This window comes from Macrotis lagotis, chromosome 6 (assembly GCF_037893015.1).
Source record: "Macrotis lagotis isolate mMagLag1 chromosome 6, bilby.v1.9.chrom.fasta, whole genome shotgun sequence".
Taxonomy (NCBI): domain Eukaryota; kingdom Metazoa; phylum Chordata; class Mammalia; order Peramelemorphia; family Peramelidae; genus Macrotis; species Macrotis lagotis.
Window position 1 is genome coordinate 220,325,590 of NC_133663.1, and position 144,179 is coordinate 220,469,768.

A 144,179-nucleotide genomic window follows, 5' to 3' on the forward strand; every position below is an offset into this window, starting at 1 on the left:
CTGCAGTCAAGAGGACATGAGTTCAAATCTGGTCTCAGACATTTAATAATTGCCTAGCTGTGTGACCTTGGGCAAGTCACTTAACCCCATTGCCTTAAATAAATTCTTCAAAAAATTAATTATTTGCATGTTTGATTGATATGACACTATAATTTAATTTTGTAGAATTGTTATTTTTACTATTTTAGTTTGACTAACCATGAGCAACTGACATTTTCCCAATTATTTAGATCTGACTTTATTTGGGTGATAAGTGCTTTATAATTGTGTTCATACAGTTTCTGGGTATGCCTTGGGAGGTAGATTCCCAAGTATTTAATGATACCTACAGTTACTTAAATGGAATTTCTCTTTTTTTCTCTTACTCTTGGGCTTTGTTCTTCATATATAGAAATGTTGGTGATTTATGTGGGTTTATTTTATGTCCTCCTACTTTGCTGAATTTTTTAATTGTGTTAAGAAGATTTTTAAGATGATTTATTCAGATTCTCTAAGTATACCATCATTTCATCTGCAAAGAGTGAGAGCTGTGCTTTCTCATTGCCAATTCTAATTCCTTTAATTTGTTTTTCTTCTCTTATTTCTACAGCTAACATTTCTAAATCTATATTAAATAGTAATGGTGATAATGGGCATCCTTGTTTCACCCCAATCTTATTGGAAATGCTCTAAGTTTATTCCCACTACATATAATATTTGTTGATGGTTTTTGATAGACACTACTTAGTTTAAGGAAAATTCCTTTTATTCCTATACTATCTAGTTTTTTTTTAATAGGTATGGATATTGTATTTTTATCAAATGCTTTTTCTGCACCTATTTAAATAATCTTATGATTTCTGTTGGTTTTGCTACTGACATGTTAAATGATGTAGAATGCTTTCATAATACTGAACCATCCTTGCCTACCTGATATAAATCCAACCTGATCATGATATATTATCCTCATAACTGCTGTAATCTCACTAATAAAATTTTATTTGATATTTTTGCATCTATGTTCATTAGGGAAATTTTTCTATAATTTTCTTTGTTTTGGTTCTTCCTGGTTTAGGTATTAGCACAATATTGGTGTCTTAAAAGGAATTTGGTACAACTTCTTTTTCTCCTATTTTTTAAAGTAGTTTATGTAGAATAGTCCTAATTGCTTTTTTTTTTTTTGCAAGGCAAGTGGGGTTAAATGGCTTGCACAAGGCCACACAGCTAGGTCATTATTAAGTGTCTGAGACCAGATTTGAACCCAGGTACTCCTGACTCCAGGGCCAGTGCTTTATCCACTATACCACCTAGCCACCTCTTCCTAATTGTTTCTTAAATGTTTGGTAGAAGAAAATTTGGTAGCATAAATCCATCTGGACTTGGAGACTTTTTTTTTCTTTTTCTTTTCTTTCCTTTTTTTTTTTTTTTTTTTTTGGCAAGGCAGTGGGGTTAAGTGGCTTGCCAAAGGCCACACAGCTAAGGCAATTCTTAAGTGTCTGAGGCCAGACTTGAAATCAGGTACTCCTGACTCAAGGCCAGTGCTCCATCCACTGCGCCAAGTAGCTGCCTCCTGGAGACTTTTTCCTTAGGGAGTTTATTGAGGGTTTCTTCAGTTTCTTTTTCCAAGATAGGGTTATTTAGGTATACTATTTCCTCTTCTGTTAATCTTGGAAGTTTGTAATTTGTAAATATTTATCCATTTCATTCAGGTTATCAAATTTGTTGGGATACAGTTTGGCAAAAGTAGCTCCTAATCATCTCTTTTAATCTCCTCCTCACTGGTAGTTAGTTTACCCTTTTCATTTTTGATACTGCTATTTGGTTGTCTTCTTTCTTTTTTTAAAATCATATTAACTAAAGGTCTATCTATTTTATTTGCTTTTTCATAAAACCTACTCTTAGTTTTATTTTTATTAGATCAATGGTTTTTTGCCTTCAGTTTTATTAATCTCTCCCTTGATTTTCAGAATTTCTTATTTGGTATTTAATTGTATATCTTTGATTTTTTTCTTTTGCCAACTTTAATTGATTACCCAGTTCATTGATCTCCTCTTTCTCTATGTTATTCATATATTGATTTAGAGATGCAAAGTTTCCCTTCAAAACTTCCTTGACTGCACTCCAAAAATTTTATTATGAATTCTCATTTTTATCATTTTCTTGGATATAATTAATGATTATTTCTATGATTTGTGTTTTGATCTATTCATTTAAAATTAGAATTTTTAGTTTCCAATTAGTTTTATTTACTCTTTCCATGACTCTTTATTATACATAATATTTGTTGCATCATTGTCAAGTATGCATTTATTATTTCTGCCTTTTTGAGGTTTTTATCCCCTAGTACATGTTCATTGCTGATGACTTTTTAGTATTATATAGCAATGCAGCTGATTTATTTCGCAGTGTTAGGATACATAAAACTGATCCTATTGTAAATTATTAGAGAATCTCAATCCCTTCTGCTGGCATTGAGAATCTGGGTACCAGACCATATGTCTTCATATGTCTTATTCTTCTGTATGAGAAGTCACCCCATTATGAAAGTGTAAAAGTTAACACACATATATAGGGTAGTAGACATTTTTGTTTCTTGCATCATATTTATTTGATTCAAGTTTATGCTGAGTGATAGAGAACCCTGTCTATGGATGTGTGGGTCTTGATGTAAGGAAATGCATATTGAGAAAATTCTATGTATTTATGTAAAAGAAAGGATTACGGGCTGCCCAGACAATTATGTCTGATCAGTTCAGATCTGTTGTAACAATCACATGCTTACTCTAAATTGTCTTTAAGTAAGATTTTAATGTTAATGTGCTTATAACCCAAAAGATAACAAGATTGCATATATATGTCTATACACACACATACACATACATATATGTAGGAAAACACTAAAATAGATAACTGAAAGGAATGTTAAGAGTTAAAGAAGAGAAAGAGTTACCCAATCTGAGGAGATCCCAATAATCTGAAAATCTGGCTAGCTAGGGAATTTGAGTCACAGCACAGCCCTCAGGGTCTCAGAGAAGTCCTTTTCACAGAGCATCCTCTTCAAAAGGTGCTTTGGACTCCAAGGTGATCTACTAATTTGTCCACCCATTGAGCTAGTGTATAATCTTCATTGCCCTTGTGTTTGAAGTATAGTTACTCTGGTGTCTGTTGGTGATGTGAGCATCTACATGAAAAACTGAAAAGTTAGTAACATGTGCCTATTCCCATATATCCTGCCACAATTCTTTTACTGTACATCTTTCGCATTAATTTTCCAAACCATTAGCTACTGCTCATGTATCAGAAAATATATGGCATTATTTTCCTTGTTCAGCTTTAATAGTTGCATGAACCTCTATTAATTCTTCCAATCGACTTCTTCCTCCCTGTCCAGTATTTTCCAGTTCCAAATGATTGGATTGATTGCGTGCCGCAACTTCCCACTACCTCACCTGACCTACAAACTTAGCTCCATCAGTAAATGAAATGTGTTTTTTTTCTTCCTCACTCAAGAAGTTATATCCATCTCCCCATTTTACTGATGAATTTGCATTTGTTTTGGGTGATGACATTTCTTATTGGGCCACTCCCATTTATGAAATTTTTTCATATAGTGTGGAAATTCCTGACTGATTGATTTTAACTCAGTTTTGAATATACCACTTCCATTCAATAAAACTAGCTTCTTAGCACATACAGTTTTATGAGAAGCAGGTGTACTAATTATCCAGAGGAAAATGGGAATTTTTGGTCTCCAAATCATTTCATATGGTCAGTTGTTCTGTTTCAAACAGTGTTCAATAGGCAGCTAAGAGCTGCTATTCAGAGGGATAATAATTTTTCTCTGCCTCTGGTCCTTGACCAGAATTCAAGGGCATATTTTCCTCTTGTTTATTTCAAAAGTTCCAATCTGCATAACCTTCCTAGGTGGAGAGGGTGATTCTATAGGGCCCCCCCCCCAAAGGCCATAAATGAAGGGAAGTTTGTAATAATGCCTTAGTATCTTCAAAAGCATGTTCTTCCTCTTGTTCCCAACTAAACTCATATTTCTTCCTAGTAACTCAATTTAATGAGTGTAATATTTATCGTACATGGGGCATATAAGTTCTCCAGTACCCAAATAACCCTATAAATTTTGTGCCACAGTTTTATTAGTGGGGGACATAGGAATTGTAGGATTTTCTGCTTAGCTTTCAGAAATATTTCTCTATTCCCTATTACAATATATTCCTAAAAAATTTGCTGCTTGGGTATGGCCTTGTACCATATTTGGGTTAATTTGCCATCCTTTCTCCTTCATATGTTCTATTAGCCATTTTAACTGCTCTTGTACTATGTCCTCTTCCAGCCCTTGTATTAAAATATCATCGGTGTAATGAGTTATTTGTACTCCAACAGCTTTTAATTCATCTTAATGTTCATCCACTCCCCTATGGTGAATTGTGGTACTATGTTTATGGACTTCTCTTCCTCATGAAAGCAAATTGGTTTCACTTGGAGGGAGCTACTGCAATGTAATGTAATTGTAATGTTAAAAAAGCATTACCTAAGTCTTTTACTGTATACCAGTGAACTGGATACTTTTCTATATGTTCATTCAGTGAAATGGTGTAAGGAATGACAGCAAGAATGAGTCCCTTATTTAGTATCTCTAATCCTCCAAGTCACTTCAGACCTTCTTAGAAGTCACAGAACATTACTCCACTCAGTGGTGGTAGGAGTTAACACTCCTGCCTCCACATGGTCATTAATAGAGGCAGTAATATCCTCTTCCCCTCTAGGTATTCTATATTAATTGAAATTTATACGACAAGAGGGAGACGGCAATATCTTTAGAAGCATTTTTACTTTTCCTTAATGGTCTTAATGGCCAAAGCATAAGTACAAACTTATATTGTCCATCGGATAACTGCAAAGTCATTCTCCTTAATATATTAGTCCCAATTATAGACTCTGGCATGGGTACAATCACTACTACAATCATCCAATCTTAATTGGCCATGTTACTTGGTTAGCAAGTATCTCTTTTCCTCCTTATCCTGTAATTATCATAGATCTCATTTGTTTAAATTTATTAGGGTTCCCATAATTTAAAGAGGTCTCTGCTCCCAGTGTCAATTAATGCTCTAGCCTAGGGTAGTGGAACCATTTTTCAAAAAATAGAAACAATTGGATCTAATCTCTTCTCCTTATTTCTTTCATTTGCACTGGAGCTAGGCCTTTTTCCTAAACTCCCTTCAGGTGTTTAAGACCTAAGATAAAGTTCTTCAGGAGGTGGTGAAGTGGATGCTTGTCTCAGCTCTCTCACTCATGAATTCCCCAATACTTTTCTGTGTATAACTTTATTAATTCTCTGGTTGGTTACCTGTCTATTCTTGTTTACTCTTCTCTGGCCCTAAGAAAGGCAGTAAACAAGACCTTCCAGGACGTCTCTGTCTCAGGATGTCCTTCTTCATCTCTTTTTCTTTCCCAATTTACTTACATAGCTAAGGAAGAACACCTCCCATTCTGCCAGGACTCCTAATGGAGCTTTCCTCAAATACCTCTTTCAGGAGAATTCCAGCTTCTCCTAATAGAAAAGTCATAACTATATGTTTATATGTGGCAGGAGCTCTTTTTACTAGTGTATTTTGATGGGAATCTAACATTGACTGGCTGTGCAAGTTGAGTCATACCAGTCTTCAAGGTTTTGTTTTCTCTTCTATAAAATAAACTGTAGAAGAAAATGACTAAGTATTTGAAGATCTATGTCAAGAAAATTTCAAATGTGGTTATGAATATTCAGCCATGACTGAAAAATAAATGAACTACATTTATAATTTATTTTCTATGGATTAGTAATTGGTCTTTTGGAAAGTTTACATAATCCTCGGAAAGCAAACTGTCCTATTATGTAAGTGGGGGTGGAAAAACAGGACCCAGGTGCTCTTGTCCCAGGTCCTCTGTCCCTTTTGCTGAATCCTTACTCATGTCACACCTACTCAGTCTGGGAGATATTACAAGGATCTGATCTGGATCCACTTCTTTTCTCTCTTCCCTCCACACTATTTCACCTGATCTCATCAGTTTCAGTGGATTCAATTGCCATTTCTGTAAAGATGACTCTTAGATATATTGCTAAAGCCCTAGCTTCTCTCTTGACCTCCAGTCACTCATCATAGATTACCTAAGAAATTTTTCAAAATGGTTGTCCCATCAGATGAAAATGTCTAAAACTGAACATATTATCCTCCCTCCCTACTCCATCCCCTCAATTATTCTTTTCCTAATTTTTCTTTACTATCAATGAGACATCACCTTCCCCATTACACAGGATTGGGAATTTGGTGTCACCCTTTACCCATTACTATCTCTTACTCTATTAATCCATAAAGAAAATTTACTGTTAAATTTTATCATTTCTATCAAGTTCTATCTTCATGCCATCATTTTTGCATTTCCCTCCTCTCTTTGGTCACTGCCACCATCCTGATACATACATTCATTACTTCAGAGCTGGTCTATTACAGTATCCTGCTAACTGGTCTCCTGCCTCATCTCTCCCCACTCCAGTTCATCCTCAATTCAGAACTGAATGTCCTAAAGCACAGGTCTGACAAAATCATGCCTCCCTCATTCCATAAAATCCAGGACTTCCTTGTTATCCCCAGGATGAAATATAATTCCTGCTTTGCTATTGAAGTTCTATTTTTGATTTGGTCCCTTCCTGCTTTTCCAGTGTTTTTATATCTTATTCCTTTCCTTCTGTCATCCAGTGAAATTGACCTCCTGGCTCATTCTCAGATGCTACGCTCCATTTCCTGACTGCTCTTTTTGATGACTATCATCCACCCCGTGAAATGCTCTCCTTCTTTCCTGCCTTCTGAAATTTCAGACTTTCTTTTCACCTGCTGCAAAAAAAAAAAACTTTTCACAACCTTAATTAATTTGGGGGTCTTTCCTATGAGATTACCAGATATTTGACATGATTATGCCTTGCTTGTACACAGTGGTGACTCTGTTTTCTTCTCCATTAGATTGGGAACTCCTTGGTATCAGGGCTTTTTTATTTTTAATTTATTTGTATACCAAGTGTTTATTACAGTCCTGATACAGAGTATGTTCTTACTAAATGCTGGGTGACATAATGTGACTTGAACTGGAACAGCATGTAAAATTCTATCATTACTGATGAATGCACTAGTAGCTGATTGTTGTCCCAACTACTAGTTTAGTTTTTTAAAGATATTAGATAATTTTTAGAAGTGGTACAATCTCTAACACTTCAAGGGAATGGAGGTATCTTTATCTCTCATTTCATTCTTAGCAGTAGGGATGGAATGTTGAAAGAATATTGAAAGATGGGGGTGGCTAGGTGGTGCAGTGGATAGAGCACTGGCCTTGGAGTCAGGAGTACCTGAGTTCAAATCCAGCCTCAGACACTTAATAATTACCTAGCTGTTTGGCCTTGGGCAAGCCAATTAATCCCATTGACTTGCAAAAAAAACCTAAAAAAAGAATGTTGAAAGAGATGGCTAGAAAGGTAAGAAAAGAGGCAAAAGTAGTATGAGACAATAAGTCTAAGTCCTGGAATCATACTTGCTTTCATGTGTGTAAAAGGATAACTTTGTCCAGGATCTCAAGCTACACCATCCTAGCAGCACAAACAACATTAGAAAATGAATAACATTGAGATTTGCACACTTTTTCTCTGAGGAAGTTGGCCTTCAGGGATTCAGGATTTGTACAGCCATGTGTTAGAACTCTCCACCATATTCTACCTGGTTCCCATTATCAACTCTGAACTGTTAGAATAGGGGATCATCATTTGCCCAAATTAATTATCAAATTAATTTGGAGAATATTTTTATTCTACATAGAATACTTGTGAAGAATATACTTGGTAAAATATATTTTGTCTGTGAAAATTTGAATTTTAAAAAATAATTTTATTGATGTTCCTATTAAATTTATCAACATATTTATTTTTATTATCCTTCCCCTTTTCCCCCAGAAAACTATCCCAGAAGACAAAGAATGCCTTTTTGTAAAGCAAAAGTATATCAGGGGCAGCTAGGTGGCTCAGTCGATAGAGCACTGACCCTTGAGTCAGGATGATCTGAGTTCAAACTTGGCCTCAGAAATTTGATAATTACTTAGCTGTGTGACCTTGGGCAAGTCACTTAAACCCCATTACCTTGCAAAAAACCCCAGTATATCAGTATAATTTATAGCAATATTAAAAAAATTGAAAATACAGTGGCCTCCTATCTCCATGAAGGATGCATTAGTACTATCACTTTTTTTTTTTCATTAAAGGCCCTCTGGATTTTTGTAGTTTTGTTCAATTTCCTTTTTGATCTTTTGGTTTTTGATTGTTTGCATTTACAATGTGTGTGCTGTTTTGGTGGGGCTCAGCTTACTTCGTGTTTATCAAGTCATGCAGATCTTTCTATTGTTATATATTTAATTGTTTTCCAATTATATACAAGAGTAGTTTCTACCAATGATTTTTTGCAAGGCTTTGAATTTTACAATTTTCCTTCTCCCTCCCTTCCTTCCTCCCTACCCTCAACAGAAGCAAATCCTACAGTCTTTAACTTTAATTATATGATATGCATTAGAGCAGAATTAAATGTTAAGAAAAAAACATATCCTTAAGGAAGAACGAAAATAAATACAGATAGCAAAATTATGAAAAGCATAAGATAACTTTTTTTAAAAATTGAAGATGGGGGTGGCTAGGCACAATGAATAGAGCACTGGCCTTGGAGTCAGGAGTACCTGGGTTCAAATGACCTCAGACACTTGATAATTACTGAGAATGTGGCCTTGGGCAAGACATTTAACCCCATTGCCTTGAAAAATCTAACAAAAAAATTGATGATAATAATCTTTGGTCTTTGTTTAAACTCCATAGTTGTTTCTCTGTATTCAGATGGTATTCTCCATCACAAATCCCTAAAACTGCCTCTGATTATTGCACTGATGGAGTGAAAAAGTCTATCAAGGCTGGTCATGACCCCATGTTTTTTTTAAGGTGTGTAATGTTCTTCTGGTCTGTTCATCTCACTCAATATCAAATCTTGCAAGTTTTTCCAGCCTTTTCTGAAATCCCATCCCTCTTGATTTCTAATAGAATAATAGTGTTCCATCACATACATATGCTAGAATTTGTTCAGTCATTCCCCAATTGATACAATCCCTTGATTTCTAATTCTTTGCAACTACAAACAGAGCTGCCATGAATATTTTTTATAGATGATGTTTTTCCCCTTTGTCATGAGCTCTTCAGGGTGTAAGACCCAGTAGTGATAATGGTGCATTAAAGGGTATGCACATTTTTATTGCCCTTTGGGTAATTGGACAATTCCAAATTGCTCTCTAAAAAGGATCAGTTCACAGTTACATCAACAATTCATTAGTGTCCCAGCTTTCCCACATCCCTTCCAACATTGATCATTGCCCATTCTGGTCATGTTGTCCAATCTGAGAGTGTGAAGTGGTATCCCAGAGATGCTTTAATTTGCATTTTTCTAATCAGTAATAATTTAAAGCAATTTTTCAAATGACCATGAATGGCTTTGATTTCAAATGACCATGGATTGCTTTGATTGCTTTTGCATATCCTTTCACTATTTGCCAATTGGGGAATTTTTTTTAATAAATTTGCCTCTGTTTTCTATATATTTTAGAAATGAGTCCTTTGTCAGAAATACTAGTTGTAAGAGAGTAAGATTCAGGCAGTTGTCACTTCCTCCCTTCTTAACACTCTATTGCAGTAGGTTCTTTGCACCTTTTCATGTGACATAATATACTGTTTTCAATCGCTTCCATCTTCCTCTCTCTCTTTATTGCACCCCTTTTTTAAGGAGATGTTATTTTTAAATCATTCCGTCAGAGTCACAGACAAGTCATGAGTGTATATTCCTCTGGTTATGCATATTCCCCCTAATAGATTAAGTTACAATTTTCTAGAATTATGAGAATCTTTCTTTCAGGTGGGAATATAGCCAGTTTCACCTTACTGGATAAAAATTTTTTTTTCTTTTCATCTCCTTTCTTTTTCATGTATCTCTTGAATCTCCTAGTTTAAAGTCCAAATTTTCTGTTTAGCTCTGATTTCTTTAAAAGTCTCAGTTTTGCTGGATAATGAATTTTTGTTTGCTTTCCAAATCCCTTGCTCTCCAGAATGCCATATTCCAGGCCCTTCCGTCCCTTAATGTTGATGCAGCTAGGTCCTATGTAACTCTGTCTATGACTCTTTGGTATTTAAATTGTTTCTTCCTGGCTGCTTGCAGGATTTTCTCCTTGATTTAATAGTTATGGATTTTACCCAAAATATTTGCTGTTTTCATTTTGGGATCCCTTTCAGGTTGGGTTGGATGTATTTTTTCAATCACTATTTTGCCCTCTAGTTCCAGGATAACAGGGCAATTCTGCTTTTTTTATTCTGAAGTATGGAAATCAGGGGGTTTTTTTTCTCTTCAAGTTTTCAAGTAGTCCTATGATTATTAAATTGTCTCTCCTGAATTTATTTCCATGTCTGTTGTTTTGTTAAGATATTTTACACTTTCTATTTTTTAAACTTTTTTTGACAGATTCTTCTCTTCTCATGAAGTCATAAGTTTCCATAGATTCCAATCATTTTTAGAGAAGATTTTCTTCATTTACCTTTTGCATCTCTTTTTTCCACTTGGTCAAATTTATTTTAGAAGTTTTCTTTTTCCATTTGCGCAGTTATGTTTTTGAGAGAATTATTTTGTTCTTGCACTTGTCCGATTGTATTTTGAAAGGATTTGTATTCTTGCATTCTTTTCCCAATTTTTTCGTTTAATTTTTAAACTCCTTTTTGATCTCTTCTAAAATATCTTTCAGGGGGGGGGGAAGCTAAATGGCACAGGGGAGAGACCCTGGAGCCAGGAGGACCTAAATTCAAATCCAGCATCAGACACTTAATAATATACTGTGTGACCTTGGCTAAGTTACTTAACCCCATTTCCTAACCAAACTAAACCAAGAAAAACAAAAACAGAACAAAAAATAAGTCTTTCTGGACTGGAGACCTATTCATGGATCATTGTCTTCAAGTTAAGATTCAATGGTTTCTCCTTTGCCCTGCCCTTTCTTCATTTTGGGCCCTTTTCCTAGGGCCTTTGTTGGGGGAGAGGTTACCTTACAAAACTTCAGTGTTGAAATCCCTAGAGGTCTTGCCCATTTCAGGGGGATGCTCAGTGGGTTGATCTCTAGGGGATGCCCAAAGCTTTCTCTGGATTGACTGTGCTGTTGATGAGTGGTCCACTCCCTAGGCCTGGGAGGGGGGGCATGGAGGCAGGGAGAACCAGGTTCTGGGTTGTACTCAAACAATGTGCACTGAGTCCTCTAATTAGATAGTTAATCTACTTAATCCTCAATCAACTGAGGGAGATCTGTTGCCCAGAGCTTAAGCTTGGGGCAAAGGGCAAACACCAGGGTGGGGGTTGTTTGCTTTGGAAAAAGTCACCATGCTCACCCACAGGAATGGAAGTGGGGGAAGGTGACTCTGCTGAAAACACAGGGCTCATGCTCAGGTCTTCCAGACCAGACAATCTGACCAGATAGATGTCTAGTTCTCTTGCTATAACTTTCCCCACCTGTCATGCACATAGCAAATGCTTCCAAATTGTTCTCAGATTAATTCCCTGGTCTCCTCTTCCTCCCCTCCACCAACACACACCCCTGCATTAGGTCTTTGCTCTCTGGCCCTGCACACCCTGTGAGAGACCTTATTGGTAGATGTTCTCTCCAGTTCTTGTCTGAGTTCTGTGGTTCCAAAATCTGTTGAATTATATTTGTTCTAATGGAAAGTCAGGAGAGCTCAAGAGTGACTGGTGCCTCTGCCATCTTGGCCTTAAGTTTCACATGTCATTTCTTACAGTACTGTAATAGTCTATTGTATTCATGTAGCACAATTAGTTTAATCAATCAATGTGTTTCTATTTTGATTCCAATTATTTACTATCACAAAAATACCCCTATAAATCTTTTGGTGTATGTTGTGTGTGCATTTTTTTGCTTTTTTATCAATAGCCTACTTAGGAATAGAGTATTTAGCTGAAAGGATATAGACAATTCAATCACTTTATTTGGATAATGCCAAATTGCTTATCAAAATGGTTATATGATTTCACAGTATCACCGAAAATCTATGAGTGTACGAATTAGTCCACATTCACTTCATCATTAAATATTGCCATTTTCACCATCTTTGCTTGTTTTCATGGTATGAGGTGAAAATTAAGGGATTATATGATTTTCATTTGCCTTATTACAGATTTGGAACGTTTTTTTCATGTACTGTGAATTCTTAGTAATTCTTTTCTTTTTTTTTATTGATAGTTTCTTTTCCCATATGTGTACTATGAAAGTTTTTCAACATCCATCCATATGACTATGAATATTTTTAAGTTACAAAATTTCCTTCTACCTCCTCTTCCCACCCCCTTCCCCTCAGCATTGAACAGTCAGGTTAATATTGTACATGCACATTTGTGTTAAGGATATTTACAGATTAGTTATTTTTGGTATGCAGAATTAGGATTAAAGGAATGAAATACATGAGATAATTTTTTTTAAATTGAATGTAGTGTTCATTAGATTCTGAAGGATTTTTTATATAAATATTTTATTTGTTTTGTTTTTCTTTCTCTGGATGGAGAATCCTTTTCATTTTAAAACTTAATTTCCTATGCAGAAATGATATTGGCCTTATTAAGAAGAGCCAATACGGGTTCTACAGGATTTACTAACTCATTCACTGAAGTTTGCATTCAAATTTTCCCAAATGACATATCTGTTTAGGAATGTGAAGAGTAGAGACAGCATCTGGATATTTGACCATTTTAGGAAGAGATGATATCTCTATGTGTCTCACCTGGATTAAGTGCTGTCCTCTGTACATGCAGGAGGATGGATGATATACCAGGTCTGGCTCTTGTTCCTGAAACTACAGAAAACAAGAGGTGACCTTGAGGACATCCAGGCTACTGGGGAGTAAGAAAAAGCATACATTCTGACCCTTATGATGGAGAGTAAAATTTATAATATTCTGTACTAGGGGACCTTGATTTTATTATTATTAACTGTATGACTTGGTCAAGTTACTTGATCTCTCATCCTCACATTCCTTCTTGATAAAACTAGGAGCATGTACTGATTTTTGTGTCCTATTCCAAATTTAAAACATTGATGCTGTGAATTATGAAGTGTCTCCTCTGAAGATGGATTTAAGACTTGGAAACAGTTAAAAGTCTTACAAAGCTAACACTGTTAAGTAAATCTAGGGGATAGCAATTTGGGTAAGAAATGCAGTAAAGCTACAATACCATGAGAATAATTTTCCTGGGTGCTCTTTCAGGATAATATTCACAGAATAACATGATCAATAAATATACAAAGATTGATTGTTCTTTGGGTATAGATCCAAATTGCTCTCCAGAATGGTTGGATCAGTTCACAACTACATCAACAATGCATTAGTATTCCACATTTCCAACATTCCCTCTAATATTAGTCATTTTTTTATACTCTTATGTGAAATCTCTCAGCTTCTTCATCTCCTTTTCCTTCCTTCCAGTACTTTCCCCCATTGCCCATTGACTCCCTTTACCACATCATGCCATTATATTCCACTCCTTCCTATGTCCTGTCTATATATGCTCCTTCTAACTGCTCTTACAAATAAGAAAGTTCATATGAGTTATCAATATCTTCTTCCCATGCAGGAATACAAACAGTTCAACATCAAGTTCCTCATAGTTAGTCCCTCTCTTCCACTCCCTTTATTATTCACCAGAGTCCTGTACTTGGAGATCAAACTTTCTGTTCAGCTCTGGTCATCTTGTTAGGGAAGTTTGAAAGTCCCATTTCATTGAAAATCAATCTTTTCCCCTGAAAGAGGATGTTAAGTTTTGATGGGTAATTGATTCTCGGTTGTAAACAAAGATCTTCTGCCTTCTGGAATATCATATTCCAATCCCTACAAGCCCTTAATGTAGATGCTGCCAGATCCTGTGTAATCCTGACTGTGAAGCCTCGTTAGTTGAATTGTCTATTTCTGGCAGCTTTTAGAATTTTCTCTTTGATTTGGGAGATTTGGAATTTGGCTATAATATTCCTGGAAGTTTTTCTTTTGTGATCCCTTTCAGGCAGTGACCAGTGAATTCTCTTAATTTCTATTTTACCCTCAGCTTCTAGGATCTCTGGACAATTTTGCTGTATTATTTCTTGAAAAATGAAGTTTAGGCTCTTTTCCTGGTTGTGGTTTTCAGATAGTCCAATAATTTTCAAATTATTTCTTCTGGGTCTGTTTTCAAGGTCAGTTGTTTTTCCAATAAGATATTTCACATTTTCTTCCAACTTTTGTTTTTTGGGGAAGAGTCTTATTTCTTCCTGATTTCTTACAAAGTCATCAGCTTCCTTTAGTTTCATTTTGCATTTGAAGGAGTTACTTTCTTCAGAGAGCTTTTTTATGTTTTTCCAGCTAGCCAATTCTGCTTTTTAAGGCATTCTTCTCCTCATTTGCCTTTTGTTTTATTTTTTTCATTAGGTCTAAACTGGTTTTTAAGATATTATTTTCTTCTGTATTTTTTTGTATTTCTTTCACCAAGCTTTTGATTTGGTTTTCATGATTTTTCTGCATTGCTCTCATTTCTCCTCCCAATTTTTCCTCCACCTCCCTGAATTGCTTTTCAAAGTCTTTTTTGAGCTTATCCACAGTTGAACCCATTTTCTATTTCTCTTCCAGGTTTTGGATACAGATGCTTTGATTTTGTCATCATCATTGAATGTGTTTTGATCTTCCATAGGACTGAAGTAATTCTCTATGGTCAGATGCTTCTTTTTCTGTTGCTTACTCATTTCCTCAGTCCAAGCAAAATTTACAGCACTTCCAAGGCTTTGGGGTTTTTTGTTGGGGGGGACACCCCACTGGGACCTTTATTCTTCCAAGGTCTTAAGCTCTCTAGCCTGTGCTTTGATATGTAGAAGACCACATCACAGCCCTCTGCCCTGAGGCTATAAGGCAGGATCCAGCTATCTTAGTAAGGAAGCCTAAACTGCACCCTGAGTCTGTGTGTAGGCAAACTTCAGAGTCCTGCCCCAGGAAGAGCAGAGAGACCTCTGCAGACTTCCCTTACCTTCTCTTGAGGTGGAGGATGCTTTCTCCTGCTTCTCACTGCAGGTTCTGTGGTCGTGCTTCTCACGCCACACTCACCCAGGTGCAGCAGAGTTCTCTCCTCTCACCTTCAAGCTGTTGCTGGTGATCATTGGGCTGGACTGGGATTTGCTGAACTGGGCTGGGCTGAGCAGTGGCTTTTTTCCCACCCCAGGTCCTGGTGAATTACACCCTTCCTGGGGAGGTTCTAAGTTATCTTGGACTGGGAAAATGTATCACATAGTCTTTCTGTGGGTTCTCCCCTTTAAATTTTGGCTAGAGTCCTCATTTGTTTGTTTTTGGGGGGTTTGGGGGACGGAGTTGTTGGGGAATGCTGCCTTCATGCTACCACCTTGGCTCTGTCCCCCAAATTCTGCTTTTTAATCATTCTTTTCCTCAATAACTTTTTGAACTGTTTTATCCATTTGACCTAAACTGGCTTTTAATATGTTATTTTCTTTACCACTTTTTTGGATCTCTTTGACTAAACTGTTGACTTCATTTTCATGTTTTTCCTGCATCTATCTCATTTCTTTTCCCAATTTTTCATCTACCTCCCTTACTTTTCAAAATCTTTTTCTGAGCTCTATCAAAGCCTGAGTCCAACTTCTATATTTCTTTAAGTCTTTAAAAACAGAAGCTTGGACTTTCTCATCTTCAGATTGTATATTTTGGTCCTCCATGGGACCAAAGTAATTGTCTATGGTCAGGTTCCTTTTTTTTCTGTTTATTCACTTCCCCAGCTTCTGCCTGGTTTGGGGGTGCTTCCTGAGCTTTTGAGATGCCTGCAAGGACTTCAGTATGGGAGGCTCTGACTGTTCTCCTGGTCTGTTGGATGGCCACAAGCTCACCCCTCTGCGGCCCCAGACTGCAACCAGGGTCTGAAAGTGGTCAAAGCCCCAGAGTGCTGTCCCAGGGACAGATGACAGACCTCGGCAGTCTCCCTCCACTCCTTTACCTTCCGTGGGCTGAGCAATCAGGGAGCAGCTTGCAGGTGGCTCCCACTGGGCAACTCCACATGCCTGCTTCCATTCCCTGGGACCTGGGCTGTGCTGAGGGCTGTGGCCGTGCTGAGGAAGGCTCCTGAGAAAGCAATTTTGATCAGAAATATACAATTAAAGAAATATGAAACTTTGACATTCCCCTATTTTGATCAAAGGGGATACTAGTAGTGTTAACTGGAGATCAATGAAATATTAAGGCAGATGATAGGCATATTGGAGAGAGAATAACAGATCTTTGGACCTAGAGTTGTCAAGAAATATGGGTGGCAATATAAGGTTCATGACAGTATATAAAATTTGGTGATACATTTATAATGTCAAAAAGGCATATTACAATGATTGAAAGGGAGGAAATCAATCCCCTTTGATTAAATACACTATAGAAAAAACAAGTACAAAATAGCAAAGGAATATTCAGATCCATGTCTTCTGGAGTCCTTTGATGCAGTTCTGTGCCTTTGGATATTGTTCCAGAGGTTCTCTTTAGTTCAGGTTACCTGTAGAGATCTTCCTTTCTAGTAAAAGAATTCGTTACTTCAAATTTTAAACAGACCAAAATTCATATTTTCATCACTAGAAAAAACTCAAAAACTTCTTAGATCACAATTTACAATTTGATATGCCCATTATCATGCTGATATTCAAAGAAAATTCAGATACAAATAGGAAATTAATCTAATTTCATTTTTACATAATCTTATTCATTTATTTATCCATTCCCCCATGTGTAGAATGCTATTCCACTTAACAACATAAACTTTCATAAAAAACAGAATTCTACTGCAAAAGAGAATTCTTTAAATGTTGACAAATTAAGGGGCAGCCAGGAGGCACAGTCAACAAAGCACCAGCTTTGGAGTCAAGAGGACCTAATTTCAAATCCAGCCTCAGACACTTACTACTTCCTGAGTTGTGTGACCTTGGCAAGTCACTTAACCTCACTGCCTTGCAAAAAGAAAATGGCATATTAAATTGAACTTGTAAAATATACATCTGATAATCATTTTAGCACAGAGAATATCCAGTAGGTGACTGACAAATGCAGAAATTTTAACCTTTTCATAATATTTGAAAGTGAATTTAAAGAATCATCAACTGAAAATATATTTTCTCTTTAAAATATTTTTAAAATAGAACACAGATCATCCTTTTCTGATGAACTGAGGCTGTTATAACAAAGAATCACATCTGGATGTTACAAAACTCATTATTCTGCTTAAAATGTCCCTTTAGTATTATAAAAAATTAAAAGATTTAATCACCACAAAAATATGTAGTTGACCACAAACACCAAGGCTATACACTAGCCTACCTGGCTATTAGGATTTAGATAACTGTAGACCAAAGGAATTAAAATTTGATACCTATTTTAATATTGATCATCTGACATGATTATAGCAATTTACCATAAAGACTATGAATGTAAGATAAGGAACATTCCATTTATTTAATTAAATGTCAGTTTTCAGGTGGAGGTCATTTGGATGATCAAATGTGCTAAATCAGTTCTTAAATCTGCCAGGGGAGACATTTCCTAATGTTGCTGTTTGGGAAACCAAATTAGAAGAAAACAACTTCAGAGCATGCTAAACAGCCATTCTCCTAACCTTTCTCAATGAGCCTGTCACTTGCAGTGTGTATGTCTAAAACTTTATAGGGTTACTGGCTCAAAAGACCATTGACCCAAACAGCATTTCCTTTGCTGTTCCATATCTAGAGTCAGAATAATATCCATTCAACAGTCCCCAAAAAACTTCAAATATCAAATTCCCAAAAAACCAGAAGTTCAGGTGAGTTTAGTTCACAAGTATAGAACATTGATTATAATCTCACATTGGCACAAAAAAGAGTATCATAGAAAAACCACAATTGATTTCATCCATGTTGCACAGGTGATTTTGCTTCAAAGCAAACCACAAATGATTTGGGATGTATCAATACAATAATCCCAATTTGCAAATAGAAACAGATTGTATAGAAACGTTTTCACTATTAATATGCTTAGTTATTATCCATATTCAAAAAAATAAACTATTGTTACTGGAATCCTTTGACAACAATTAGAACATCTTAAATTGACTCTTAATCTGCATACATTCCCACAAGTATGGCAAATTACAGATGTAATAAACATAAGATATCTTAGATTCCACTAAACATAATTTTCCCATCATGAAATAAAAATGAATTTAGATCAAAAGAGCAAGAACTTTTCCACTTGCAATTATTACAGTAATTTGAAATGCTTTTAATCTTAATCTAATGGTCACTTGATTTAATATTGCAATGGCAAACTTCTAATTGTCTAAGAACAGAAATTTTCTATGAAAACTATAAGCAATACCATCACATTATTATGTTGAATGAACTTACAGATTGGAAAACACAGGTCCTAGTATTGAAACTTTTTATAAAACATTCTTTTTTCTGAGTGTCTCTTCTTAAGAGCAGCAATAAATATTCCTGATATAAAAAGGACAATCACAAAACTTTCAGGAAAAAAAAATCAGTTGTGAAGTTGTAAAGTGATTTCTTATTCCATGTTAAAGCAAAAATGAATCTTTAAAACATAGGTTTTAGTTGAACCATGCTTGTAGATGACATTCTATTCTCATGCAAAAGATCTTTCCTGTATTCAGTCGAAATTCTCCAGCACAGACATTTCTCAAAAAAGATTTATAACTAGATAGCTCTAAAAATTCCTTTTTTTTAGAGGTTACAAGATTTTCTTCATATTTCACTTAAAAATCTTATGACGTAAGTCCTAGCCAAAAACCTTTAGTTACAAGAAGCAATTATAATCCACAAGAGTGTCCGAGGGACACTAGGATTTCACCTGTGCATCTCCAGGCACCCAGGCACCCAAGAGCAGGCACCCAGCGGAGGCTTGCTTGTTTACTGCCACCGGTGCTGGGCTGCCCTTACTCCTTGTCCCTTGGTCTCCAAGGTGGAGGCCTTCATTTGGGGCAGAATCGGAGCTGCATGGCAGGGCTGTGCCTCCCTCTCCCCCAGAGATGTTGCTGTGCCAACCATACACGTATTTTCCTGCCCAGGTTACGGCTAGGAAGACTCAGGTTGAGCACCCTGCCCAGCCGCTGCCAACCCCCTGGCCCACTGCTGCCCTGCACATGGCAATGAGGTCAGGGTCAAGGGCAGCAGTGAAGAAGAGGAGGGGCGGGGGGAGGGCGGCTGGGGGCTCTGCACTGCCCGCAGGGGCCTGGGCCCTACAGGTGGGGGAGGGGAGGGACAGGCCCCGCCCCGGCCGGCTGCCCCCGCCCAGCCTTGCCCAAGGGCTTTGCCCCTCTGCCTGGCATTCCCTCCCGTCTCTCCGGCCTGTATCTGAGACTGCACCCGGTCCTTGACCCCCACCTCCCCCACCCGCCCCTGGAGCCAGGACCTGTGCCCTCGGCCCAGATGGAGTGATCTCTGGGCCTCCCTCTGCCCCAGGATGGCACTGCCCCTCCCCCAGCTAGTCAGCGGCCACCACCCATGACTACATTTCCCAGAAGGCAGCTGGAGGAGAGGCGGTGCAGGGAATGCTGGGACAGAGGCCAGGCTGGTGGTGACTCTCCCCGCCCCCAGCGCTTCCTGTCCTGGAAGGGAGACTTGGGTTCATATCCTGCTGAGGCACTTCCTGCTGCTGGTCCTAAGCCTCGGGCTCTATACCGGACTTCCGGGTCCCTTCCTGCTCTCAAGCTCTCGGCGCCTCTTCCCTTCTTTCCCTTCGACCATGCCCTTCTAAGGCTTCCCGAGCAGCCCCTGCTCGGGCCATGCTAATGCATGGTCAATTTTTGTGTAGGTAAATTGTAGCACTTAGAACAATACATTTTCCCATTCATTCTTCAGAGGTCTTTCATATTTTAACTTTTCTAAAATTCTCTTCACCTCTAACTTCTTGTTTGTTTGTTTGTTTTTTTTGGTTAAATCTACTTAGTTCCTTAGAGGAGAAAGTTGATAAGCCCCCATTAGTGTATTTTTACTCTGTATATCCTCCTGTAACTCATTTAACTTTTCCTTAAGAAAAGAATTTGGATGTCAAATGATCTGGTTCATATTTGTTTAGTATTGATTATTTATTTGTCTTTGATCCTTTTAGCAAAATGTAGTTTCTCTGCTTATATTATTTAGATCAATTTTTGCTTTTACTTTGTTCTGAAATCATGAGGGATAATCCTGCTTTTTGGTTTTTTTTTTAACTTCTGCAAAAACATAATAGATCCTGCTCCAGCCCCTCACCTTTACTCTGTGTGTTGTCTCTCTACTTCAAGTGATTTTCTTGTAAACAACAGATTGTAGGATTCTGGTTTTTGATTCACTCTATCTGCTTCTGTTTTGTGGATGAATTCAACCTTCTCACAGTCATAGCCATGATTACTAATACTATATTTCCCTTTATACTGCTTTTTCCTCTTCATCTTTATTTTTCTCTCCGTTCATTCTGTTCCTCCTCAAAAGCATTTGGTTTCTGACTTCTACCTGCTACAATCTGCGTTTCCTTATTAGCTTCATTCTCCAACATCCCCCCATACACTATTCCTCCAACTTTTCTGTACATAAGACAGATTTTTATACCCTGTTGAGAGTGTATGTTATTTCCTCTTTGAGCCACTTCTGATGAGGTTCTAGTGTTGCCTGTTACTCTTCCATTCCACTTGAGATAATTTACCCCAATATTTCACCCATCTTTTGCTCAATGAATCCCTTTTCTCACCCCTATATTTTTTCTGGATAGCATCCTATCATAGTCTACTCACACCTGTGCCCTCCATTTACATTTCTAACTCTCCTGATAAAGATAAAGTTCTTAGAAGCTAAAACTACCTTCTTACCATTTATGAATGTTGCCGGGTTTTTATTTACAACGCCGGCTTCTTTATGCTAGTCCGTCCTCTTACTCACCAGTCCAACACGTGATGAGTCTTCGGGGTACCTCCGGCCCCCACTCTTTGATGGGGGAACTTGCCGGGTTTTTATTTACAACGCCGGCTTCTTTATGCTAGTCCGTCCTCTTACTCACCAGTCCAACGCGTGATGAGTCTTCGGGGTACCTCCGGCCCCCACTCTTTGATGGGGTAAGAACCAGACAGAGCGCCTGAGGTGGATAATGAGTCTTTATTCTTCTGTGATCACATTCCCGCTCCCTCCCCACCTCTCAGCAGACACTTTTATCCCTCCTGTCCTCTCTCCCATGAACTCTTAAACAATGAGGGGCCGAGTTCTGTAACATTCCTTTATAAGGGGATTATGTTTCCCCCGCTAAGCGACCACCAAGCCTCTTCCCCCCGCCCCCAACAGAATGTAACAGTTTAACCTTATTGAATTCTTATGATTTTTCTTTATTGTTTACCCTAGGATTTCAATCTGGAACTGCCTATGAGCAACATACCATTTTTCCAGTGCCAGGAAAGGGTCCCCTTTAATTTCCTTCTATCCTCCTTATTGAGTCTGTGGGCTGAGAGCCCTGGGGGGCTTCTGCCATCCACTTAGTCACTCCATAGGCTTGCTGTTGCCTTGCCAGGCAAGGCTTTTACTGACATGGCTTGGACTACGCTGAAAAAAGTATTCATTTTGTACCATTTTTCCTTCTTTTCTTAATATACTTTACGCAACCTCTTCTTTACCTTCATCTCTATCCTTGTTTTTCATTCTTCATCTATGTATAAACTTTTGTCTTTATATTTACAGTGTTGAGCACTGTGTTTTGCACATATTGGTGTGGAGTGGCTTATTTTCCAGTAAAAACCTCAGGTCTATTTCATATAATCTGTTGTTCATAGTGCTAACACAGTTTCTTGTTCATGGCTTATTTTCCAGTAAAAACCTCAGGTCTATTTCATATGATCTGTTGTTCATACTGCTAACACAGTTTCTTGTTCATAGATACAATAAGGCTTCTGTTTGGTATACAAACTTTTGACTGAGCTAGCAGAAACAAGTTAGAACAAAAGATGACCACCTTCCTTAAAGTAGCATCATCCTATTCAAATAGTGTAGAAAGTGCTAAAGTTTAAAATGAGCTATTCCTCTGGAGGAATGCTAAGGACAACAACTTGATTTTATTTTGTTTTTTTTAACTAAGGAAAGGATGAAGATCAAAGAAGGGAATGGATTAGTGCTGGGTGGATGGATGAAGTGGCTTAGGGTTAGGGTTAGGACAAGTTTTGGAATGGATCAGCAATTTTAAAAAAGTTAATGGAAAATTGACACCTCCCAAAATGGGGAGATAGTGAAAACTAAGTCCCAAGTCACAGTTCCACATGAGCTCTATCCCATGCATGATAACGAAAGGTCTGGTAAATGTGTACACTGAGTCACTATCAATTATCTTAGAAAAATAGAGAAAAAGGCACATGTCACAGAACTAGAAAAAGGAAATATGTACAAAATAGAAGGTGAATTCTTGAGCTGTAATTTGTGTTTGAATCCTGAAAAAATTCTAAGAACTATTTTACAAAAGATGATTAATAAATATTTAGGAGAGAAAGCAGTATTTACAAAGGATCAACATGGGCTCCTCAAAAACAGGTCAGATCAGACTAACTTCATTTTCTTTCATTTAAAACTAGTATTTATTAAGCCATACATTAGCTGCCAGAGATACAGAAAAAAATTGAAAACAAATCTGTTTCTGCTGTTTCTGCTTAGAAGTATAAGCATTTAGTAAATGCTTAATGAGAACCTACATTTTTCAAGATACATTATTTGAGAATGTTATTAATGGAGGCTCTTTGCCAAAGCAGGCAAATATTTAATTATTTAAAGTAAACTTTTCAGTGCTCATAGGTTTGCAATAGATCCTCAAGTATACATCCCCAAATTGAAGCAATAATGCCACAAATAAACATATGAAAGTAATTCCACACTGAAAGAAAATGTGCAATTCAGAATTTCATGATGAATCAGATTCTTAGAAGCCTTTTCTATTCTTCCCCAGAGTCTGTCAAGAGAGGGAAACACGAATGGATGTGGTTTCCAATCTTTCAGCAGTAACATCTGCTACATAGCAGCCCAATTATGAGCACATCTAAGGAAACATCTGTAAATATTGCCTGGGAATAGTTTTTTCCTCTTAATCCTTTTTTTTTTTTGCAAGGCAAATGGGGTTAAGTGGCTTGCCCAAGGCCACACAGCTAGGTAATTATTAAGTGTTTGAGACCGGATTTGAACCCAGGTACTCCTGACTCCAAGGCCAGTGCTTTATCCACTGCGCCACCTAGCCGCTCCTAATCCTTTCTTTTGTTTTTAGGGTGTATATTAACATATTTGTTGTATTAGCAATACTAATATACTGCAATATTTTATGGGTGAAGATGATGTTAATATAGCACCAAGAATTTCTAGGACCTAGTAAAAATAATGATGGTCATGATGCTATTATTAATCAACACTATTCTAGTGCTTTATATTTTTTCATCATCACAGCCATTCATGGCCAGAAATTGACTCTCCTTTATTCTACTGTTTTTTTAGCTATAGGCATAGATTATCATACATATTTTGTATATCCTCAATAAAGGACAAATCTATTCATTCGCTAAGGATTCCCAAGACCCTGTGCTTAATTATGCAATTTTTTTCCTTATTAGGTTGTAGCAACAATTTCATGAAATTGGTGGTATTATTAGGAATCAAACCCAAATTCTCAACATCCAAATGAATGGTTTTTCCCATAGGAGACTGCCTTATAGTCCATGGATCATCAACCAATCTCTCTGTCCTCAGGATTAGGCCTAGTTTCCTTGTATAGGAGTTGTTGAAGGAATAAAAGAATTCAAACCTATCCCTTCAAACTCCACAATCCCCATTCTTAACATATCTCTTTGTCCCCCCTAAAAAAAGACCAATAGAGCGTTTTCCCTACATGTATTTTATCTTGAGGGTTGGTATATCAAGCAAACACAAGATAAAGTTAATTGGCAGTATATAGAATTAGAAAATATCACTTGTAGAATGTACTGCTTGAACTGAATCTTGCAGGAAGCCACGGTAACTAAGTGATGGAGGTGAGGAGGGAGAACTTTCCAGGCAGTAAGTCATCCATTGCAAAGGCACCAAGCTGGAAGCTGAGGTGTTATGTGCAGGAAGAACAAGTAGATTTGTATAGCTGTAAGAGTAGAGGGTAATAATGTCTAAGAAGAGAGAAAAGGTAGGAAAGGGCCCAAAAGAACTTGTAATGCCAAACAGATAAGTTTATATTTATAATAAGGAACCACGTGAATGTTGTAAAGAAGAGGAAGAAGGTAGTAATCATTAAACTTTATAGAGGATCAGTTTAGAAAGTGTGTTTTTTTAATATTTCACTTCATTTTAAAACAAAAGCTATTTAAATTTAGTAATTAAAGTATAATTGGGCAGATAGCAACTTTATTAGTTTTGGATTTTTACTGAGTGATAATTATAGATTATAAGCCTTTGATCTTGCATTTATAACTTATTGCTAGATTAAATATTTATAATTTGTATGAAAAAGCATTAGAAAACTAAAAAGTAAATTTGCATACTTGGCTGTATTAGATACACAAGTCTAATTTTTCTGTAGCAACAGATTGTGTTTTATTATTGTTTTGTACAATTGAATTCATCTGTTACTTGTGTCAGGGAATAATAGAAACAAATGGGAGGGTCCATGGAGCACATTAGTCAAAGCTGAATTGGGAGTATTTACAGATTTCTTTTATTTTGTAGGTGGAACTCTTTCCTGGCCACTGTGTGGAGTTAATTAACCAAAAATTCCTTCATTCAGTGACAAACTCTGTGGCAAAACCAGGTAAGTCCCTTTTGCTTTTGTGAATTAAAAAATAATGATTTTAAGTCACAATTGTTTCCTTATACTTAGGTTCGTAGTTTGTTTTTCCACTTTGCATCTGGATCTCTCTTTGTTGGTATTCATGTACACTTTTCACATATATAACTAATTTTATTTATTTTTTGTTGTTTACCTTACTTTGATAATTTGATATCATGTTGCATGTGTTTGGATAATGGAACGAATTTTTACTAAATCTTTGTTTGACTTTTTAAATGTTTTCACTTAAGTATAGATTGCTATTGTGAGGTAATATAGATGGTTTTCTCTGAAAAGTTAGTAAGAAGATGAAATTGTCTAAGGATTAATATGTAAGGAATATGTTTATTTCATCAGTGCCCTATGAATCCAAAATACTACCTAAAGGAATGTTGTAGATTATCAGGGACCTGTTTTGAAATCAGTATTTTACATGTAGTATATGAAACAGTAATGGTAACAAACATATGATTCAAGTTAATCAAGAAAACATTTTTATTTTTTGTTGGGGCAGCAAAATTTCATGAAATCTAATTGATTTTTACATCATAATATATGTATATTTGCATGACCCTGGAAAAGGAATTCTCCCTTAGAGGCTTTTTTCAGAGAAAGGTGGTATACAGTTGAAGGGGAAAAATATTTCCCCTGCCATTTCATATTTGGCAGTAAACAGAGAGACAAACTATCCAGGGACCATGTTTCTGTTTGCCAGAAGCATTAGTTTGTGCCTTTTACAAGTAGATCTAGGCTATGAGTTGGACAAAAATTATGTTTTCACAAATCTATCTTCAAGGACCAGTGGTAAATGTAGAACTTTTTTAGATTAAGTAGCCTTGACTATTTTCCCAGATCAGTACATAGTGAGCTAGGCTGGCTTGGCATGTTGTGATTTGTTTTTTTTTGGTTTAGGGAAGTGTAAATCCTATGCTCCATTCGAAAACACCGAATTAGCAGGTGAGCTTTTGTATTCAAATCATGCCTGGAAAATTATTCAACTACTCTTCCATTTTCCTCATCCTTCAGCTTAGAGGAATCCTTCCTTTTCATACAATTCCATATCTGTGTGCCCAATAGTAGACAGATAATCTAGTTTTTATGGCAGTTTTACCCACTTGTACTTTTTTTAAGGCTTTAAATTTATTTTTATTAAAGATATTATTTGAGTTTTACAATTTTCCCCCATCTTGCTTCCCCCCCCCCCACAGAAAGCACTCTGTCAGTCTTTACTTTGTTTCCATGTTGTACCTTGATCCAAATTAGGTGTGATGAGAGAGAAATCTTATCCTTAAAGAGAAGTCTAAGAGGTAACAAGATCAGACAATAAGATATCTGCTTTTTTTTCTAAATTAAAGGGAATAGTCCTTCCACAGCTCCTTATCTGGATACAGATGGTACTCTCCTTTGCAGACAGCCCAAAATTGTGCCCGATTGGTGCACTGATGGAATGAGCAAGTCCTTCAAGGTTGAACATCACTCTTATGTTGCTGTTAGGGTGTACAGTGTTTTTCTGGTTCTGCTCATCTCACTCAGCATCAGTTCATGCAAATCCCTCCAGGTTTCCCTGAAATGCTGTCCCTCCTGGTTTCTAATAGAACAATAGTGTTCCATGACATACATATACCTTTGTTTGCTAAGCCATTCCCCAATTGAAGAACATTTACTGGATTTCCAATTCTTTGCCACCACAAACAGGGCTTCTATAAATATTTTTGTACAAGTAATGTTTTTACCCTTTTTCCTCATCTCTTCAGGGTATAGACCCAGTAGTGATATTGCTAGGTCAAAGGGTATGCAAATTTTTGTTGCCCTTTGGGCATAGTTCCAAATAGCTCTGCCGAAGGGTTGGATGAGTTCACAGCTCCACCAACAGTGTAATAGTGTCCCAGATTTCCCACATCCCTTCCCCACTTGTACTTTTGATACAGAAAATTGTAAATCCCCAGGGTTCAACATTGGCTCAAATGAAACAAGCCACACCCTTTAAGGTTGCTGGGCAGCTAAATGATGCAGTGGATAGAATACTGAGCTTTTGGTATGTGACCCTGGGCAGATCACTTCACTCTGTTTGCCTCAGATCCTCATCTATAAGGAGGAACTAGAAAAAGAAATGGCAAAACCAAGAAAATTCCAAATAGGATGGAGAGTTAGACATGACTGAAAAATGTCCAACATTAGGGATATTAACTAATGGGAATGTATCTTGTAGGCAGTATGTGTAGTATAGAAGTATCAGCAGTATCACTAACCAGCTTTCCAATTAGACATGTCCCAAGTGAAACCCTTTCAATTCAGTTTTCCTTATCTTTAAAATAAGGAATGAGGACTAAATAAAACTCTATGAACCTTCATGGTGCTATACTTTTAAAAGTTAGCATTTCAAACACTTTTCAAAAAAAATGTTCCCTAGAAAAGAATTCTGAAATACTTTTTTTGTGTGCTCAATTTTGAGTCCCTGACCTTAATACAGGAAGAACTGATTTCAAATTTAGCTGCAAACACTAATAACACTGTTATACTGGGCTAACTCCTTAACCTCTGCCTCTCTCAGTTTCCTCACCTATCAGATGGAAACAATAATAGCACCAATTCCTGGGATTGTGATAAAATGAGGTAACATTTGTAAAGCACTGGGATAATGCTAACTATTATTAATTTAATAAATATTCGTCAAGGGTGATAATGGCCATAAAGAAAAAGTGAACAGTTTTCATTGTAATAGTGAATTCTTGAAGTAGAGCAAATTAACCATTCTGGTTGGAAGTTCCCTTTAACTAATAACAGTATAAAATGCATGGTGTTTTACCATATTGGTATCACAAAATACATATATTTAAAAATGTTGTTGTAAAATTAGGAAATTAATTAAAAAATAGTTACATTATCAGTCCTCTCTCACATTCTCTGGTCAATAAACTCAAACACATTTGTAGGTATTACTCTATTATTAATTTCTCCTAAGAATGTGTTGCATCTGAACAATTGGATTTTTTTTCATGGAGTTCAACCTGTGTAGATAGAAATAATTAGGTGTTTAATAGCAATAGGAGTTAGGACTAAGCCTTTATGTAGCAGTGAGCCCAATGACTATCTTTTGATCTTGGTTACAATGGTTTTGTCTGTGTGAAAGCTTTTTAATTTAATGTAATCGAACTCATCTAGTTTGTTTTTAGTGATGTTCTCCATCTCTTCCTAGCTGCCTACTCTTAAAGAACTAGGTGGATTTAGATAACTCTTCTCTGTGATTTTTTTCATTTGTTTTGAATTCAACTTGCTTTTAATGATCTTTTCATTTACATTATTGTGGCTATTGTGTACATTATTGGTTTCATATAATTTCGTTCTGCTCTAGTTCTTTAAAAATCTCTTATGTTGGTTTTTCTTGGAAGGGGTAAGAAGAGGGATATATTTTAGAACAAAAAGTATGAATACTATTTTAAAAAGTTTCATGTTTCTTTGAATTTCTCGTGTTTATAATGCCTTATTTCACAGTAATATTCTATTTAAATTTTTCAACCATCCTCCAATTGATGCACAGTTGCTTTGCAATTATGTCTATTTTGAGTATATACATATATATGTATATATATATATATATATGTATATACATATATACACTTTGTTTCTGTCATTGACTTCTTTGGCACATATATTTAATAGTGAGATTCCAGGGCCAGTGGGCATGGGCAGTATCCTCATTTTTCTTGCCCAGTCTAGAACTTTTGGTCTACTTAACGGCTTTCTCATCAGTATATCCATCTTCCTATAGCCCTTTCATCATTGAATATAGTTGTCATGTATTCTTATTTCCTGGGTATGAGAAAGAGCTTGGTTATTTGTATTTTCATTTCTCCTACTATTGAAATATGATTTCATGTTATTATTTGTAGTTTGAAATTCTTTTTTCATTGATCATTTGCAATATCTGGAATAGTCTATGTTCTTCCTCCTCTGACTTCTAGATTCCCTGTTTTTCTTTTTTTTTTCTTTCACATATCCATAGTCCCATATTCTGTAAGCATTTCACTTTCTTCTTCAATTTCTCTCTTCTTTCTGAAGTTACCTCTAGTATATTCTCTTCATATCTTGTTTGTACTTAATAACTTGTATGTTGCCTCCTCTTTTGGTCTCAGATCTTCAAGAATATGTTCTAATTTTGCTTTTGATGGCACAAGCTTACTGTTTCATAAATGTTAGCTGTTAGGTAGCCATTTATTCATATTTTATAACTACGTATCAAATAGGAATGACCCCTTAATGTGACATTTATGACAAATCTTGTTCTTCTTTGTATTTTTAGGCAATTCATTTATCTTGGTTTGAAAATCAAAAGGACTTAAATAGAAGCCTCAATTAGCAAAAGCCTAAATATACTTTTTTTTGCAAGGCAAATAGGGTTAAGTAGCTTGCCCAAGGCCACACAGCTAGGTAATTATTAAGTGTCTAACACCAGATTGGAACCCAGGTACTCCTGACTCCGGGGCTGGTGCTTTATCCACTATGCCACCTAGCCGCCCCCCACATATACTTTCAAGTATGTGACAGTGAAACCTTGGGAATTCCTGACCCAGGAGAATTGTTTCTTTATAATTTCTCCAGCTATTTTTCAAGGGACAGACATCTTTATCAAGCAGCAACTTATAATATTTTCATTGTGAAAAGGCAGAAAGTGCTGGGAGGGCTGCTGCCTAGTGCTGCTCTAAGAAATGTTATATAATTTTCTCAGTGATGCCTATTTCCTCAGTGAGGATAATTTTGGTTATTGCACCTGTGATTTCATTGTATATATTGAATTTCCAGACTCTTTCTTCCAATGAGAGTTTGTACTTTCTTATTTTAGAGCAGCCTAGAGCATTGAGAGGTTAAACAACTAGCCCAGTGTCATAGTCTTTCTTTATAGCAGTAGGGACCAGAATCTAAATTTTCCTGATTCCAATGCCATCTCTGAATCTCCTGTTGCTGTTTCACAACTGCCTCAGTAGTCCATGAACAGGAATACAAAAGAATACCTTTTTTTTTTTTTTTGCAAGGCAGTGTAGTGAAGTGACTTGCGCAAGGCCACACGGCTAGGTAATTATTAAATGTCTGAGGTCACATTTGAACTCAGGTCCTCCTGACTCCAGGGCTGGTGCTTTATTCACTGTGCCACCTAGCTGCCCCCAGAAGAATTCCTTTTGTAATTTTTCAGATCAGATTATTGAAAACATTTTTAATAAGCATTAGATCCACCTGTTTGTTTTTTGTTGTTGTTGTTATTCAAATACTCAAATAAGCGAATTCTTTTCTGTTGCTTAAAATAAGACACCTGCACCTCATAGAAGTAATCTCTTATCTTTGAATAAGCAAAGCAGTGTATTTGGAGTTGACTGTACTTTTTTGGTTGTGGCCTTAACCAGTATATTGATCGACATGCCTTGCTGCTTGTTGTTTGTTCTTTTGTGGGTGGTAGTGGAAGAGCAGTGTTTAAAGCATTAAGAACATTGTGCACTCTAAGTGTAAGCAGCTTGCTGTGAAGGAATTTGCAAACATAGGACTGCTTGTTTTACTTTTTTTGGACATATATTTGACTGAATTAAGTATTTTAATGGAAAGTAGATTCAAAACCAAGTATTATAATCCCTCCCTCCCTTCATTCTTGCTTTTCTTCATTATTCCCTCCCTCTCTTCCTTTACTCATCTTCCTTCCTCTCCTTTTTCTTTTCTTCCTCTCCCCCTTCATTCTCTATACTCATGTACCCTTTCTCTTTCCCAACACCTTTATTCTCTCTCCTTCCTTACCTCTATTCTTCCCTTCTTTAGTCCCCGAATCTTCTTTCATCACTCTCCTTCCTTTATTAGTAAATCAACAAGTTTTTATTAAAAACCTACTGTTTACTCTCTACTGTGTCTAGGCACTGGGAGTATAAGTACAAAGAATTCCTAGTAGGTAGGAGCTTAGATTTTTTTCATATATTTATATATGTTAATGTATACATATAAATCTATATAGAATAGATACAGATACACACAGAAAGTGTTTTGGGGATGGGGGCACTAGTATCTGAAAGAAATTAGTATTTCATGTAGAAGTAATGTTTTGTGGCATTTTTCAGTTGTTTCGGACTTTGTAATCTCAATTGGGGTTTTCTTGGCAAATTATAATGGCACAATTTTCCATATTCTTCCTCAGTTCATTTTACAGATGAGGAAACTGAGTTTAAAGGGTTAAGTAACTCACTGTCACAAAACTATTAATTCACTTAGACCAGATTTGAATTTGGAAAGCTGAGTCTTCTTGATTCCAGGCCAGGAAGTCTGCCCATTATGCCAACCCTCTGCCCATAGTTTTCTTCAAAACTCAACTCATTTGAAAGCTTCCTCCATAAGCCAGAGAATACCATTAGAATATTATATATTTACTTATATGTGCATATATGTTGTTTCCTTCAATTCCTTGCCTTGAGGGCAGGAATTTTTACATTTTTGTCTTTATATCCTCAGTCTCTCAAATTATGGCTGAAAAATAGTTAGATACTTAATAAATGTTTCCTGATTGGTTGTTTAATCTGCAGTTCCAGTGAAGGAGGTAAAACATTCAGAAGACAGGCATATGTAATCCCTTACAATCAAAGAGTAATGTGGGCTTTCCCAAAATTCTATACTTGCTTTATAATCACAGCAGTATTATTCACTTTATCTACCCAGTTCTTATGAAGCTTATATATTATCCATTTTCATCTATATTGATAGATAATAATTAGCTGTAAAACTGAGAAGTCTTTGAAGTACCTGAATTTCTTTTATAAGGTGGGATTTTAGCTGGAACTTGAAAGAAAAAGGAAAAGCCATGGTAAAGTGAGAGAAGAGAATGCATTCTCGTCTTTGAGGACAACCAGGGGAAAATGCCTAGAGCAGACAGATGGAGAGCCTTGTTCAAGTAATAGCATTGAGACCAGGCCCCAGAAGCAAAGACTATGGGCAGGAGGAGGGTTAGGTCATGATTGTCTTTGGATGTCAACAGAGAATTCTCTGTTTGATTCTAGACACAATATAGTAAGGGAGGGACTTGGTCAGATTTGCATAGTACTAACATCACTGACAGCTGTGAACAGAGGGTGAACTGGATTGGGTACAGATTCATGGTCTCAAGATCCATTGGTAGTGAGGATGGTAATCTGTGCCAGAGTAGTGCCAGAGAAGAGGAGGAGATGGAAAAGAGAAATAGTATAGAGATAAAACCAACAGTCTTGGGGGTAAGGGATTGTGGTGCAAGATAGTGAAGAACTGAGAATGACACATTGTGAGCTTGGGAAAACTGGGAGGAATGGTAGGTGCCCTCAATCACCATTGAATAATAAAGAAATTTGGAAGGAGGGAAAGTTTAGAGGGAAATAGATCAGTTCAGTTTGGGGCATGTTGAATTTAAAATGTCTACAAGATAGCAAATTTGTGGCACTTAGTAGGCAGTTGGAGACAGGAGTTCAATGGAGTAGTTAGGTCTAGATAAATAGATTTGAGAACCATCAGCAAAGAGATGGTAATTAATTTTGTGTCAGTTGTGGAGATCACCAAAGTGAAATCGTATAGATGAAGAAGAGAACATGATCCAGCCCAGTGCTGTGGGGGTTAGCAGGTGTGACCTGGATGAAGATACAGCAAAGGAGGCAAAGAAGGAATTGACAGATAGGAGGGAAATCAGAAGACACTAGTGTCCAGAAAACCTAGATAGAAGGAACTAGCATGCAGAAGAAGATATTGAGAGGTGTTAAGGATTGCAGAAAGTTCCAAACGAATGAGGACTGAGAGACCAAAGGCCATTGGATTTGTCAAATTAGAGATCATTGGTAACCTTGAATAGAGCTAATTCTACTATATTATTCCTGTTGCTAGTATCCTTAAGAAACTACTACTACTATCATTAATATTATTACTATTATTTTCCTAGAGTCTTGAGAAAACCATTTCATTGGATTGATAAGCAAATCACGTTGTCAGATCTTATGAACTAATGAAAAATTACTTTATTAGCAATGTATAGGATCTGGAGGTATAAAAGACATAGGACATATGAACCAATTAAGAACCTGGTGCAGCAACCTAGTCATGAAGTGATCTTGGTAGTATCTACATCAGTGAAGAAAAAGGGTCATGTATCATACATGTGACAGTAGAAATGGCAAGATTCAGCAACTAACTTAATGTATGGGGTGAAGGAGAGTGAAGAGTCAGAGATAATGCCTAAGTTAGAAATCTAGGTGGCTAGTGTTATTGATGGTGCCTTCAACAGAAATATTGAAGTTTTATAAAGAGTAAGATTTGGAAGGGAGAGAGACATCAATTCTGTTTTGAAGTTGCTGAACTTATTATACCTTTGGGACATTTGGTTTAAAATGTCCATTAGGAAAATGGTTTTGTGGGACCAAAATTCAAGGGTGAGACCAAGACTAGATACATACTTATTATATACACACACATTTTATATATACATGTACATATACATGAATACAAGTCAATTCATAGAAATTATATTTAAGTTCATGAAAAATGATGACATTTCCAAGAGAAAGAATGGAAAAATAAAACCTGAAACAAATATGCTACTATCTAGATAATTGTCCAGCTATATTTTTCCCATTCTATACTGATTTCAGAGTTTGAATCAGAGTTTAGTTAACATATTGTTTATATCACATTACTTTTTATTTTTTGTATCACAAGAGTAGTAAACATTGTCTTTTTCTCTAGGATGGTAATTGTTAGGGAAACCCCCCAACCTCACTATTATAACTTCCTTTTAAAAACATATTTTAGTTTCTCTTCCTTTCATATTGTCTGTCACTAATAACAATTCCTTTATAATGAAGCCTCTCTATTGAAAGAAGCATTTTGGCTTTACGAAGTCAAGTATTAGAAATTCATGTGTTTAAAAAATCTAAACCTATTGTTTAAACAGGCTTTATCAATAAGGTTCTTCTAAATTGAGCTTGTATTAAAAAGAGTGATTGTAATGTATGAGTTCTAATACTCTTTACTCCAGAGGTTGATTTAAAAGATGAGAAGATAGTTGATAAGGGGTAGTACTAATTTTGAAAGTTGCGTTGATTTTTTTGCTATCAAAAACTATTATTCACAGGTCTGTATGATAGTGTTAATACTAAAATGATTTGTTAAAAGGAACTCTTCAAAAATTGCTTTAAAAAGTTTAAACTTTTAATTACAAATTTTCTTACTCCAGCTCCTTTTTCATCCATTGAGAAACCAAGAATTATGTGATACCCATTAAACATGTAAAGTAGGTGAAAAACAAACTTTGCAAAGACTAATATGTATATGTTGCCAAAATTCCCCTAAGAATATAGAAGCTAAAAAAAATGTGATTCAGTCTACTCTTGAGTTCTTCAGTCCTCTGAATGTATAGTAGTTTTCATCATGAATCCTCATAAGTTATTGTGGATCATTGTATTATTCAGAATAATTAAATCTGTTGTTCTCCTGGTTCTGCTTAATTCACAAAGGCATTTTCTGAAGGTTTCCTGAAACCATCTATGTCATCATTTCTTATAGCTCAGTAACATTCTATCACAGTCATATATCACAATTTGTTCAGTATCCTTCAACTTCTAAATCTTTACAGAGCTGTTATAAATATTTTTATAATGTGGGTTTATTTTCTTTGATCTCTACAACATACAGACCTAGTAGTGGTATTCCTAGGTCAAAGAGTATACTCGATTTTATCGCCCATTCAGTATAAATCCAAATTGCTTTCCAGAATGATTGGACCAGTTTTCAACTTTAGCAACAGTACATTATTTTCCCTATTTTTCCAAAACTGTTTATCACTTGTCATTTTCTTTTTCTGTCACATTAGCCAATTTCATAGGCATAAAATGTTATCTTAAAAGTGTTGATTTGCATTTGTCTAATCAATAGTGATTCAAAGTATTTTTTTTAAATTTGATTGTAGATATTTGATTTCCTATCCTGAAAACTGCCTGTTCATATACTCTGACTATTTATCAATTGAGGAATGGTTCCTATTTTCATAAATTTGGCTCATTTCCCTATTTATTTGAAAAATGAGGCCCTTGTAAGAGAAACTTGCTTTTTAAATTGAGATTTATATATAAAAAAGAGTGATTTTTTTTCAATTACCTGTTTTCCTTCTAATTTTATCTGCATTTGTTTTGTTTATGTAAAATTGTTATAAAATAAAATCCTTTTTAAGGTGATTAAAACCCCTTTTACCTCATGATACTTTCATCTTTTGTTTAATTAATTTAATTCTTCCCTTATTAATATGTCTGACAGGCACTTATTCCTATGTCCTGCTAATTTGCTTATGGTGATACCTTTTATAGCTAGATCACATACTGATTTTAATCTTCTGTTGGGATATGGTAGAGGACGTTGGTCTAGTTTCTGCCAGACTGTGTTCCAGTTTTCCCAGTAATATTTAGTGAATAGTGAATTCTCGCCACCAAACCAAGATCTTTGGGTTTATCAAATATTAGATTATTTGTGGTCATTTACTTCTGTATATTATAGCCATGCTATTCCAGAGATCTACCACTGTATTTCTTATACAGTGCCAGATTATTTTGATGATTAACACTTTTGACATAATTTGAAATCTGGTACTATTGGACCACCATCCTTCACTTTTTTTCCTTTGATTCCCTTGATATTCTTGACCTTTTGTTCTTTGAGATAGATTGTCTTTTTTTCTAGCTCTATAAAATACTTTTTTGGTAGTTTTACAGATAATACTAATGCTAATACTCCTACTGATAATAAATTAACTTAGGTAACATTATCATTTTTCTTAATATTAGATGAGTCTATCCTGAAGCAATGAATATGTTTCCACTTGTTTAGATTTGGCTTTATTTTTGGGGACTGTCTTGTAATTATGTTTGCATATATCCTGTGTGTTTTTTGGCAGGTAGACTCACAAATATTTTGTACTATTTTCAGTTATTTTAAATGGAATTTCTGTTTCTATCTCTTCCTGCTGTGTTTTGTTGGTAATAGAAGTACTGATACTTTATGTTGGTTTATCTTATATCCTACATTTTTTTGCTAAAGTTGTTAATTATTTTGACTAGTATTTTAGTTGATTCTCTATGGTTCTCTTCATATACCATCATATCATCTTCAAATAGTGATAGTTTTATTTCCCTTTTGACTTATTTTCATTCTTTTAATTTCTTGTCCTTTTTGCTAGCATTTCTAGTACTGTACAGAATAGTAATGGTAATAATAGACAACATTTCTTCACCTCTGTGATCAGGGAGGCTTCCAGTCTATCCCAATTCAGATAATGCTTGTTCTTGGTTTAATTAGATACTGCTTGTTCTTGGTTTAATTAGATACTGCTTATCATTTTAATAATAAATCCAATAATTTAATAATAAATCCAATAATTATCCATTTAAGAATAAATCCATTGATTCCTATGTTTTCTAGCATTTTAATAGGAATGCTCATTGTATTTTGTCAAAAGCCTCTTCTGCATCAATTGATGTAATCATATGGTTTATCTTGTTTTTGTTATTAATGTAGTCATTTATACTGATAGTTTTCTTAATATTTAACAAGTCCTACATTCTTGGTGAGAATCTTATCTGGCCATAGTGACATTTCATCTTTGTGTGTATATATTGCTGTACGTTTTTTGTAGTATGTCATTGAAGTTTTTTGTATCAATATTTATTAGTGAAATTAACCTGTCATTTTCTTTCTCTGTTTTTGCCCTTTCTTGAGATACTATTTTGAATAGGTGCAAGGAACAGTATAATCTTAATATATTTCAAAAAGAATTTGCATCATTTCTCAGACTTTAGACTTGCTTCACACAGCTTATAAATTGTCTTCACCTTCCTTAGAAACAAAATGTAGATTCTTTTTATTTTTAACATTGCCATCTGTCAGTGAGATTCTAAAGCTAAAAGAAGCACCTAAAGTTTGGAACTGTTGAAAAATTTTAGTTTCCCCATAATACTATGTAGCTATCCAACTATGGAAAATTCTCTTTTTCATGGCATTACCAAAAATGTTCAGTGGTTTGCTGTCATGGAAAGAAAAACAGTGTTGATATCAGTAATATGATATCAGATCATTGTATTAGTGGATGGTGCTATTTTAATTAATAATAATATCAATTCACAGTTTACAGTCTTTTATACTTTGCAAAACAAAAGAAAAGTTCTCCATTAAAGTTTTTCTTTGGAAGTGGCTTTTTTTTTTTAAGTTTTTGCAAGGTAATAGGGTTAAGTAGCTTGCCCAAGGCCACACAGCTAGGTAATTATTAAGTGTCTGAGGTGGGACTCCAGGGCTAGTGCTCTATCTATTGCGCCACCTAGCCACCCCATAAGTGCCTTTTTAAAAAATACTTATTTATCTGTTAATGAAATAATTACTAATGGAATCTCTAACTAGCATTGCCATGTATTTCTTAAATTAGTTAGGAAACCAAATAGTATTTTGAATAAACCATCATGAAGTTTATCCTTTGTCCCAGTAGATTCTTATTTAACCATATCTTTTTTTGAATTATATCTTCCCAGTCTCTTCTGGAATCCATTTCTTCCCCCTTTTGTTTTTTATCTCTTTCTTCCTGATGATTCTCTTCTTCCTTCTCCACTTTCCTTTCCCTCTTCTCTTTTCTTTCTCTCTCCCTCTCAGAAGTGTGAGCATGAAAAAGATGACAGCTCTGGTTTCTATTAAATTCCATGGGGGAGGAAGGTTTTTCATTAAAAACTTCCATTAAAGAAAAGAAACCCAACTTAAACTCCATGTAATAAAAAATTAACTATCTCCTTTGGTTTTCATAGCACTTTCTCTCTGATGGTATCTTTTTTCTTTGTCATAAAACAGGGACCAGTTCTTTATTATTAATTATTTTGCATTATTATAAACATGTCGCTTAATATAAAAAGTGTAAAATAATTTCAGATTTTGAAGTTTTTTTAAGAAAATCAAAGAATTTCATCATAGAATCATATATTTTTATTTGTAATAGGGCCTTAATAGGACTATCCAGCTTCCTTTTTCCATTGAAAAGGAATTGAAACTCAGAGAAATTTAAGTGATTTACCAGAAGTCCTTCTGGGTAGGAAACAAGATAGAACTTAGAGCTGACTCCAACTCCCAACAGCATTTCCATTATAACAAACATGGCCAATCTTCAATTCTTATATGTAAATCTATACCCTTCTTTGCTATAACTGCATGAAGAAACATCATTATTGTTACTGTTAAAATCACTGAACTGATTTCTATGCCAATTTTTATTTACTGAATTTTAAAGGGTATGTATGATTGGATTTTTTAGAAGTCAAGAACTGTTCTAAACCTGATTTCCACCCCCCCATTCTAACATAAATTAGAATGTATTGAATGAATGACTATTAGTCCTTTGCAGTCATAACTCTCAGAGCAAAAGGCTACTTGGAGGATCTCCAGTCTCATTGGAACATTGTGGGCATATATGAGTGGGGGTGAAATGGGAAAAGGAATAGATTACTCCAAAAAGCTTGCTTTCAATTCTAGGATCTGTTAAAGTTATGTAGTCTCTACTCTATTCATGTACCACCAAAGTATGTGTATATATAGTACACAGTTATCAAAAATAAAGATAAAAATTGGCATAGTACATGTAGCTCTAGATTGGTAGCTAGGATGATTTGAGTAAAGTTATAATATTTGATACTGACTATTAAGAAGGCTAGTAACTTCTCTGGACCTCAAGCATGTCTTTAAGACAATAAATTAGGAGTATAAATCTTGTAGAGTAGCAGGAAAAAATATAAGAGAAATTATTTTTGGATTATTCATTAATATTATTTCTATTACAATTCCTATAATCAATTCATATAATCAAGAATTAACTTCTATATTTCCTTAAATACAAGAGAGAAACCCATTGAATGTACACAAAAAGATATATCAGTACACAGCAAATGGCAATCAGAATATTTATTGATGAAAATCAACCATATAGGAATATAACTTACTTTTTTCCATTGTTCTTCCTTAAAGTAATCAATATATTGATACTTTATAGGGTTATAGCCTAACCTAGTTAATCACTAACTAGCTATGACCATTTTCATTAGGTTCTGAAAATTAACTTTAAATTTCATTTTCTTTCCTTTACCTTCTTTGTTTTTGTTTTCTTTCTCTAATTGCATGAAAATTTGAAATTGCTTAGTACAAACCTAGCTTCTGCATTTTTTCATAGAAATTCCCAGCTGAGCCCAGGAGAAGCTTGTTCTCCATGATCTCTCTTAATGAAACTTAACTTTTACTGTGAAACCTTCTGTTTGTATGTTGTAGTAGTAATTATCTTTTACCTATTTAGCCTCTTATCAAATGTAGATTATTTGGGGGGGGGGGTTTACTGAAGTCCTGAAATTTAGATTAAAAATTGGAATTTAGATTAAGATGGCCAATAGGTTTTAAGTATTATTTGGGAACAAAGTAAGAATAAGGTCTTAATCTCCTCTCTGCTTCTGATTTACCCTGACAAATTAGTTTTTATCTTTTCTCATCTATAAAATGTTCTCAAGGATTTCAATAAGATTAATACTATCATGTAAACTTTTTGTGTTTGTTCTTGAGACTCTCCTAGACATTAAATATGAAGTTTACCTTTTGTGTATTCAAACACTGGAAACATTCAGGACCTTTATTATTTAGGAACTGTCATTCTTGCAAAAGTCCCTTAACGAAAGTCCATTTTATCATGTTCAATAGACATTTGGACCAAAATATAGAATTGATAAGATCTTTTATTATTTTATTTTCTTAAAATAATGATATGGTAATATGTAATCTTATTTTTCAGTATAGCTTCTCTACTTGAGATGCATTTTATAACAAATGTTACAATTTGTTTTGAAATATTGAGATTAATATTTTGTCTTTATAACAATTACATTATAAGTTCTAGTTTTACATATATATTTAAAATGATATTGAAACCACTATCATTTTGATAACTAGAATATTCTTTATTCATCCTTAACTATTGCAGAAGGAGATACTCAGGTTCAAACATTTCATTTCAGTGTACTAGCATAAACCAGCTTCACTACTGTTCTTATTCAATTGTAAAACCAATTATATCATATAGGGATTCCTTATCCACTTATATTTAGAAAAATTATAGATTTTTCAAAGAAAAATCATAATTTCTTCTGAAGGGTTCCCAAGTGATTAACAATGAGACCTTTATTTCTATTTCATTTGTATGGTAGTGTTTTTTAAACTGGAAAATATTTTATAAATTTAATATCTGTAGTTTTAACTTTCTTATGGATGGATTTATTTTATTTACTGGATCAGAGTGTGAATTTGAGGACTTTGCATTGTTTTATTTTTCCGTCCATTTTTTTAAGATACCTACTAGAAGTAGTAGTTTATGGTGAAAAATTTTGTTATAAAATGAATTTACTTCATCCTTATTATCACTTGAAAAGAATAAATTTTTTCTTTTTATTCAAATACCCTTTGACATAGCTAGGCATGTTTTGTGATTATATGAAAGAGACTCTGTTCTTTTAAAATATCAGACAGTTTTGCAAAGAACTTCATTTTTTAAATTAAATTTTATTTTCTTGGAGGTCTGACTTTGTTCTCTCCCATCTTCTCCTTGCACCCTCATCCCTCACCTCATATTCCCTTGACTCCTATTGAGAAAGAAAGAAAAGCAAAACCCATGCATAATGTTTAAATTAAAGAAATTTATTTATTCTTATCTTTCTAGTGTTTTAAATGGTAATACGCATTATAACTTATCAAACTTTTTCTGCATCTAATAAAGCAATCATATAGATTTTGTTGCTTGTTAATAGTATGGTCAATTATGCTCATAGTTTTCCTTCTGTTGACATAACTATACAATCTTGCCATAAATCTAGACTGATTATAGTGCATAATCTTTATGACATGTTACTGTATTCTATTTGCTAATATTTTATTTAACATTTTTACATTAAGATTTGTTGGGGATGGTGACCTATGGTTTGACCTATGGTTTTAACTTTGATGTTTTTCCCTTTTTGAATTCTGGTCCATCATTCAGTGGATATCCTTCTCAGCATCATTTGATATGCACGCCATCTGTGCCTTTGTCTAAGTCACTGATTAAAATACTAAGCAGTGTAAGGCCACCATACATGCCTAGAACTCTCCTTTTTAGCTGGCACCAAAATATTAATGATGGCTCTTTGAGGCCAGACATTTAACCATTTAATTGTCTTCATCCAGCATACCTCTCAGTATTTTCCCCTAGAATCATATATTAAATACCTATTAATCTACTAGTGTAAGGGACAGAAAGACAAGTTCCTAACCTCAGGGAACTAAAGAAAAGGAAAAGAGGTAAAGTTAGGAAGGCCAGTTAGATTTCATTTATCCATTTGTGAGGCAATGAGTCTAGGGTGCAATTCGGGAGTTGGTTGGGGGAAGAGGAAGAAAAGATTGAAAACCAATTTTTTATATTACCACACAAAATTTGCTTGAAATATAGTTATAGTTTTCTAATGGCTTGCACCTGAAGCTAACTTGGGGTTATATTCCATGTGAACTTGGTAATAGTGTTCTTGCTCTGCTTTTTGCCTTTGAATAAGGGCCATAACCTCAGGTGATTCTTTAAGCTTATTATGTATGAAAAAGTTGCATCAGCATTTTTTTTTGAAGTGGCACAGAGTTGTTTTATTTCAATAGACACAGAATGCAAAAGGAGACATCTGATGCCCAACTGTGCAAGTGACAGACCCTAGGGGAGAAAGGCAAACAAAGAATCCAAAAAAGGTCTACAACAAAAACAAGCCCTCCTAATGAGAGGTCTCTCCCAGCAGCACTAAGGATGTACTGGTAAAGTCCTCTCTGGCAGGGAGACCGAGGGTCATGGGCTTCCCCGTTTGGGTGAGTGGCCTGACCTCAGCTGAGGAGGGCTGGGGCTCGTGAAGGTCACTATCAAGGGCATTGCTCAGCACACACACACACACACACACACACACACACACACACACACACTAGGCCTAAATGTGTGACTATTGTGAGCTATGAAAATGTAAACTCAAAATTAAATCAACAAATCAAGAACAAAGGCATAAAGATCATCCATGGCTCCTGTAAGGCATCAGGGGCTGTTGGTTCAGCCCTTAACAAACTGGGCTGGCACAGTGACTGACATTTGGGATTCCCCAGAAAACCAAACACTCAGAATAATAATAAGAAACCAGCAGCCTCAAGTCAAGTACTCAAAAAAACCTTTTTTTTTGGTAGTATTTCATATAAAACATGAAATCAAGTTTTTTTTTTTTATTTCTTTTAAAAAAGTGAGTATTTTTAGATAGAATATATATATATATATATATATATATATATATATATATATATGCTTCTCTATTTCTTTAAAAAAGGACAGGGGCATTCAATAATATTTCAGGAGTCTTCCCTCATGCTCTGACTGGCCATCCTGGGGCAAGTACATTAAGGCAAAGGCTCTTGGGCTTCTCTGCCTAAACTGGTGCGGCCTAGGTCAGTGACACAGCCTCTCCCTCACACGACCGAGTCATCTTCCATGCCAAAGTAGACTCTTTCAGCCATGTTGATAAAGAGACCTGTGTCCACAACACCTGGTATCATTTTGATGGCCGTGTTCACTTCACTCCATTTGTGGACTTGGTCAAACTTCCAGTCCAGCAGAAAGCTGCCATTGTCTGCCACCCCAGGACCCACCTTCCGCTCAGCCATTCGTAGCTCAGCCACTCCGCCGAACCTCCAGGACAGGGCCCTGGACACGCGTAGGCCATGGGGATGACTTCAATGGGAATGCTCTTCACCCAGTGGTCGCCAAGGTTTCTTGAATCCTTCCTATAATCAGCAATAACAGTGAAACATTTGGCATAGACACCTACATTCTTCTCCTGAGCCAGACAGTCTCCACCACCTTTAATGAGATTGAGGTCAGCATCTACTTCATCAGCACCATCAATAGCAAGATCAAGCTCTGGGTGTTGGTCCAGGTCACTTAGGGGTAAGCCATTCTGAAGGATGAGCTGCTGGGCCTGAAAGGACAAAGGAATACAGACAGTGTTCAGGTTTTCTTGTTTCACACTCACAGTTATCCTCTGGATGGTGTGGACACTGGTAGAGTCGCTGCCAATGCCCAGCGCTTGGTTATTCTTCATGTGGTTCTCCATGGCCATGCAGCCCGCCAGCCACTTGGCTTCCAGGACCTGGCTGCATCAACTTTAAGGGATCGAAGTGCCGGTAACAAGATATTTCGAAGAGCACAGGAGCTTGGAATGCAGCCAAGTATCTACTTTCCTGCAAAGCTGAGCCTTCTCTTCCAGGGAAAAAGATGGACATTTAATGAAATGGAAGAATTCCAAAAATTTCTGATGAAAAGACCAGAGCTAAACAGAAAATTTGGACATCAAACAGGAGGTTCAAGAGACACATGAAAAGGTAAAAAGGGGGGGGGCAGTAAAAGGAAAAACAATGCAGTCCAGTAAGTTGAAACTAGCTATATCCCAGCATGGGGGGAAAAAAAGATTCTCATAAACTTTGAGAAATGTAACTCTAACAGAGAGAATACACCCAGCCAGAAATGATGGACATTCATGACCTATCCATGAGACTGCTATCTAATAGGATATAACTGGCTTTAACCCCATCTGGGAGAAAGACTCTAATAACTCTCAGGAATTTTGACTCTATTTGATAGAATATACAGAACTAGAAGGGACAGACACTAAGAATTTTCTCTGACTTAGATAGAATGATCTAAAAAAACACTACCTCCCTAAAAAGGGGGACAGGAAACAGATGGGAGGAGGGAGGGGATTGAATGGGGTAAATCTCATTACACTAAGAGGTACAAAAAACCTATGGTAATAGTGGGTAAGAAGGGAGCAGAGGAGAAACACCTGAATCTTCTTCTCATCAGACTTGGTTTAAAGTCCACCTATACATACTCAGTTAACTTATAAAACATCTAACCTTTCAAATATTAAAAGGGGAAAAGGGGAGGGGGGACAGAGAAGGGGAAGGGGAGTGGGGGAAATAAGGGGGAAATAACAAAAGGAAGGGAAGGGAAAAGGGAAAAAGGGAAAGGGGAAAGAAAGGGGAGGGTGTGATATAGGAGGGCAAACACACTGAAGGGGTGGTTTTCAGAAACAAAAGACTGGGGAATATGGATAAAAGGGGAAAAAGGGGGAAAATGCAAACAGAGGGAAGATAGCACTGAGGGCAATAAAGAATTAGTAATCATAACCTTGAATGTGAATGGGATGAACTCTCCCTTAAAACATAGGCAAATAGCAGAGTGGATTAAAAACTAGAATCCTACACTATGCTGCTTACAAGAAACTCATTTGAAACACAGAGATACATATAGAGTAAAGGTAAAAGGTTGGAGCAAAATATATGTTGCTTCAGCTGAAGTAAAAAAAAGTAGGGGTAGCAATTCTTATCTCAGACAAATCAGCAGCAAAAATAGATACTATTGAAAGAGATAAGGAAGGAAACTTTATCCTCCTAAAAGGTACCATAGACAATAAATTCATTTCAATATTGAATATATATGCACCCAGTGGGACAGCACCCAAATTCTTAGAGGAGATACTGAAAGAACTACAGGAAGACATAGACAACAAAACTCTATTACTGGGAGACACTTTCAGATCTAGATAAATCGAATCATAAAACAAACAAGAAAGAAATTAGGGAGGTAAATAGATTGTTAGAAAAATTAGATATGGGAGACTTATGGAGGAAACTGAATGGGGATAGAAAGGAATATACCTTTTTCTCTGCAGTACATGGAACTTATACAAAAATTGACCATGTACTAGGACATAAAAACCTAATGATCAACTGCAGAAAGGCAGAAATAGTGAATACATCTTTCTCAGATCACAATGCAATAAAAGTCATATGAAATACTGGGCCAAGGATATATTGACCCAGAACAAATTGGAAACTGAATAACCTCATTTTAAAAAAGGAGTGGACCAAAAAACAAATTATAGAAAGAATTAACCATTTTATCCTAGATAATGATAATAATGGAACAACATACCAAAACCTATGGGATTCATTAAAGCGACTCTCAGGGCATATATTATAGCTCTAAATGCTTATATGAATAAATTGGAGAAAGAGGAAATCGATGAACTAAACATGCAACTAAAAATTAGAGAAAGAACAAATCAAAAATCCCCAATTAAATACCAAATTAGAAATTCTAAAAATTAAAGGAGAAATTAATAAAATTGAAAGCAAAAAAACTATTGAATTCATAAATAAAACCAAAAGTTGGTCTTATGAAAAAACCAATAAAATTGATAAACCTCTGGTCAATTTGATTAAAAAAAAGAAAGAAGAAAACCAAATTGCTAGTATCATAAATGAAAAAGGTGAACTCACCACCAATGAGGAGGAAATTAAAGTAATAATTCAAAATTATTTTGCCCAACTCTATGCCAATAAATTTGATAATGTATGGGAAATGGAAGAATATTTACAAAACTATAAGTTGCCCAGGTTAAATGAAGAAGAGATTAAATACATAAACAACCCTATCTCAGAAAAAGAAATTCAACAAGCCATTACTGAACCCCCTAAAAAAAAATCTCCAGGGCCTGATGGATTCACAAGTGAATTGTACCAAACATTTAAGGAACAGTTGGTTCCAATTCTATATAAACTCTTTGGAAAAATAGGGAAAGATGGAACTCTGCCTAACTCTTTCTATGAAACCAATATGGTACTGTTACCTCAACCAGGAAGAGTTAAAACAGAGAAAAAAAATTATAGACCTATTTCCCTGATGAATATAGATGCAAAAATCCTAAATAAAATCTTAGCAAAACGATTACAACAAGTCAGCACTAGGATAATACATTATGATCAAGTAGGATTTATTCCAGGAATGCAGGTTTGGTTCAATATTAGGAAAACTGTTAGTATACTCAATTATATCAACAACAAACCTATCAGAAATCCTATGATCATATCAATAGATGCTGAAAAACCTTTGGACAAAATACAGCATCCATTCCTATTAAAAACACTAGAGAGTGTGGGAATAAATGGACTGTTCCTTAGAATAATTAACAGTATCTATCTGAAACCATCAACAAACATTATATTCAATTGGGAGAGGCTAGAGGCATTCCCAATAAGATCAGGGGTGAAACAAGGGTGCCCATTATCACCACTACTATTCAATATTATATTAGAAATGTTAGCATCAGCAATTAGAGAAGAAAAAGAAATTAAAGGAATTAGAATTGGGAAGGAAGAGACAAAACTCTCACTCTTTGCAGATGACATGATGGTCTACCTAAAGAATCCTAAAAAATCATCTAAAAAACTACTGGAAACAATTAGCCATTTTAGCAAAGTTGCAGGTTATAAAATAAACCCTCATAAATCCTCAACTTTTCTATATATGTCTAGCAAGAAACAGCAGGAAGAGCTAGAAAGAGAAATCCCATTCAAAGTAACCTCAGATAATATAAAATATTTGGGAGTCTATTTGCCAAGACAGACTCAGAATCTTTTTGAAAACAATTATAAAACACTTCTCACACAAATTAAATTAGATTTAAACAACTGGGCAAATATCAACTGCTCATGGATAGGTAGAGCTAATATAATAAAAATGAGAATTCTACCAAAACTAAACTATCTGTTTAGTGCCCTACCAATCAAAATTCCAAAAAATCACCTTAACGAGTTAGAAAAAATAGTTAAGTAAATTCATATAGAGAAATAAAAAGTCAAGAATTGCCAGGAGCTTAATGAAAAAAAGTGCAAAAGAAGGTGGCTTAGCCCTACCTGATCTAAAATTATATTATAAAGCATCAGTCATCAAAACTTTTTGGTATTGGCTAACAAACAGATTGGTGGACCAGTGGAATAGACTAGGTGTAAAAGCAGGAGATAATTATAGTAATCTGCTGTTTGATAAACACAAAGAGTCTGGCGATTGGGATAAAAATTCCCTCTTTGATAAAAATTTCTGGGATAATTGGAAGTTAGTATGGAAATAACTTGGATTAGACCAACACCTCACACCCTTTATCAAGATAAGATCCAAATGGTTACAGGACATAGACATAAAAAAACAATACTATAAGCAAATTAGAAGATCAAGCACTAGTCTACCTGTCAGATCTATGGAAAGCGGAAGAGTTTCTGACTAAGGAAGAGTTGGAGAACATCACCAAAAAACAGTTACATTATTTCGATTACATTAAATTAAAAAGCTTTTACACAGAAAAACAATGTAACCAAGAACAAAAGAAATGTAATAAATCTTCACAACTAATGATTCTGACAAAGGACTCATTTCTAAAATATACAGAGAACTGAGTCATATTTTTAAAACAAAAAGCCATTCCCCAATTGACAAGTGGAAAAGGATATTCAAAGGCAATTTACAGATGAGGAGATCAAAGTAACCCATAGCCATATGAAAAAATGCTCTAAATCATTAATTATTAGAGAAATGCAAATTAAAGCTTCCCTGAGGTACCACCTCATACCTCTCAGATTGGCCAGTATGGCCAGGAAGGATAATGATCATTGTTAGAAGGGTTGTGGGAAATCTGGGACACTGTTTCACTGTTGGTGGAGCTGTGAACTCATCCAACCCTTCTGGAGAGCTATTTGGAACTATTCCCAAAGGGCAACAAAAATGTACATACCCTTTGACCCAGCAATACCACTACTGGGTCTATACCCTGAAGAGATGAGGGAAAAGGGTAAAAACATTACTTGTACAAAAATATTTATAGCAGCCCTGTTTGTGGTGGCAAAGAATTGGAAATCCAGTAAATGTCCTTCAATTGGGGAATGGCTTAGCAAACTGTGGTACATGTATATCATGGAACACTATTGTTCTATTAGAAACCAGTAGGGAGGGGATTTCAGGGAAACCTGGAGGGGTTTACATGAACTCATGCTGAGTGAGATGAGCAGAACCAGAAAAACACTGTACACCCTAACAGCAACATGGGAGTGATATTCAACCTTGAAGGACTTGCTCATTCCATCAGTGCAACAATCAGGAACAATTTTGGGCTGTCTGCAAAGGTGAGTACCATCTGTATCCAGATAAGGAGCTGTGGAGTTTGAACAAAGTGCAAGGTCTATTCCCCTTAATTTAGGAAAAAAAACCAGATATCTTATTGTCTGATCTTGTTACCCCTTATACTTCTCTTCACTTTAAGGATATGATTTCTCTCTCATCACACCCAGTTTGGATCAAGGTACATCATGGAAACGAAGTAAAGACTGAGAGAGTGCTTTCTGGGGGGGGGGGGGGAGGGAAGCAAGATTGGGGGAAAATTGTAAAACTCAAATAATACCCTTCATAAAAATAAATTATAAAAAGAAAAAACCCTTTCCTCATTTATTCTAGAAACTTTAATTGATCTTGTGGGTATTCTGTGTATTTTGTTTATTTTGTTTCATTTCTTTTTGGAGCTTAATGAGCATTCTGATGTTTGTGGGTTTGCTTTTGGTTTGTTTTGTTTAGTTTTTTATCTTTGCTTGTAGATGTTTATAGATATTCTCTTCTAGGTTTGTATATTAGAACTTACAACAGCTCTACCTTAATTTTTTAATCCTTGTTTAGAAAAGGAACAACTGTGATGGGGTTCCCTTTCCCTTGAATGTCGGATCCTATCTCAGATGCTCATTTTCACATCCTTCCTCTAGGATGAACTGAGACCTTTTTCCTCAACTTTGGTGGAATCTCAGATTACCCTTCCTCTGGGGATTAGGATCAGAGCAATAGGGCTAAAGTCCCTTTCTTTATTCCTGGGACTGAATCCAGGGTCCTCCCTTCTCTAATCATCAGATCTGGTTGAGGCTTTTTTTACCCCTTGGGAGTTACAAGGATTTTCCTCTCCTTTTCTCTTCCCCTGGGATCAGGAATCTGATTGTGGTGGCCCTCAGATCAAATCTGAGATCCTCCTCCATTTTCATGCAGATTCCCTTTTCTTCATATCCTGAGGCTGAGTCAAAGGGACTGAGATGTGTAGCTTGAGAAATGGGCTATACTCCCTACTCCTAGTCAGTCATCAGGTTATTATTAATTCAGAACATTCAGTTTTAATTGTGCTGTTGTCCTTTCTATTTACATTATTGTAGCCACTATGTATATTCCTTTTTTTGGTTCTGTTTACTTCTCTTTGCATGAATTCATGTAAGCCTTTCCAAGCTAATGTTTTCATTTTTAAGTGGCTGTAAATAATTTTGTGTATACTGGTTGTTACCTTTTTTGATTGGCTGTCTTATGCATTCTTAGCAGTTGAATCTCCACATCAAAGCATGGACATTTTAACTGTGTTCTTTATCTAATTACAAGTTACTTTTTCAAAATTGTTGGACCAGTTTATAGCTCTTATATTAACTCTTCCCATTAAAAAAATCTTTCATAATTTGCTTTGTGTGAAAGATGAAACTTCAGAGTTATTTGAATTCAATTTTCTCATTAGGGATTTGTTGGAATTTTTCCTGTGAATCTTAATAGTTTGCATTTCTTTGTTGAATTTATGTATTTTGGATAGTGTATATTCATCAGAAACATTTACATTGTGCTGCCCTTTTTCATTTATACAATCCCCCACAGTTATTCTTATCTAGTCAGTAATGGAGAAAACCTGTGAAAATGATGTAACTGACAAGCATAATTTTATTTTTCTATGAAGAGGCATTATTATTTTAATCATTCTTTCAATTAAAAATTCTCATATTTCTCAGAAGCATAGTATTTTCCTTAAGATTTAGAAGGTTCAGGGGTGGCTAGTTGGCCCAGTGGATAGATAGAACACTGGCCCTGGAGGCCCGAGTACCTCAGACACTGAATAATTACCTAGCTGTGTGGCCTTGGGCAAGCCACTTAACCCCTTTTGCCTTGAAAAATCCCCCCCAAAAAACAAACAAAAACAAAGAAACAAAAAGAGTTAGAAGGTCCAAATAGCCAGTGATAGGTCATCCACATTCCAAAACACCATCCCTGAAGTAGTCAGAGATTTTTTTTCCATGTTTTCTCTTACAGCTGTTGTAATATATCAGTTTATGTTAGGCACTTCATCCCAAATTATTTGAGTTATAATGATCAGTAAAGGATAATTAAAGCATTTCTTTTGACTCTAATCAAACTGACTTTATGCGTAATAATAAACCAGAGTTCAGACTGAATTTATGTTGAAAGGAAAATAAAACGAGATGTTTATTCATTACTAATGTGAAATTAGAGGATAGGAATTGTTTTTACATGAATAATGAAGATACTAGATTAAAATAATAATTTGAAATTTCACCTGCTCAGAATATTTAAGCACCTTTTTTCCCTTTAAGCTACAATTTTTTTTTCTGGAAATTACATCATAAAATGGAAGAGAACGAGAATAATAAATGATTGTAAAGGAAGGTTTGTGGGGTTTTTGTTTAGTTTTCTTTTGGTTTAGGCATACTTTTATTGTAATTAGTAGTTAAAGAAGTGGGAGATTGCTAATCATAGGATTGAGACTCTTGAAGTACTTAAAATGTACTTAAGTACTGAAGTACTTAAAAAGTACTTAAAATGCTAACCTTTTAAGCAGTATCCAAAATAATAACTGTTTACTGATTACCTGATACTTAATACAGCTTCTTAGGAATCCTACAAATCATATCATATTATATTAATATTTTATAGATCTACTTTTTTCTATTGGGTTATAAGAATCCTTTGGTATGATAAATTCTTGAATAATAAATTCTTAAATACATACAGCATTTTAAGGTTAACATCGCACCTTGTTTACATCATTTTAATTGATTCCCATAATGGACAGTAATGTGCAAATTTCTTTGGTACAAAATGAAATCATTTTAATTAAGTTTATATTTAATGAGCCTTATACCTTTTAAATATTAAAAATCTTTGAATGTATTAATAGTGTATTCTTTTGATACAATTATTTGCTTTATGTAATTAGACATTGACTTCATAAGATTTTGTTTCATACACTTTAATTTAAGGAGCCAAAGTGATGCATTGTATGGAGCATCACCCCTGGAATCAGGAGTACCTGAATTCAAATTTGGTCTCAGACACTTACTAGCTGTGTGACTCCTGGGGAAGTCACTTAACCACCCCAACTTGTCATTAAGCCATATATCTGTAATATTTGAATATTAATCATATTTTTGAATAACAGTATATTTTCCTAAATATAACCTAGATTATTATCCATAGACTTTCAGGAGAGTGTATGTTTAAATGAGTCCCCAGGCCTCTGAAACATGATTATCTTCATGTCTTGGATGAATTCCTTAACCTTTTAGTAACATTGTATAGGGATTTATTAAAGTACTCCACCTCTATTTAGGAATTTATGTAATTCCAGATTCTTGTCAGATTGGTATGTTTAACATAGTTCATTGTTTTCTCAATGGTAATTGAATTAAAAATTGTTTTCAAACTTAACAGATCTAACATGCTTATCTAAATTTAACAACAGTTTTTGTCACCTCAAATGAAAGTGTATTTCACAGTAAAAAAATTATCTTTTTTCTAATCTGTATTGCTCCAATCTTTATATTCTTAGCTGCCATAAGTATTTTTTTTCTTCATAGCAATGGTTAAGCAGCTCTTTCCTCATACTTCCTCTAGTCTTTTCATTTTTTTTAAATTTTAACATTAAGAATTTCTTACTATACTGTATTGGAATCAATGATAGCCTGTATAGTAAAGGTCTTTGCTCGTTTTCAAAGGATTGATTTGACTGTTTTGCAGCGTTTTTTAATTTTTAGTTTTTTTAACTTTCTGCCCGAGATAATTCTTGAACTTCAGCACAACTCATCCTTCTTTTATTGTTGCCTAAAATTATTATTGAAATATTATTTCCTTTTATTAATAGCAGTTATGTTGACAAAAGAAGATTAGCTTTGCTTTCTCTGCTGTCTGATTAATTTTTAGAGTCTTGAGAACTATAGATCAAGCCCTGGTATCTATAGGTATCTCATCTTCATGGTGGCCATATTTACTAAACTAAAAAAATAAATTATCTGGCCTGTAGGATTTTTTTAACAGTTCCATTACAAGTATCCTCTCTATCTTTTAATTGGAACTATCCAGAAAATAAAGAATGTATATTTTTAGTTCTAGTCTAGTTGCATATTGGTATTGTCCATTAAGTGTTCCTTTTTAAAAATTCACATAATATTTTCCATTTGTTATGGTCCTTACCAATTTTACATTATGAATTATGTAGATAAGGAAACAAAGAAGGAAGCACTTTTACCATAGAAGTTTTTAGCAGGACAGAATATTATTTTAAAAATAATAATGGTCTTCTATGTGCATGGTACTATGTATAATATCATCTTGGGAAGGCTTAAATTCTGAAAAGGAAAACACCACCAATAAAGCACCTGGAAAAAAGTAAGCCAATCATTTCCTTATCTTTTTGCTCAATTGGTTTTAAAAAGTTCAGTAACATTTTATTTAAGTTGGGTGTATTTTGAGGATATACAGGTCTGTCTTTAAGATTGGCTTTTTAAAGCCAAGCACTTTGCATGGAAGACTTCAGGAGTCATAAACTGAGGTTATTTTCATACTATTTTTATGATGGTTTCAGTGCTAATGAACAGTTCAGCCAGTCAATTAGTAAGTGTTAAGCTTCCACTATTATTCAATTTCAATTTGAATAAAACTGAATAGCATGAATAAAAGTATTATTCACACTAATGTTGCAAAGAAGTAACACCACGGATGTGGTGAGCTTTGTTGTTCATCTTCTTAGATGAGAAATGGATTGGGGTAGAACCAATATCACCAAAAGGTAATTGAAAAAAATCATTCTCATATGAATAATCTATTAATTTTGCAATGATGAAAAAAGTACAAGGAGCCTTGGGAAATTTTCATTTTTAATATCCAAGAAGAAGAATAAAATTCTGGGCAAAATATTAAAAAAAATCTTTCCAACATGCCATCAAAATACTAATCATGGCCCAGATAGGAAAAGAGCTAAATATTTCTTCAGTGTGTTAATGATGATATAATAAATCAGCCATTTTACTAGCACTGCTTCCTGTTTGTTCAGTAATTTTTCATATCTTCTTTGGGTCTAGAATGCTTCCTTTTTAGTGTTGTTTGCTTTCTTCTCCCCAATTTTATAATTTAAATGACTAGGATAGTAACCAATAAAAAAGATTAAAGATGAAATTACAGATTTCCTAGTTGTGTTTTCTGAGCAGAAAATTATCACCTGGGTGAAGAGATGGTGATGGGTGGAGCTAGAGAAGTTCAGCCTGTTCTATAAGTCAGAGCTTTGGCAGGGGCGTTCCTTTGATATTGCAAAGGAGTTTGTATGTTTGTATATGTGTGTGTGTGTGTGTGTCTGTGTGTCTGTGTCTGTGTCTGTGTCTGTGTCTGTGTGTGTGTCTGTGTCTGTGTGTCTGTGTGTGACTGGGTGAGACTGAGCCTGTGCTGGCAACGGTGAGCCAACCTCAGTGCCGATTGCTCCTCAGGGAACAAAAGCAGGGGCATGGAATTCTCACCGAGAAGGGCCGTGCCTGAAGACTGAGCTGGAAGCTAGCAGCACTCTGGAGCCTTGACCTGGACACATCCAGTGGCAGAAATGCCTCTATAAGAGCCTTTGATTCTTCAGGGTTAGAGTGGAATGCACTCTAGAGTGATTGCTGTGTCTTATTCAGTCTGGATTAACATTATGGTCTTGATCCTACAACCTGGATCTGGACAGAAGGTAAAAAGGGCTTGGGCTTTATAAGGCATTCACATGAACATTTCAGTAGATATATTTTTAGGTTATATGCAGTCATATGTTTCACTGCTTGTTGCTAAGTTGCTACTCAGTTATTTAATTATTTTGTTGTTTCTTGGAGTGTTAATATGAGCCATGTTTGTTGAGAGGGGATTGTATTCTAAGAAGCATTTTGATCATCGGGACATAGGAAAACCAGAAAAATCATTATCTTTCTAGACAGGTTTAGGAAATTAATCATATTTTATTGATACAAATCAAATCACTTTCTGGTATTCTGAAATAATGAAATGAATGTGGCATAAATTAGTATTTGTCATTTCAGAAATTCAAGGAGCATACTTCCCCCCAATGGAATAGTTCACCTCTGATAAGTGTTTTTAAAAGAAGGTACTTAAAGAAGGCATTAATCTATGAAAGACATTTGAATCATTTGAATGTTATAAGGAAAAAAATCTTTTATTTTTATTTTGAGCATTATGCTTATTTTTTCTTAGAGCATTAATATGAACAGGGAAGCAGCAACATTTTTTGCTCTAGAAAATATTAATTACATTTTTTCTGTCTTGCAGATGTTGACCATTAAGTTTATATAATACTTCCTTAAAATCCTTAAGAATAATCAGCTATTTATTACAAAGTTATGGTAACCAAAGTTTTCCTTACATCACTCAATCAACCCTGTTCATGGTAGGATGGGTAATGCATGTATGCTAAAGTAATAATAATAGTTAATTACATTCTCCCTGGGAGAAGGTCCATTTCATAATTTTATCATCTCTCCACTGCCTAGAATAGTTCACTGGGAGGCACCTGATTAGTTTTTAAATTGAATACTTTACATAGATATCTTAATCTTCAGATCAACTTAATGAGCTGAAGAATAGTTTAATTCTAGTCTATTCTTTAAGTCAAGACACCCATTTCCATTCAGATTCTCAAATGTGAGCCCTAAACATAAAAGGAAAAAAAACTTTTAGGGAAGATTTCAGGCATTCTTTTTATTATTGGGTGCATTTAGCAAGGCAACCAGGTTAAGTCTGTTAATAAGTGACTCACAAGAAATACTCTTGAATTGTAGTCACATATTTTGATTTTTTTCCTTCATCTTTTCATACATATTGTGTAATCATAACTCTTATTAGGTAATTTGCTTTTTACATAACAACATAAACTTCTGCCTTGGGAAGTAGATCTAGTAATGCAAATATCAATTTTCTTAAGATTTAGTATAGCCTAGGTCATGCTGAACTAAAATTATCTTTGGTAGTAAAATTCAAATTTGCAAAGACTTCTGACATTCACTGAATCGTCTGTGATCTGATTGGCAGGTCTAGAAGTTTCAAGAAAAATGAGATAGTTTTTGTTGTAATGAAGAGTTCTGACTTTTAAGACTTCGGCGCTAATACATACCCTTTTATCTTTGATGCATCTGGTTCCCTGAAGGATATAAATAAAACCAATACCCAGTAAATCTTAATAAAACGATAGAATAGATGAGGAGATAATTTCTTGAAAAGGATCCTGGGTTTTAGCAGTATATTGTAGAGAATTAATTAAAACCATGACCATTCCAGGGAGATATCCTTAGAGAAAAAATCATTCCATAGTATCTTGGTATATCCCATTTCAGTAATATAACTTCTGGGGGTTTTATCTATCTTTCATTTTTATTTCAAATAATTTTTGTAACGATAAATTCATTTTCCCCTTCTGTTTTTTTTGATAGAGATGTTGGTAGAGAAATTGGTTATTGTTTTCTATATAACAAATAACAAAATGTTACAAGCTATAATTTCATTTATCATGAGTTTAGAAGTAAATTAAATCATAAATCTAAAATATTTAAAGCTAAAAGCCAATGTATATCCATTGTAAGATATCAGAATCACAAGGTAATATGTAATGAATCATATATACCTAATTACAAAATCTTCTGCTGACATGTTGGGAAGAAAATGTATATATCCTGAGAAACTAAGCACAGAGTGCATTATGTAAGAGCCATACTTGTAGTACTAGTGTTGTATTCCCAGGGGTTATAATCCAGTGTATACAAATTTTCATGTTTAGGACTCATATTTGAAGACCTAAGTTTCTTACCTTTTGAGCTTGATAAAGTAATAGATTATATTAGGGAGGTCAAGAGACTAGTATTGTTTTACTTTATTCACAGACACTTAGGCAAATTACAGTTTTATTTAGGATATCCAAACATTTCATCCAGGCTTTATAATAAAAATAATAGCTGTTTTGGAGACCATGAAATGATATCTTGCTCTATATTTTCTAAAGTAAACTGGGACCTATGTCCTCTATATCTGAATGCTTCCTTTCTTTTATCTTCTACTACCGATTTTCATTTATACAATCCTCCCAGTTTCTCTTATCTATTCAATAATGTGAAGAACTTGTCATAACTCTTATTCATTTGTGGCCTTTGGTCTTTCTAACTCTCAAGTATGCTTTTATTTTTTCCACTGAGGTATTATTATTTTACTCATTCAATTAAGAATTGTGATATTCCTCCAAAACATAGTTTTCTCTCTTCAAAGTTAGAAAGTTCCGATATCAAATGTTTAGTTGACCACATTCCAAAATGCCATTCCTGAACTTGTCCAAGATCTCCTCCCTCTTGTCTCTTACAGCTGTTGTTGATGTACATCAATTTATTATGTCTGGCATCTATGTTCCAAATTGTTTGAGTTTTCTTGATCAATACAGGATAATTATAGCATATCTTTTAACTAAATCAAATTAACTTTATAGGTAATGGTGAACTGGAGTTCAAACTGAATTTCTATTGAAAATTTAAGGGTATGCTTAGAAAAATACAATTAGATGCTTATTGATTTCTGATGAAAAATTAGAAGATAAATGTTTTTTATGAAAATATACTCAGATCATCATTGAATAATTGAATTTTCACATGCATACTCTCTACATATACATATACAAACATGTGTATATATAAAAGACTTTTTCTAATCACAGTTATTTTTCTGAAAATGGAATCATCAAGTCCATCATATTTTTTTCACAGTACTGTAATTGTATTTCTAACCAAGGACAGCTTCACTAGAAAGTTTGAATTTAGTCAGTTCTTTTTTTCTTTAGCAATTTCTTCATGGCTAACCAAGAAATTCAAAATAATTACATTTTACTTTACCATTAGATCAAAGTACTCTAGCCTTTCTACTTTGATATCTATCCAAACATTTTATATCTGCATAGACTCTTAGAACTCAAATACATTTCAGAGAATATATAGTATATTGTAACAAGGCTAGATATTCTCAAGATTAGTAATTATCTTTAAAAAGATCAAGTAATTTGCCTTACTTGTAGTCACATATATTAGAATGAATGAAGTCTGGAAGAATTAATGTTTGGTTGTTAGGAAACTTTAAATAAATATCATTTCTGTATGTAAAGCAGAGAGAAATGAAAATCACCCATTCTTACTACATTGTACTTTAATTTCAATAAATAAAAGTATAAAGTTATTAATAAATCCTAAAATTGTTGACATTTATGAGTGATCCTTCATAAGGATACTTTTTAAAATACTTCTGTTTATATTTTCTTTCAATAATAATTTAGAGTATGCAATCAACATAGGCAGTTTTATTTGTGTTTAGGATTTTATTCTCTTTTTTCCCCTATACTACCTTTGAAGAATTAGAAGCAGTTGTAGGTAGAGTCCAAGAAAAGAAAAAGTCAAATGTATAACTAGATGGGACCATATCGAGATTTATAGTCATGGAGATAGCCATTTCCTTTCTTGGAGAATATTTTGACTAAAACCTTCAGTAATTTTTTTCTTTTTAAACTGTTGAAGCATTGATATAAAAGGTAGGAAGGAGAAAAGCATAGCATCTGCCTTGTGTGACCATGAGGAAATCACTTAACCTTCTACTCTCTGTCTTTCCTCAAGTTGCTCATGTATATCAATGGAGGAATTCCTATGCAGAGAATTCATTACATAATTTGAATGCCTAGCTCTAGACTTAAAAAAATATTCATTCTTATTTTTAAACACGAGTTTAAATATACTCAGTGAGAAAGTGGCAGTGACCTTTGGATTTAAGTCCTGCTTCTAACACACACTGACTGTGTGACTATGGGCAAGACTCTTAAGACTAGGTTGCTGACAGTCTACATCTAGGAAGTTACCCCTACCAATAAAACCATAGGTCTAATCTAGCTCTATTGTTTATTGACATTGCCCCTAAAATAAAGCTAAATAAAGCAAAAATGCAAAAAAAAACCTCAAAAAACATAAAAACCTACCTTTATTCAGGTCAGATAAGTTTTCATTATCTCAAACTGAATGAATTTGGGTTTTATTCCTTGCATTCTTATTCTACACAGGGAATCCAGGTGTAGATAAGGACAGGGAAGGAGTTTTAGGTATATTTAGCTAAATTGAATATAGTGGCACTCAAAGTTAGTTCCTTTAATCTCTATAGCCAATTCAGTTCAGTTCACATTTAATGAATATCTGATACATGCATGCTACTATTTTAAGAGCTGACGAATGTTATGAAGGTAAATAAGACATATCCTGTGCCATCTTGGAACTTATTATCTAATAGAGAAAAGAAAGAATTTAGACAAATTTAATAAGATATAGAATATCATAAATACATAAAACAGGTATCAAATACCAGGACTTTTCTGTGGCTTGAGTACTACTATTTTGGGGTAGTGGAAATTGAATTAAATCTTACAGGATGTAAATAGGGACTGTTTCTGATTTGACCAGAAACTGTAAGAGTCTTTTTCTCCCATATTGATTTTTTTGAAGACACCCACCTCTACCTCATTTCTTTCTCACCCAACCTTAATCACTGAATGGACATTACCTTAGTCTGACTGAGAGCTATTAAAGATGCTGGCTTAAGAAAAACCAAGCTTTTCCACTGCATGTAGGGCCATGTCCAGTCATCTTGATCCATAACTGGCCACTTGACCAGGTGGTTCTGGAGGAAAAAGTGAAGGAGATAACTTTGCACAGTCCTCCTTCAGCTTTACTTGCATGTCATGGCAACTTGGCAACTATGTTTCAGTAGCTTAGAAATGAATACCAGAGGACTAAGAAGTATCATTCTCATTTCATAGAGAGTGGGCAGCAGTTAAATTAGGGAAAGGAGAGAATAGACAAAGGTGAATTGTTAGGAATTAATTTTAGTGGTCTACACCAGGGCTTTCCAAACTACGGGCCACATCTGGGCCACATGCAACCTGCAGTGTAATTTTAATGCAGCCTGCCTGTGGGTTTTAATTTTCATGTGTGAAAAAATAAAATAATAATTTGCATAGAATGCCTATTAGATTTTTTAAATTTTCATCACTAATAAATAATCTCTTTGTTCATTCTCTTTGGTGTTGTTAAGCAGTATTATGGATATAACATTTCACAGGGAATTTTAAATCAATCTGCATAGGGTATGATGCAGTCTAGTCAATAATCACCTACCTTTATACTGTTGTGTTGTTTTTTTGTGTTTGCTTTTGCACTTTGTGCCTTCACCAGTTGTACTGATGACATGCATTCCCCCACTTTCTAAGAAGTTAAAAGTACCATGACTTTTTGTAGTGCTTGCTAAACCTAAGGTAAGACTACAAATTAATTATTATTTTAGTGTACTGTATTCTTTATTCTGGGTGCAACCCTTGAATAATTATTTTATTTTAATATAGCCCTGAGATAACCCTAGTTGAATAACCCTAGTCTATACCATAAATCATGATGGTTTAAAATAGGGTAATAACATGAGAGGGATATTTTTTCAGCCAATCATTTTTTTTTAAAAATTTGATTTCTATATTCTTTCCCAACCTCCAGCTTCTCCCCTATCTATTTAGAAGGCAGGTAAAACAATACATATAAATACATACATGTAAAAACATGTAAAGTCATGAAAAACATATTTCCATATTAGCCATGTTACCAAAAAAGCAAGAGAAATGAAGTAAATGAAAAAATTATGCTTCAGAGTTCATCAGATTCTCTCTGGAGGTCCTCCATTTTTCATCATAGCATTTTTCATCACGAGTCCATCAGTGTAGCTAAATGTTTCATAATTGTTTGTCGTACAATATTGCTATTATTTTATACAGTGATCTTCTAGTTCTGTTCATTTTGATTTGCTTTGAATCATGTAAATCTTCCCCGGTTTTATTGAGATCATCTTGCTTGTCATTTTTTACAGCATAATTGTATTGATCACAAGAATATACCATAACTAGTTTGGTTATTCCCCAATTGATGGACCAGTAAGGGAAGCAAATTTAACCTTCCAAATAAGAAAACAGCATTCTGAAACTGATTTGAAAATTTGTTTAATAAGCTCATATTGTCTTAGGTACTATGCTAAGTCCTAGAGATACAAAGAAAGGGAAAAAACCAACAGTTTTTGTTTTAAGAAACTCACACAGTGGGGGAGACCATGTACAAACAGACCATGTATATATATAGTATAAATTGTAGGTAGTATTCTCAGGGGGAAGATTAAGAAGGACTGGAAAAGACTTCTTGTAGAAGGTGGGACCATGGCAGAGTTAAGGAGGAAGAGGGGAGACAACCATTCTCTTTGGATTAAAGATTATATGGTGGAAGGCATTAGAATACTAAAAAGCTAGGAATGGGGCAGGTTATTAAAAAAAAAACCCAAACATTTTAAATTTGATACTAGAGAGAATAGGAAGTCATTGGATTTGATAAGATAAAGGGAGGAAAAGGTCTGACTTGTTCTTTTAGAAGGAGTTTTTACAATTGAATAGAGGATGAATTGGAATGGGAAGAGATTTAAGGCAGGGAGAACAGTCAGAAGACTTTTGTAACATTCTCTATATGAGATTACTCCAAGGTTTCAAACTTGTTACAATGATGATGCTACTTAGAAAAGCAAGTCAGAGGGAGGGTTTAGCTTTTATAGTAAGATGATGATCAGTTTAGGACATGCTGAGTTTGAAATACTAGCAAGACATTTAGGTGAAAATAAGGGACAGTAGTAATACACTTATACCACCAACATCATAGATTTCTCACTAAATACAAACTATCCCTTTTTATTGTTATTGTTCTAACTAAAACCCTTTTGAAAATGTGAATTTAGTATTCAGGAGAGAGGTCGTTTGGGATAGTAACACCAAGATGGTAATTATACACACACACACACACACACACACTAATCAGCACTGGATCCATGAGGAAGGATTACAGTAAAGAGATGTGAAAAGGAAGGGAAACAAAGAAGTAATGGTTATAGAGGTAGGAAAAGAACAAGGGACTTCTAGGTCAAGTAGAGAAGAAATTTCAGGAAGGGAAGGATTGATCAGCACTGTCATATCCTACAGAAAAGTCAAAGAGGATGAGGATGGAGAAAAAAGGGTTTTAGATCTCTGAGTAAGGAGTTTGTTAATGATTGTTGAGACATTTGTGGTAAAGTAGTGGAGAGATATCATATTTTTTAATTGGTTTTGAGGGACTTAAGGCATTAAGTATAGACTACTCTTTCTAGAAGTTTGCAGCAAAGGAAAGAAAAGATTAGTAGTTACAATGAGGAGGGTTGGATTTTTGTTTGGTTTTGAATGGAAAAGACAGGAATATATTGCATCAAAAAGTCAACTGAAGAATATGCTGAAGATGCAACAAAGAAAGGAGAAAGAAAGCAGAACTTTATTACTTTTTTCTTACTACTGTTGAATTCCTAGGTGACTATGCATTATTATTTTAAAATCACTTTATAATTTATAGTTGAATTTCTAAATTATTTTTAAGAAAGTATAGCATTTCTTCATTTCTTTCCAAATGATTTTTTTTTGTTTGAAGATTAGATCTCACTCTGCTAATGAAGTTACTTCAGTTAATGAGATTATATTTGCAAATATTGAGCTATATTGGTTTGGAATAATAGACTTTTCCAAGCACAAATTATTATTCAAATCATTTTTCCAACATAACTAAATTCGTTTGGATAAACACTTTTATGAGTTGTATAAAATAGTTTGTCATGTTGCTAGTAAATTAGTAAGTTGTATGTCTGTTCCTTTAATGTACTTTGAAGTTATTACTCAGAATTTTCTAGTCAATCTTAACTACTTGGTAAAGTATTGGTATATTTGCTTTTCAACTTTTCTGGATTCTACACACATGGTAGTGATTTTTTAAACTGTTTTAGACGTTGTCATATGGAGGAAGGAGAAATCTCATACAATGTGATTTCCAAAATCATAATTCGCACTAGCAGAGGTAGTTGCAGGAAGTCATATTTTTATTTAATTACTTAGAACTATTCAACTTTGTAAAATAATGAGCTTGGCACAACTGGAAGTTTTCAAGCAGAGAATGAAGGACCACTTGTCTTTATCTTTTTCATGAAAGCATATTTTTTTGTGTCACTGTTCAAATGTTCAATCAGTTTCCTAAGCAAATTTTCCATGTGTAAGACTTTTATTTCCTTTAAAAATTTTTTTAAATTTTTGTTTATTTAAGGCAATGTGGTTAAGTGATTTGCCCAGGGTCACACAGCTAGGCAATTATTCAGGCTTGTATTTCCTTATTAATTTTTCACTTCTCAATTTAAGAAAGACATGGAGTGGGTTGCCATAGAAAGTGAACCTCTCAGAAAGTTAATGGAATCTGGATTTGGGGATTAGAAAAGATAAGTGAGTTTACCATACTGAGCTTCAAATGCTGAAGAGACCATGGTCCCTTTGCATGATAAAAATATTCATATTCATGAGGTCATACTAATTTTATGCCTCTTAGTCTTAGTTTGATTGGGTCCGTAATCTCATCACTGTAGGTACTCTTTTCAATCTCAAATCAAGAAGCATTTATTAAGCCCTTCATTCTTATTTGCATACTGCTGAATGAAGATAGGGAATTCACCACTCTTGCTGACTGGGTCTCCTCTTATGAGATTATGTTATATAATGACAACTGAGCTCTCACTGTAGCAAGGCAATATTTTTATACTTCTCTATTTGATTCACTCTCCCACTTATCACACAGTGGCTCTTTAGAGAATATTTTTTTCTCTTCAAATTTCCCATGACCTCAGACCCAGCCCATTCAACTAAGAAGCTTGCCACACACTTCACTAAAATGGCACCTCAGGACATTGTAGTGACCATCCTCTCTTCTCCACTTATTTCATCTCATTCAGATGCTTTCCTTGCCTTTTTTCCTCCTTTACATCTGTCTCACAAGTAGAGGTGGCCCTTCTTGTGAATGCAAACCTCTCTATATACAGAAATGACTCCATTTCATCCTATTTCTTACAGCAAATTACCCTGTATTATTCCATTCTACTGATCTTTAATCTCTCCCTGTTAGGCTGCTTCCCTTTTGCTTAGCCAAAAAAAAAAATGCCTATATCATTCCCATTCTTGCCAAAACACTTGATTTGTCTATCCCTGCAAGCTCCCTTCCTATATTTCTCCTTCCTTACATTGCTAAACTGGTTTTCTGTCTTCTCTTAATTTTCTGTATTCTGGCTTCTAGTTTCATTATTTAGTGTACCCCATTCTCTGCCAAGTTGCCAAAACCCCTTTTTTTTAAAAAAAATAATTCTATTTTGTTTTTAGTCCTGAATTCTCTTCTTCCTTTCTCTCCCTCACCTTCCTTTTAAGAAGTCAAGAAAAATAAAATCTGTTACAAATGTGTATGGTCATGCAAAACAAAGTTCTACATTAACCATATCCTCTTACCAAAAAAAAAAGGAATAAAAGAAAATATGTTCTATCACTTAGTTCATCAATCTGGAGATGGACAGCCTGTTTCATCATGAGTCTTTTGAAACCATGATTGGTCATTGTATTGATCAGGGTTCCCAAGTCTTTAAAATTTGGTTACTTTTACAAATTTGGTTATTATTATTATATAAATTGTTCTTCTGGAACATTATACACATAAATAGCAACATTATTTGATGATCAACTATGATAGACTGAGTTCCTCTCAGCAGTTTAATGAACAAAAATAATTCTAAAAGAATTTTGATAGTCTCTGAATTCATATACAGAGGAAAATATATAAAATTTGAATGCAGACCAAGATACACTATTTTCACTTTTTAAAATTGGTTTTGTTTTTTTTTCTCATGGCTTTTTCCTCCTTGTGTTATGATTCTTCTTTTACTTGACTAAAATTCTATAATGTTAAACATGATTATACATATATAACCTATATATCAGATTCCTCACTGTCATGAAGAAGGGAGTGAGGCAGAAAAAATGAGGTACTTAAAAATCTTAACCAAAAAAATCACTGATGAAAAAATCTAACATGTAATTGGGAAAAAACAATATATATATATATATATATATATTAAAAGTAAGTTGTTATGCTTCTGCTCGCTTAATTTTTCTGTTAATTAATATCCCCTTCACCTGTTTTTTTTTAGTGGCAAATAGTATTGTTACCTCCATATCCTTTAACTTGTTCCAGTTCTTTGACATCACAAAAAAAAGAGATGCTATATTTTTTTGTATATACAGGTCCTTTTGTTCTTTCTTTGATCACTTTCAGATATAGACCTGGGTCAAAAGTTATACACAGTTTTTCATATATAGTTAGAAATTTTTTTCCCAAAGTGTTTGGACCTGTTCACAACTCCATTAATCAGTCATTAAAGACTGTTCCTGCCCCGCTCAGACCTTTGGGGGGCGGTGGTTAGCGGGGCCGGGCCGGCAGGCGGGGCCGGGCCCGCCTACCCGCCCCCTCGCCCCGCCAGACCTCAGGCCTGGGCCACCGCTCCTGCAAATTTAGACATGGCCAGAGACCCCAAGGGGAGCCGGCCCGGCCTGGCCAGAAGCGACAGCACAGCGCTACCCTCTACCACAGTAACTGTGACCTGAACTACGAGCGGTATCGGGAAGATTTCCCCTACAGGGTGTATGAGTATCAGAGGATCCCCCCACTTATCAACCGAGCACCTGTCAAGAGTAGACGGACCCACATGGGTACAGAGGGCAAGAGTGGCCTCAATCCCCACATCCCTCCACGAAGCAACAACCCACCCCCTGTCCGGACAAATTTAAGAGCTGAGGAGCTTCACTGGATCAAGGGGTAGTTGAGCCAGATCAAAGCCCAGGTGGAAAGTCTGCTGGAGAGCCTAGAGCGGCTGGACCAGCGAGGAGACCGGCTGGAAGGACCCCAAGATAGTGAGAAGAAGGGCGTCTCGGCCAGTGGGGAGTCGTCCAGTGCAGCAGCCGAGGCCCAGAGAGAGCCCCGCGGCAAAGAGAGCCCGGAGCCCCCGAGCGCGCAGCCAGAGAGATGCGGAGAGCGCGGAGGAGAGCACGGATACAGAGGAGGCGATGAAAAACCACACATCGGATCCCGATGGGAGCCAGTAGAAGCCCTGAGTCCCTTCCCATAGCCTCCCCAGGTCGGACCCTTTCCTTCTCCTGTGTTTGTATTTCTTGGCGGCCTCTGACCCGCGCCCCATGTAACCCACCCTCTGGTCTCCCTGCTTCCACAGCAGACCCCGTGTTCTTGGCCAAGCTTGTCTGCCCTCGCCCCCAGGAGCCTGCTGGGCATCCCGTGTCCTCTACAGACCCGGGCACGTGGCCAAGGGGCTGGCCCGGAGGACGGTCTGGGGAGGCAGGAAAGTGTGGCAGGTCTAGAATTTCCCTTTGGAAAAAACCAACCCTCCTTCTCTGTGCTGTTTCACCCATCCCATGAAAAAGGGGGTTCCTTTGGTAGGAAGATTTGGCAGGACAGGGGTGTCTGGAGGAAGCCTGTTGGGCAAACTCTGCAATTCAAATTACTCTCTTTCATCACAAAGATGCTCAACGACGATTTTCGGTTCCCCAGCCCTCCTGAGCACCCACTCATCCTCTCCTGGGGTTCCCCGGGTAGAACCGGGGCCATCCGGCCCCATCACCTCTCTGGCCGTTTCCCTGACCTTCGGCATTAGGGAGATGGCGGCCATCCACCCCCCATCCCTGCAGGTCGTGCCGCCTCCGATCCCCAGAGAATGCCAAGCAGGCTGGGTGACGGACAGCTCTGATTCGGCCCCCTGGGGCTCACCAAGGATCCCCTTTTTCTAGGATCACGTGGCTTCCATGGTTTGCACTACCAGCCTTCATGGGACCCCCTTCTCTCCCCCAGTCCCTACAGAATTCCATCCCCACAGTGGTGCATGGGAAACGAATTGTGTTTCTGACAGTGCGTTTCTGCTCAGTGTTAGACACAGTCAGCTCCCGCCACCCCCCACCTCGGCCAGTTTGTGGCTCGTCTCCTTGCTGGCGCGCCGTGTCTGTGCCGCGGATCCACTCCCAAGCGTTGTGTTAAACGGAAACATTAAAGTCTGTATTTCTTTCTCTGGTTAAAAAAAAAAAAAAAAAAAAAAAAAAAAAAGACTGTTCCTGCCCCTAGGATTTTTTCTTTCTTTCTTTCTTTCTTTCTTTCTTTCTTTCTTTCTTTCTTTCTTTCTTTCTTTCTTTCTTTCTTTCTTTCTTTCTTTCTTTCTTTCTTTCTTTCTTCCTTCCTTCCTTCCTTCCTTCCTTCCTTCCTTCCTTCCTTCCTTCCTTCCTTCCTTCCTTCCTTCCTTCCTTCCTTCCTTCCTTCCTTCCTTCCTATTTTTTGATAATTCAAAGTGATTAGTATGAGGAGGTACTTATTTCTCTATTTATTGACTAGAACTTTTTCACATGACTTTTGATAACTAATATTTCTTCTCTGTAAACTATAGTTTCAGCATTTATCAATTGGGGAGTGATAATTATAAATTTATTTCTCTATATACATTAAAAATGAGACCTTTATCAGAAAAATATCTTGTAAAGGTCCATTCCCAATTTCTTCTTTTCTTTTAACTCCAGCTGTCTTGGTTTGTTTATGCAAAATACTTAAAGTTTTATATAATCATCCATTCTTATCTTTTCTATCACTTGTTTGGTTATGAACTCTTCCCAAGTCCATAGATGTAACATGTCATTTTTTCCGTGCACTTCTAATTTGCTGAAGTCACCCTTAAACAGTGATGATCTAATTTCCAAATGTAATAACCTTTTCTCACTCTTTTCCTTCTTGGTTTCTCTAGCTTTTAATAGAATTGATCACCAGCTTATTGTTGATAGTCTCTACTCTCTAGATTTTCATAACAGTTCTCTCTCCATATTCTTCCCCTGTCTATCAGATTGCTTTTTCTCCATCTCCTTTTCTGGATCTTGATTAAAGTTCCATATAATAAGGAGGGAATCCCATTCCCCCTGAGCTCTAACCTAGGCCATTTTCTCTTCTCCTACATTACTCTACTTGGTAATATTATTAGATTCAAGAATTCAGTTATTATCTCCTTTCAAATAATTATCAGGTTTATTCATTCAGCCTCACCTCTCTCTGGACCTCCAGTCTTTACATCATTAACTTCCTATTGGACATTTCAAACTGGCTATCCTATAGAAGTCTTAAATTCAACACATCCCAAACTGAACTTTTTTTTCTTACTTTTTTTCTAAATTCTCCTTTACTATGCAGGGTAATACTATTTTTCTCTCAAGTCACGCAACCTTACAACTTAGTTATCACCCTCACATATGACCTACCTCTTAGTCCTTAAACAAGTCATCTCTTTTTCCAGTCTTAGCTTTTCCCAAGGATATCCTTTTCAAATGATACCCCGTTTTTGCTTTATGATATACTTATCTGCAAAATCCTAAATCATCCTCAAATTAATTTTAGTAGAAAATGTAATGGGAAAGATAAATTAATTTATCACTACATAAATTGTTATATAAGCTATTAGTCTATGTGGCTTTTAAGGTCCTTGCATAAGTTTTTATTTTAAAATTTGCTTTTTCCTAAGTTGAATTTTTAGAAGCTTAGTTTATAGCATCAATTTAGTAACAAGAGGAACAAAAATGTCTTTGACAGTTGCTAAGAGTTAGTCTATTTTCACTCATGGAGTTATATAACAGAGCATTAGTCATTCAATAGTTTACATATTTTTTAAAAAAGAGAAGAATATAGTAATTAGAGGTTGTGGGGAGAAATCATTTTCAGAAAATTCTCAAAATGGAATCCAGATTGTCCAAAAAAACATTGTTCAGACATAATCTGAGATTAATCATTGAATTAAAGAATTTAAGTGTTAATTCTGAAAAACTCTACCTTAATCATTGATTAATAGGATAAGTCACCCTTACAATTTTCAATAATTATTTTTATTTATGCCATGTGATTACATATTTTTCTTTTTTTATGTGTTTGAAAGATATACAGTAAAACAGGACAGAGGAATGTACATGAAAGCATGTACCTTTATTTTATTTAGCTCTTTAAAAAATATTTATTTAGCCTAGTAACCTTTGTTTTTTTTTTAATTTGAGAGAGATTTGGCATGTTTCTTTTATTGCCAGATTTAAGCAACATGGTGTCTCAAGGAAAGGAAAACTCCTAGGGATAGGGGAGCTTAGAATGTACCTTAGCCAGTATTTAGGAATTAGCTCTATCTTACCCTCCTTTGTCTGTTCTGTCACCCATGAAGTAATTCCTCCACTCCATGTTAATCCTCTCCAAAGGTGGTCCAGTGAAGCCAAAGGCATAAAGAAACATGTTCTCCACCCTAAGCAATTAAGTGCTTGAAAGGGGCCTCCATTTGCTAGCCTACTGTATTAATTTTCCTGCTGAGCTAGCTAGATGTTAAGCAAGGTCCTCTTGAATTAGGGGGCTCAGGCTTCCCAAAAATTTGAAGAGTACGGAAGGGCAAATCTTGGGAGTAGAAAGCATTAAGGGATTGAGGAGGAAGTAGGTTTTCCAAACTCCACTGCTGGTCTTGGACTAGTCCCTATTCCAACGCAGTGAGAGATGCCAGATAACCAAGACCTCAGTTCTCAGCACTGAGGACTGGATCATTGGGCAAGTAGTCTGACTTATGCCAGGGTTAGACCTACTTCTCTCTACCTACCCCAGGTCTAGTCAGAGCTTGAGTTCCTTCTACCTCAGTTTCTTTTTCCGCCTAAGGATCCCTGGAAAGCCATTACCATCAATGGCCTTCTGGGCCACACCCCCTTCTTTCCACTCTCACCATAGCTCAAATTGAGCTCTTGTTCCACCACCATATCCTGTCCTTGCTTTGTTCCTTACAGAAATACTACAAAATTCCCAGTCTGTGATGAAGCAACTGTTCCCCCTGTCTTAACTCATTCTTGTAATTTCTCCAAACATTAAGGAGTTCCCTTAGTATTTTCTTTTATACATAGTATCTCAGTTTTGGAAAATTGTCATAGATTTATTTTTACAAGCATCCCAAAAGTTTTGGAGCAGTTTAAGCTGTTATAACTCAAAACATCAAATACCTTATCATGTGCAGCTGTCATGCTTTGAAGAGCTCTTGATTAAGGGTCTGGAAATTTAAGTTTAATAGTAGATGATTTATACCACAGTGCATTAACTAACTGTATAATTGGCCATTAACTAAGTGTATGATCTTGAGAAACTTCCTGGACTTCAATTTATCTCATATGCAGATTAGAAATATTGGACTATGTGATCTTTGTGGCACTTTTTTTTATCTTAAATATATGCTGTCCATCTATAAAATGAATAGTTTGGATAGATACACTATACATTTGATGATATATAAGAATTCTAATTCTTCTAATGTTTATAATTTTTCTCATTTTAGAAATTCAGTGTTTTTCTCATCATAGTTTCTAATTTACCTTGTCAAATTCATTGCAGGCAGTTTTCCTGGAGGTCTTCAGATACAGTTTGGGAAAACACTCACCAGGATGTAGTAGAGAAGATTTTTATCCAGATGTCTTTTGGATTAGATGCCCCCCCCCAATCTCATTTTCTACTCAGATCCTCTGATTCTTCTATATCTTAGTAAAATTTTTCAATTAAAATCTGGGTTGATATTAAGATATTAAATAATATTTAATTCAGATTTGAAATTTTGTTGTTTGGAAATAGTGCATCTTCTAATGCACTATGGTATAAATCATCTACTATTAATCATCTCCTAAACGGTGATCATAAAAATTAGGCAATCTCATATTTGGACAAAATGTCCCCCCAAAATAAAAGGAGAAATAGTAAAGAGAAAAGGAAAAACAGCATGAATGTAGATGAACCGTTTGATACCTGGAGAAGAAAACATACTATAAAAATTATTTTTAAAGATAATAGTATATCTAGGTTACAAATGTTACAAAAATAATGTTCAAAAAGAAAAGCACTGCTGCTTCAGATGTTGAAATTTTTTCATTTGCACTTTTATTTGAAATTAAGTTATATGTTTTGGCATTCTCCCTGAATAGTTTGCTTCACTCCAACCCCAGTGTTTTTTCCCCAAAGTCACCTAACTCATTCTGGAATATGGGATCACCTCCTCTTTGTTATGTGAGATTGTAGTAGAGTGTTAGTGGTTCCCTTCCATTATTTCCTGTTCTTCATGTATAAAAATATTATTTAAAATAAATTTAATATTTTTACAAAAATAGTTTAGGATTGAGGGTTCTGAAATTTTTGGACTATTTGGGTAATGTTATACTGCCTCTCTCAGCAACCTACAATAATCTTTGAAACTCTGACCCTGTTTGTTAAAGAATGGTGAAAAAGTTAATGAGTGACAACATTAATTAGAATCTAGATCCTCTAAAATTTTGTTTCCATCAGTAGTTCTTGGGAATTCTTGAGAAATACAGGTTCATGCAAAGTCACCTGTTAGCCATCTATGTTCAAATAAAACAAAATATATTTCACTTAGTAGTAGAGACAAAAACATTTTCTTAATTTCCTTCTTAAAATGTCTGTGTATGGAAAGGGTAGAGAAGGAAGAGAGGAAGAATTAGTACTAGTCCTTAATTCACTCATGCTGAAATTTTTCAGCTTAATGTTTTTCTTGAAATTAGGATTGTATTTTTTCTTTCTCATTCATTTCCAGAATTTCAAAATTTTGTCCAGCAGACGAAATTTACTGTTATTTCCATTTTGTAAACATCGTTTGTAAAATGTATGTATGGACATATAAGCATATAGATATATGTGTACATATATATGTGTGCACACATATGTGAGTATGCATACATGTTTATCATCTTTGCAAACACTCTCTTTACCTTTTTTGTTTTCTATTTGTGCTATTGTTCTAGGTTTGAAATTAATATCCTAACCTTCTAATATAATACATTTACTATCTATTTCTCCCTACATCTTAATTTTTGCTTTTAATGTTTGTTTTTGTTTTTAATTGTTCACTGAAACATCCATTATCAACTGGCTGGAAGTGTAGCAGGAATTTATATGTCTGATCATAATGATTGACATAGATGCTTTATCTTGCTCCATTTTTATGACCTGAATTGGCTCACTCCTTCTTTAGGCAACCTGATGACCTTCCATGCCCAGAGACTCACCCCATATTGTTGCCTGACTTAAACCCTATATCCAGTCAGCTTTAGCATGGCTGCAGCTCAGAATTCAATTCAAATAATCTGCCTGAGCATTTCTCAGTAGCAGTGTTAGAGGCCTCCTTTAAACATTTAGATATTTACTCATTAGTTTTCCTTGCCAATTTTTGGACTTTTTTAATGCTGCTTAGATTTTGTTGGGTCATGATTTCTATTTTCTAAGGGTCATAATGGTGTTTTTTTCAGTGTTAATTCTTTGTTATTCAAGAATCTCACAAGTGACTTGAGTTTGGAAAGTAGCATACTGTCACTGTATCCAGTATTGGATCCCAGGCAAAGTTGGCTAAGTTAGCATCCAGGCAGAGTTGGATCGCTGCCTTTCTGGTCTAAGCTTTACAAGCTCTTCACTTCTATTTTCTGGAAATAGAACTGCAGCTTTACTCCTTATAGAAGTCCTAGTAGGCTGTTATTCCCAGCTCCTCCTTTTTAGCTAGAAGACTCTGAAAGATGAGAAGTGAAGACTCCCCCATACTCTTAGCTCTTTTCCATGATTACTCAGATGCCAATCTCAAACTGAGTTGCAAGCTCAATCAACTATCCTGCTCACATCAGAACCATAAAATTCCTATTCCTTATCCACTACACAGTCGCAGGATCACTACTTCTCCTTGCCCTAGTATATAGATCTATAGGTTAGCTGCTCCTATGCACAGGTTCCTTCTTTAGTCCACACTGGAACTTTGAATCAGCTTTGAAATCAGTCAGAGAGGTGTCAGTTGGCTTCAGTCCCTCCAGGATCTGCACTTTTTCTTGCTCTACTAATAAACTGTAGACTCAACTTTAGTTCCCAGCCTCAAAGGTTCTGCACAATACCTTCCTAGGTATACCTAATTCCTAGTATCTCTTGAATTTGATTTTTTAGGGGTTTTTTTTTTGTTGTTTTGTTTTGTTTTTGCAAGGCAGTGGGGATAAGCGGCTTGCCCAAGGTCACATAGGTAGGTAATTATTAAGTGTCTGAGGCTGGATTTGAACTCAGGTACTCCTGACTCTAGGGCCGGTGCTCTATCTACTGTGCCACCTAGCTGCTCCTTGAATTTGATTTTTTGATGCTGACACATGATGGAAAAATGATTGATATTTTTAACTTAGATTTCATGATGTTGACCCAGTCTGGTGCCTTTCCTTCCTTCCTTCCTTCCTTCCTTCCTCCCTTCCTCCCTTCCTCCCTTCCAAATTTAAGGCAGTGGAGTTAAGTGACTTGCCCAAGGTCACACAGATAGGCAATTATTAAGTACCTGAGGCTGGATTTGAACTCTGGTACTCCTGACTACAGGGCTGGTGCTTTATCCACTGCACCACCTAGCTGTCCCTGTGGTCCCCTTCTATGTTTATTCAAGTGATAACTGTTGGGGAGAGAAGAGCAGAGCTGGTCTATATTTCTTCCTATTGCCACATTATCTTTACTGGTCTTGTCACTACTTTTCATTCTGAAGTCTGTTTAATTCTATCAAAATGTTTATCATCCATTCAACATGATTCTCTCTCAGTATTCTAAATCAATTGTAAGGAAGTTTGATTAAAAAAACAAACAAAACCAGGGAGATTAAATCTGGCAACTCTGAAAATATCAATAGACTTTAACCCAGATTCTTTGGCCCTAAATCTCTTTCGACTAATGGTTAAATGAGTGGCATAAATACTTTAATGGTATTGGATTGGTGGAGTGACAATATATCTACTTCCTTCTCCATTGTCCTAAACAATCATTATTTTTTCAAATACTTAAGCCTTTACCCAATAGTTCTGATATTGTAGCTAGACTAGTTTTAGGATGGAAACTCAATGTTTTATGAATTATTAAAATTTTGTTTGACTAACATTGTTCTTGTGCTATTATCTATTGAACTGAATTACTTGAATGGGTCGGGTATTCTGTTTCTCCATTGAAACCAATTTGGAACCTTCCTGAACAGTTAAGATAAGAGTATAAATGATATATATTAAAAGTATATTTAAACTAAGTTTCATGATTAAAATATGCAGAATCTGCATCCAAAAAAAAGATTTTATGACAATTAACATTTTTATCAAATAGACATATGAGATCCTAGACTAGAAGTTGCAGTTATGTGGAATATGATATAATAAAACATTTTAAATTATAACTTTTAAAAGTGTATAAATGTTTAATGTCTTAACAGGCAGTTTTTCATACATACAGGTATCTTATTTTATTTTAATTTAATTTACAAGCATAGTGAAATTGCATATGGATAGTTACACATGAGAGACACTTCATTGAGTGGGGTTGGATATATGGTCATCAATGTATTGACTCAGCCACATAAAATAGGTGAAAATTGAAAAAATCTTATATTTAATTTTCTGCTTTTATTTTTCTTTAAGAAATCCCAGGGAAGTTAATTATTTCATATTGAGCTTTGAGATTATATAAAAGTTCCTACCCTATTAGAAAGGAATTTAAAAATTGTAAAATTAGAGACTGACCAATAAGCAGTCTTTTCATGTTTTTACTCAAAATATAACTAATGTGACTTGTTAAAAGAATAATAAGCATTGTTCTAAAATATCAGTTATATCTTTTATACTCCAAATTATCAACATTTTAAATTCCAGTTGCTCCAGATTTCTAATACCATTTAGTTACTGTGCCTTCTCCCATATTGTTAGCCTTCTGAGTATATCTTCTGAAAGCAATAGGACAAAGTTTATCTGTAATTTCATCAGTATTTTTGCACTTCAGTTAATGACTTCTTTTTTTTAAACTGCACTTGAAGATTACTCCTTTCAACAGTAGGTAGTGATAACCAGTTCAAGTTATTCTTACTAAGGCCTTTCAATCTACTATCCAGTCTGTTGTCTTTTATAGACTGTATCTCATGTCTATATTTTTTTAGGGTTTTTTTTTTATTGCAAGGCAAACAGGTTTAAGTGGCTTGCCCAAGGCCACAAAGTTATTGTCTGAGCCCGGATTTTAACTCAGGTACTCCTGACTCCAGGGCTGGTGCTCTATCCACTGCGCCACCTAGCCTCCCCATCTCATGTCTATATTGCAGAATATATTTCTGTTTTTAATATTTTAAAATGTGTAATATATATGTACATAGATATAGATATAAATTTTCATACAATTGATTAGGGATATAAAATTTCTACAGATTTTGAAGCCATGGGGGCATAAAGCTTTTGAATTTTTTTTTAATGAAGTGGGGAAAAGAGTTGAAAGTTTTAGAATAAATTGAGATAAATGTAATATTCATCATTACCTTTTAATAGTAATTTAAAAAATGGACACTTTTATAGAACGTTAGGATTTGTCAAATACTTTATACTCATGCTATTTTCATAACAACCCTTTAAGATGAACTGCTACAGGCATTATCCCATTTTACTGAGGAAACTTAGGTAAGTAACTTGCCTGTGTTCAAGCCAACAATCCGGTAGGTTAACTTCTAGTCTTTTTTTAATGTAACAACATACAATGCGATATATATATATATATATATATATATATATATATATATATATATATATATATATACACACACACACACACATATATATGTTTGCTCTTAAAACTTTTATGTTAGATGGATCCATGGATGAATGGATTGACACAAACATACATACATACATACATACATACATACATGTATAGGCCTATTAGAAAAATGAGGAGAGAACTAGGTTATACTTCTTTCCAAAAAATAATTTGATAGTCCTCCAACTTATCAATCACAAAAAAAACTTGGGTAAGAATTAGACTTTTGTCAACTTAATTTTTCTGTTCTCTTTTAGTCTGTTATATGTTTATTTTTGTCTGGTTTCTTTCCAAAATAATTTGCTTTTAACTTATGAATTACAGGGGCAGCTAGGTGGCACAGTGTAGGGCCTGGAATCAGAAAGATTCAAATTGGGCCTCAGACACCTACTGTGTGACCCTGGGCTAGTCACTTAATCCTGCTTGCCTTAGTCTCCTCTTTTTTAAGATGAACTGGAGAAGGAAAAATTTCTTTGCCAAGAAAATTCCAAATGAGTGGAGCAACTGCACAAAAAAGAACATTAATTGTAGAATCCTGTTATTTTAGAGATTAATGATTCTGTATCTGTTCTATTTATTTCTGGATGCATAAGACTAAACAGAGACATATTATCTGTTTTTGTATTTGAAAGACTGTCATGTGAGTGGGCAGTAAGTGGTTTTATTTGTCCTTAAAGGACAGAATTTGGAGCAATCAATGGGAGTTGCTGAGCAGCAGATTTTTGGCCTGATAAAAATAAAATTTTCTTATTATCACAGTTGTCTTAAAGTGAAATGGTTTTCCTTGGGACGTATTGAATTTTCACTCCTTGTCTTCAGGAAGTATCCAAAGGCAAGTGGTCACTTATTAAGAATTGTTATAAAATTAATTATGAATCAAGTATGATTAGAGTGAATGACCTCTGAAGTCTCTTTGGAATCTATAATTTTTGACTCTTAGATATGACTTAATTTAGTGTGTGCATATAATAAAAAGTATTCTAAGGCCTGGGAAGATGAAATATCTCTTCTAAAGATTTATATTAATGAGAGAACTGGGACTAGAACTCCTGTCCCAATCTAATGTTCTTTTTACTACATTAAATGCTTGAAGAAATGGGAAAAAAATAATGCTTGGTTAGAATTTTTGCATCACTCCTACCTCCCTCTCTGATCCAGTGTATTTTTTTCTGTATTGCAAAAAAATATTGGATTGATCTGAAATTAACAACCATATAATTTCTTTTATCATATAGTATAGATACCTTTTTTATGTGACTCATCTAAGATTCTTTTAGACAACAGACAAAATATGAAAGTGGGAATGCTATGCAACAAAAATACACTGATGATGGGCATTTAAACAAATAAATGACTACCTTGCAAAGAAAATATTTTGCTTTTAATTATTAGTTTTTCCATTTGAAAGTACAAAGCTCAAATGCAAGTCTCTGAGCTATTTCCAGTGACATTACTCTCATGTCCAGTTTTTTTTTTGCTCCTGCCCAACTTTTTATATAGATCTAGGTATCTTTATTCCCCCCCCAACATCTACCATTATTCATATTATGCTAAGAAGAATAGATATCATGCCACAATATGAATGTAATTTATTTGTTCCTAATTGTAGTTTGTTTCTAATATTGTACCTTCCTCTTTCTTCCAATTTATTTTTCCTTTTTTAGATTGTCTTCTGCCCCATTTTTTTCTTACTTTAATTGAAATCTGGTTTTGTTTTATATTCATTACTAAAGAGGTTTTCCTTTTTTCCTCTTAGAATTTTTAAAAATGCAGCAATACATATTGAAGCTTATTTCTCAGAGACTAATGTTTTAAGTTTTAAAACATGAAGTTTGGGTCAGCCAACTTTCTATTTTATGTCTTATTGTGTTGCTGTTGTTTTAGTTTCCCAACATGTGTACACTTTTCTACAATTGTAACATTATACTATCTGGTCTAAAGAAAGGAAGACTAGAGCTTGTACATTTTCCTGGTAGATTATAAATTTGTTGAAGAGAGAGAGACTGTCATTTTGTTTTTAGTTATAACTTATGATTTCATTGATGAAGGGAATTCTCATTTTGAGAACTCCTTCCACTGATCTATGTCTGCTACTTTGCTGTTACTTCTAGATAATTGCCCATAGTATGAAGAAATTAAATTGTCTGCTTATTTTATTTCATGAAGGGCAAATGAATTTTCTTTATTACTAATTCCTGAGTTTTCTTAAGTATCAGCTCAATTTTAAGTTTTGACCCCAGACTGATTGTCCAACCTTACAATACCCAGAAAGCTTTGCTTAGTTCCTTGAACATAATAAATACATAGATGTTTATTGAAAATAATAGAATTGAATCCTAGGGGTGAATTTTTTATAGACATTGGTGAACCTTCTTACACACTTTTTACATTGTGCTTTTGGTGTCCAGACATTAAGGACAGATTTTATTCTATTTGCCTTGGTACATTTATTCCAAGTTTGTATTGAACAGTGAATGCCATAGCTAAATTGGAATCCTAGATTTCCCAATCAGAACTGTCAGGGAGTACCCTGGAATTTCTGTTAACTGAAAAATAAAAGCATCATCAGGAAGATTAAAAAGGAATTAGATCTTCATCATGTGCATCTTAAAATGCAAGAAATTTCAAGACTCCAATAAATAGATTTAGGGAATTCCAGATAGTCATGGACCTGCCAAACCCTATAGCTTTCTCATTTTCATAACTCTTACATTTGCTCTTTAAAGTGACCAAAATGCTCCCAGTCATTGATGCTCTTTTTTAAATCACTTCTAGTCATTACTGTTAAAAAAAAAACAACAACACAACTCTTCCTTTTGACAAATGAACATATTCATTTGCCAAAAAAAGTAACTGTATCTATATACAAGTTCCCCCAAGGTATATAGGGAAAGGAATTTCCTGGAAAGTAGATCTGAGACAAAGAACAGCTGAAGAATAAACTTCTCCAATGTCTAAGATTCATTGCAGTACAAGACTTTATAAAGCACCTGCTATGTGTGAAATATCAAAGATGTTAAACAAAGATGACATCAGACAAACTTTATTTTTGAGAAACAAATTTAATGAGAGTTGAGAGATCTTTGCAGATACATTTTATATATATATATATCTATATATATATATATATATATATATATATATATATATATATTGTATCACAGAAAACACCAAATGTTAAGCAAGATTCATGGGATGCACAATTAAATAAATAACATCAGAAATATAATGGATAATAGGACTACAAAATACATAGGAAAACATCCTTAAAAGACTTAATTCTGTTAATGGAATGACTCAAAAAGACGAATGATAAAGTATTACCTCTGCTTTTTGTCACAGAAGTGCAAAATAAGATGTCCATTTTGTATGTGATTAATATGTTAATTTGTTTTGTTTAACTATTTTTCTTTGTTATAAAGGAAATTCTGTTACCCAGGTATTTTTTCATATTAGGATGGTTAATTCTTTCCCTGATATTTAGTATTTTTCTATTTTTTTGTTATTCTATACTTGTATTTGATATGCAAACAACAGCAAAAGATGATATATATGTATTTTATGTATATATAGATATATATATATATAGCTATGAATCTCTGTAATATATCTTTTTATAAAACAAATAATATATTCAATATGAATGAATTTCTATCTCCAGAAAACTCTTTTTGTTTGGAATAAATGCTTCATTTTACCTTTTTTTTTGAAATCACTATTATTCATACCCATTAAAAAATAACAACAAAACATGATCGTTTGACAAAATGAATCTACATATTTTCCTTCACTCTATCAATTCATAAAAGTTTTCTCATGTTTCTTTGAACAAGATTGTATTCTACAATCAGTCAGGATTGAAGTCAAGCTTGAAGCTGGTATAAGAAATTCCATGTGAAACTCTGGTATAAAATTAAAATTTTGAGGTAATTCATATTTTATGGATAGGAATTGGTTTTCTTAGTGTTCTAAAGATTTAAAAAAAAACTTTATAAAAAAGAATAACCTCCCAAATCTCAGAAAATCTTTTGTTTTTAGGTTTTTTAGGTTTTTGCAAGGCAAATGGGGGTTAAGTGGCTTGCCCAAGGTCAAACAGCTAGGTAACAATTAAGTATCTGAGGTCGGATTTGAACTCCTGACTCCAGGGCCGGTGTTTTATCCACTGTGCCACCTAGTCGCCCCCCAGAAAATCTTTAAGAAATAAAATGATATATATTATTCTATTGCTATGAACAGATTTGTGAACTTCTGAAAAAAATGAAATAAGGAATCCTGAAAGAGTTTCAAATAGAGTATTATATGCAAAACATGAGAATTAACTGGTCATAACAGCAAAATTAAACATTGCATTTACATAGATTTGTGCTATTGTATAAGACAATCTTGACTGAATTTAATTGTACAGAATATAATGCCTTTGCAGACATTTTGTTTCATTTCATTCTGGTAGAGTTCATTCTGGTAGACTTCATTCTTAGAACAACGTCAACCCCCCCCCCCCCACCAAATTTGTAATCCAAGAATTTAGAGATGTGTGCCCAGGTACCTGCATTCATATCAATGCATTCTGAGAAACCAGCCCTGCCTGGGTTTCATATCATGCTCAGTTGGGAAGATTTCCATAAGCTATTATAGTTTTTAGTGCCAACATAGATATTTATATTTGTTATAATGTAAAAATGATCAAAGCTGTTTATCTCAGAATCATTGATAAACAGATAGTATATTTATTCAGTCTTTACTAGTGAATAGAGACTAATACGTACGGGAGGCTTAAACAAAAAGCAAACCCAGTCTGTGACCCTAGGATCTTACATTCCAGTGAGGTACATATGCAGGTCAGTTAACAAGCCTTTATGAAGTACCTCCTCTAGACAAAGCTTACTGATATACAAAGAAAGGTAAAAATAGTCCTGGTCCTCCCCCACCCCCCACCCCAGCTCACATTCCACTGGGAAAGACAGCAAAGCAAACAAATTATAGATAAAATATATATACAGTGAATTGGAGCTAATAACAAAGGAAAGATATGTACAAAAACCAGAAGCCAGCTTCAGTAGACATGAAAACAGCTTGACATAGTCCTAGACTAACCAGCTACTTGTATTTCTCTCATTGTGATGTCTTATAGTTATTTAAATAATAGATTTAAAAATTATTTTGACCTAGAAATAAAAAGTGGTTTTTTAAAGGGGGGGTGCAGCAGGGAAGGAATTGAAGAAGAATACTGTCATGTTCTCAATATTTGGGGAAAAATATAGATTGAAAGAAGAAAAGATGCTCAAATTAGTGTTACAGAATTTCATAAATAAAAGCATAATTCAGCAGTAATTCTAGAGAAGTTTCCTTGACTGTATATACTCCACCCTTCTGTTTCAAGATCCAGTACATTTTTATTGGGTATATGTTTATGGCTCATTGTTATAAACTAGTTATTTGTGTTATAAAGATTTACCTTAAAGATACTAAGTTATATACTATATTTTAAAGTGTTTAACTTCTAGAAAAACTGATTTTGGGTGCCTTGGTTTAGGTTTAAACAAACCAGGTTTCATAGCAGTCCCACCCTGTTCAGATAAGGCTGAGAAACTTTTTAGATTATTTTATAATGCAGTATTCCAATATGAAAGTTAAACTATTGAATTTTAAATTAGACTATGTGGTTTGCATTCTGAAAGTATTTCTAATGAATCAATATTTAATTTTTCATGTATTAGCTAATTAAAATGAACATTTATGTCATAGATTGACATAAAACACAAGTGTACCTTTACTTGTAGCATTATGAAAATTAAATCCCTTTAAAATCATTATCTCTATCTTACTCTTTCCCCTTACTTTTTACTAAACTATCAGGAGTGATAAGCTTTCAATGATTACAGGCTATTGCCCTAACTTGTTTGAAGAATTCATTAACTAGCATTATTGTTTTTGTACCAGTGTGAACTGAGGGGTGCAAAGATAAAAGTCTAGAATTTGTAAAGTATGTTCTTTAAATCATATAGTATGTTAGTAGCAATAGAACTTGTTGAATAGTCTTATTAAATCTTTCAGTGATAAAAACAAAAAAAAACATTCTGTTGCCTTCCTTCTGAGATCACCTCCAGTTTATTTTGTATGCATCTTATATATCTATGTGCATATATGTGTATGTGTATAGACTAACATCTACTTAATATTTATAAATTATTTACATGCATACCTGATTAGAGTATGAGTTTCTTGAGAGCAAGCACTGTTTGTCTTTATTTGTATCTTGAATGTTTAGCACATGCCTAGAATATAGTAATGTTTTAATCTGTTAGTTTACTTGACTCAAAATCACTTTATTCATAGGACCTTTCCTTATTCACTCTAACACTAGTGCCCATTCTCTGTTACTTTGGATTTGTTTTGTGTATTTGCATATGTGTGTGTGTTCATACAAACATACATTTTGTCACCCCTCCTATAGAATGTGGGTGAAGGACGATATCATTTATCTTAGTACCCCAAATACTTATCTCAGTGGGCAGCTAGGTGGCACAATGAATAGAATGCCGGCCCTAGAGAAATGAGGACATGGACTCAAATATGGCCTCATGCACTTAATAGCTATGTGATGTTTGGTATCATTTAACTCTGTCTCAGTTTCCTCATCTGAAATGAGCTGTAAAGAAGTAGCAAACCATCAGCAGTTTTGCCAAGAAAACCACCAAAATGGAGACATAGAGATTTAGGCAAAATTAAAACAATTCAACAACTTACCATAGTACCTAACATACAGCAGACCTTTAGTAATTGATTGTTTTGATATTAGGACCTGTGACTATACTTTAAAAGACTGACTACTTTCTTTTCCTAACTTGATTTGAATGGTCACAGAATACTGTAGTTCAAATTAATAAACATTAATTATTCTTCTCTATGCAAAAATATTTAGACACTAGGGCAGATACAAAAATAGGTGACACAAATGCCTTCCTTAATGAAATTTCTTTATCTATACTGCTGTTACTGCTCCTGCTGCTGCTTCTGCTGCTGCTGCTGCTGTTGCTGCTGCTATTACTACTACTACTACTACTACTACTACTACTACTACTACTACTACTACCACTACCACTACCACAACTAAAACTATGCTGCTACTACTTGATAATAATAGTATTTCAAAAGAGATCATAATAAACTTCAAAGTGTTATGTGAGTTCCAAGGAGAAAAACTCATTTTCTGATTGATCAGGAGGTGATACTTGAACTAGAAATAGGAAAGATGGGTAAGATCCAAAAGGCAGCAATAGAACTTAGGAAACAATTAATAGAAGATAATAGATCTATTCCAACTCCCACATTTTAAAGATGAACAAACTGAGGTCCAGGGTTGTCCAAGTGTCTTGTCCAAGATTATACAAGTTAAAAGCTATCAGGAATGGAATTTGAACTCAAGTTCTCTGTCTGCAGAGTCAATGTACTTTCCACTATTCTATACTTTTGACATGATCAGATTCCATAAGAAATATTAACATGGTATGAATGTGATATATAAATTCTAAGGAGGAGACCATATGTAAATAGCTCTATACATATATCATATCACCTAGTGGGGCTGAGACTGGAAACACAAGAACCTAAGAATCTAGCAATTAAAAGAAACCTCAGAGCCATCTAATCCAATCTATGCCTCTCTAACATCACTAATTTTCAGCATCAACTAGCATTAGAAAGAACACTGAATTTCTGTTTAGAGGACCTGGGTTTAAATCTAAACACTGTTCCTTAATACCTTTTATGACCTTGGACAAATCATTTTCTCTCTCTGGACTTTGGTTTCTTCAACAGTAAAATATGCAGTTAAATTAAATGATTTTTAAGGTCATTTGCAGTTTTAAATCTGATCCTAAGATTCACTTATCTGTACATACTATTTTTCTGTGCTCCAGTCATGCTTCAACTATTTGTCTATTAGATATCTCCAATTGGTTGTCCCATAGGTGTCTTAAATTCAACATGAATTCAAGCAGAAATCATTATATTTTTTGCCCGAAATTTTCTGTTTTCCTAATTTCCTTGATTCCTTTGAGGGTACCACCATTCCCTCCAGTCACCAAGATTTTATAACTTTTAAATAATTCTTAGTTTTTTTGTTTTTATCTAGTCAGTTTCCAAGCTTTTTGATGTTATCTTCATATCTCTTACATTCATCCTCTTTCCAGTTTTATGGCCATTTGTCAAATTTATGTCCTCAACAGCTTTCACCTTAACAACTATACAACTTTCCTAAGTGGTCTTTGTGCCTCTAGTCCCTCCTGAATGTAATAAATGCTCTTTGACTTAGCAGTCTACATTACGAGTGACTAGTAATCATCCAGAGGCTTGTAGGCCTCCAGAAAGAAGGAACTCCATCACAAGGCATTCCATGTCATTTGGTGATACTGTACTTGTTTGACATTCCTTCCTTATAGCAAGCCTATATCTGCTTCTTTCAGATTTTTTTCTATTTCTCATTGATCTACCCACAAAGCTAAGTATAGTTACATCCAGTTCAAGAATAGCGGTGTTGGCCTGCCTGTAATTCCCACTTTATGCAAGTCTGTTCTTCAAATTAAACATTTCCAGGTCTGTAACTCAATTCTATTGGATATTGCTGTTGAACAAACTGATAGAATTAACTGAACTTTTCAACTGAGCTGCTATGGAAGGTCACAGAGAAGGAAATAGAAAAGCACTTAAGTTATGAATATGAGTTACTAGGTAATTTCATGATTCCAGTGGAATAAGTAGGGTAATAGAAGGAAGAACAGATTTGGGAAAAAGATAATTATCATGCTGAGATTATATAACTACACAAATTTTGTAAATTTTGCCAACAGATAAAAATGAGGAATGATTCAGAATGCTATAGCATATTTAGTGTTTAATTAAAAACAACTTCCAATCAATTCTAAGTGATAACAGTACGTTGTCATCCCTAAAACAAGTCAATTTCTCCCCCTAAAGTCTGCTACAGATTCTTTTCAAGGAAAAAAAAAATCAGTGTCTGTCAATTCCTGGAATTTGGTGGTAGGCCTTTGTAAAGTGTATTCTCCTAAATCACAATTAAGAATTTGTTGTTTTTATTGTTGTTTTTGCAGTATCCAGAAAACATGGCAAGCTTATCATTTTCTTATGAACATTCATGAAGTCTCGTCCAATGAAACAGAAACTGAAGCAGCAGGGAATTCTGAAAGAAAGGATTTTTTGGTTGTGACCAGGGTGAACACCTTCTGAATTCTGGTTTTGAAGGTAAATACTGAACACTAATGCTCCTCATTTGAGTTAATGACCTATATACTCCGATTGTTTCTGAAGAGTAGAAGTAATATATAAAGAAGGTAGAGGGAATTTTTTAAAGGGCTGTTTATATGTCTTCTACAATGTTTGCAGTGAGGTATGTGAAATAGGTACAGTAACGTGGCTCTACAAAACATATCTCTCTACGTAGATAAGATACATTCACAGAGAACATTACAATCCAAAATGTTATTTAACAGTTGTCATTATATTAGCTTAATGGGCTCTCCTTAGGGAAGCGCCCAATCCCCATGTTCTTAAGAACAAGACTTCAAAAGCATGACATAAATTGAGACTAAAATATTGCAAAATTGTCAATCATTCTTCAAAGGGTTGTGCAAACAGGTTTCTTTGATAGGTTGTTATCCCACAGAAGTAATTCAAATAATTACGAAGAGTGAATCCAATCAGTACATTTGCAAAGTTCACCAAGGGGTAAATAGGGCCATAATTTTAACTCCACCTTTATACTTTAATTTCTATTCTTTATACACTTAAATGTTTCTAGCCCAAAGATGTCAGACATCTATGTCTTACTGAAATAACAGGTTTAGTTATACTTGTGATCAAGGATATGTTGCAACATACATTTGTGGAAGAACTTTGGACTTGGAAAGAGACCACTTGAAGTGAAATTCTGGTGTTACTAGGTACTTGCTGTGTGACCCCTGCAAGTCACTTAACTTCTCTGAGGTTTAGTTTTCTTATATCTGAAATGAAGGTAACAACAATTGGAACATCCAACTCATAGAATCATTATGAAGAAAGTCTTGAATTAACCGTGAAGTACCATATAAATGTAAGATGTTTTTGTTGTTGCTGCATGGTCTATGGAAAATCAGGATTTCTTAGATCTGATCTTGACATTGATCTGGGTCAATGTAAAAGTTAAGAATTGCATATTTTTAAGAACTGCTTTAGGTTTTAACATTTAGCAAAGGTTTTATTATTAATTTTATACTTTCATATATTAATGCTCATTTTGAATAAATTTAAATAGTATGAATGTCTGGTGATTTCAAGACATTTGTGCAATTGTTAATTACACAATATGCTAGCATTTTGTTTTCTATTTCTGATAAGCATTCAACCATATACTTTTTTTCTTACTCTATGCAGAATTTAGTTAACAGATGTATTTCTTTTTTACCTGATCTACTTAGCAATCAGAAGGCCCCAGCTTTGCAACAATTTGCCTTATTGCTATAACAGAATATAAATGAGCTTACTGCCAAGGAACTAGGAGGAGGCCCCAGAGCCTGACTGAACAAACAACACTGGCTATCTGAATAATGTAGGAACCCACTCCCTAATCATAAATGTTATGAAATACAGTCTATCTTTATTATCCAGGGATTCGTTATTCATTTTGCCTAACAGCAGTGAGCCCATAACCACCAACTGAAGTGCACTACAATTACTACACCGCAATTCTTCTTTCTTGGTACAGACTGTGATTTGCATATGAGAACTGATATACTCACAATTCATTGCAATTTTAGTTCATGTTATTTTAATTTTTTTCTTTAAAAACAATTTCTTTAGTGCCCCAGGTTCTTCAGAGCTGTACTGTATTCATTGAGAGATTATGGTATTGTGGATGGAACATACCGTCTTTCTGATGTTGCCTCCAATATCCAGAGATTACGGTAAAGTTCCTCCTCTTTCCTTTTTCATCTCTAGAAATTTTGTTGAGAACTAAGTGATTTCCAAATTGTATATTATAATGGCGACAAACTTGAGTGGGCAAGAGGGAATGTATTATGAAAGAGAAAAAAGTTTGTGTTTATATTGTGTTCTGTATATAATTTCCTGAGTATGCTGACCTCCACATGCTTCAGTGGATTTTGAAAATTCCAAATTCATCTTTCTTTAGCATCTACCTCTAAAGCAGAGATTCTTAACTATTTTAGGGATATGGACCCTATGAGTCCATCTCACTTTTTTTTTTTGTTTTTTGTTTTTATAAGGCAAATGGGGTTAAGTGGCTTGCCCAAGGCCACACAGCTAGGTAATTATTAAGTGTCTGAGACTGGATTTGAACTCAGGTACGCCTGACTCCAGGGCTGGTGCTCTATCCACTGCACCACCTAACTGCCCCCTCACAAATATTTTTAGGAACAAAATAAAATATATAAATTTACTGAGAAAGTCAATCATGTTAAAATTATCAAAACAATTTGATAATAATTATCACAATATAACCATACCTTCTCTTTCCCTTCCCCCCGAAAAAAACTCCAGCAAGTTAGACCCAGGTTTAAAAAAATGTAGATACAAAGGCAGTTGAACTCCTTGAGAAGCTGGTTAAACTAGCTACTCCTATTTTCTATCCTGTCACTTCTAAACCCTCTGCAGTTTAGCTTTCTACTTCATCATTTTATTGAATCTGTACTCTCCAAAGTTACCAATAATCTCTTAATTACTAAATCCACCGACCTTCTTTCATTCTTCATTTTTCAGTTTTGATTTTGTTTATCACCAAATTCTCCTCAATGCTCTCTGTTCTTTAGGTTTTTGGTGACAATGTTCTCTTCTGAGATCCTGTCTGACTATTCTTTTTAGGTCTCTTTGCTGGATCTTTAGCCATGTCATGGATACTAATCATGCACTTTTCACAGTTCAGTCTTGAACCCTTTTCTACCACTGCACTTTATCTCTTATTGATCTCATTAGCAACCATGACTTCAATTTTCATCTCTCTGCATGTGATTCCCAGATTTATATATCAGCCCCCTTCTCTTCCCTAAACTTTCACTCAGCACCTTTCCAACTTCCTTTTGGACATCTTGAACTGGATATCTATATTCACCTCAAACCATTCAAAATAGAATTCATTATCTGGCCCCCACCCAACTTTCCCCTCTTTCCATTTTTTTTTTACTGTCATCAAAAGTATCACCATCACCTCAATTACATCACCTAGGACCACAACTTTGAAGCATCATGAACACCTCACTTGCACTCACCCCATATGTCCAATCTGTTATCAGATCTTGTCGTTTCTAACTTCACAGTTTCATCAGTTAAGATACATTTACTGGGGGTGACAGGTAGTGCAGTGCATAGAGGACCAGACTTGAGAGTCAGGAGGTCCCAAGTTCAAATTTTACCTCAGACATTTACTAGCGGTGGGACCTTGGACAAGTCACTCAATCCCAATTGACTACCCCATCCTCTTCCCCACCTCCAATAAAAAGCATTTTTAAGTGTTTTCTCTATGTCAGGCATCTATGGTAAATGAGGTTAGAGAGAAAAAGGGGAAAAAATGTTCTTGTACTCCAAAGAGCTTGAGTCAAATGGAAAGATGTGCCAGGTAAAAGGAAATGACTGAAGAAAACAAAGGTTCCCTCTTCCAAGCATCTTACTTTATTAAGCAATGCATACCTAATAACCAGCAAATTGTACCTGACCTCCTCAACATAGGCCTGGACCCCCAATTCAGGGGAAGAAAGACTTTTAAACATGGAAACAATTATTAAGGTCAATTAATTAAAAGGAAACCATAAAACATCAGGTGACCTGATTTTCAAGTTGGAAGGGGAAGAGCAAACAGGTACAATTTGCTGAATTCAGAAAATGAGATAGCTCATTCCTTCCAAACATCTGTAAACAAACAAAGGAACATGGAAACAACAACTGATTGGAGCCAGTTTTCAGATGAAACATAATGGATTACTTCAGATATATAGTTGTGAGAAAACTCCTTTTATCTATCTTTAATTCTGACTGGGTTTCTGGTCAGTATAAAGTAGGTACTTGGTTAAGGGAAGTCAAGTTTCCCAGTTGTGCAGGCATTGGTTCAAATAATGCAATAAAGTTTTCTCACAAAGCAGAAATTGAACAAGACATTCATAATTGAATAGTAACTTCCTAGCTCCAAAATTGATTCATAAGATAGAATCATTGTGGTTTAGTCAATTCCCACAATTAGGAATTTGCTGCCCTACTTTTCTAAATTCCCCCTTTTGATTTATGGGAGAGTACACATTCCACTACCTTATGTATTGCTTATCTATAAACTAAATCTATAAGTTTCTTTTATAAATTCATAATCATAATTATATAACTCAGGTTACAAATCAAACTACTTATAGGACTCACAATGGACTGATTTTAAGAAGGGAGATTTACATGTCACCAAGATAACAAAGAGAACTTAAACATAAATACCTTGAAACAAAAGGGCAAAGCAATATAAAAATGATCGTGGATATTAATTAATCATCATATTTTGAGGCTGGTCCCTAGATATCTTCTCTTGCACATTTTGGAGCAGGGTTTATTCTCAGCACCACAATGAAGAAGCCTCTCTGCTTGGCTGATTCCAAATCACTTGTAAAGTTTCCTAGATAATTCTCATAAAAATCTGCCTGGAACAAAATCAGTACAATGTAGTACAATCTCTAAAACTTTAGAAAATTTCAGTTTTTATATACCTACTTGGTGTTTTTAGCTTTACCTAAAACCTGATATATGAATCTTTAAAAGAAAATATGAGGGTCTATTATAAAATGAACTTATGTCTTTTTTATATTATCAGATACTTTTGAAATGGGAAAATAATTTAACTTTCATTACAATTATCAATACAATTTTATATGAAAAATCCTTAATCCAATTTTAATACAAGGCATAAAACCTGAATTTTCATGCTAGATATATTTGGAAGCCTATCTTTTTTATATTTCTTAGAGGAAACAGTCTGATCCTATTGCTTTCTCAAAACTTATTACTCCACTTAATTAGAAAAATTTTATATTACATCTTTGTCTTAGTGCTTTTTCTAATTCCCTCTCTAGGGAGGAATATCTATATTATAATCTGATCATTGACACAGATTAAAATTGTAAGATTTTTCATACTCATATCCTATAATTATAACACTGAAATGTTAAAATATCAATCTTTTAATTAATATATTCAGTATAATAATTCTAAAACTTCTACATCTTACTTGTCCTGATTTTAAAAATTTTTTAATGAAAGGAAAAGGAGGGATATAATTATAACATTTTCAAAACTCATTCTCTCAAGGGCACAGATGGCCACGACATATACCATAGCACATACTATTTTCTCATATTGATATCATTACACTTCAGACAACCATCTTTGTAATCAAAACTTAAAATAATAGTAAATTATAGTCCCATGAGTTTTCAAATAGCAAATTTTCCACTAACAACAACTTAGAGCTTAAATATCTTTACTGATGTTTCCTAATAGTTGACATTTCATTTATCTTTTACTTTTAAATTAGTTAAATGGTACAATGGATGGAGTTCTGGACCTGGAGTCAAGAAGATATTCAAATCCAGCCTCAGACCCTTGCTAGCTATATGACTCTGGGCAAGTCATTTAACTCTGTTTTCCCCAGTTGCCCCATCTGTCAAATGAATTAGAGAAGGAAATGGCAAACTACTTCAGTATCTTTGCCAAGAGAATCCAAATAATGTCACAAAGAATCAGAAAGGACTGAAAAATGATGAACAACAGCTATAAATTAAAAATAACCACATTCTGGGTTTTCAGACATACAGACAGGCAGACATGACTGATAGTTAACTCATATTAATGTAATAAAATTTTATCTTTAAATTACCATACAAGTTTTTATTTTATATGATTTTTATGATAGCCAGTTTTCAAATGAAAATTTATATTTTGTTATAGTAAGCAATATTATTACTATTATGTTTTGAAACAAAATATACATTACTATTTTCAACTATCTATTTTATAGCATTCTTTTAAAAGTACAGCTCATATTCTAACAGTTTCAAGGTTTTTTATTCATTTTTCTAATAACATTTCTGATAAAGTAGTATCTCTTCATTTCACAGAATAAGAGAATTTAGGAACACAATGATAACAAATACGTTATCAAGTATTTAAAACATGAACCAAAGCATTAGTAAGATGATATCAATTCAGTCAAATATAATTCCAAATTATCCTACTTAGAAATCATTAATCTTATTATCTTTGATATTTTATACTAATCATATTTAAAGCTTGATATAGCATTAAGTATAGAATAATTACATCAAATTAAAGAAAAAACAATTATAGTGAACAGTTACATGGCACTTACCAGATACCAAATATTTTGTTATGTACTTCACAATCATTATATGATTTGATCCTTACAAGAACCCTGAAAGGTGAGAGCCATTATTAGTTTTCTCTTTACAGCTTGGAAAACTGGAGCAAACAGAGATAAGTCCCTTAAGCTCACAAAAACTAATGAATTTCTGAGATCAGAAAGTATCTGCAATTTCCCTCTATTTTTCCAGCACCTTTATTTCTGAATCCTATCAGAGATTAGGCAGGATTGTCAATGATTAGTTCCGGCTTGGCGGGGATGGTCTTTGGACTGGACTGGAAGAAATGACAGTGGATTTTTGAACTGTGGTGGGGATGTCTGTTATTTAAGCATTTTTTTCGTCTTTTCATGGTCAAGAAAACATTAACCAGAAGCAGCTATTTAAGTTTCCTATAAATTTTCAAATGGAAGCTATATACCCTTTTTTCCCCCTTTAAAATTGAACTAGCTGCTTTCCTTCATTGCACTAAAACAAAGGGGAAAAATTATTGAAGTTGTCGTTTCTTCTGTGATCCTGACATGACTCCATGATATTTTAATTATTTCTTCCTGGTTATTTGTAGTATTTTCTCCTTGACCTGGGAGTTCTGGAATTTGGTTATAATAATACTGAAAATTTTCACTTTCAGATAGCTTGAGGGAATTGATTGGTGGATTCTTTCCCTTCTGTTTTATCCTCTAGATCTAAAATGTTGGGGCATTTTTTTCCTTTATAATTTCTTAAAATATGTATCCTTTTAAAATTTATGGTTTAATTAGTCTGTAATCTCTTTTCTAAGTCTATTGTTTTTTTGATAAGATATTTCACATTTTCTTCTAATTTTCATTCTTTTGATTTTGTTTTATTATTTCTTGATGTTTCTTGGAGTCATTAGCTTATACTAGTCCAATTCCAATTTTCTTCAATGAGTTTTTGTACCTCTTTCTCTTTTCCCATTTGACCAATTCTGCTTTTTATAGATTTGTTCTGTGAATTTTTGTGCCTTTTTTATCATTAGACTAATTCTGTTTTTCAGGTATTATTTTCTTCAGTGTGTTTTGTGCCTCTTTTACCAAACTATTAATTTTCTTTTCCTCATTTTCTTATATTATTCCCATTTCTTTTCTCAATTTTCCCTCAACCATTCATCTCTTTTTCTAATTCTTCAGGAATTCTTTTTGGGCTTTGGTCCAATTAATTTTTTTTTGAGGCTTTGCTTATCGCTGTTTTCACATTGTTGTCTTCTGAGTTTGTTTTACTCTTACCTGCCACGACAGTAGCTTTTTATACCCAAGTTTGTTATTGTTTGTCATTATTCTAACCTGTTTCTTGATTTTGAACTTTATGTTTAAATCTTGAGAGAGGTATGATCACTGGTCTGTGCTCTGGAAGGTACCTACTCCCTTGTAGCTGCAAGCAATAGTGCCCCTCATTTCATTGAAACTGCAACTGGGGTCCCTACTTCCTCATGACCAACCACTGGTATGCTTCCTCCACCCTACTGAGATCCAGAACTGCTTATGAGCATTAGAGGTTCAGGTCAACTCCAGCTGCATCCATTACAGCAAAGCATCCCCTGAAAGCTCTTTGTGACTACTTGTTTGACCCCTTCCTGGCTCTGGGCTTAGAGTTCCTGAAGCTTCTACTTGTCCCTGTCCTGGCACCTTCAAAGCCCACTCATGATGCTGTTGCAGTCTGGGCTGGCCCCTGTCTGGCAGACCTCTCCTGCGAACCTCCTGAGTTGTTTTAGGCTGAAAAAATTTGATTCAAGCCGTTAATTTTAAATTGTTTGAAGAGTATTGTTTGGAGATTTCAGCTGGGTTGAGACTACTCTGCCATCTCATCAAACATTTTTAAATATCAAGAAACTGCCTCCTGACTCACTTCTTAGCCCCTTAAATTTTTTCTTCAAGGGAAATTAACTTTTATATAGCATTTACTAGGTGTTTAATCCTAACCCCTTTTTACAAATATCTCACTTGATCCTCATAACAATCCTATGAGATAAGTGCTATTATTATCCTTGATTTCTAGGGATAATTATAAAAAGCACCTCCCTCAGGAGCTATTGTGAGGTTGAGATGATAAAATACTTTGATATTGCCTAATCAGTACTTATTCCCTTTCCTCTCCCTTGATTCCTAGGTGCTCTTTAGGAGTGTCCAGGAACAGCTTTGTTATGCTCCCTGAATAACCACTTTTGGAAGTACTTAGGACTTTCTTAGGAAATTCTACATATGAAAACTGACTCTAATGGAAACAGAGGAATAAACTAAAATCCAAGAGTTCTCCTAATGGGTGGGTAAAGGCTTCAATAATTTTAATTAATAATAATTTTAATGAATTGAGTCTTACAGAACTATGTTTATGCATGAAATCAAAAATTCTAAGAAACAAACATCCTTATACATATTAAAAGAATAGATCCTAGAACTGCAAAGCAGCTACTGTAAAGTATATCACAGTAGTTATAGTTTAACAAGGCCATAGCATCTTCACTTGGTACCATTGACATTTTAGCATCAGCATATCCAAATATAGTTGATTGCTTTTCCATAAATTCTTCCTTTCTCCAAACTTCTTGTAATGAAGGCTGGATTTGTTTGCCAGATCCATAACCTCATAGTCATTATAGATTTTCATTTCTCTAATTTCCTATATTTAATCAATTGATAAATATGATTAATTCTTTCTCTAGAATATCTCCTCACATAATCAAGGCTCTAAATTAGAATCTTGTCATCTTTTATCTTTCCTATTATAATATCTCCTAATTGGTCTCTTCTTTTTCTAATATTTCTCCTTCAGGTCCCTTCCCTTCCCAACCCCATCAGCACTATTTTCCCATCCTCAGTCTCAGCTGGTAAAAGTTATCTGAGGCACAGATCTGACCATGCCCCCCACCTACTAAAATATATATCTATTTCTTAGGTAGAATACAAACTATTTCAAAAGGCATTATTCTCAGCAGTCCCAAAATGTGACTCCAACCTTGCTTTTCTTTACTCCCTTCCTTTTGTTTTACACATGCACTCTTCCACCTAACCTGACCCCCACAATTCTTTGAATCTTTATCTTCCTCCTAACTCTGTTTCAGGGCATTATCCTTCTGGAAAACTCCTCATTGCTTTTGCTTCCCTCAATTTTCACAAATTACTTTGTAGTTATTTGTTTACATGATTTATCTGAGAAAAGAGGTTTTTAATCTGTAGTACACAGATTTCAGGAGGTCTTCAAATTTTGATGGGGAAAAAATTATATCATCATCTCTACTAGAATTTTGCATTTTTTAATGTTGTAAAAATGTTGTTGTGTTTCACCAGACTGCCCCAAATGTTTTTTGTGACATTAAACTTAAAAAAAAATAGTTAACCACAGTTGTAGAAGAAAATAAGGCAAGTAGAAGGCATGGATTTTCCTCAGCACCTAGTCCAGTGCCTTACATGGTTTTTTCAAGCTGAGTAAATGTCTGCTGCATTAAATTCTTCCTCCAATACAGATTACAGTCAACTCCAAAAGTAACTTATGAACCTAAATCTAAGATTAAACATGATCTGCTGGAGGTTATACCTGAAATTTGAAAATAAAAGGCCTCTAAGACCATGTTTCCTGAACTAATTTGACCTTGGAACATTTTAGGATTTGGATGATATTGATGATGCTTATAAATGCTTAGTCTGCCGAACCTGAAGGTAAAAAAACAGCTCCAGGATAAAGATCAATGAATTTTGGAATAAAAGAGTCAAAATAAGCCTGATTTGGGAATTTTCAGTAATGAGAGGTAGCTAGGTGAAAAATATAAAGAAATGTTGCTAGTATAGAATTTTTCTCACAGAGCTTCAATTTATATAATGGTGTTTCACAACATATGTTTCTCTAGGAAATAGTGCTATACAGAGAGAAAATCAATGACTATTTTCTTCTAGGCTTTCCTGTTAGTAAATGAGGAAGACAGTAAGTTATACATAATACTATTTTACCCAGCATTCCATTTCATTACTTTGAATAGAAACATCTGAAATATTTCTTTTTATAAATCAAATAAATAATGAGTTGAAAACATTATGAAAATGAAATAAACTTTTAACACTGAGAAAGTGAGGATTGTGCTGCATAAATTATTTAGAATGAATAAAATACTGGAAGCTGAAAGTAAATCTCCATTTGAGGTATATGTTCTCAGAGACAAAGAGATTGGATTTGAGTCTGTATATTACATTAATCTTTTTTTTCTTACCTTTTTTCTATAGATAGAAATTTCCTCTGTCCACCCGTAAATTTATTCATTTACAGAGCTCATTTTTATAAACAATTCTTTATTTGTAGCAACACCATATTTGAGAGGACTCACCTTGGGCTCTTTTTTATATATTTTTTTTCTTTTATTAAAGACTTTGAGTTTTACAGTTTTTCCCCCAGTCTTACTTCCCTCCCCCCACCCCATCACGGAAAGCAATCTGTCAGTCTTTACTTTGTTTCCATGTTGTACATTGATCCAAATTGAGTGTGATGAGAGAGAAATCATATCCTTAAGGAAGAAACAAAAAGTATAAGAGATAACAAGCTCAGACAATAAGATAATAAGTTTTTTTTTTTAAATTAAAGGGAATAGTCCTTGAACTTTGTTCAAACTCCACTGCTCTTTATCTGGATACAGATGGTATTCTCCATTACAAACAGCCCAAAATTGTCCCTGATTGTTACACTGATGGAACTAGCAAGTCCATTATGGGCTTTTTTAAAGTCTATTTTTTCCCCCCACAGCTATTTTTTTAATTTAAATTTATTTTTTATTAAAGATATTATTTGAGTTTTACAATTTTCCCCCAATCTTGCTTCCCTCCCCCCTCCCCCAGACAGAATGCACTCTGTCAGTCTTTACTTTGTTTCCATGTTGTACCTTGATCCAAATTGGGTGTGATGAGAGAGAAATCATATCCTTAAAGAGAAGTCTAAGAGGTAACAAGATCAGACAATAAGCTATATGTTTTTTTCTAAATTAAAGGGAATAGTCCTTGTACTTTGTTCAAACTCCACAGCTCCTTATCTGGATATAGATGGTACTCTCCTTTGCAGACAGCCCAAAATTGTTCCCAATTGTTGCACTGATGGAATGAGCAAGTCCTTCAAGATTTAACATCACTCCCATGTTGCTGTTAAGGGTGTACAGTGTTTTTCTGGTTCTGCTCATCTCACTCAGCATCAGTTCATGCAAATCCCTCCAGGTTTCCCTGATATCCCGCCCCTCCTGGTTTCTAATAGAACAGTAGTGTTCCATGAAATACATAAGCCACAGTTAGCTAAGCCATTCCCCAATTGAAGGACATTTACTGGATTTCCAATTCTTTGCTACCACGAACAGGGCTGCTATAAATATTTTTGTACAAGTAATATTTTTACCATTTTTCCTTATCTCCTCAGGGTATAGACCCAGTAGTGGTATTGCTGGGTCAAAGGGTATGTACATTTTTGTTGCCCTTTGGGCATAGTTCCAAATAGCTCTCCAGAAGGGTTGGATGAGTTCACAGCTCCACCAACAGTGTAATAGTGTCCCAGATTTCCCACATCCCTTCTAACAATGATCATTATCCTTCCTGGTCATAATGGCCAATCTGAGAGGTGTGAGGTGGTACCTCAGGGAAGCTTTAATTTGCATTTCTCTAATAATTAATGATTTAGAGCATTTTTTCATATGGCTATGGATTACTTTGATCTCCTCATCTGTAAATTGCCTTTGCATATCTTTGACCATTTGTCAATTGGGGAATGGATTTTTGTTTTAAAAATATGACTCAGTTCTCTGTATATTTTAGAAATGAGTCCTTTGTCAGAATCATTAGTTGTAAATATCGTTTCCCAATTTACTACATTTCTTTTGATCTTGGTTACATTGGTTTTATTGTGCAAAAGCTTTTTAATTTAATGTAATCGAAATCATCTAATTGGTTTTTGGTGATGTTCTCCAACTCTTCCTTAGTCATAAACTCTTCCCCTTTCCATAGATCTGACAGGTAGACTAGTCCTTGATCTTCTAATTTGCTTATAGTAATATTTTTTATGTCAATGTCCTGTAACCATTTGGACCTTATCTTGGTAAAGGGTGTGAGGTGTTGGTTTAATCTAAGTTTCTTCCATACTAACTTCCAATTATCCCAGCAATTTTTATCAAAGAGGGAGTTTTTATCCCAATGGCCAGACTCTTTGGGTTTATCAAACAGCAGATTACTATAATCATCTCCTGCTTTTACACCTAGTTAATTCCACTGGTCCACCACTCTATTTCTTAACCAATACCAAACAGTTTTGATGACTGATGCTTTATAATATAATTTAAGATCTGGTAGGGCTAAGCCACCTTCTTTTGCACTTTTTTCATTAAGCTCCTGGTAATTCTTGACTTTTTATTTCTCCATATGAATTTATTTAACTTTTTTCTAACTCGTTAAAGTAATTTTTTGGAATTTTGATTGGTAGGGCACTAAACAGATAGTTTAGTTTTGGTAGAATTCTCATTTTTATTATATTAGTTCAACCTATCCATGAGCAGTTGATATTTGGCCAGTTATTTAAATCTAATTTAATTTGTGTGAGAAGGGTTTTATAATTGTTTTCAAAAAGATTCTGAGTCTGTCTTGGCAAATAGACTCCCAAATATTTCATATTATTTGAGGTTACTTTGAATGGGATTTCTCTTTCTAGCTCTTCCTTCTGTATCTTGCTAGACATATATAGAAAAGTTGAGGATTTATGAGGGTTTATTTTATAATCTGCATGTTTGCTAAAATTGCTAATTGTTTCCAGAAGTTTTTTAGATGATTTCTTGGGATTCTTTAGGTAGACCATCAGGTCATCTGCAACGAGTGAGAGTTTTGTCTTTTTCTTCCCAATTCTAATTCCTTTACTTTCTTTTTCTTCTCTAATTGTTGATGCTAACATTTCTAATACAATACTGAATAGTAGTGGTGATAATGGGAACCCTTGTTTCACCCCTGATCTTATTGGGAATGCCTCTAGCCTCTCCCCATTGACTATAATGCTTTTTGATGATTTCAGATAGATATTCCTAATTATTTTAAGGAACAGTCCATTTATTCTTACACTCTCTAGTGTTTTTAATAGGAATGGATGCTGTATTTTATCCAAAGCTTTTTCAGCATCTATTGATATGATCATATGATTTCTGATAGGTTTGTTGTTGATATAATTGAGTATACTAACAGTTTTTGTAATATTGAACCAACCCTGCATTCCTGGAATGAATCCTACTTGATCATAATGTATTATCCTAGTGATGATGTGTTGTAATCGTTTTGCTAAGATTTTATTTAGGATTGTTGCATCTGTATTCATCAGGGAGATAGGTCTGTAATTTTCTTTCTCTGTTTTAACTCTTCCTGGTTTAGGTAACAGTACCATATTGGTTTCATAGAAAGAATTAGGGAGAGTTCCATCTTTCCCTATTTTTCCAAAGAGTTTATATACTATTGGAACCAATTGTTCCTTAAATGTTTGGTAGAATTCACTTGTGAATCCATCAGGCCCTGGAGATTTTTTTTAGGGAGTGCAGTAATGGCTTGTTGAATATCTTTTTCTGAGATAGGGTTGTTTAGGTATTTAATCTCTTCTTCATTTTACCTGGGCAACTGATATTTTTGTAAATATTCATTCATTTCCCATAGATTATCAAATTTATTGGCATAGAGTTGGGCAAAACAATTTCGAATTATTAACTTTAATTTCCTCCTCATTGGTGGTGGGTTCACTTTTTTCATTTATGATACTAGCAATTTGGTTTTCTTCTTTCATTTTTTAATGAAATTGACCAGAGGTTTTTCAATTTTATTGTTTTTTTCATAAGACCAACTTTTGGTTTTATTTATTAATTCAATAGTTTTTTTGCTTTCAATTTTATTAATTTCTCCTTTAATTTTTAGAATTTCCAATTTGGTACTTAATTGGGGATTTTTGATTTGTTCTTTCTCTAATTTTTTTAGTTGCATGTTTATTTCATTGATTTCCTCTTTCTCTAATTTATTCATATGAGCATTTAGAGCTATAATATATCCCCTGAGAGTTGCTTTGAATGAATCCCATAGGTTTTGGTAGGTTGTTTCATTATGATCATTATCTAGGATAAAATGGTTAATTCTTTCTATAATTTGTTTTTTGGTTCACTCATTTTTTAAAATGAGATTATTCAGTTTCCAATTTGTTCTGGGTCTGTATCTCATTGGCCCAATATTGCATATGACTTTTATTGCATTTTGATCTGAGAAAGATATATTCACTATTTCTGCCTTTCTGCAGTTGATCATTAGGTTTTTATGTGCTAGTTTATGGTCAATTTTTGTATAAGTTCCATGTACTGTAGAGAAAAAAAGTATATTCATTTCTATCCCCATTCAGTTTCCTCCATAAGTCTCCCATATCTAATTTTTCTAACAATCTATTTACCTCCCTAATTTCTTTCTTGTTTGTTTTATGATTTGATTTATCTAAATTTGATAGCAGGAGGTTGAGGTCTCCCACTAGTAGAGTTTTGCTGTCTATGTCTTCCTGTAGTTCTTTGAGTTTCTCCTCAAAGAATTGGGGTGCTGTCCCACTGGGTGCATACATATTCAATATTGAAATGACTTTGTCTATGGTACCTTTTAGGAGGATAAAGTTTCCTTCCTTATCTCTTTTAACGTGATCTATTTTTGCTGCTGCTTTGACTGAGATAAGGATTGCTACCCCTGCTTTTTTTACTTCAGCCAGAGCAAAATATATTTTGCTCTAGCCTTTTACCTTTACTCTATATGTATCTCTCTGCTTCAAATGAGTTTCTTGTAAGCAGCATATTGTAGGATTCTGGTTTTTAATTCACTCTGCTATTTCCTTACATTTTAAGGGAGAGTTCATCCCATTCACATTCAAGGTTATGATTACTAATTCTTTATTGCCCTCAATGCTATCTTCCCTCTATTTGTATTTTTCCCCCTTTCCCCCCTTTTGTCCATATTCCCCAGTCTTTTGTTTCTGAAAACCACCCCCTTCAGTGTATTTCCCTCCTATATCACGCCCTCCCCTTTTTTCCCCTTTCCATTTTCCCCTTTTCCCCTTTTCCCTTCCCTTCCTTTTGTTATTTCCCCTTATTTCCCCCACTGCCCTTCCCTTTCTCCATCCCCCTCCCCTTTTCCCCTTTTAATACCTGAAAGTTTAGATGTTTTATAAGTTAACTGAGTATGTGTAGGTTTACTTTAAGCCAAGTCTGATGAGAAGAAGATTCAGGTGTTTCTCTTCTGTTCCCTTCTTACCCACTATTACCATAGGTGTTTTGTACCTCTTAGTGTAATGAGAATTACCCCATTCAATCCCCTCTCTCCTCCCATCTCTTTCCTGTCCCCCTTTTTAGGGCAGTAGTGTTTTTTTAGATCCTTCTATCTATGTCATAGAAAATTCTAAGTGTCTGTCCCTTTTAGTTCTGTATATTCTATCGAATAGAGTCAAAATTCCTGAGAGTTATTAGAGTCTTTCTCCCAAGTGGGGTTAAAGTCAGGTACATCCCATTAGATAGTAGTCTCATGGATAGGTCATGAATGTCCATCATTTCTGTCTAGGTGTATTCTCTCTGTTAGAGTTACAATTCTCAAGGTTTATGAGAATCCTTTTTTTTTACACCCATGCTGGGATATAGGCAGTTTCAACTTACTGGATTGCATTTTTTTCTTTTACTGCCCCTCCTTTTTTTTACCTTTTCATGTGTCTCTTGAACCTCCTGTTTGATGCCCAAATTTTCTGGTTAGCTCTGGTCTTTTCATCAGAAATTTTTGAAATTCTTCCATTTTGTTAAATGTCCAACTTTTTCCCTGGAAGAGAAGAGAAGGTTCCAGGCCCTTCGATCCCTTAACGTTGATGCAGCCAGGTCCTTCGTGATGCTTACTGTGGCTCCTTGATATTTAAATTGTTTCTTTCTGGCTGCTTGCAGGATTTTCTCCTTTATCTGATAGTTGTGCAGTTTGGCCACAACTTTCCTTGGTGTTTTCATTTTAGGATCTTTTTCTGGTGGGGATCGATGTATTCTTTCAATAACTACTTTGCCCTCCGATTCCCTGATATCAGGGCAATTTTCCATCACTAGATCCTGTAATATTAAGTCCAGGCTTTTTTTCTCTTCAGTGTTTTCAGGAAGTCCTATAATTTTCAGGTTGCCCCTCCTCGATCTATTCTTGAGGTCAATGGTTTTGTTGATGAGGTATTTTACATTTGCTTCTATTTTTTCTATTTTTTGATTTTGTTTAACTGACTCTTGCTGCCTCATGCAGTCATTAGTTTCTGTAGACTCCATTCTTTTTTGGGGGGAGGAGTTTTCTTCGTTAACCTTTTGTAACTCCTATCCTAATTGGTCAATTCTATTTTGAAAGAGCTTTCCATTTGACCAGTTGAGGTTTTGAGAGAATTAATTTCTTTTTGCATTTGCCCATTTGAAGATCTGAGAAATGTTTTGTTGTTGCAAGGTATTAATTGTCTCCCCTAAATTTTCTAGTTGATTTTTAAACTCCTTCCTTATTTCTTCAAGGAAGTCTTTCTGTGCTGAAGACCAGATTGTACTCTCCTCAGAGGCTCCAGGTCTCTCTGAGTTAGTGTCTTTCCCTTCCAAGAATCTTTCTATGGATCCACCTTTCTGCTGACCCTTCTTCATTTTGCTAAGACCTGAATTTTGGAGGGGGTGATTCACAGGGGCTTGGGATCGCTAAAGGCTTTACTCACTGATTGCAGTTTCTCTGGCTGGCCAGTAGGAGGTGCTGGTTGCTTTCTCTGGAGTGTCTGTGACCTTGGTTGAGGCCCTGTCCCTTTCCTTGAAGGGAGGAGTGGGAGGTATTGAATTCTTTTGCCTTCAAGCAATGGTGGGCTTTACCCTGGCCTGAGGTCATTCCTCAGCTGGGCTGGTTCTTCTGCTCACACACCTGGGCCTGAGGCAAAAGTAGTTTGCATTGGTTTGTTAGGGGAGAAGTCTGAGCTGTAATGGGACTCAGACCAGAGGAGCCCAGGGATGATGTCTGCTGCTCCCCTGCTTCAGAATTCTCCCCCCAGCCCTGTCCGGGATCTCCAGGGGGACAGCTCCAACACCAGTGCCTCTGCTCCCCTGCACACTCACACCCCCTAGGTCCAGCCCCACCTCTGATCCAGCAGGTCTGGCTCTCAGGCCCTCAGAGTCCCAGTTCCAATTCAGCTGCTAGTCTGGTTGATTGGGGCTGATCCTCCCTCTGGGCCCAGACTCACCCACCCGAATTCAGCCACAGCTCCTGCTGGAGACAAATCCCAAGGTTCTTTCTCTTGGCTTTTCTTTATGGGTTTTTTTGAGTTGGATTTCTTTTAAGAGGTTTGTTTCATGTGACCATATTCCCGACCTGACGAAAGAACCTTATGTTCAAGATATACATTCTGTTGGTTCCCTTTGTAATCTGTATTTTCGAAAACTCCCGAACCCTCTTCTCATTTACCAGCTGTATGAGAAATCCTCAGTAAGTCCTTGCTTATTTGGAAGTAAGTCTTTTTAAGTTGGAAACTTTATTATAGGTTGTTTAAAAGACAGGAGACAAACTAATTGGTTTGGCCAAATGCAAGTAATGATTTTAGAGCCAAACTTGAGGCTTAGCTGAAAGTTTTCCTTATTTTTCCACTAATGTTCATTGCCATTCACAATCCTTGCTGTTTCAGCAGGTTTTGTTTTTTGTTTTTTATTTTTTTAGTCTCTGTTTTTGGATCTCTAACCTAATGTCCCACAGAATTTTTTCATCTAGCTTTTATGATTGTATTTTTATCAGTTTCAGTGATCATATAAGTATAAATCTTTTTTTATTCACATGTTGTATGTTTCCAATTCAGTATTATGAGGCTAAAGAAACCCAATCTGAAAATTGAACTGGGTCTGAAGAGCTTCAATTAATAATTCCTTTCAGCAAAATTCAGTGATGTATTTATCGCTCTGTCTTTGTGTTCCAGGATGCAGTTTCTGCAGCAACAGATGAAGAACGACTAATAAAAATTCATGACGTCATCCAACAACTCCCCCCTCCACATTACATGTCTTGCCTAATGTTTAAAATACCAAGTAATAGTTTAAAATACCAAATAATAGGCCTAGTGATATCTAAAATTAACTTTTTTTACTAGCTCACTTTTAAAAAAATTGTCCAAAAGTAATTTTTTTCTGGACTTGATTATAAATAAGCTTTTTTATGGCTAAATTGATTTTTTTTTGTTGTTTGACCTCAGCATTTTGAAGAAAACACAGATTTTTTGAAATGTCTCCTTTTAGACATTTTATCATTTTAATTTTACATAAATATTGTTCATGTTCTAGAAAATAGGATTTGAAGACTCTTCCACTTGTTTCATATATGTTTAATAATGAGATAAATTCATTGCCTATAGTGCCTTTTAAGAAAATGTGGTTTCCTTCCTTATATCTTTTAATGATATCTAATTTTGTTTTTGCTTTGTCTCAGATCAGAATCACTACTTTCTATTTGTTGGACTTTACCTAAAGCATAATGTATTTTGCTCCAGACTTTTACTTTACTCTATGTGTATGTCTCTGCTTTGAATATGTTTCTTGTAAGATTCTGGTTTTTAATTCTGTCATCTCCTTCCATTTTGGGAAGAGTTCATCCCACTCACATTTATAATTAGGATTACTAATTCTGTATTTCCTTCCTTGCTATCTTTCTCTTTCCTTTCCTCTTACTCCTCACCAATGTTTTACTCCATTCCCCTTGAACTTTTCTTTTAAATTTTAACTTTAACTTTGCTTTTATTTTTACTTGTGTCTCCCCTTTTCTCACCCTTTCTCACCCTTTCTTCCCCTTTCCACCCCTCTATTTCCCTGAAGGGTAGGATAGATTTTTATATCCAATTGGGAATGTATGTTATTCCCTCATTGTGCCAAATCTTGGAGAGAAAAATCTATGCAGTATTCATACCCTCTCTTCTTTCCCTTTAGTATAATATGTGTCTCCATATCTTTAATTGCTGTTATTTTTCCTTTAATGCCTAGCTTTCTCCTACTAGAGTCCTTCTTCTTATGTCTATTGTTTTAACCCCATCTTTTACCTACTCACCCTTCTGGCAAAACATACTACTTTTTGTCTGTCTTGTTTTTTCCCAAAGTTTAATTGCTTGTTTGCTTGCTTGATTGGTTGACTAATAAGCAGCATTGCCTTAGTCATCAAGTAAAATCACCTCTTCTGTCCCATTATGGATACACTTCTCAAGAGTCAGAAATCACACCAGATTATAATCAACTTATTCCACCCTCACTTTTCAAGTACCCTTCATGGATACACAGTCCTCATGAGCCAAAACATCATACAAAGATAAATAATTTCATGAACTGTTTGTACCCCACTCCCGACATTTCTTTCAGTTGTAGTCAAAATATCAAGTAAAGCACAATTGCTTCATGATCTTTTCATTTCCAGTCCCTCTAAGTACACTCTCTCCCTGTGTCTATATATAGTACACCAACCATAGCCCTACAACCACTGTAACCAAAATATCTGATTCATTCTCTGCTCCTGTCCCCAAACTTTCCAGCCTTAATACTTCTACCCTCTTAGACAAAAGTACTGGGTATATCTCTCCTTCTGTCCCTTTAGTACTCTAACCATAGTACTGCACTCCTCCTTAACTAAAATATTGGGCTCACTCTCTCCCTCTGTTCCTCTAGTACTCTACCTTTAACACTATAACCCTTGTTAACAAAGTATGAAATAAAGTAAGATCATTTTGTGATCTTTTTAAATTCATCCTTTCAAAGTACACTCCCATCCTCTATCCCTATTGTACCACAAACCTCCTTAACTAAAGTGTTTAATAAAATAAGGTCACTTCATGATTTTTTTATGTTTAGACCCTCTATGCCCTCTAACTTCTCTCTCAATAGGAAATATCTCACCCAGGTAATCCAATTGCTTCATGTCTCATTTATATCATATATCCTTTAAGAACAATCCCTTCAACTGTTAAAGGGCAAAAATTTGATACTCAATGTTTTAAAACATGAATGTTGAAAATTGTCTTTTTCTATAATTAGAAAAATAATATTTAAAAAGAAAGATTAGCAAGGAGGCCAGTACAAATGGATGGTAGATGAGGGGAGGAAGTAAATTGTGAGAAAACTGAAAAGGCAGGAGGAACCAGGTTATAAGGGCTTTTGGATGCCAAAGAGAAGTGTTTATATTTGATCTTGGAGATGATATAGCACACTACAGATTAATGAGCAGAAAGAATGACCAGGTAGGATTTATGCTTTAGGAAAATCACTTTGGTAGCTATTGAAGTGAAGAATAGATTGGTGTGTAGAAGGTCTTGAGTCAGAGAAAGCAATTGAATGGCTAGTACAATAATATAAGCAAAAGGGGATGAATTACACTGGTGGTTTTGAGACAGAAATGGACATCTCTGAGAGATGCTATGAAGGTTAGAAAATTTATTATCAGATTGATGATGAGGAGTAAAAAGGAGTTAATGATGTTATCATGGTTGTATATCTGATTGAATGTGAGGAAGTTGATGTTCTTGACATTAATAGGGATATTCAGAAGGGAGAGCTTACTAATAAATGCTTGTTGATTGAAAGATAACTATCTAGTCTTCAAAAAGTGCATCATGTAATAGTGGGTATGCCCTTTAATGCCCTCTAACTATCCTAAGAGAGATACAGTTTTTAAATGAGATGTATACAGTGTGATAGCATTTTCCCTCTTTTTTATGTTTACCTTTTTTACACATCTCTTGAGTCTTGTATTTGGAGACTGAATTTTCTGTTTAGCTTTGGTCTTTTTATCAGAAAATGTTGGAAGTCCTGTATTTCATTGACAATCCATCTTTTTCACATGACAAAATATGCTGAATTTTTCACGGTACTTAATACTTGCGTAATTCAAGGCCCTTTGCCCTTCTGAATATCATATCCCAGACCTTCTGGGAAAAGCTCTGAGATGATGCTAACTTCACACTGCCATCTTGGTTCTACCCTTAAGTCATCAATGTAAAAATTTTAAATAGAATTTTAGCAAATGGATTAGAAAAAGTTACTACTAAAATAATTCCCTATGATCAGGTGGTATTTATACCAGGTGTGCAGGAATGGTTTAATATTAGAAAAGCATGCTGCAAAATTGATCATGTTAATAACAAAAATAACAGAAATCATATAATTATCTCAATAGATGGTGAAAAAGACTTTGACACAATATAGCATTCATTCCAATTAAAAAAGACTAGTGATTCTAGGAATAAATGGAGTTTTCCTTAAAATGATAAGCAGTATCACTGTTTTTACATCAGCAAACATCATATGTAATGGGGACAAACTAGAAGTATTCCCATGAAACAAATATGCCCATTATCACTGTATTATTCAATATTGCATTAGAAATGATAACTTTAACAGTAAAGCAAGAAAAAGAAATTTAAGGAATTTTAATAGGCAATGAGGAAACAAAATTCCCATTTGCAAAAATCTACAATATTATACTTAGAGAACCCTAGAAAATCAAATAAAAACAACTTATTGAAACAATTAGCAATTTTAGCAAAGTTGCTAGAATAAAATCACATAAATCATCAGTATTTCCATATATGATCAAAAAAGCCCAACAACAAGAGCTACAAAGAAAAATTCCATTTAAAGTAATTGCAGATAACATATAATGCTTGGATATCTACCATGCAAGAAAAAACCAGCAATTATATGAACACAGTTTTAAAACACTTTTCACACAAACTCAGACCTAAACAGTTACAAGAAAAGTAAATTACTCATGAGTTGGCTGAGCTAAAGTAATAAAAATGACAATTCTGCCTAAATCAAACTAGTTATTCAGTGCCATATGATCAAACTACCAAAGCATTCTTTTATAGAGCTAGAAAAAATAGTAAGAAAATTCATCTTTAATAGCAAAAGGTCAATAATATCTATGAAATTAGAAAAAAAAATTGTAAAGGAAGGTGGCCTATTCATACCAGATCTAAAACTGTGTTATAAAGAGGCAGTCATAAAAATAGGTTGTTACGGGTTAAGAAATAGAGGCATGGATCAGTGGAACATATTTGGTAAAAATAAAGCAACAGAAAATGATTACAGTAATAGATTATTTCATAAACCCAAAGATTCTAACTTCTGAATAAGAACTTACTATTTGACAAAAACTGCTGGGAAAACTGGAAAGTAATGTCCTAACACCTAAGTACATCCTGTACCAAGATAAATTTGAAATGGGTAGAAAATTTAAATATAAAAGGTAATACCATAAGCCAGTCAGGAGAATGGGGAGAAGTTTATGACCAAACCAGTGATGGAGAGCATAATAAATTAAAAAATGACTAGTTTCCACTACATTGAATTAAAATTTTTGCACAAATAAATGCAAGATTAGAAAGAATGCACAAAGATGGGGAAACAAATTTTTGCAGTGAGGGTTTCTAATTAAAGGACTCCTTCCTAAAATATATAGAGGAACAGAGTCGAATTTATGAGAATGCAAGTCCTTCCCTAATCGATAAATGAACAAAAGATATAAATAGGCAGTTTTCAGTTGAAGAAATTAAAACTACTATACTCTCATGAAAAAAATGCTCCAAATCCTTATTGATTAGACATGAAAATTAAAACAACTCTGAGGTATCATATCACAAATATCAGATTGGTTAAGAAGGCAAAAAAAGAGAAATGATCAGCATTGGAGGGGTTGTGGGGAAAACTGGAACTCTAATGTATTGTTGATGTAGCTGTGAACTAGTCCCAGGTATTGTGGAGAGCATTTACCAAATGGCAATATGAAACTTTACATACTTTTTGATCCACCAAAATTCAAACTAGGTCTTTATCCCAAACAAATCATACAAAAGGGAAAAAAGACTAACATGTACAAAAATATTTATAGCAACTCTTTTTGTCGTGGCAGAGAACTGAAAACTGAAAGGATGTACATCATTTGGGAATGACTGAATAAGCTATGGTATATGAATACTGTGAAATATTATTGTTCTGTAAAATCATGTGTGATTGGTCTTCAGAAAGGCCTGAAAAAACTTGCCTGAACTGATACTGAGTGAAGTGGACAGAATCAAAAGTGCATTGTAAACACTAACAACATCACTGTAAAATAATCAACTATGAGGGATTGAACTCCTCTCAGCACTTCAAAGACAATTCTGGGAGACTATTTATGGAAAATGCCATCCATAACCAGAAAAAAACACTTTGAATTCTGAACAGAACAAAGCATACTAGTCTACTTTTTAGAACTTCTTTTATGCATTTTTTATTTTTCTTTATGATTTCCCCCCTTAATTCTAATTCTTCTTTCACAGGATGATACAAATTAAACATGATTGTTCATGTACACCCCATGTCAGTATGTTTTGTGCCTTGGGAAGGGGAGAAAGAAGGGAGAGTAGTAGAAAAATGTGGAACACAAAAGCTTGTAAAAGGAAGAATGTTGAAAACTTTTTTAATATGGAAACTGGAAAAAATAATAAAAGTATTTTAAAAATATGTAGCTGAGATTATTTTAAATGTCCACATTGACAAAAAGTGATAAATTATTTTCAAATTCAACACAAATTTATTGAAAAAATAATATTTTTGTGTATAATTTTTGGCCTTATATATGGATACTATTTTATCAGTGCCAGTGTTTCTGAATTCTAAGAATATTGCTACTATCCTACAGATTTTAAAATACTAATATTTTTATTTACTTGTGTTTTTCTCTATACAGATCCCATTAGCCTTTTGAAACTTGAGGATATAGTTGTCAAATATGAACGAACAGCACAACTTAAGAAAGGCTGTTGTACACTACTCAGAGGAACAATTAAGAATTTAGAAATGAAAATTACAAAACTACAAGAAGAATTATCAGAAACAAGAGAAATGAAATTACAGCTAGAGAATCAAAAAGATTAATGGTATAGAGAACTCTGTAATCTCAGGTATGGCACTGATGAATTTGAATAAAGACATGAAAGCATTTCTCTTACATTGAAGCGTTGTGACAAAGGATTTGAGGTTATGCAGGAGAAAAATGATGTATCTTTAAAATAATATAAGAGGCGGCAGCGTGGCCCTAGAAGAGTGGGCGGAGCAGGCGGGGGGCGGACTCGGCGGCGGGCGGAGCGGGCGGCTGCGGGCACGGAGCTGCGGAGTATCCTTGGCATCCTCGGACCCTGGGGCGGAGGCGCGGGGGGCGGCGCGGCAGGAGCCGGGGCGCGCCCCGGGCAAGGGTGATCCTCAATAGAACCTACTAGAGGCTACAGGAAAAAAACCTAGGCATAATAAAAAAAAAACCGGTGAAATAGGTTGTTCTAGGGAAATAAGATGGATCCCTGTTCAGTTGGAGTTCAGCTTCGTGCTACCAATGAATGTCATAAGACATACTGTACTCCACATACTGGCTTCAAGACTTTGCAAGCATTGTCAACAAATGATGCACTTTTACTTCAGCTTAGAACCGGAATGACCCTGTCTGGAAACAATACAATTTGCTTCCATCATGCAAAAATTTACATTGATCGATTTGAAGAGTTGCAAAAGTCTTGTTGTGATCCATTTAACATACACAAAAAGCTTGCAAAGAAAAATTTACATGCGATTGACTTAGATGATGCCACTTTCCTAAGTGCCAAGTTTGGAAGACAGCTTGTACCTGGCTGGAAGCTTTGTCCAAAATGCACACAGATAATCAATGGAAGTGTGTATGTTGAATCCGAAGACCTCCAAAAAAGGAAAGCTGATTCAGATGGAAGGACTGCAAAAGCCCTGCGGTCCTTGCAGTTTGCAAATCCAGGAAAGCAAACTGAATTTACTCCAGAAACTGGTAAGAGAGAAAAAAGGCGGCAAACCAAGGCAACCAATTCAGACCGGCAAGTGATTCCACCAAAGAGCAAAGTCTATGACAGTCAGGGCCTCCTGATACTGAATGGAATGGATCTCTGCGACTGCCTTGATGAAGACTGCCTGGGCTGTTTCTACGCATGTCCCAATTGTGGCTCTAACAAGTGTGGAGCCGAGTGCTGCTGTGACAGAAAATGGCTTTATGAGCAGATTGAAATCGAAGGAGGGGAGATTATTCATCATAAGCCTGCTGGGTAATTTGAAAGGGTGAATGAGCTACTCTTATTTCCTTATAAGCTCTAAAATTCTACTGTAGATATAGTCAGAATTCATGCATGATAAAAAAAATTGAAAAAATGGTATTACGTGAGTGTTTTGTGTTAGATGTTTCAGAATTCATTGTTTTGTGTACATTTTAGGTGGACTTTAAAAAAGCTTTAATTTATTGTGGATAAATAAGCAAGTACAGTACTTGGGAAGAGTGCTTAACACCATACAAGGAGAATCAGTCTTTTTGTACAACTAGGAACCATTTTGGCATCAGTCACTAAATTAGGGGCAAAATCTTGAAAGGACTTTATCAGATTACATTCCCTTTGAGTAAAGAGACAAAAGAAAATAGAATTTTTTTTTTAAAGACTACCCTAAGGATTCTTGCTCCTTTCTATCCAGTTTTTGGTCAAATTAGAGTCTTAATATTTTAAAATTTAAATAGTAGTCCACTAAATTCTAAACCAATGCAGCCCACTTAATTTTAAGCACCTGGCCTGACCTACTTTGAGCTACAATGATACTCTGTGATGTACATTCAATTGTTTGCACAACCTCCCTCTTCTCCCCACCTCCCACTCCCAGTCCTTTCCAATTCAAACCAAATAAGTCTCTTCACCGAACAGAATCTAGATTTCCTGTCCTATCAATAATTGTGCCTGTTGATACGTAATATTTGTGTTCCTGTAATCTTTCAAAAAGTTACAGCAGTACATTCCTTAGGTATAGACAAAAATTAGATATTTTTAGAAGAGATATTTTTCTCAGAATAGTATATCTGAAATCTCAAGTCATAAATTGCCTTCATAATTAGCATTGCATTTCAAACATTTATACAAATTTGAAAGGTGAGTTTTATTATCTCACTATCTTACTTTCATTGGTTTCCTCTACAGATTGAGCTTTTAAGAGCCTGCCTACCAAAGGACTCTTGACTTTAAAGAGTGCTATAAGAAATGTAATTCTTACAATGTTACAAAAATTTGCAAGCCTGTTGAGATTTGGTGCATTTTTAAAGGGTGAATCCACAACTCCTTTTCCTGTTATTTGTTTAAAGTAGGAGTACTAATGGAACCTTCAGGTCCTTTTTATGTTGCTGCTAGCCTTTTCAAGAGACCTAGCTATAAAGCAGATCCTCATGTTTAATTCCGTTCTATATGATTGTGATAGAGAAGTCAGTGTTAACATGCTCAAAAGTTGAAATAGAAATGTAACATCGAGATTTTTGTGGTTTTGACATCGCAAGTTCATTTGCACTTTTGCATCCTTAAGTTGAAAAACTGGTTTTTGTAGTTTTATTTGACTTCTTCGGTTTTAATGTTAATTAATAGCTGTACTTCGGCAGTTAATATATTAGTAGAATCTAGTATTAGAGAATCTAGTTGTAATCCCCAAGTCCTTCATGAGACTTTGTATATTAAGGCCCACAGTCCATCCTAATTTTGTTCTGTTGATGTGGGCATGTTCAATTTTGTTGAGACAATCCTTTTTAGTATTTGTGTACAAGTCCTCACTTTCTAATTTCTATTCTGCTGAGCATGGTGTTTATATGAGTAAAATAAGTACTATACACATAGGTTTTGTATTTTGTTAGGAGTATATTAAATGTTAAAATATTTTAAGATTGCTGTATACTTCAGGATGGAGGTGTTCAGTTCTTCCTAGGTGAAGGCTGCAGAAGATTTGTCAGTGTAATGAAGAGAAACTGGAAGTAGTTATGATGATTTGCAGAGAAAAGAATTACTTTGGTGGGTACAGCTATTGTTCAGGAAGAACTAATTGAAAATTGTCTTCATTGTCTCATTTGTGTGGGTACTTTATCCATTATATAGATTCTACACATTCTATCTTTTTTGTGCACTTTGTCTCTTCCACATAGTGTCTAAACTATACCATTAATACTAAAGGCATAAATACAGTAGGAGCAGTATTTTCTTTGTTAGGCTACTTTAAGATATGTAAAACATTTTTGGGGGCCCAATACAGTGCCCTTGTCCCTTTGTAGTTTTCCTTTACCTACAATTTTACTTTATGTAAAAGTAGCTTAATTTTGATTATATTGTAATATTTTGGCTTTGTTTGAATTTTCTAAGTTTTTTATGACAGAATACCACTGAACTATTAGAGCAATTCTGGTTTCCTTTTATAGTTACTTTGCTAAAGGTATTTTGTTCTGTTAATATTTGTTTGTAATTTGTTTTTTGCTGAACTACTGGAATTGAAAGAAATTAACCAAATTTCTCATCCAAAAAAAAATAATATAAGAGATGAACATAATCCTTTTTCCTCTTGTATAGAACAATTTCCAAATAGTACCTACTATTACATGATGTACTTTTTGAAGACTAGATAGTTATCTTTCATTCAATAAGCATTTATCAGCAAGTTCTCCCTTCTGAATATCCCTGTTAATGTCAAGGACAACTCCTTCCTCACATTCACCCAGATATACAACCATGATAATATCATTAACTCAATTTCACTCCTCATAATCAATGTGATAATAAATTTTCTAACCTTCATAGCATCTCTCAAAGATGTCCATTTCTGTCTCAAAACCACCAGTGTAATTCATCCCCTTTTGCTTATATTATGGCACTGGCCTTTCAATTGCTTTCTCTGACTCAAGACCTTCCACACACCAATCTATTCTTCACATCAATAGCTATCAAAGTGATTTTCCTAAAGCATAAATCCTACCTAGCCATTCCTTCTGCTCATTAATCTGTATGTAGTGTTCTATATCACTTCCAAGATCAAATATAAATACTTCTCTTTGGCATTCATAAGTCCTTATAACCTGTTCCTCCTGCCTTTTCAGGTTTCTCACACTTTACACATCTCCCCTCATCTACAATCCAGTTGTACTATCCTCCTTGCTAATCTTTCTTTTTTAAATATTTTTTCTAATTATATAGAAAAGAATTTTCAACATTCATATTGAAAAAACGGAGTATCAAATTTTCACCCTCCTCCTATACTTCCCCTCTCCCTAAAGCAGTAAGCAATTTGATATAGGTAATACATGTGCGATCCTGTAAACATATTTCTATACTAGTTCTGTTGTGAGAGAAAAAAATAAACCTAAAGGAAAAGTTCATGAAAAAAATAAAGTGAAAATAGTCTATTTTGATCTGCATTCAAACTTCATCAGTTTGTTCTTTCTTTTGGAGATGGATAGCATTTTCCATCATAAGTCTTTTAGAATTGCTTTGAATCACTGTATTGCCGAGAAGAGCTAAGTTATTGATAGTTCATAGATTAGCTGTTACTGTGGACAATGTTCTCCTGGTTCTGCTCACATCACTTTGCCTCATGTAAATCTTTCCAAGTTTTTCAAAAATTTGCCTGTTTGTCTTTTCTCAGTCCCCCTAGCAACAACTACCTTTATTTCTGACATTTCTTTCCAGCTAGTTTGTACATAACTTGCGTGTACATCTTTATTTGGATTTTTCCTCTTTTAGAAAGTAAACACCTTTTTTTGTTATTGCTTTTATATCCTCAGTCCTTGGTCCATTATATGGTACATCAGAATCACTTAATAAATGATTGTTTATTAATAGTGTTTGGCTTATTGGGAGGTATACTATATACAAAAATAGTTTTAAAAAGCATTCAAATTATCTCTTGATTTTCCTATGGGAGCATTTGAGTATGAGTCCTCTGCCACTTTCTAAACCTATGGAACCTATCCTTTATATTTACAAAAGGGATATCTTTTTGTATGATTCAAATGCAACATAATTGAAAAGTTAATACTATTCTTTAGCTTTAATTATTTCATTTTCTTATTAATTGATGCTTATGATAACATTGCCTCATTACTTTATTCTTGAAGGATTGTAAAGTACTAAAAATAATGAGACGAAGTCTAATGAATCTTGGTCTTAATAATTTTTCCTTGTGAATCTCTTTAAGTTGTAATTATCAATTCAGAAAATTGTCTCCTTGAGCATGACTAGTATGGACAGGACTGCTGACTCCTCAGTGGTTCAGACACCTCCAAATAAGATAAACAGGCTGCATCAGAAATGTTTTCTTCAAATCCTAAGGAAGATGGTGAAAGCAGACTTGTAGGCAGACCCATAGACTATTGTAGGTTTCAAATACTGATGAGTACCAGAAAAGGTAAAAAAAGAATGTTGAAAACTAAATTTTCAGTTTCTCACAGAGTTCACTGTAACATTTTCCTCTTGAATATTTTGAAGTTTTATTCATTTTTAGTGAATTTTCAAAATTATAACAATTATTTTGTAATATTTTAATAATTTTTTTCAAAATGGAGCATGGCAAATCTGAATAATAAGTTGTAATGAGAAAAGGATGAAGAAAATATAGAAAATTTTATAATTTGATAAAGGAATTTTATCAACATCCCTCTCTAAACTTTTTACCAGGGTCATTCATATGTAATAAAAATCAGGAATTTTGAAAATCATTTCCTCTTGATCTTCCATAGTACAGTTCAGTAAACAATTTAAAGCTTTAGCTTTAGAGGGGGGAATTAAGTGGATATATGTATTCAATTTATGGAATTTCTATCCACTGAATACACTTCAAAGGCACTGAAAGAACTCTATGTATAAACTTTTTAGTGTTTTTTTTTCAATTGGATGCAAACTTAGTTTTAACATTTATCTTGTTGTGACCTTTTGACTTCAACATTTTTCTTCCACTCTCCTTCCCCTCATCCCTCCCTACAATCGCAAGTAATCTGGTATAGGTTATACATGTTCAATCATGCTTAACATATTTTCATATTAGTTATGCTGTGAAAGAACTGAAGGGAAACAAAAAACATGAGAAAGAAATAAAAACAAAACAAGCTTTAGAAAGTGAATATAGTACACTATTATCTGTATTCAACCTCCATAGCTTTTTCCTCTGGAGACAGCATCTTTGATTACAAGTCTTTTAGAATTATCCTTTCTCATTGAATTGCTGAGAGGAGTAAAGTTCATATTACTTTTAATGTGTACAAGAGCTCTCATAGTTCTCAATTCACTCAGCATCAATTCCTGTTAATCTTTTCAGGATTTTTGAAGTTCACCCTCTTAAGATTTCTTACAGAACCATAAGACTCCATCATATTCATATACCACATATTGTTCAGCCATTCCCAAGTTGTTGTGCATCCCCTCAGTTTCCAATTCTTTGCTACTACAATAAAGAGCTGTTATAACTATGTTTTACATGTGAGTCTTTTTCCTTTTTTATGATCTCTTTGGGAAACAAACCTCCTAATGGTGTTGCTGGTTCAAAAGGGTATGCACAGTTTTATATTCCTTTTAGACATATATCCAAGTTGCTCTCCAGTTTGGTTGGAGCAGTGAAAAACACCTCCAACAGCACATTTGTGTCCCCTCCAACATAGATCATTTTCGCCCATCAGATAAGTGTGAAGACATACATCAAAGTTGTTTTAATTTGCAATTCTCTACTCAATGATGAATTAGAGCCCTTTTTATATGTCCTGGAATTATTTTAATTTTTTAAAAAATTGCCTATATTCATATCCTTTGAACATTTATCAATTGCAAAATGACTTGTATTCTTACAAATTTGACTCAGTTTTTATATATTTTAGAAAGGAGATCTTTATCAGAAAACTAGCTGTGAAATTTGCTTCCCAGTTGTTTTCATTCATCCTAATCATGATTGCATTGGTTTTATTTATGCAAAAAATTTCTAATTTAATGTACTCAACTTTATCCATTATTCATTTCATACTGTTTTCTCTTTCTTGGTCATAAACTCTTCCCCTCTCTATAGATGTGACAGATAAACTATTCCTGTCTCCTAATTGGGTTATAGCATCACCCTTTATGTCTAAATATGATACATTTGGGCTAGAAGTTCAAAGTACTTGAATATCCTGTTTGGAGAAGTGGGTTCATGTCTGATTTTAGGTACATGCTGACTGTGCAAACCTAAGTTACTCAACTCCTCACGGCCTCAGGTAAAATCCAAGGCTCAAAATTGGAGAGTGGGGACCTCAGGTAACCATCTAAGGTTCAAAATTGGAGAACAGGGACCAATCTGTATTACCAGGTTTAATTTACTGACACTGAATTGATCAGTCCCCCAAATTAATGTCCTTTTCCTTTAGAATTCAGATCAATATACTTAAATGGCACTATCATCCTTATTTCTACTGAACTATGTTTTTAAAACAAGAAATTTATTCTAGGTTTACACTGAAACAAGAGGAAAAAAAGACTAAGTGCAGAAATGCTGTTTGAAAAAATAAGGAAACAATCAAAAAGCAAAGAATAACAACATAATAAAGAAATGGGGCTAAAACAGCAACTTGAACTCTCTCTTAGAACTCTCATTCTAGAACTGAGAACAATAAAAAGTTATCTGAAACAAGTAAATTGGAATTTAAAAGTCGATATTTCCCTGAGTGTGGAGAGGCAAATACTGTAAAGTCTTTTAATCTTGAAAAAGTACTATAATATTTAAGTATAGCATAAGAAAGTTAGGTTCATTCATAAATATTCATTCATAAATAAAAAGAAAAAAATGTCTTTTCTTAGCATTGGAATGTAAAATTGGAATGTAAATAGCCATGAAAAAGCCATGATGGAGCCCAATACTTTTCAAAATATATTTGACAGAAGAGAAATCATTATAGTATAGTATATAGAACTCAGATCCAGGAAGATTTTGGTTTAAGTGTTTCCTCTGAGTCATCTTGACTGTGAGATCTTAGGCAAGTTATTTCACCTGACCCTAGACCAGAGGAGTTAAACTCCCCAAAACTGTCCACAAAACTCAGCACTTGGGTGGGTGGGTGGATATTTGACATCACCGCTCTAAGCAAATCTCCAGGACTTTAGGTTCCAGAAAAGGTGACAACCTGCATTAGTAGAGGGAATTTCCTTACTTGCAATTTCTCTTGGCCAATGACATTGAGATTCAAACACCTTTCCTGTGCCTTGTATTCCACCATACCACACATCAGTCTTTCAGAAAAGTTTATTGTTCTCCAGCATGTTTAGTCCATCTGTATACAATTAAAACCATCTAACCCATTCTAAATGGAAGAAAAGTAATGTCTTGCTAGGCCAGAGAACTGTTCTGAATCTATTGGATGATATTCAGTAAGAATGGATATATAAAGTCTTATGCTTAGGTACAAAAATCTAGTTTCACAAATATAAGTTGGGGAAATGTAATGCTATATCTGAAAAGATGTGGGCATTTTCATTAATTCTAAGCTTAATTTGAGTCAGTTATTTGGCAACCAAAAAAGCTAATTTAATTTTGGATTGCATTAAGAAAAGCATTGCATCCAATGAGGAGGTAAAAAAATGCCTCTGTACTCTGACCTTATCTGATCTCATCTTTACTATTTCATTCATTTGTGGCTACCACAGATTACAGCATCTAGTAAGCAGGATGCCTAACAGATTGAGGAATGGACTCGAATTTATGAAATAGGAGGATCAGTAAAAAGAACTGTAAAAGTTTATCTTTGAGATCAAAAGAGGGCCACACTAATTGTCTTCAAGGTTTTGATGGAGACAGTCATGTGGAAGAAAGATTAAACTTGAGTCTTCTTCATCCTTTAGGACAAAACTAAAAGAAAAAAAGATGGAAGATGGAAAAACATATATTTTAATGTTAATATTAGGAGGAATTTAGTAATAGAACCATCCATAAATAGAAGGAGTTGCCTTCAGAGACAGTGGCTTCCTTGATCTGTGAAAACTTTAAGCTAAGGCTGGATAAAGTTTAGTAAAGTCAGGTAGATAATAGTGGATATGGATTTAATTGAATATTTAAGGTTTCTTTAGAACTCAGAATTCTGTCCCTGTTGCCGTTCCTCCCCTCCCCTCCCCTCCCCTCCCCTCCCCTCCCCTCCCCTCCCCTCCCCTCTCTTGATTTTTGCCAGGCAAAAGTGGTTAAGTGGCTTACCCAAGGCCAAGCAGCTAAGTAATTATTAAGTGTCTGCGCCACCTAGCCACCCCATCTTTTGTTTCCAATACCCTATTTTTCTTAAATTTTTTTTGGATCAGCAATTTCCTTTGCAATTTTTTAGATTCTACATTCTACTTTAAAATGAAATGTTCAGCTGAACTATTCTCTGTCCTTCAAAACATGTTCTGTACTTTGCCACCTCCATCCAGTGCCTGTAATGTCCACCTATGCTGTCTATATTCATCTTCTCTGGAGTCTACTATGAACACTATTGTTGATAATGAATGACCTTCACCATCAAACTTCACAAAGCACTTTCTGTCTGTCTCCTAATGCTCTTATATTCCAGTTATATAAGAACACTGACCATGGCTTATCTAAATTTTGCATTCTATCACAGCCATTAGGGGTAAGCACTTAATGCTTTTTAATTGAATTGTAATCAAATTCAACTTGATGAATTGAATTGAATATATCAAAAGACCACCATCCGCAAGATATCTGATCCTCTGACAGGTTAGAGTTCACTACCTCAGAGGCAGAAGAGAATCTCAAATAATCGTATATATTTTCTAGGACAGTAATTCAGCTTTATTATGATTTAAGTAGGTTATTATGGGCTTATACTGAAATTCTTGTTAAAAAATTTAGTTCTAATGCGGGAGGAAAGAGAAGGGGAGAATGCATTCCCTGTTCCAACAAGTCATTTTAAAAAGTATCTTTTGAAATCCAATTTACTTTTCAAGTTAAGGACTGCCTACATCTAAATTCATAAAAAAATTTTTTCATGAAACTGTATTTTAATCACATGAAATGATATCATTTATGTTTAGTGGGCTAGAGCATTTAATTACTTCAGCTAATTTACACATATCTACATTTAAAATAATAAAAGCAGAAAATGGCATAAAACTTTTTTGAAAAATATTTATTTCTGGTTTTATTACTGAAAAGTATCTTAGGTATTGCAGAATGACCCTAATCATTTGGGGGAATACTCTACAATGAAGTGGTATAAATGAAGAACTGACAGAGATTGTGCATATTTTAAAATAAGAGATGAAATTATTAGTGAGGCTACTGTTTCTTTGGTTTTTTATTTTTACAGAATATTGTTAGATTTAAATTTGTTGAACTCACATACTCTTTTTAGTTTTATTGCTTCTAAATGATTGAATATAATTTGAAGAAATGGGTCACAAACAATGCTTTTCAATTGCATAATATTTAAATTATGGAGTTTGACTTAATTATTCTGTTCCTTCTCACAGATTTAGAAAGCTGTTGAAAACAGCAAAAAAGAAATTAAAACAATATGAAAAAAAATGATATTTACCAGGGAGTACTAAACCAAACACACTCTGAAGTGGATAGATGACTTAATTGTTTAAACGATAAGGTAATCCTTAATATTGGGCAATGTAAAATGGCTTATCTTTATATTCCTTTTGAGAAGGTTATAGTCTGTGAGAAATGAGGATCAGTCAACCCCCCCCAAGAAACAAAACTTAAACCAAAGAGAGAGAAGGAAATGTTTAGTATTGTTCTTCCAAGAAGTGGATAGAGAGTTCCTCAGAGCATCCACCACTTTACAGAAGCAAGAATAAGCTTATATACTCTTTAGTTCAACCCTACATCTCCCATCAGAGCCAGGTTCCTTCAGGATAAAACTCTTTGTACACTTCCTTCATATATATGGCCTTGCTATGATCCCCTACCCTGATTGTGTTTTCATATACATAGCAATTTATTATAATGAACCTTATACAACTCATTGGGTGGAGAAGTTAATATGTTTGAGTCTAATTAAGCTTGTGTTAATAAAAAAAAAAGTCAGTGGCCAGTCCTTGAACTCTGTCAGTCCAAGGCAGTTTAGACGTGGACCTCCAAGAGAAACTTAGATGTCAACTAGTCATTTGAATGGGCAGGGTAATTCTGCTCCTCTTCCTCTCCATTCTGTTTTTCACTTTCCTATCTGTATTGCGTTCCATATAGATCTCTTCAAACACCCAGAGGTATGTGTTTCTATGGTCTATATTGTTCTAATACAGTCTGTAGAAACCAAACCATCAGCATCTTCTCACATAGATGTGGCAGATATGGTAGGTCATTGAACACCAGTGCCCATGGGAAGATAAAATGTCCTCATGTTTGGAAGGCAACACTTTGTAGGGCAAATTCACACACTTCTTTCAGTTCTCAATGACTCAGTAGACAAGCTTGGGGACTTGATATCTCCCTCAAAATTCTGGGCTCCAGTTTTTTTTCTTAAGATTTTATATATTTTGAGTTTTGCAATTTTCCCCCTAATCTTCCTCCCTCCCCCGCAGAAGACAGTCTATTAGTCTTTACAATGTTTCCATGGTATACACTGATCTAAGTTGAATGTGATGGGAGTGAAATCATATACTTAAGGAAGAAAAATAAAGTATAAGAGATAACAGAATTACATAGTAAGATAACAGGATTTTTTCCTCCTAAAATAAAGGTCTTTGGTCTTTCTTCAAACTCCATGACTCTTTCTCTGGATACAGATGATATTCTCCATTATAGATAACCCAAATTTATCTCTGATAGTTGCACTGATGGAATGAGCCGGTCCATCAAGGTTGGTCATCCACCTCCATGTTGCTGTTATGGTGTACGATGATTTGTTGGTTTTGTTCATCTTGCTCATTATCAATTCATGTAAATCCTTCCAGGCTTCCCTGAATTCCCATCCCTCCTGGTTTATAATAGAACAATAGTGTTCCATGATGCACATTTACCACAGTTTGTTAAGCCATCCCCCAATTGGAGGACATTTACTTAATTTCCAATTCTTTGTCACCACAAAGAGGGCTGCTACAAAAATTTTTTCATCATCTCTTCTTTGTACAGACCCAGTAGTGGTATTGCTGGACCAAAGGGTATGTACATTTTTATTGCCCTTTGGACATAATTCCAAATTTCTCTCCAGAAAGTTTGGATGAGTTCACAGTTCTACCAAATCCCTTCCAACATTGATATCATTGTCCTTTCTAGTCATATTGACCAGTCTGAGAAGTATGAGGTGATATCTCAGAGATGCTTTAATTTGTATTTCTCTAATAAGTAATGATTTAGAGCAATTTTTCATTTGACTAAGGATTGCTTTGATTTCCTCATCTGTAAATTGACTTTTCATATGCTTACACCATTTGTCAATTGGGGAATGGGGTGTTTTTTGAAAATTTGGCTCAATTATCTGTATATATTAGAAATGAGTCCTTTGTCAGAAATATTAGTTGTAAAAATTGCTTCCCAATTTACTACATTTCTTTTCATCTTGGTTACAGTGGTTTTATCTGTGCAAAAGCTGTAATTTAATGTAATCAAAATTATCTAGATTGTTTTTAATGATGTTCTCCGTCTCTCCCTTGGTCATAAACTGCTTCCTTTTCCATAGATCACACATGTAAACTACTCCTTGATCTTCTAGTTTGCTTATAATATTGTTTTTAATGTCCAAATTCTGTATCCACTTTGATATTATCTTGATATAGTGTGTGAGGTGTTGTTCTAATCTAAGTTTCTTCCATACTAACATCAAATTTTCCCAACAGTTTTTATCCCAGTACCTGGACTCTTTGTGCATATCAAACAGCAGAATATTAAAATCATTTCCTGCTATTATACTTAGTCTACTCCACTGATACACCACTCTATTTCTTAGCCAGTACCAGACAATTTTGATGACATGCTTAATAATATAACTTTAGATTTGTTAAGTTTAAGCCACCTTCTTTTGTACTTTTTTCCCATTGAATCCTTGGAAATTCTTGACTTTTTAGTTTCTCCATATGAATTTACTTAACTTTTTCTAACTCATTAAAGTAATTATTGGGAATTTTGTTTGGTAGGGCACTAAATGAGTAATTTAGTTTTGGTAGAATTGTCATTTTTATTATATTAGCTCAGCCTATCCATGAGAAGTTGATGTTTGGGGGTCCAGATTTTTATATTAAATTTTTTTCTCTATTAACATTACACAATCCACATCACAGAAAATCTCTAAATAAATTGTATTAAAAGTGCATTTCAAATACATGAAACCATTGCCAAGTGGGAGAAATATTAGACTTGTTTTGCTCATGGATAAAAATTGCAAAGACACAAATGTAGATTTGATGTAAAGAAAAACTTTCTGACAATTATAATGATTCCAAACAAAAATAGAATGATTCAAAAAAAACTAAATGCTGCAAAGTCTTTTAACATTAATAATTCACAAGACCTCTTAGAAGTACTGAGCTCTGACTTCTTCTGTAATCCTAAAAATGAAAAAAAAAATCTTCCCAAATGAATGACTTAATTGGCAGGAAATAATTTGAAGAGCAGTACTCTTTATGAGAGTTTAAAATGATGAAAAACAAATACAGTGACAGATTTAGTGCAAGGTAATCACTGTTAATATTTCAAAATTTCATAATATTACCAGAGTTAAACCTTTAGGACATTCTTTCTAAAAACAGAACTTGAGTTGGTTTGACTGAGGTCATTAGTGTTTTTTCATTCCACCATTCCAATGCAGTATGTCACTATACCTTGTTTTTCTATTTTAGGGAAAGAAAGTTTTTTTCCCCTTCTGGTAGAATAATAAGTACTAGATTGACTAATACATGTCTTAAGTTACTACTTTTTTTTAAGATTGTAGTATTTGATGATATTGAAGCATTTTCCCCACTCTTAATATCTTATACCATGATGAATCAAGGGAAAATGTTAAAGAGGTTTCAAAAAACATGTGCAAATAAGGAGAAAAACAAGTAAAGCACTTTTTAAACCTGAATGTCTTAAGTGTTAGCAACTAGTAGTACGATTTTCTTTTCCTATAATGCTAAGTGGCTTAAAATCATCTATCTTACTGTCATTAAGTTTGCTAGTTGAGGTCTGAGTTGGCATTTCTCATCAATATTTACTCAAAAGAATTTACTGCTTAATATCTATTGAGTTATTTGACATTTGGAACTCAGGATTGTCACACTTTCTAACTCAGTCCTTTTTTTTCAGTCAGTCATCTAAGCCCTGAGGCTGAAAGAAAACAGGTAGTTGGGGAGCATGAAGAGGGCCATTACACAATAGAACCTTTGGCAAATTTGTATATTCCTTGGGGACTATCACCAGAGTTTTGTAGATGAGAAAGACTATTTTCTATGGCTTTACAGTTGAATGACTCATCATTCAAATTAGTATAAATTCATTTGTTTTCTCAGTAAAGTCTATCACCATAGAATCAGTGTGCTCATTAGAATGATAAAAAGGATTCTCATTTTTTTCCAAATTCCTCTTAAGGAAATTTTTATTTTTGCTATAGGCCTGACATGACTTAAGAAAAATTTGCTGATATCTAGTATCAATTTTATTGATATATCTGCTTACTGTTTAGAAGTGAGGTGGAAGCTAATATTTCCGGGTGGAAAAGATACTTGAAATAATTAGAGAACACAAAAGACAATAAAGAATCCATTGGTATGTGTGGATTATGCAGACTGAGAGTTAGTAATAAAATTTCATAATCTCTTCTTTCAGGTTTAACTTTGTTTTTGATTTCTAAATTTACCTAAATTACCATTTTAGGAAATGCATTGTGTAGCTATATTGAAAGGATAATGATATATTTTATTACAGTTGAAAAAAACTAATTTAATCTTAATAGTTTTAAATTAGTTAAACTGAAAGACCTTTCTTTTCCTTGTGTAATTTACTAACCTGATATTTTATACAAACAAGTTGAAGACCTTACACAACATTTAGAAGCAGCAACTTCAAAATGTTCACAGTTGGAATCAGCAAATCAAAGTCTTCAAGGAGAGTTAATTTCTATGAAAATGTTGCAAAAGAAATCTGACAAGATGGAAAAATATAAAAGAAAGCTAGGAGAAGAAATAGTTAATCTTAAGCATCATTTACGAACTACTAACCTGGAACATAGTCAAACAGAACATTATAAACATGAGACTGAAGAACAAGCAAGACTGGAGATTGTAGAAAAGCTAAAACAAGTTAACAGGTTTTTTTTATCACTACTATGTTTCTTGAAATATTTCTATCTAAATGAAAGTTTAGAATTTTATCTTTTTATAAATCAGAATATCTTTTTTAATTTCTCCCTTTGCAGCTTTTTCTGTGGTTTTAAAAAAAAAAGAAAATAATAGTCTATGAAATCATGAGTAAAAATAACTATATATACCATCATTTCAGTGTTTCAGTGTAATTGCCATAATTAAAATAAAATTGAAGGTTTGTTTTTAATTCACCAAGTATTTTAATTGTAACAAGGTATTTTGGAAGATTGAGGCAAAAGTTTTTTTTAGAATTATACCTTTTGCTTTTGTAACAATCATATTAGCACAGAGATAAGAAGCCATGACTAGCATCCAATGGAGAATTTGTTTTTTTAAGTTGAAATTTAAATCAGCTGACTTTGATTGATAGTATTTTCCATGTAGAATCTATTTTTAGAAATTCAGACTTGTTCTCTGAATCAGTGATTAAAATTAAAATGAAACCTAACAGAATATGTTAAGAAACATACTTTTCAGGACTGAATTGGGAAGTTTTTAACACCATTTTTTGTCTTTCCTTGCTTTAGACACAAGCAGCATCCCAAGGGATCTTGGAACAACTAAGAGAGAATAGCAACGCCTCAATAAGAAATCAGGTGGAGCATTGAATTAGACATCTGGAATCTGAACTCTCTAAAATAAAAAATCTCACATCAAGACTCTACTAAAGCAGAACTAGAGAGATACAAACAACTTTATTCTGAGGAATTGATAATTAGAAAATATTTGTTAAAAAAATTGGAGAGGTAAGCCCAAATACAGACATTAGGACAAGAATACTTAAACTAAACAATTTACCTTTTAAGTTTACCATTTTGAACTTAAATGCTTAAAGGACATATCTATGAATTCATTGAGAAATGGTAGTTAACTGTAGAGATGATACTTTCATAAATAGTGGGAAATGAGGATATTTTTTAAATATTCACCAAGGCAAAAAGAATTCAGTTGGACACTAGAAAGACAATAGTCTGACTGTAAAGAATCTGCCTTCAAATCTTACCTCTGATGCTTACTACTGTATAAACTCAAGCAAGCTTCTTATCGCCCTTAAACCTCAATCTATGTTTCTTAGTGTGTCTTATTTATATGCTACATTATTTCTTTTTGCAGATTATTCCTTCCAGGAAGAAGTTAGATATTTTGAAAATTATAATAGCATTATTATCATTTCTCCAAATGAGAGCACTAAACGTTTGAAGTGCTCCTTATACTGTATAACAGGATTATAGCCATATATGACACATTGCAAATAATCTCCCAATGTTGACACCCATTACTGCAGTACTCCAGATCATCATAGTGACCTAAAGCAAATCAAACCATGCCCTTCAATTCCCTCCTGTTCCATCCCTTTCATTTTCTATACAGATGAAATTTCCTTGAAGTAAAGAAAGTAAGGAAAGGAAATATTACATAAGGGTTTGGATGAGAGTCTTAGTTAGCCAAAACAAATGGGGAAATCTTTCTTGCTATAGCTTGGTGACATTGGTTAGTAGATATTATGGACTGGCTCTACATTTGAGAGTCTCAAGATATTTTAAACCTCAACTAAATCACTTCATTTTCCCCATTAGAGACTGCATCTCTGAGTCATTTGACTTCTACCTGGGAACTGAAAGACAATAAAAACAATTTTTAGGATAATCACCCAATCTGATAATCTTAAAAACAACTCTAGAAATTTCTAATGTGGGATATTTATAGAATACCAGTCCTTCTCATGAATACCCTCAAGTTCTGATGTGTAAAGAACACCACATTTGCATTTATCTTTTGTGGTTTGTTCTGTTTTTAATTTTCCCAGGACATTCTGAAGACCTTTTTTTTTTTTTTTTTTATCAAATTTTATACCATTTGTGGGATAACTCATTTAGACAAAAACTTTAAATATTTAAACAATTGTAATTGTTTTCAAAGTTAAGAAACTACTCAGGGAAAGGTCATGATTATGAGAGCTTTGATAAATAACACTTAACAATTTATGAAAAATTTTAACCATTTATGTGCTTTAAAATCTTCACAGAACTAATGAGAAGCTAGATCAAGTGAGCATCAGACTCTCATATGAAAAACAAAAAAAAATGAAAAAATAAAAACTTTAATCAGTAGTTCTTCAAGTCCATTTCCAGACTCATCTCATGCTGGGAATCTAAATTCTGACATAGTCCTAAATAGGAGTTTTTTCCCCAAGAGGAAATTTTGTCTATTCTACTGGAAACTCAGTATCTTCAAAAAATAGAATGGAGGAATTCTTTACAAAGTTTAGTTATTCAGAATTTTTTTTCTCTGTTAAAGATATAATTTAAAATAGTCATTCTAGTAACATTTCCTGCTTAATTTTTGAATGTCTTACTGATTTTTGAAATCTGTCAAGATGAAAGTGATCTCTTTACTTAATAATTAAAAATGCTAGAATAATCTGTTAAAATATTTTTCACTCGGTCCGCGCGCCCGAGCGCGGGTCCCGGGGCGGCGCGCCCCGGCTTCCGAGGAAGGGGAGGGGAGGGGCGGCCTCGGAGGTCGCGGGCGGGCGGGCGGGTACGCGGCCCCTCCTGCCCCTTACGTGGCGAAGGACAGCCAGCCGTCCTTGGTGGTCCGCTCTTCCCAGCGCGGCAGCTCGTCCTCACTGCCCGTGGCGTCCAGACCCGCGTAGCGTAAGGCAGCCATGGCGGGAGCGAGGAGCGCCGCGCGCCGGCACACCGCTGGCCGCCCGGCGCTGAGCACAAGCCGGGGACCGCGCGCCCGACGCCGGCTCGGCTCGGCTCGGCTCGGCTCGGCTCGGCTGCGCTCGCGCTCACGCGCTCCTATTGCCTGGCTTCCCTCGGCGTGGCCCGCCTCGGCGCAACTGGGCACGCGCGACGCCGCACCGCCGGCTGAGCCCAGTCTGGGCGCGGGTGAAGGAGACGCGGCGGCCGCGAAAGAACAAGCCACACATCACAAATAACAAGGAAGGTTTTATTTGTCCTCGCCTAGCCGACTGGAACTCCTGGGAGCTGGACCTCGAAGCCGGGCGGCGCCCGAGGAGTTAGAATGGACAGGGCTCTGGCTGCCCCGCTGGAGGGCTGCTTCAGTGCGCGGCGCTGCCAGCCTGCGCGCCAAGCCTGCTGGGAAATGTAGTCCTAGGCAACTTCCTGTCCGAGATTCACGAGCTCTTTCCGGTGAACTTTGACCCGCTGTCCTGGACCTTTTTCACTACCCGCCCCTCCCGCGTTTAAGGGGAGTTCCTCACAGCTTGGGAGTGGACGAAAGCTGCCCAGCAGGCTCGAAAAAATAATGAGAAGAGGTCAGTGATTAAAGATTCAACCTAAAAGTGTGCAATGGGTACATTTTGAGTGGAGATTGGTTGTTGCACTGCAGAAGCCATTTAAAAGATGAGAAAAGGGGCAGCTGGACTCAGGACTTGAGTTCAAATGTGACCTCAGACACTTTCTAATTACCTGTGTTGCCTTGGACAAGCCACTTAACCCCATTGCCTTGCAAAAAAAAAGTGTAAAAATGAGAAAACAGCTACAGAGATGTTGCCCGATTCACAAGGAAAATAAGTATCTCAGGGTTCAAACTTTGCTCCTTGAGCTCCAGGACCCTCTTTATTCCACAAGGCCACTATGATCCTTGCCCTCATCCCACCTCACCCAGGAAACCTCTTCAAAGAAGATAACATTCTGGTGGTACTCATGAAAGCGGCTCATGTTTGTTTAAAGAATTGGAGATTGGAGCAGCTACAGGCACAGTGGATGGAGCACTGACCCTGGAGTCAGGAGGAACTGAGTTCAAATCCAACCTCAGACACTAAACAATTACTTAGCTGTGTGGCCTTGGGCAAGCCACTTAACCCCATTTGCCTTATAAAAATCCTAAAAAAAATTAAAAAAATTACTGAAAATTTCTAAGAAAAAGATCATGAAAGTAATATCCATGTAAATATTTTTGGAAATCAGTGTGTCATGTTGGAGATGTTAACTGAGGATAGAATAGTAACTTGAAGAGCAACTTGAAGATCAGTTGAGTCTGGAGGTCATTCATATAACTATAATTTTAAGGAAGGTATTTTTAGTTTTTAGTATTTTTAGGTTTTTTTAGATTTTTTTTTTGGAAGGCAAATGGGGGTAAGGTATTTTTAGCTTAATGAATAGAAGACTCACATGACACCTGAAAGTTGTTACCAGACACGTGAAGGACTATTATGCACGAAAGCGATCCTATTTGTTAGTCTAAAATGTGGAAAAATAGAAATTTTAAGCAAATAGACATAGGTTTGATGTCATGAAATCTTTGTAACAATTAGAGTCATTTATAAATGGAATGGGTGCTTTAGGAAATGATCTGTTTCCTCTTGTTTCAATCAAAGGTTTGATAACTATTTATTGGATATATTCTAATTTTACTGTTGAATCATTTTTTCAGTCATATCTGACTTCATAATTGCATTTGGAGCTTTTTTAGCAAAGATACTAAAGTGATTCACTTCCTTCTCTACTGCCGAAGAAACTGAGGTGAGCAGGGTTAAGTGACTTGCCCAGTATCAAATAGCTAATACAGATCAGATTTAAATTAAGGAAGATGGACCTTCTGACTCCAGGACCTGCACTCTAATCACTGAGTCATCTATCTGCCCCACATTGCATTAGGAATAAGTTAAACTAAAAGGCTTCCAAGATGCTGTTCAATGCTAATAGTCTGTAATTTTGAAATTCTATGGTTAACTACTACCCTCTGGTGTTATTTGATTTTTCTGAGTCTCCAGAGAATTACAAAGTAGAATTAAGGATAAAAAGATATTGATTAAAAACATAATACATTTTAGGAAAAAATACTATTAAAATTATTTTATGTTGAATTAAAATATTTAAAAAGGAAAATTCAGTACATCTGTAAACTCCTCATCTATTTGGATTTATTTCCACCTGGTTTTCTGTATATTTCTTACTCATGTTCTGCCTTAGATCCTCTAATGAGGAGTAATGTCATATTCTGGAGGTCTTTTGGAGGTCTTTTTCTATTTTATGAGGACTAAGTGACACCTTCAGATGTGCCATTAATTCTCCTTTTTCCTTGTTCAATGAACTATTCTGAGCATATGTATCTCCTCAGGTATATATATTTTATAAAGTTTATACTCATCGTTTCTTATTGGAAATGTGATGTACCTACTGATATCCACTATTATCTTTTCAGTCACCCATAACTTGAATTTTATATGATTTCTTCTAAGATTCATAAATAATCAGTACCACTAGAAAGACGAGTTGAAAGATGCGCTGGAAGGCAGATAATTATTTAAAGCACATCATCACAACTTCTTTTGTTTTGTTTTGTTTTTTAGGATTTATCAAAAAAAGTAACTTGATCGTTGCATTTGCATTAAAGACCATTAGAATGTAAACTATTTCAGGGCACAGAATTGTCTGTCTCTCTTTGTGTTCCCAGACTATGCATTTAATAAATATGTATTGTCAGACTGACTCTTTATTGAAAGAAGATGCCCCTTAAGACCAGCTTTGGTCTACTGAATGAAATGCTATTTTGAATCACCAACTCATGGGATTTTTGTATAATCCAATTTTTTTGTTCATTTGTTTTTGTAAATTTGTCAATTGGCTGTAGCATATTCTTTGTGAAAATTCATTTCCTTAATGCAGCAAAGGCAGGAAAGCATCACACACAGGAATTTATGCTATGGAGCAAGCCTTGGAATCCTAGGAATGGGAGAAAGCCTTCAGGAACAGGTCATGCCTTTCTTCTCTCCTAAAAGACTTCAGCATCAGAAAGAAACAACAAAAAACAATAATGTGAAGAGATTTTGATTGAATACAAGAGACCTTAAAATAGTGATAAATTTCATAGATGACATTAAAAAAGGGAAATCTTCAACACTAGCTGAAATCTTTAGAAGAATTAGAGATTTGATGAGAGAGACATAGAGCTATGATTTCATTGATGTAGTAGCTGCCCAGTTATATTTATATTTTATTCTTATAAAGATTTTCTCAAGTTTAAAATATATTCATATGTATCAATAGTAAACATTGCCCTTCCAGTGGATATTTTTGAATGTAACAATATTGTCTGAGATTTTTATCTAATGTTTTATTATCTTCTCCTTTATTACAAAACTTATGAAATGACTCCTCAGTGCTTTCTTAATTATATCACAAGCAGATTACTTCATATTTGATCTGGTTTCAGAAATCATCTTCAGTGCCATTTCTACATATTCTTCTTGGGATCTAAGGTGTTAAAATGCAGTTATGGTGATTTGATCAAATGATAATAAAATATACATTGATGTATAAATATTGAAAATAAGTTCCATTTTATAATGTATCTTCAGTCAATTTCATTTGTAAATACTTATGAATTCAATGGAATCATTTAGATCTAGAAGAGATCTTACAGTTCCTCAAGTCAGTTATATCTTTACCCCCACTTTACAGATGAGAAAAGCAAGGCACAAAGAAGTTCATTGACTTACCCAGGACCACAGAAATAGGAAGTATTTCAAACAGGATTTGAATGCAATTCGTTCTGAATCCATGTCCAATATCTTAGCCCCCTGATGTCTTATTGCCTTTCCAGAAACCTTAACTGAATTTCATAAATAAAGTTTTCATAGTTTTGTTTCTTCTTTTCACAGTTGTATGAGTCTTCCTCAGCATTTTACAATTGAACTTATGTTCTGCATCAGGTTGTCTTCCTTGACTCCTAGCTTTAGTAGGGAACTTAAAAGTGTATGGTGGCTAAAGTAGTTTCTTGGCTCTTTTGACCCCCATTGAGCTGCTTGTTTTTTATCATTTGATCTTGATTATCACCATTTCCCACAAAAAGATTAATGCCTTTGCCATTTTCCGTTTCTGATTTTTTTCTGATACTTATTTTCATTTATGTCATTTAATAACCAATTTCAATTATTTTCATTTTTTCTTTGGTACTTACCATCTAACTCTTCAGGAAGAACATATTCAGGAGAGACATACAGCAGACAAACATAGATTCTCAATAAACTAATTTTTTTTTTGAAAACGTGGTCTATATTTTCCAGAATACTTTCTGGAATCCTCACCTGTTCCCATCTTGTTTTTAAGCACTAAACATCAAAATAAGTTTTGACTTTTCATGACTTCATTCTCTTCAATAGATAGAGTCATGGAGATTACAATTACCTTCATGGTTGTGGTCTCATAATAAACCTAATAAACATTGCAAAATGATACGATCAAATACCATGAAGAGCACTGGTTCTTATTACTTTGGTACACAGTGAAAGCAATTGTAATCTGTCCTAAGTCATCCTTCAGTCTAACTACTACCTTGTTTTATCTATTAGCTTATTTCAGTAGCATCAATATGGATGTTATTGATTTCGTAGAATCGCATGACATTTTATCATTCATTTAATATTAAAATTGTCAATAGTTAATATTCCTAAAATAACTAAAACAATGTTTGACTCTTGGCACCATGTTCATTTTCTAGAGGAGGGATGCTATATTTTCTTTATTTCATGGGTTACCTTTCATGTTTTAGACCACTGTTAGTGGTCAAGGTATTTAACAAGGATCCCCTATGTATTTGTCATTCATTAATTGAACAAGATTTTCTTAAGCATCTACTCTTTAGTAGGCATTGTACTTGCTCTAGGGAGAGAAAAAAAGGATAAAACAGTCCCTACTCTGAAAGAGCTTACATTCCATTGTGGGTTGAAAACAAAGCAAACACAGCAACCTATATAAATCTAAGGAAAAAGCAAAATGATTACAAATGCATACACAGTAATTCGGTTGTATATACAACTTGTATATACTTGAATTGAACCTTCAAAGGAAATTGGGGATTCTGAAAGACCCAGGGAAGTTGGCATTATCTCTCCAGCGTGGGAGAATGCCATTGTAAGTTCCTGGAGATGGGAGATGGAAAGTCTTTATAAGGAACAACAGATAGTCTAATTTAGTTGGAACTTAAAGAAATAATATACAATAAGCCAGAAAAGGTATGCTGAAGCCAGATGCCCAAGAGCAGTTTTTTGCCCCTGAATACATGAAACTTTTCACTTGTGGTAGAAACTACTAGATTGTGTATTCCATGGGCATAAGCTTTCAATACCACAGAGTCAGCTCCTTGTCACAGTGAGAGCTCAGAGAAATATTTCTCTCTTAACAGGTTGGAAACCCAGTCACTGTCATGAACTGTCATGCAGCAAATGACTCCTTATAGCTCTTAATTACCTTTGACCCCTTGTAGCCCTCAGTTCTTGTCTTTGAAATTCTTCCTGACTTCCCACAATATTAGACAGATCTATATCCTCCTCTTACCTGTGGTGTTATGAAGGCCCTCTCAACCATTTCTACTACTCACTACAACCACTACTAACTATGACTCAGACTTATACCATTCTCTGACCCCAAAATAAAGTCATTTCCATGTCCACAGAAGGGCCAAGGTCACTATCCTAGAACTTGTAGCTGAAAATGCTTAGCAAAGGGATATTTAATTCTTCCATTTTGTGAAGTTTTTGTGTAATGTGACCAGATTCAACAGCTTTAATAGGTACTTGGGGTATTTCTAGCAGACCCATTTTCCACAGCACAATATTGCAACAATTTTCACAAAGTGCATGTGAGAAACATCAAAAATGTCTTTAGGGATGGCTAGGTGGTGCAATGGATAGAGCACCGGCTCTGGGGTCAGGAGTACTTGAATTCAAATCCGGCCTCAGGCACTTAGTAATAACCTAGCTGTGTGGCCTTGGGTAAGCCACATAACTCCATTTGTCTTGCAAAAACCTCAATGCTCGCTCTCTCTCTCTCTCTCTCTCTCTCTCTATGTATATATGTGTGTGTGTGTGTGTGTGTGTGTGTGTACATATATATATATATATATATGTATATATATATATATATACATACATATGGTTAATTGACTTTTTCAACATCCCCTTGGATAGATTAGAATCTCCTAAAAAACTCAGTTCAGCAAATGGAGTATCCATTACAACATCTTCCTTGGACAGTTCATTAACTGAGGAAGATAGAAAGATGGTGAAACCGTACAAAGTATGTTGGAGAAGTGCCGGGTTTTTATTTACAACGCCGGCTTCTTTATGCTAGTCCGTCCTCTTACTCACCAGTCCAACGCATGATGAGTCTTCGGGGTACCTCCGGCCCCCACTCTTTGATGGGGGAAGAACCAGACAGAGCGCCTGAGGTGGATAATGAGTCTTTATTCTTCTGTGATCACATCCCGCTCCCCCCAACCTCTCAGCAGACACTTTTATCCCCTCTGTCCTCCCTCCCATGAACTCTTACTCAATGAGGGGCCGAGTTCTGTAACATTCCCTTATAAGGTGATTATGTTTCCCCCGCTAAGCGACCGCCAAGCCTCTTCCCCCCGCCCCCAACAGAGAAGAGTTTCAAAGTCTTCAAGAAAAGATGAAATGGGTAAAAATATGACACAAACTAGGATAGGGTATTAGGAAAGTAAAGTTCAAATGAAGGGTCAAGTTTGTCTGAAAGATCAGGGGTAGTTGCTTGGAGAAGTTAGCATTTAATCTGGTCCTTGTAAAAAATCCAGATGATTTTTACCTGGTAAAAGTATGATGAAGCGGGAGGGGTGTCTAACTGTCTGAGAGCAGAGAGGCTAACAATACTGGTCTTGGTGCTAGTTCAATCTCACCTTGGATAGGCGCCCTGACTCTGGGACTCTGGTGAAGTCACTCACCCTCTATCTGCCTCGGTTTCTTCTTTATTTTTTTTATGTTTTTGCAAGGCAAATGGGGTTAAGTGGCTTGCCCAAGGCCACACAGCTAGGTAATTATTAAGTGTTTGAGCCCGGATTTGAACCCAGGTACTCCTGACTCCAGGGCCGGTGCTTTAGCTACTATGCCTCCTAGCCACCCCTGGTTTCTTCTTTAAAATGAGATGATTCTATGAGGCAGCTAGGTGGCTCAGTAGATAGTGCACCAGCCCTGGATTCAGGAGGACCTGAGTTCAAATGTGGTCTCAGACATTTAATAATTACCTAGCTCTGTGGTCTTAGGCAAGTCACTTTACCCCATTGCCTTACAAAATCCTAAAAAAAATGTCTTCAGCCAGTTCTTATACCAACTCTCATTATGAAGCTCTCTGTATAGGACTTTGAGTTCAGAAGTAGGGATATACACACAAGGCTAAGCAGAACCCAAGGAGCATGTGACAAACTACACCAACTTTGACCTTGATACCTTCATCTCTTCAGTGCAATCTGTCCTAACTTGATCACATATTGCATATTGAAGATTGGAAACAGGATCACGTAAACTGTAATTTTTTAAAAAATGTGGAACAGTCTCCTCACCTTCTATTTATATTTTCTTGATGTAAGACCTGGTGAGATTCATCTACTTAACTATTCCAGGAGATGATTTGATATAGGACAATACATATTGGTTCCTTCTTTCCTAAAAACTGAAACATGGCAGCTCAAATGGCCATTGAAGAGTAGGTCAGTCTAGATGAACAGATGTGTTTGGGAGATAACAAAATATTAATCTTCCAGGTTTGAAAGTATCTGGAAGCATACTCCTAAAGTATATGAAAAATTAAGCAAACCAGTTAAGGGCATTCCCTGATGTTGAAAACGGATCAAAATTAGGTCTCTGTCACTGATTACTGTGTAACCTTGGATTAGTATCTTGACTTTAAATACAATTATCCTTCAAACTCTTCCCAACACAGTTTTGATATTTTGCAGGTCAGTATTAGGAATTTAATGGGAATGTGCATGTGGGGGGGAGGAATTTTTCAAAAGTTATAGAAGATATATGGATGCCAGCCAATGACACAGAACCTATGATTACTTAGCCTAAATTTTTCAATAAGGTATAATCTATGCACTCCATAAAAGAAAGAAAGAAAAAAATTCAGTCTTTTTCTCTGGTATGAAGGCAAAATATTTTACAAGAAATTTTCAGATCATGGGGGTGTTGCCCTCCTAACCCCTGCACTGGGGCAGAGATAACTGTACTTTGCTATATTTAGTCTCTTTAAATTATGCATAATTCATAGATAGTTAGAGACCTGTCTATAGATATCTAAATATAGATGCATTTATTGTTTTCCTATTACAATATGAACTTGTCAGACACAAGCGTTTATTAAGTACTTAGCTCACAATGTACTAGATACTGTGCAAATAGGAATCATTTAAGTTGTTTGGCTTTTTTTTAACATTCTCTAGTTCCTAACATGGTTCCTCTAGATTCACAGTAGACATTCATAAATTATAGATTGAATGTTTTATCATGACCTCTGTGTTCTCCTCTGTAAAATAAGATTAGAACGACCTGACCTCTAAAGTTACCTTATAGTTCTATAATAATATACTGGTACTGGCTAAATTTGTTACTGCATTCTTTTGGGATTTAGGTATAATAATGCATTCATAAGAAATAATTATTTCATATCTATTTTTATAATTGCTTTGTAATCATTATAGTGGTCTCTTTAAGTGCTAAGGATATTTTATATTTTGAGATGATCTTTAGAAGACCCTATGTAGTGATGATCTTATACTAAATTTGCTTAAAGAAAATTATATTCAAAATCTGAGACATGAATACCATGTTAACAAAATTCAAGTTTCTTTGCATATGGTCAATTGTGATAAGCTGATGATTCTGATAATAATCTTATTTTGTTAGACCAATACATTATCTATTTAATGACTAATGATCTAAGCTAGTATCTAAATTTATTAATCATTTCTTTGTTTGCAACAGTTTAAAACCTTTTTTGAGTTCTGTGTATTATCTTAAGTTCATTATTCCTCATTCACTTTATTGTTCTGAATTTTATTTCAATATTATTTCAGTTGCAGCAGGAATTAGAAGAGAGTATAGCCAAGGCAGGCATGTCCAAACTATTTATAAATAAAATGGTTAGTTTGATGTTATAATTACTTTTTCTATGCATGAAAAACTCCCACAGATGTCAGCCATTATTATTATCCTTAAGATATTGGTTGATTTTAGAGCAGCTCATCAAATTATTCTTATAATATTTCTATTTTCCCTCTGGAGTAGAAGTAAGTATATAAACTACAATTATAATTTTGTTCATACTGGTCAGTTTCTTTACACTCAAGTTGATTTCTATTTTTTCTTATGTTCATTATTTTATTTGTCTATTTGTTGAAAATGTAAATAACACTTTCTTTTAGTTCATTACTTCTTTTATTTTTTTGTTAAATTTATAACTAAATTGTTGATATAAATATTGTTCTTTTGGTACTATTTATTACTAGACAAAATTGTAATTTAAGACCGCTAGTTAAATTGATATTTGTAGATGGTTTGGGAAATGTGGAATTGGTTTTGATTTGAGCTTCAAAACAAACCTGCATGGTATGTGACTTTCAGGAAAGCTTGAGTTTAAGTCCTCCTTTTGATACAAATTGCTTATGGAACCATGGACAATCATTTAACTTCAGTGACCAAGAAACTTTAAAGACTAAGGTGGACCTATAACCATTGTTATGATTCTCACACCCATAATTTAACATGATTAATTTTGAATACCTAGGGGGAAAAAACATCACACACACACACACACACACACACACACACACACACACACAATATAAATTGTTTTTTTCCATCTTTTCTCCCCAGTTAATGTTGGAACTGAATCTACGTCTTGTAGGGCTTCTCCATTAGGATCAACTGAAGAATCCTCAAGCTTACCAAATCTGAATCAGGGTCCAGTTTCCAGAGCAACTCAGGAATACATAGACATTTTAAAGAAAAAGTACTTGATTTAAAGGAAGAAATAATGTACATCTATCAAATAAAATGAATACTAGACTTTCCATTAAATATATAAATGTGAAATGTGTTTTGTCATAAGTTTTAATATGTAGTAATATGTATGTGAAAAATATTTTTATAATTCTTTATTAAAAGCTTTGTTTCATTATTTCTATAAAACTGGTCCCAAATTATTAGTTGTAGGTGGTCTAGAATCCGTTAAATTGTTTATAATACTTTAGCTATCTATCTTTAAAAGTTGTACTGTGTTTTCTATATAATATTATTTCATGTTGGCCTAAGCCTTTAGCAAATTTAGGTAAAATTATTTTGATATATTGATGCTATTTCTACTCTCAGAATTTGAATTTATCTGTAACAGTGCTGTAAAATTTATAGATTTGTTTTTTAAATTGAAATTTGTTATTTTAGGCTACAATGCACTTAAACATTTTTGTTTTTAAACTTAATCAAATACATTTTAGTCTTGAAATTATATATATATATATATATATATAAATAATAGTGTATGCAAAATTTCTATATCTCTAGCTCCTTCCTTTATTCCTCCCCTTATCCCTATTCACCTCATTGAAAAAATAAAAGAGTAATCCTTCACGACAAATATGCATAGGCAAGGAAAACAAATTTTCTCACTGAATATATACAAAAATATAGAGTGTTCCAAAAGTCATGATACATTTTAGGCTTTAATTACTTGAAGTATGAATGTTATAAATTTTTGAAAAACATAATTTGGAAGTTTAGTTATTTAAATTTTAAAATTATTTAGTTTTGTCAATTTTGAATAAACAATATAAATTTTAACAAGACAAAGCACTCTGCCACTGTATTTTTCTATATATAAATTTATATATATATATATATATATATATGAAAATTGGGATTATATAATGTAATATTTACATACATATAAATATGTATGGGAAAATTTTAAATATATATTTTCTATATGTAAAGTGCAACAGTTTCTGAATGAAGACTTTCTCAAACTGGTGATCTGTCAAAAGAGATCTTCTCCCTTAGCCATTTTTGTTATGTCTAAATTATGAACATGTATTGGGCAAAAACTCTTACAGAATTGATTAAGCTGGGGAATAAAGGAAGAATCCAGGTTGATTCTATTAAATTTCTAGTCCAGTAGGAGCTTATTGATAAGTATTTGTTCAATGAAGAAACAACTAAAGGAAGCCTACCAGGCATCAGTTTTCCTATCTTTCGACTTGAAATACAGGCCAGAGATGGGCTGCATCTTTGACCCTTTCTTTGTCCTTTTAGGGGTTCTGCCCAGTTGACCCTAGATTCAGGGACAGGTTTTCTCATACTTCACTTCGTGTGTGTGTGTGTGTGTGTGTGTGTGTGTGTGTGTGTGTGTATTTTCACACAGCAAAACTCAAGACTTTGGATTCCCTCAAGACATCCAAAGGCGGAAGCCAAGATGTTGGAAAACACCTCTCATCCGCTACCTCTTTCGAGACATTGTTGGAAAGTGCTGAGAACAAGGCAAAGGTAAGCCTCCAATCAATGTTGTCAGTCACTCAAATTCCACATAGAGAATCCAGAGTGAGGAGTCAGGGTGTTTAGAAGTAGACATCACTGGATTATCAGACTCAAGAAGCCTTGAATTAAATATGATGATGTGAGCCTGAAGGTCCTAAGGAATGCTCGGCAAAAGAAAAGCTTAAAGGAGGCCAAGGAAATACCCCAGAGGAAGTGGGTCGAGGGGACTAAGAAGCACAAAACTGAGAAGGTGAAGGGAGAAGAGAAGGGAGAATCTGAAGAAGGTGACAAAATTTTGGAGGACAAGGAGAAGGAGGATAAGGTGGTTCCCAAAGGGAAAGCTCACTCCATTGGACAGGGAGAAAAGGAAACTTTGAGGGATGACATCTTCCAACTAATGAGCATGAGAATAACAGACTCCCAAAGAGACTTCCCTGAGAATCTGGGCCAAAAGATAGTGACCATGGCTGAGCAGAAGCTAGATAAGCGGTCTCCAAGCTGGGAGCTCTTCCAGGCCATCTGTCCTTTTCTACCATATTCCCAGGAGGAAGAGGTGGTGGAGGAAGTAGAGGAGGAAATGGAGGAGGAGGAAGTGGAGGAGGAGAAGGAAGAAATGGAGGAGAAAGTGGAGGAGGAGAAGGAGAAGGAAGTGGAGTAAGAAGAAGAAGAGGAGGAGGAGGAGAAGAAGAAAGAGGAAGATATGATCTTAGAGGAAATGGAGGGAGAGGCAGAGATTGAGTCAGAGGAGTTGGAAATTCAGAAGGTCAGAAAAAGGAAAATGTTTTCCTTCGATATTAAAGGCTTAACCTCACAAGAGGAAAAACTCAGGAAGCAAGAGCAGAAGACGTTTGAGGGACAGAAGCAACTAGAGGAGGAGGAAAGACTGGCCAAGGAAGAAGATGACCTGGCCAGGAGAGAGGAAGAACTGACCAGGAAAGAAAGAGAATTGACCCAGTTAAAAGAAGAACTGGGAGAAGAAATGAAAAGTAAGGGAAAAGAGGATGAGTCTGGGGTCTTAGAGGACACAGTCTTGTTCAAAGATATACTGGAAAAGTCAGAGGCTAAGTTTATGCTAAACTTGGAGGGCAGAATTAGGGAAAAGGAAGAGAGAAAGTTGGCGAAGGATGAAGATCTCATCCCTGAAGAGGACCAGATCTCTGTTACTCAGGAGGAATGGACTGGGGTGAAGAAGGCAGATGCAAAGGACAAGATGGAAAGAGTCCCAGAGAAGGGATTAGAAAGGGAGAAAGACACAAGAAGAAACAAAACATCTTTGGGAGAAGAGGCCCTTGGAAGAAGGGCTAGAAATACCTATGGCAAAAGGGATTGTGGAGGAAGGCACACCAAAGGAGAAATCCTCTGAGGAGGGGCTACCTGAAGAGAAGCCCCCTGAGGAGGGGTTGCCTGCAGAGAGGCCTCCTAAGGAGAGGCTGCCTGGGGAGAAGCCCTTTGTTTTGTTTTTTTGTTGTTGTTTTTTAGGTTTAAGGCAAATGGGGTTAAGTGGCTTGCCCAAGGCCACACAGCTAGGTAATTATTAAGTGTCTGAGACCAGATTTGAACCCAGGTACTCCTGACTCCAAGGCCAGTGCTTTATCCACTATGCCACCTAGCCACCCCTGGGAGAAGCCCTTTGAAGAGGGACCACCTGTGGAGAAGTCCCCTGAGGAGGGGCTGCCTGGGGAGAAGCCCTCTGAGGAGAAGCTGCTGAAGAAAAAGCCTCCTAAGGAGAAGAGGCACTGCCTGAGAAGAAGCCGTCTGAGGAAAGGCTGCCTGAGGAGAAGCCATCTAAGGAGAATCAGCCTAAAGAGAAGACATCTAAAGAGGGACTGCCTGAGGAGAAAGCACTTGAGGAGAAGGCATCTAAGGAGAGGTTGCGAAAGGAGAAGCTGCTTGAAGAGAAGACATCCAAGGGGGGCATGCCCGAGGAAAAGGTACCTAAGGAGAAACCCTCTAAGGAGAGGGTACCTGAAGAGAAGCCATTTAAGGAGAAGATGCCTAAGCAGAGACCATCCAAGGAGAGGCTGCCCAAGAAGAGGCCATCTAAGGAACAGTTGTCTGAAAAGAAGCCATCTAAGGAGGAGCTGCCAGAGTAGAAGACACCTAAAGAGTAACCATCTAAGGGTAGACCTGGAGAGGCCATTTAAGGAGAGGCCATCTAAGGAGAGGCTACCTACAGAGAGGCCATCTAAGGAGAAGCTGCCTATGGAGAGGCCATTTAAGGAGAGACCATCTAAGGAGAGACTGCTTAAGGAGAAACCACCCAAGAAGAGACCACTTAAGGAGGAGACATTTGAGAAGGAGGTATCTAAAGAGTGGCCATCTGAGGAGAGGCCATATAAGGAGTGGCTACCTAAGAAGAGGCCATCTGAGGAGCTGACATTTGAAGAGAAAATGTCAGAAAAGGGACCATCTGATGAAGGACTGTCTGAAGAGAGTCCATCAAAGGAGAAACCACCTAAGGAGGAAATATTTGAGGAAAGAGTGTTAGAAGAGAGACCATCTGAGGAAGTGCCTTCTGAAGAGGGATCATCTGAGGAGACACTTGATAAGCAGATGCTCCTAGCAAAAGAGATGGAGCTGTTAGAGAAAATGCAGGATTTGCTTCAAAAGCAAGGAAAGCTGTCACTTGACCAGATATTACCAACCAGGCAGAAAATGGTTAAATTCATTGTGGAGGAATTTAAGATCCCCAGGAAAGAAATAAACCTGTTGCTAGAAGAAAATCAGCTTGCTGTAGCAATGGCAGAGGTGATCAAGGAGGAAAAGGAGCTACTCCAACAGAAGCAAGTGTTGTTGCAGTAGGAGATGGAGGTGAGTCATCCTGAAGAGTTCATGGGGGAAGAGAGCTTTGTTTTACAACAAAGGATCCTTAGGGGCAAGAGGAGAAGACTGGATGAGCAAGAGAAAGAAGTGGTCATGGAGAAAAAGGAGCTCTTTGTTGAGATTTTGGTGAAGGAAAAAAAGAAAAAGCTTCAAGAAGAAAAAACAATAGACAGAGAAAAGAGGCAGCTGCAAAAGACTGAAAGGAGAGCCTTCTTCAATTGGGGAAGTGAGTGAATCCTCTAAGGAGAGAGAGAAGTTGTACATCTTGAAAGAAAGTGAACTTGTTGAGAATGAAAAATTGAGTGAGGAGTCCAACTCAGATGAGGAAGGGGTAAAGCTAAGGGAGCACCAGTTGCACAGTGAACATAAGAGAAAACAGAAAACAGAAGAGGAGGAGAGACAGAAGCTTCAGGAGAAGAGGGAATTTTCCAGGACAACGAAAGCTATAATAGAAGATAAGGACTATGAGAAAAAGGCAACAATGAGGTGGGAGCTCTGGAAATGGAGGAGGCAGCTGCAGAAAGAAAGATTTCTGGAGGATGAGAAACAGCTTGTCAAGGAGGAGAGTAAGAAAATAGAAAAAGAAGCTCTTCTGACAGAGGAGGGGAAGGTTAGAGTTTCTGAAGGTCTAGAGAGACCCTTTCCAGAAGGAGAGGGAAGTAGCCCTGAGAGAGGAATATCTGGATCACCACAGAGAAAGTATGGCTGATGTGGAAAGAAGAAAGCTGGCAAAGAAGGAGACCAACCTGGTCAATTTGGAAAAGTCAGTCTTCAGTAAGGAGTTCAAAATCGTCATGAAGGAATGGAAGTTGACCATGAAATAAAGAGACAAGCTCTTTGAAGAGGCTAAGTTGACCAAAGAGGATATAAAGGAGACTGGGAGCTGAAGAAGGGTTGAAGAGCCTTAAGATGAAGGTTCAAAAATATAAGAAGGAAAGGAAATGGAGAAAAGAGGAGAGGGTCAGGACATTCAAGGAACGTGGTTTGGAGATGATTTTGAAGGAAGAGGAAGAAGAGGAGAAAGAGGAGGAGGTAGAAGAGAAAGAGGAGATGGAGGAGGAGGAGGAAGAGGAAAAAGTGGAAGACATATCTCGAATCACTGAAATGGCTATGGAAAGGAGTCCATTCATTTCAAAGAAAGGCATTTTGAGGAAAATTAAAGGCAGAGCAGTTAAGAAGAAAGACATGGGGCCAGAAGTTATGAAGCCAGTTTCTTTCCCTCTGGTGGGGGAAAAAGAAACTACCAGGAAACTGTTAAGAACCTTGAAGATGTATTGCCGTGGGTAACCAGTTCATGGGAGGTCACCAATTCATGGGCAGCTGTCAAGGACAAACTCATTCTATCCCAATTTACGGATAAATTTCTGAAGCCTGGGGAGGCAGTGGCTCTGGAAGATAAAGCCAAAGGTCAAAAAAAGAGAGAAAAGGAGTCCCCATTGAAGTTCCACCGGCTCAAAAAGCTCAAAGTTCCCTCTTATGTGCCCAAAAAAGAGAAGCTAAAGAGCGAGGCCAATGAGAAGTGGTTTCAGCTACTGCAGCAGATCATGCTGGGACAACCCATCAGGGTGGCTGACGTCAACCTCACTGATGACAGTCTGGAACTTAGTGAGAAGGATCAGGAGTGGCTGAAAGTCACTCTGCAGAAGCTCCAGGACCAAAAGCAAGTTTCCCAAAATACTTTCCAGCGCCTGTGCCAGCTGCTGGCTAAGGCCCTTTCAGAGTCACAAAAAGAATGGCTGCACTTGGGAGCCCTGAAAGCCATCACCTCACCCCAGAGAGGGCTTGCTGACATTGGACCTCAACTCTCCCAGGCTGAGAGGAGGAAAATGTCCATAGACTCAGGGCACTTAAAGATCTTCCCGTCCATCAAGAGAGAAGAGGCTAATCCTCGGCTCAAAACTATAACTGAGTCAGAGTCAGTGGTGTCCATCCTTGCCATTGTGCTGGCCACCCCTTTGGCTACCAGGGTCTCCACTGGCTCTTCTACCACTATAAAAGGCTCAGATCCTATGGCCCCTGGAAATTGGACAAAGGTTTTCAATTGGAGTTTAAGGGCAAGGGGGTGGCAGCTCTGTCATCCTTGAGAGATATGCCCCAGAGTGCTTCTGCTTCTGTGGAAAAGTTACCTTTGATCTGTTAACTGAAAAGGAACATCCAGGCTTGGAAAAAGAAGATCAGTACCCCACATAGGGATTTGGGGAAGCGGGCCGTGGAATTGTCTGCCATTCTTCCACAGGATATGCTTCCATGGGATACTTTTGCGGCTCTGTACCATGTCTTAGCCTGCAGAAGCGCTGTGAACAAGACCATTACTCCTGGGAGGAACAGTTCATCCAGCTCCTGGTCCTGTACCATCTCAGGCACACCAGGATCCACACACTGTTAAATGAACTCCTGGGGAAAAAGCAACAACTGCCACTGGACATACTCTGTAAGCAGGCCCGGGAAGTTGAAGATGTGGTGCCTTGGGAGCGCCTCCTCTACAATATACACTGCAGGCCTCCCTGGACACCAGAAGACCAACCCAAATTCCAAATGGTCCTGCCCCTGCCTGGGCAGAATCAAGTACATACTTTTCTACCAATTGGCAGTTCACAGTATGGGATCATGGAGCTGACGTGGAAGAGCTTCACCCACCCTGAGACTGGTCATGCTGACAGGCTGCCCCACATCTCCATCCCCACTACAGCTCCAAACACTGCCACCTTTCCCACCAAGTACTCTGTAAGACACCTGCCTCCAAGCTTCTCAGTGTTGCCTGAGGAGAAGTATGGTCCATGTTGTGTCCTTAACCCTGCTTACCTTTCTCACCCCAAATAAAACATAATTTCTTACTTTCAGTAGAAATCGTGATTTGTCCCTTTCTCTCCACCACATTAAGTAAACCCTTTAGGGAGTCTTGGGTATCTGACTTCTGCCTAGGGTGGTTTCTGCCTCCTTTCTCTATTCCCTTTAATACCACACACATACTGCACACCTGAACTATTGTAATAGCCTCTTTAAAAAAACAAAACAAGTTCATATACTCTTTTCTTCTTTGTATAAGCCACCTACGGATTGCTTAGAATATGTGGGAGGTAATGGAATATAATGAATAGAGAGCTGGCCACAATCCCTTGGCCACAAAAACTATGGCTGATTGATTAGACTGTCATCTCTGGACAAGGAAGGAACAGAAATTAACTAACCACACAACATACTTGGAGGTGGTGTGTTTCTAGATACTGAGGGGGCAAGGGGGATGAGCTGCAAAAGGGATGGGATACTTCTAGCCATAAAAGATGGGGGGGATGCTTTTAGGTGCAAACTACCACAGCACAGCACTTCCTCATTCAAATTCAATTGTAGTGGTATCACTATCCTAGTGTCATGTTCATCTTCCAGAATGAAGGTCAAACAACAAAGACAAATGACTTATACCTTGTTCTCAGAGTATGTATGCCTTCTAAAATGATGGGAGGAACAGTTTCAAAGAATGGCAACATCTGCACATTCAGTATTCTCTCCTATTAGATTGCAGGGTCTCTGAGGACAGGGACAGTTTGGGTCTCATCTTTCCATCTCCAGGCTTCACACAGAGCAGACACCTAATAGGAACTTGCTTGTTTAGTGTGTGCTATGTGGATGTTGTAATAGTTTATTGTCCCTTTGTTCTTCAAGGGAGCCAATGGGTGATGTGATTTGTGACAGAATTGGAATCGCATGAGGCAGGGCTCTGTCTCACTCTCTCCTCCAGAGCTGCGGATTTGACAATCATACATTATTTCTCTTGAATCCCCACTATGAGGGAACAAGGTGATCCAGTGTGGTGAGTCAGGGA

General features: G+C 35.3%; 2 pseudogenes; one reads left to right on the forward strand and one right to left on the reverse strand.

Moving 5' to 3' along the window:
- The first annotated feature begins 19,790 nt into the window (after positions 1–19,790).
- Positions 19,791–111,424, forward strand: LOC141491416 (ARL14 effector protein pseudogene; annotated as a pseudogene).
- On the reverse strand, positions 42,491–53,574 carry LOC141492347 (ribose-5-phosphate isomerase pseudogene; annotated as a pseudogene).
- Positions 111,425–144,179: the final 32,755 nt, after the last annotated feature.